Genomic DNA, 125,920 nt, shown 5'->3' on the forward strand with positions numbered 1-125,920 from the left:
CCAAAAGCATTGGCAAGATTTCACAGAAATATTCAGGAGAAGAAAGGAAAGAGTTTAAAGGGAGAAGGTAAATGAAGGAATTGAAAGGTTTGCAAAGATAGGCAGCCCAAATGTAAAGAGGAATCATTCAAGAAAACATAATGTGAAATGACTGCCTCACTTTAGTATTGAACTTAGTATTTCTAGTTTGTTGTTAGTGAAAACCATAGCAGTATTTTTTTATAAAGCTTTTAGGAGTATCCACTTTCTGTTCCTAGTTAGGTAAGAATGAAAAGAGCTTCTCCCAGAAATTGATGTTTGCATTAATACTAGAACAGACTAGGACAAGAATTTGAAAGTTGTCTTTAAAGTTGTCAGGCCATGCAGGCAGTGTGACTCTGTTTTCTGTAAAGCCATGGCTCTGCTGCCTGCCTTAATTCAGGCTCTATGGATTAAATTAAGATGCTTCCTATTACCAGGAACATTCTATGATTTATGCCCATGGATACGTAAAGCATGCCAACACTGGAAGAATGAACAAATTAACAGGCAGCCTGGAGCAACAAGTAGCTTGAACTATCTTGACAACAAAAAAAAAAAAAAAGTGAAGGAAAGTTAAAGTGCAATTTTTATCTATTGACTAAGCCTGGGAAAGATAATAAATTTATAAATTCTTAAATTCTAGGTGGAACTCTTAGAAAAACAGATAAGGAAAACACACAGTATACAAATCCTGGGAACCCCAGAGGGTTAAGAAGGTAAGAAGTTACCATATATCCTACATTAAGCTACAAAGAACAGCTGACTGTGTATTGAGAGCTTATCATGTTGCTGTGAAAAGGGCATCATAGGAGACCAGCAACTGCAGAACTGCTCTCCCAAAGTTAATGGACTTGGGGGTTAAGGGAAGAGGGTTTTTTTCTGCACAAAGCATCAAGGACATTTATTTTAATAAGTGGCAAATTTTGATTTTTTTCCCCAATGCTAGGCCCTGCACTCAAAAAAATTGTGCTTGTCAGTGCCCAGAAAACATGCTTTCCAAGAAAATAAGTGCTATCAGTTAGTGTAGTCTAAGTTGTGAGTCAAATAGCCCTGGAAAATGTACTTATTCTAGGAGCAGTGGAAGGCAAAATGTATGTGGATGAGAGAGGGAAAGAGAAAATTCTTCAGTTGAAGACTGAATAGCTGTATACAAACTGATTTCATTGGACTTTATTGTGCTTTGATCATGCTTTTACATTTCAGCTGGTGTCATGTTGTAAGTAGTAACTGAACTTCATAAGCAAATGGCCCTCCTGAAGCAGGCCATGATAGTAAAGTGGAGGGTATGGATCTCTTTTTAGGATGCTAGGAAATCTATTTCAAGTTCTGTCATTAGTTTAGTTTATTTCTCTGCCCCCCATTTTTAATAAAATATTTAACTCAGCAGCTTTTTAGCTAGAAATTGCTATTTACTTTAGTTTTGGAGGGGTCTTATTTGCAAGTATACATTGATGTTTGAGAGTATGTTCCAGGCTGGGTGATATGGTGGTGTTCCATTTTCTAAATTTATGTGACACTCATTGAGTTGCTTTGTTTGGCCAGGTATAGTTCCTTTTTGCATGCATGCTGATGGATTCAGTGGCATTGTACAAGAAACATTTTGAATTTAGGCATATGCAGTTTGCTTTTATTTGATAGTGGTTGAGAAGCATGAATCACAATTTATTTAACAATAAGCATGGAGAGTAACAGTGGAAATGATGGCAGTGCTGATCTAACCTGTACTCCTGATTGCATCCATATCCAGATCATTCTTTGCTTCTTTCTTTTTCCCTTGCTAATCTAAACTATTCCACTTCCTTGGTACTTGGATACTTTCCTCTGTTTGGATATTGGCCTCTTTGGTTCTGTGTTGTGAAAAAGTCCCCCAATGCTCTCAGCTTGCAGGTTTTACTTGACATATTTTAAAATACACTATTTCCCTGTCCCATGCTATAGAAAGGAAACCCCAAGCACATTTGAAAAGCTGTCTTTAAGACTTCAAAAGTCTGCTTTAAAACTTCCCTTTGCAAAGGAGCCTGCAAAAGTAGACCTTTGGGTCACTAATGAACTGATGTCAGTGATGCTGCTGATGAACATTGTCATGTCATAATTCTCCCTAAGTCTGTGTCCTTACATTGCCTTTTGTTTAGTCCTCAAACTGAAGGACATTCAATCAGGAGTCATCTTTTTGATCTGGTTTTGTGCAACCCTCATCACAATAAAATCCTGCTCTGCAACAAACACTCCTAGGCTCTATGGTAATAAAAATAAACTAAACATTGTAAGCACAGCCTCACTGTAGGGCAAACCATCTGTTATTACAATATTACTTCTAATTTGTTTATGATGTGATCAGTAAAATGCAAGAAACTCCTAAATCTTGTTTAATGAAGAATAGAAAGACATCAGTCATCTTCTGTAGCATGTGTCTGTCAAGTCACCAGTTTTCTGCCACTGTTTTTCTCCTGTAGAGTTAGGAGTCCAAATCAGTGCCACATATTCCTAAATAGGGACATCTGCAATGGGCTTCTTGTCCTTTACATGCCCCCTGCCCAGATTCCATCATCACTCTTCTTCTTTCTGTGTTTTTAAATGATTGCATTTCTCATATTAGGCAAATCCTGTCCCTTACCTGGATGATGTCATTAATCTTCTTTTACACCATGATATATTACTAAGTGACATACTGCATTGTATATGTATTGTTACTCTACTCACACGCTTAGTGAAGACATTGCTGGCATGTGGAATACAAACGTCAAGTCAGCTGTGAACAAATTCTTTTTAAAAATCATGAAAAGTAAGTGTGCCAGCAGGACAGACTGCCCTTTTTACTGCAGATTAAGACACAAAGGGATGAATTTTAAGAGAACCAGAAACACTTGACAGGGCTATGCTGATCAAATTGTTTATGTATGATGCTTCATATCCCAGCCTGAGAAATCTCTATAGTAGGAATGTAACCTTTTTTGGCACATTTTCTAGTACTAATTGTAAAATTAAAAGTTTTTTCATTGCAAAAAGTTAATTATTTGTCTGCCCTGGTATTAAACTGACAGTTTTAAAAGACCTGGTCTTGTTTATTGTTTAGGAAGCATAAAAATATCTTGACTGGCTCTTTGTGTAGCAAAACTCCTTTTCGTAACTAACAGAAGGTTGCAAGCAAAAATAACAGCCATAATTTTGGGGACTAACTGGTATAAAGCGTGAGGGATATTATAAAATATTCAGTTCAGTTGAATTTTGCATGGTGCCAGCCAGATATTAGTATCTCCTGGACGAGCCATGCCTTGTCATTCAAAAAAATGCGGAGCAGCACTCAGTTTTTTCATTCAGATAGCAAAGAATTTCATAAATTGAAATGCTCTTTGCAAGTGTGCAATCTGGCCTCCTAGCACTGGCTTGGAGACCATATTCTAAACAGCTATGTCCAGCCAGCATAAAGCAGCATCATGTAGTCATCAATCCTGTTTCCAGTGGTGTTTTCCACCACCTTTGGCTCTCTGTCATGCTACATTTTTGCATAGGATTAAGGTATCCCTGAACCTTGGGGAACATCCATCCCATACCAGTCCTCTCTTGGAGCCTGTAATTTGAGAACTAGCAAGATGCTAATTAAGGGATTGAAGTATATAAATAGTTGGTAGAGAAGATCATAATGAGGGCAACATGCTTAAAAAATGGCTTCGTTTTTAAACCATTGCTTATGTTTTATCTTTGTTAGAGCCAAATACTGTGTTAAGAAATTTGAAGACAACTGAAATGGAAAGCTCCTACTCTGGAGGCTTTTTTTTTCTTTTTTTGAATGAGAGAGGAAAAATAGTGCAGAGTAATGATGTTCAGGTGGACAGTAATTGAAAATATTGTCGTTACTTTGGAGAAAAATAAGTTTGTCTCATTCAAAATATGTCTTTCATGTACTGAAATTCTATTTGTTAAAGCTCTAAGTGTATCTTTCATTATTTTCTTATTACCTGTTACATTGTAAAATGAATTTGTTATGTATTGTTTATTTTAATGAATATTTAAGCAGATTCCCTAATTCTTTTCATAAAAATATTTTAATGTAATTTCTGAATAATAAATCATGAGCAACAATATTCACTGTGCTTAGAAAATGCTAAATGTAGTACTATTTGCAGACATTAAGCCATCAGTGCTATTTGAGATGTTTCGAAATCATGACCCCTTCAGAAGACAGACAGCACTAAACATTCCCTCCATAGCAACTATATTCAGAGCAGCAACCCACCAGAGTCAGTCAAACTTAATAGCCCGTCAGACATTCCATGCTGCTGGTAGGTTGTTGGGGTTTCCACTGTCAGATTTTTTTTCTGAAATTACAGTCTAGGATAGGTGAGTTGCAATTTTTTTTACTAGTGTGAGGTTTTTGAACAATAGTACAGTTTCTGTAAAGAGGGACCTGTGGGTAGTGGTGCCAAATTTTACTTTAAAATGCTGCGATGTAAATTTGGGTTTTTTTTCCTACAGAGGCTGACAAAAGACTTTTTAAAAATTTTCTTCCTTGCCTCAACTATATACTGTCAGTTAGGAAGTCCAGCTTTCTGTTTTGCTGTTTGAGACCCCCAGTTTGTCTTCTGTGATGGGATCTGACTGGAATGCATAGCATGTCAGTGAAGCAGCGTAGCTGGTGGCATCATGCATGACAGAGGAGACCTGATCCCGTGCAAGCATTCTCTGAAGTGGAACACTCAAAAGACAAAACCTTGTTTATATCTAAAATGTAATTTTTAATGTGTTTTGATAAATATTGCCAGAAATTTGTATTTTAAGCTCATCAAAAGCTCTATGAAAGAAAAATCACATAAAAACAGTTCATGAGAATACAGTTTTCTTCATTTCTCTGAGGCCTTTCTTGAGAAACATAAAACTCTCAAGGAGTGGCATGAAAGTAGAATATAAAGGATTCACATTAAAAAATTCAGTTTTTTCTTTCTATATTTCTAAAGGAGGAAAGAAATACTCTCAAATTCTAATTTTCAAACTGTAAGTCTGTTGTTACACAGCAAAGATGTGAAAGCTTTTGTTTACTGCACTGTTATAGCCATGGCACTGCAGTCTAAATGAGCCTTTTATTCATGTTACTACAGCATGTAATTCAAGTACCTGACTTTAACTTGTGAAGGATACCATTGGCTTCAAGGTGCCACTGAGGCCACGGGTACACGAAAAAGTTTGTGTGAGATAAGCCAGAGTGCACATTTGCTTTGTCCTGCTGTGTGTAACATTGCCTCTCTGTGCACTCTCACTTCATTCTAACTGTGTGCTACTTCACTTCTAACAAGGGGCAAGATTTTCTGCTCCCTTATATATAAACATCTTCACGTCAGAGATGTGTGCTTCCCTTGCCAGATTCCTCTCCTAATTGAAATAACTTACGTGACCTTGTGTCTGGCTAGTTACATCTAAAGCAGTACCTAGTGATGCACTTGTAACTGGTGAGATTAGCATGATATATTTTAGAAAATAATAAGTTCTATGACAACTGTTGCTGTCTGATGCAGAATCTCCTGCTTTAGTAGGCTCACAAAAACTATAGGGTTTTATGTAAATAGATGTGTCTGAAGATTTGTATGTCTTTATGTTAATTAATTAGTTTTCCTCTTTCATTTAAGCTGCTGTTCTCAGATAGGTAACAGACTGAAATACTGTAAAAGAAGGGTGCAAATCACAGAATTATGAATTAATGTAACCAAAGATGAGGAAAAAGAGGCCCAAATACTGTCAGACCAGTCTTCCGTTATAGAATTTTGAAGTGATAGTGAATGTAAATTGGGTAATGAAATTCAAATTATGTAGACCCAACAGAGACTAGGTCCATAATAGGGGAGTATAGGAATTCCATTTCCTTCTAGACCTTAATGCAGTAAAATCCCCTGGTGTTATATACAAGTAGCTTAGTGTACTTGATGGGGTATTTTCTTTGAAGACATAAATTGGTTGTGATTTTAGTTGGGTTTGTAACCTTAAGGATGACTCTTACTGTTGGTAAGTTTGTTTGCTTGGTTTTTTGTTGTTATTTTGCACATTGCTATAGAGAAGTAGAAATTTTGCAAAAAGAATTAAACAGTCTTGTTTAATTTTTTACTTCTAAAGTACTGCTCTTCTAATTTCAAAAAGTTCTATTATCTCCTCATGCAGAAAAAACATTGTAACTTTCACTCTTCATTTTTTTGAAAGAATGGTTATGTTAAGGATAATAATTCTGTTTCCTGCTGACACTAAGGTAAAGATTGGAACTTCTCATTAGATTCTATGCAGAATGTAAAGGTTTATACTTCAGCACAGAGAGAGGGTATATCACCAGAATATCCCTCTCCTGTTCACTCAAGGGAAAGGAAAACTTTTCTTTTTTTGTATTTTAGGATAGTTCTATTTTAAGAACTAGTCCATGGAGCAAGAGTTTAATGTCATTGCTTACACTGCAATGCAAAGGGAAACTGGAACATGAAAATAAGCACAAGCAAAGAAATAATATTGACATTTGAGCATTTTGGTGTTCATTTTCAACAAGAAATGAATAATTTTCCTTCCCTCACAAATCTTGTATAAAAGTAAGTAGCATCCACAAAAATAAGCAATAACTCAGATGGTAATTAAAAACCCAACTGTATTTCCTGCTTTGCTGGGGCCTGTGCCATAGCCTAGTTATTGAAAAAGCAAACTGCCCCCGAAGTAAAACTTGAGAAGCAGTACAGCTCAGCAGTGCTGTGCCCTGGTGTACAATATGAACATCTTTCTCCCTAAGCCCTCTTGGAGGTTTGGAGTGTGCAATAGAATGGAGTTTTTTTTCTGGGACTGGCTGTAAGATTTCAAGTTATCTAATATACGCTCTTGATTGTGGAGATAGCACCTGTCTGACTGCAAACACTGGGTCTAGTGAAGGACCCCAGTGTTGCTCTAAGAGCAGAGAGTACCACTCTTCTGAAAGGGGCTCTGAAGCAAAAAAGAACGTGTGAAACCATATCACTTGTAACAACCTACAAATCTGTTTTTACAAAAGTCAGAAAATAACCCCACAAAATAGGCCTATTTCCCACTTTCCTTCCTTGAGGAGGAATTGGTAATTTTTTCAGTCTGCATAGTGAGTAAGTTGCTGTTATTTCTGGTGCTGTCAGTCTGGAACCATTCTCTGTTTATCTGAGGACTCCAAATATATCTTTTAGAAAAGTTGTGTCCATTGTAAGTTCAGAGAGCCAAGTTACTATGTGTACCAGTGATCCCAGAAACAAAACTGAATTGTCATTATATTTGGTCACCGACATCTGCACAATTCACATTATTAGAATCGGGCCAATATTTCATATTGTGCACCAAAATCAGTCCTTTAACTTTTGAAATAAAACAGTTGATTAAAAAAAAAAATTTTATGCAATATAGCCTTATGCTCACCTAAAGATCTTAGTTCCCTGATGAAATTTCTCCAAATATGTATATAAAGATTCTTCAGAGAGTAGAAAAGAGGTAAGAAATCCCTCCAGAGCAAACAATGAAGCCTCTTCATTTCAGAAACCGTTTCTCTTCCCAAAGGCAATGGGATTTGATGGACCTGGCAGACTTAATTCCCAAGCCAAATTCCTCTTACAGAGAAAACCCTGCTGGCTAAGCCATTCTTTCATATTCAACGAGCTCCAACACCGCCTCTGATCCAAAGCTGGCAGTTTGACACAAGAAGAGAAGTGATTTCTCAGGTGAATATATTGCAAGGATGTCTCATCTCTAAACATCTAGAGTTTTTTTCTCACATGCTGAACAAGGGGAGTAACATGGGTCCCTGTGGTATCTTCTCTCTTCAAGGGAGCAATGACTCATCATTGTCTTGTGAGTTTTCAAAGGCAAAGGAATGGAGCCACTCAAGAACTATCCTCTGTTGCTGGTAGCTACAAATATCTCAAAAAAGTATCAGATTCTGATGTCTCAGAGGAAAGTAGAGAATTAAAACAAAACAAAACAAAACAAAAACAAAACAAAACAAAACCAAACAAAACAAAAAAAAAAAAAAAACACAAAAAAACCCCCTGCATTCTAATTTCCTTTTGATCTGTAGCTGGGTTGCTGCATACCCTGGATGGTAACACGACTTGTCAGGATGCCAGAAATGTAAAGCCTCTAATTTTTTGGAGTGCCATGGTTTTTTAGTGAATTTTCTGGGGAAAAAATGGTTTATTACTTTGTAGCTATCAAGAAAATAATCACATACAGCTGTTTTTGTTTCTCAGCTCACTGTTATCTGCACTGATAGAATTTATATCCAGCAGAAGCCATGTACCTCGTCAACTTTTACTAAGCATCTGTTGGTACCTCACTGATTTTAAGCTAAAACTGATGGGATGCTGTCATGACAGAGCAGTCAAAATTCAGGCAAACTGCATTTGCCTTACAAGATGCTATTTGTTTCTGTAAAAAAGCACAGTTTGGAAATTACATCTGAGCAATCTGATTTCAAATTCTTCATAGCAATCACAAACTAATTCAGCTTTCAAATGAGTGGAGGCAAACAGGATATGTGAATTTATTTTTCACAAATTGTCCTGCCATTGGGATTTTTCAGACATTATTATTGAGCCATGTTAATGACTTAATGTTTACAGACAACTTCTCCTTGGGTGTTTTCTCATCATTCTCCAGCAATTAATTGCCTGTTCCATCCACATATGGAACTCTAGCACATGGACTCCTGCAATGAGAGGGTCCATAGGTCCAGCCCTTCTTTATACTCAGCACTGATCATATACTCAGTGTTTAACAAGTTCTGAATATGGCTTAGTTTTATCACGCTTTCCATTCTGAATGTCTTTCTCAGCTTGGACTTTCCCTCTAATATCTTTCTTTGCAATTTGTTCTCTTAGCTATCTTTATGGCTATGTGCTTTATGTAAATCCACAGTGATACTGCTTTTGCTTTCTTCTTTTCATCAGCCATAAGAAAATATTTTCTGGTGTTTTCAGAAGGTTTCCTCACAACCTTCCTCCTTTCCTCATCTCAGTAAAATTAATGCTGAATTCTCTGAACCTATTCAAGTCTTCCTAAAGCAGCTTTCCTGTCCCTCTACTTTGTGTATCATTGGTCACCACTGCCTGTACTTCTCATACTTTCAAATGATGAAATTATGATTTGATGAGGCATTAGTTCCAGGGAAATGGTGATATTGAGTCTGTGTTTGTCCACCAGGTATTTAACAGAAGAAAGCCAGTCACAGATTTTAAATGTTATTTGGTGCTTCTTGAGTTTATACTTGAAGTTGTTCTCCAGGCTTTTTTTGTGCATGTAGAACTATTTAATGTAACCAGAGGCTTTAAACCAAAGACAAATGTAAATAAAAATGTGCCACAAGAATGGCAACTAAGAAACTGGACAATTTCTCAATCCTTTATGTCAGTAGTTTGCCTAAGAACTGAGTAAAAACTTTCAAATTTAGCCCAACATGATGAATTGGTCAAACATGCTGAGCAACCTGATCATAAAGCTTACCTTGCCTGAGCTGGGTCTTGGACTACACATCTGTAGTAAAGGCCCTTTCATCTGAATAGTCCTTTCACATCTGAATTGCCTTATGATTTTTCGTGAGTTGATGAGAATGAATGATTGATTGAGATATGTGTGATACCTGGAATGCATTTGCTGGCCCATATGCTGTTGTGATTGTTAAGAGATACCAGTGCTCATGGGGCAACTTTAAAGGGTGTTTTAGTGCACTAACTCACTTCTGTCACCAGTTTTCTGCTTAGTGGATACTTATGTGCTACAAACTAATATCCAATAAGTTTTGTCAAGATCCAGCACATTAGTTGGTTCTGGAACCTGAGCATATAATTTGAAGAAACATTAAATTTTCTGCATGTACATATTCCCTACCCATGACCACATAAAACTACTGGAAAAAATGTATCTGTTATGTTTCAAAGCAGAGAACTGTATCTATTTCCTGATTTTATCCATAGTTGCATCCTAATACAAATATCTATTCTATTTTGATTTCATACCCCCAGGCAAATGCATTTAACTGCAGTGCACTGGCTGAGAGCTCTGTTTCACATTCTGTACTAGGATATAAGGTTTTTAAGAACATACAAAGTGTTCACTTGTGGATTCAATCATGGCAGTGTGCCTGGGAGCAGCATTGCAGCCTCTCCAGAGCAAACTTAAATGATTTAGTGTAAAATTTAGACTATAGCACAAATGAAAACTAGGAGAAAAATGTCAATAAAATTGCAAGGGAGAAGTAAAGACTCTTCTAGCACCTTGAAACATTAGCAATTTTATTCAGAAGAAATTGCAGTATATGCACACTTCCGCTGCATGAAAGGTCATGAATCTGCCTTCTACACTCAGTTGAGCTATTATATTAAATAAGAAAATTCACCCTGGCTGCGGCCGTACTTACGTACATCTCTGTATGCTTCCCAAGGGAATATTGGAAGAGTGGATGGCTGTAATATATTCTCTCTCACTCATGTACCCTTGCAATCACAGCCCTTATTTGCCAAGAAAATAGACAAACAAAGAAAGTTGTACTCTTAAGTAACATCAGAAGTATTTTGAGAACATCAAAAGTAAAGCCAAACTCTGCTGAAATTGCAATTACATGCTCCCTTCAGCCAGGATGCCCATATTTATGGGCAGTCATACCTGGAGAGGTATCCAGGCCCTAACACTCCAACTCAATGCACATAGTGTTTCTCTGGCACGCCTACCTTGATGCCCATCTGCTGGAGTGGCATTGTGCCACTTGCAAGGTAATAACACAAATTCAGCCAAAGATACTTGCCAAGCACAAACAAGTTTGTAAGCTGAACCTTCAAAACACAGTGCTGTGAAAGATCTTTTCCTCTAAGATCCCTTTGGGAAAACACCCACCATGTTATTCCTATATGCATGGGTTTCAGTACTCAATGCCATGTCTTTTCATATCAAGTGTCAGATACACACAATGGAATGCTATTGTTATCCCAAAATAAATAGCATTTGCTCTAGGAGGTTGGTGAGACTGAAGTGGAGCTATACAATCTCAGTAGCAATCAAGAGGATACTCAAAGCAATAATAACAACAATCTTAAGAATAATAATGGTAGTAGCATTACAACTGCATTGCTAGCTGGTATTGAAGACAGAGCAGCTAAGGAGTTAAAACCTGATTTTCATTAGCCATTCTCAGATGCTCTTGTGTCTATTAAATTTTCACTGTAATGACTCTTAAGTTGTAATAAGGAAAAATTCAATAATTTCTAGCCAATGTAACAGTAACAGGCTGAAGTTGAAAAGCACCTCTAGAGTTTGTCTAGTCCAACTCCTTTGCTCAATGGTTGGTCAATGAGCTCTAGCAACCTAGAGCCAGTTGCTAAGGGCCATCTCAAGCTGGGAGCTGAGTATCTCTAAGGATGGAAACTTCACAGCCTCTCTGATCAACTTGCTTCAGTGTTTGATTATCATCACAGTAAAACGGCAGGTTTTTATGTTTAAATGAAATTTCCTATATTTCAATTTGTGTCCATTGCCTCTTGTCTTTCCACCAAATACCACTGGCCTAATTTACTTTTTGCTCTCTCTTAAGGTACTTATACACATTGATGAGACATTGAACATTCGTCTCTCTCGGCCTCTCCTCATAAAGATGCTCCAAAGCCTTAAGCACATCCTTGGCCTGTTGCTGGATGAGCCTCAGTAAGTCTATACCTTTCCTTCTTTCTTTTCTATGTAGGAAAAAATTAGAGGCCAAAGCTCTGTTCGTATGTAATTTGGCAACTTTTGTAAAAGAAAATAAAAATGTTAATATGTTTTTACAAACATATTAACAGCAAAAGAAAGGGTAAGACCAACCTTTGTTCTTAATGGATGCAGAAGGGAACTTAGTAACTGCAGATGAGAAGAAGGTGGAAGTGCTTAATGCCTTCCTTGCCTCAGCCTTTAGTGGGAAGATGGCTTGTCCCCAGGACAACTGTCCTCTTGGTTTGGTGGATGGTGCCAGGGAGCAGAATGGTCTCCCTGTTATCCAGGAGGAGGCAGTCAGAGAACTGCCGAGCTGCTTGGATGTTCATAAATCTATGGAACTACATGGGATCCACCCCAGGGTGATGAGGGAACTGGCAGATGAACTTGTGAAGCCACTGCCCATCATTTACCAACAGTCCTGGCTCACTGGTGAAGTTCCAGATGACTGGAAGCTGGCCATGTGATGCCCATTCACAAAAAGGGTGGGAAGGGGGATCCTGGTTATTATAGGCCAGTTTCCTGACCTCAATACCTGGTAAGGTAATGGAACAGTTTATATTGAGTGTCATCACAAAACACTTACAGGATGGCAAGGGTCACAGACCCAGCCAGCAGGGGTTTAGGAGGGGCAGGTTGTGTTCAACCATCCTGGTCTCCTTTTATGACCAGGTGACCCACCTGGTGGATGCAGGAAAGGCTGTGGATGTTGTCCATTTGAACTTCAGCAAGGCTTTGAGGCTGTCTCCCACAGCACACTCCTGGAAAAGCTGCAGCCCAGGGCTGGGACAGGAGCACTCTGTGCTGGGTTAGGAACTGGTTGGATGGGCCCAGAGAGTGGTGGTGAGCAGTGCTGCATTCAGCTGGTGGCCTGTCACCAGTGGTGTCCCCCAGGGATCTGTGCTGGGGCCAGTACTGCTCAATATTTTTATTGACCACATGGATGAGTCTTGTAAGTAAGGCAAACTTACTAATAAAAGACTCTCTACTGAGTCTCATAGAGGGTGGTTTAGCTTCATATTTGTATTATCTGCATCTTCCTCACTAAAATTTAAACCTCCAAGCATTTAAGAACTTGAATGCTTGACTTTTTCTTCATAAATATATTTCATGTTTTGAGAGAAGACACAGATATTCCTATCTTCCCTAACTTTTAATGAAGTTTTTATCTTGCTTGGTTCTTTCAGATACTGACAAGCAAAAGCAAATTTCAAGATTTTCTGCAGTTTTGGTGTAGAAAACACTGTTGTTTTTTTCATAGTTCCATCACAGAAAATCTAGAACAAAAAACCCCATACATGTTAAATTAAAAAAAAAAATCTGTACAGGAGAGTAACACAGGACTGGACTAAAGACTGATCGGGGCTTGGGAGGAGGAGTCACTCACCATATACAATAACTGTCTCTCCAGAGATGGGGAAGGCATGACCTTTGCATTCTTTATGGGGAACTGGATATAGACCCTTGATCCAGTGACTATGAAAGCAAGCTATTGAACATATTTCCAATAATGGCAACTTTAGCAAGTGAAAAAAAATGTTTTCAAAAAAGAAGTACCGAAAAAAATAACAAATTAATTTGTTCTGTATGTAATAATGGATGAAATTCCAAGATATTGCATATTACATTTCTTTAAGTAAAGGTAAGAAGACGAATTTAAAGTAAATGATATGCAAAGGATGGGTTTTGGCACACTTGGACCTGTAGACTTGGTCTAACCCAGCTGACAGCACACATTCCTTTTTCTAACTTGAGTAAAAAGGTATTATTTGTACATTCTGAAGCCTATCTTGAAGAAAAATTAGAAAGAGGACTGCCAAGAATTCTGATTAATTCAAACTACTTTGTCAAATCATTAACTGTGGCCAGTTTGGCAATGGTCCAAAACAAAAAATTATGCAAAGTTCTTACTAGTACTTGAAATGGACGAAAGGCATTAACAGAGGGAGGAGATTCGTCTGGGGTAAAAGGAAGGGGGTGGTGGTGGTGATGGAAAGGTTAAAAGAAAGGGAAAAATGTGACAGAAAATTATTTTGTTTAAAAGCTGGCATTTGGTATTTTCAAAGGGCAAAATGTATTTTTTGTTTTATGACAAATGAATGTAAAAATGTGCATGCCTTGTGGCCTAGAGGACAAAACAGTAGGATCAATGTTCTTTTTGTACTCTATGAAGCTGGAGATTAAAGTCCCCACTGATAAACTGAACATTCTTTAAAAGTGACCAGAAGCAAACAGTGTCTGTTTGCTGCTACTTTATTAGAAAGATACCACTGAGAATAGCTAAGAATACTATTTGATCTTAAACAGGTTGACCAAATTATTGCAGTTGGCTCCAGTACATGAGATGCCTTCTGCAAATTATTGTTTCTGGTTATAAACCTTTATAATATCTCAGAATGAATTATGTATGTATTTCATGTTTTCTTTTCTTTTATCAGCCTTGATGTTCTCATTTCAAGTTTCACCCTAGCCTCCTAATAATGCAATATTGAGGCCATTCAGACACTAATTATGCCTCCATGGCTTTCTTGAAATGACTAAATCAGCATCAGTTCTATAATTATCATGAGTAAGTTTGTATCTGTGCCTCACACCACATGAAAAGCACAACTTTAAATGATATATGAATATATGCATCTGTAACATTGAATGGGCACTTTCTAATACTATACATACAAGAGGCATAGAGATATTTCAAACATATGTTCACCTGTATGTACGTTCTCAGCTTCACTGAACTCTGCTGGGTAGCTTACACAAACACAGTCTGACTGTATAAAAATTATTGCAATGTTGTTTTCTTAATAGATGTATGTGTGAGATACCATCAAAATGTTTATATTTAAGCATCCTGACTATTTAGATAGAACAAAATATATGCAAGCGTTCATCAAGCCTAGTGTTCAGACTTGATAATTTCCTAATTTTCTTTATGTTTATATAAATTCTAGCAAGAATGACTGGCAGGACAGAAAGAAGTATACATATACAAATGCAATTTCTCTATATTTTCATTGTTCTCCCTTTGAATTATTGATGTTGCCAGTAGTCATTTATCAAGAAATCAAGATACATATACTGTAGTGTTACATTTCTGTATGCTTGTAAACTGTGCTGCATAATGCTTATATTTCAAGTAAAAGCAAAAATAAAAGAAGACTACTGTAAAATAAATAATATTCCTCAATTTTTAATAACAAATTTGTAAAGAATAATAAACATTCATCTTAAAAATAATACATAAAGAGAGCATATAGACAGCTTTGAGTCACTAATACTCTACAGAATCACCTGTGCATTTGGGAGCTGATAAAGATAAGTAGAGCTACACAACACAGCATCTTGTGAGATGGCACAGAACCTCATAGCCCACTTTGGTCTCTGATGACAACTGATTTCTGAATTTCTCTCCTCCCTCCTTTCCTCTCTTTCAATACAGATTCTTTGTTTTGTATGAAAAGTTGTGCTGATCACTGGTATTTTATGACCTACATTATTACCCTCTAGGTAGCAGAATGATAGTGCCAAACTAATTATTGCATTGTCTAATTTTAAATCCTGGTCTAGCGAGATTAACAACTTGCACATTAATTCTGAGCATCAACAGTGCACCTAACATAATGCAATTTTAAATGAAAGAAGCCTGCTCTGAAAACTTTTATATACTTTCATCTGGATCATCAGCTAATGTAAATTACTACAGCACCATTAACTTCAATGGAACTATGCCAGTCTTCCCAACTGGATGATTTGGCCTTTTTTTTTTTTAATTCAGGAAATGTTTCTGGTTTGAGCCATGTGAATGTCAGAGGGGAAAACACTGATTTCACTTATAAATGTAAGATCTCATCTACGTAAGCCCAGAACGTGTCTGTTAAACTCAGTGGATTAATTCCAGATTTTCATCCCTGTAAATGAGATCAGAATTGGCTTGGAATGTGCTTTTGGTTCCTTGACATACTCCTCCCCCAATACAAACACTCTGAGTATAGAGAAGGATTTTTCAGTTCTTCCTAATTAAAATTTAAAAGATAAAAAAAAAGATAGAAAAAGAAGGACATTCACAGTCATGGAAAGTGTGAAAACTGCTTTGTAGATAGGTAGAAAACCAGACTTGGCAATGTGTCCTTACTTGCTGTTTCATCCTGCTAATTTTTGTGAAGAAACTTATGTGTTGGAAAAACATAGAAGCTCCCTGTATCTGAATGCTGTCAACAGCCAGGCAAATTTGGATCTAAAATGTACTTTCGGATCCTAAAAAAAAATACTAATTTCATGTACTGAAAAGAGAAACAGTCCTGGATAAGTGCTGAACTGTGTCAATTTAGCCAGAAAATAAAGTAATTGTGTAACACAGTGGGTATAAAGTTTCACTTTATTAGAAAGCTGCTGAATTGAAGAGTCTTAGACTATTTACCTATCCTTTCAGCTGCATGGAAAGAAAATATGTCATCAACAATCTCCTCCCGATATATTTGCCATAATAACTGGCAAAAAACATATAATAAAAACAATTAGTTTGGCATATTATATCCCCAGAATCAGAATCATACACACCCAGGGTTGTGGTATTAATGGCATCCTCTGCATGGCTGCTGTAGGCTGTGTTGACCCCCATGATAATATTCTGAGGTACTTTGACTCATGTTTAATTCTGATTAAGTTGTGCAATTGTATCAATTTAAGGTCAAGGTCTTGAATAAATTCTTTTGTGAGAACTAGTAGCAGGTCTTTTAAAATTAAAAAGACTCACGTGTCTAATGGTCTTATGAGAATAGAATTACAAATTATGATCTTTAAAATAAATTGTAATTTTATGGATACTTATTAAGAGAATTTATTGTAATTTGCTATAAGTACTGCTGCCAGTTTAGTGACTTGTAACAGAAGAAAAGAATGCAGCAGCTACTAATTTTTGTCCTTACTTTTGGTATTGTTGATTTGAAATGGGGAGAAGGTTTCTACAGGATTTTTAAGGTTTGTGATGTCTTACTGTGCAGTAAGAATGACCTGCAAGTTGTCATGCTCTGGCCCTGATCCAGCAAAGCACTTAAGTGTGTGCTTAACTTTGAGCATTCGAGTTCCATTTACTGTAACGTGATTACTCATGTGCACAAAATTAAGCACATACTTAAGTGCCTTGTTGACTACAGTCAGTGCTGTGCATTTAGCAAATTTGATCTTCCTAAGGAAGTTAGAAGAAGAAAGTACAAGTTAGCAAGATTTAATTGTTATACTACACACAGTGGCGTAGGATGCTCCTTCTAATAGCACAAAACCCAACAGTATTAATTTACTTTGTTAAGTTCTTTATATTCTAAGTGAGACAATATTTCTTGTAATGGAAGAATAGCATATGTAGAACAGCTGTGTTGCTCAGGTTATCTGAATAGAGGTGTTTGAATAGTGTTTTCTTCTTTTTCAAAAATGTAAAATAAACTTGTCTGAAATGCTGGTGCTTTTGCATGTTGGAAATGTATTTTATTTTGGGTATTTGATTAAGGCTCATAAACATGACATTCTTAACAATTAATACCTAGCAAGAATTAAAAAATATTTCATTTGTTTAAAAACCTGTAGAGAATGAACAGCTTTAGAGATGACTGCACAGATAGATTGATAATGTTATTTCAAGTCTTGAATACACCCACATCAACACCAAAGGCAATGTTTAAAACATTAATAATTAATTATTATATATATTGTATTATAAGTCATAAACCTTGTTTTAATTTTACTATTAAAATAATTTCATACTGTGAAGATCAATAACATGGTGTCAGGGTGTTACTTTGAGGAGGATATTTGTCTAAGAGTACGGGAAATTTTAGACATTAAAAGAAAAAAAGGTGAGTAAAAGTTGCTTCTAAAGCAACAGCAAATAAAACCCTGTGAGTATTTTATCAGACATGCAGATCCTATAGCATGTAATTTTTTAGGGAAACTTTTTCATGTGTGTGTGTGACTTTGAGCAAGTCCACTGCTCTGCTAAATTTTTTCCCCTTTGATTTTAAAGTTGATTCCATTGTAGGGTAAATTAGAGATATTTTAATGTACATTCCAAGATGATATACAAAGACTTTTTGATATCAAGGGCTTGGAAAAAGCACTTGGGAAAAAAATTGCAAGCATACTTTTATTTGATTTTTTACTGTTCCCTGATCCACTCACTCGCCAAGATAAAATGTTGGGGTTTTATTTTTTTTTTTTTTTCTTTCTAGACACTGTCTAGATTAAGCCATTAAGTATTAAGGATTATGTAAAATACATTTCCGTTATTGGTAATCATTAATTGTGGGTTTTCTTGGAGCATATTTAGAGTCAAAGTTTCATTGTAAGAACCTGTTTCCAGTTGCTTGTTCGTTTGTCAAACAAACAACTGGGCAGCAATTTTCATGCCAAATATCTGCCTTGGGCTATTTTTTCAAAACTTTCAGCAAATATGGTCAGCTGATTCTCAGAATGCACTGAGGGAAAATCTGGTTTGCTCATGTTAAGAAATTTTTAAAATATTTTGTTGACTAATAGCTTGTAGTTTGGCTTGGTGCTTGGGAAGGCATATTCCTCTACCACCACACCAGCCTATGAAAGTCTTCCTAAGTCTGGAGAAATCTGAGCCTCTGTAAAATTGTTTGCATATTTCATTTACCGTTTCTTCAAAGATTCTGTATGCAGTAGGTGCACCCTTTCCTGGGGCTTGTAAATATGAGCAGGACTTCTCTCAGTTTTCTCTTTTCAATTGCCAGTGGTGCTAAAGAGAAATAAAGATAATAAAGGTGTCCATCAGATGTTCTCAGTCTTCCTCCTGCAAATCAACAGAAAACATGGAATAAGAAGCAGCTTGATCGGAATGCAGAAAAGGGAGACCATCAAGGAAAGTGAAAATAAGAAAAGCAACAAAAGAAAATGTGTCCAGACACAGGAAAAAGGCACAAGTCAAAGGTCATAAAATGTGATGATAGTTTAGGACAAGGACTTATGAATGAGACTGGTATTAGATAGGGGTGCAAATGGGAAGAACTGTGATTAAGATATGGAATCAGGGAGAAAGATGCTGCCACCAAGGCAAAGAGAGTATTTGTAAGGCTAAGGAGGAGTTAGAGACAGGAAAAGAGGAAGAATGTATTCCTAGCTGTCATTCTTGTGTTTTGGTCTTGTTGGAACTGTTAAATGTCTCTGAATTCTTCTGGCCTTGTGTGGGCACCTCATCTTCCTCTAGTTCAAATAAGGAGAAGGTTTTTTAAGTGAGAACAAGTTATTAATGTATTTGTTAAGTCAAACTACAGGGATTAGTGTGGTTCTTAAGCACTTAATGAACCAGACTGTGAAAAACAAAAGACAGAGAACAAAAGCCCAAAAAACATTCAATTCCTTCCTAGAGTTCCCCAAGAGGAACTTTCTGCATTAAAGCTTGGTTTAAAAAAATGGAAAAATTGTAATAAAAGTGCATTTGTGACCAGGGTAAAAAGTATTAAGCACTCAAAATTCAAGAAATGCCAGAAGTCTTTTCAGATATTTATGTGACAAACATCTATATATTGCTCTGTTATAAAGAGCACTCGCTAAATTAATATTTTTTTGTCAGATACAGTGAACAACTTCTCCTCCAGGACTGAAATGGAAAATAGAAGTGACTTCAGAGGACCAATACTTTTATGATGCCAAAAGCATCAAATATTCAGCAAGACTGTAGAGAATGACCAGTGAAGGGTTTGTCCAGAAATCTCACTGAAATCAAGGTGATTGATTAATACAGAAGGGGAAATGTACAAAGAAGTGAACAAAAATATTGGAAATGCTATCTCTTTAAAACCCCCGAATCTAACCTAAAGTAGATACAAATCGTAGAAGTCATCTATTTTTACACTGGCATAGCTAAAATGCAAAAGTGCCTCATGGACAGATGTTCTCTATATAATTTTTTTTCTTTCTGATACAGTCAGGAATTACACAAAACATGGCCTATGATCATAGAATCAGAGTGATTTTGGAAAGGATCTAAAAGTTTGTCTAGCTCCAATTCCCGTGCCATGGGCAGGGACACCTCCCACTAGAACTGCTTACTCAAAGCCTCACCAAGCATGGCCTTGAACACCTCTGGGAATGAGGCATCCACAGCTTTTCTTGGTGATCCATTCCAGTGCCTATTTCTTCACAGCAAAATACTTCTTCCTAATATCTAATCTGAGAACACCCCCTTTTAGTTTGAGAGATCAAGTGATGTTTTGTTTTGTACCTAAACCAGCAGGCTGTGTGCTAAGGGGTCCAGGAAGTCTTTATGCATTTCTGGCTTAGTCACGGACCTAAGGCTTGGAAGTGTTTGAAGTGAAACTGTGCAGATCAGCAGCATGGCTAGAAGGGATTTCATCCTTTGCAATCTCCTGGGAAGAACCTAGAAGTAATACATTTGGAATGTATTACCTCTGTGTTTTACCATTATCCCATTTTTTGCTATGGAACTTCTATAGGGTGTTAGTTCATCTAAATGTTAGATGTTAGCATGCAAAAAAGAGAAAATTACTTCTGATCTATATTTAGAAATACTTTAGGGTCTACACAGGTTTCATTGCCTCTTGGAATCTGAGCTCCAGCTAGCTCAGGCAGGCATTAAACTCAAGCTGACACACAAGACTGTGGTCTGAAAAGGCAGAAGTGAACCTTGAGTTGCAGAGACTGGGGTTCAGTATGATGACCACTCCAGTCAGAGAGAGAAAGGAGGCCCAGGAGGGGCTATCCTGCCACACAAATTCTGGAAAAGTCCCAACATGGGGGACATGGAGGCACCTCAGCTGCTCAGTGGGAATCCAGGTGGTATAAACATCTGATTTGAGTTGCCTGAGCTCTTAAACAGATTGTGCTCCTCACAAAGGAATAAATTAATACATGCAGCCATCAGTGACCAAAATTCCAAAAAAGAGCCCTTGCAGCCTGTTTATTGCAGCACATCCTAGTATGCAATGACAGCTGTGGCTGCCCCACATGAGGTCTGAGAGTGGGAGACTAGGAAGGATTCCCCAGCACAGAGGGAGAGATACAGGCAGGAGGCCCTGCCCTGGAGGTCTCCACTTCCAGGGAGGTCTGAACTTCCAGCACACAAGGAGGGTACAGGTGCTGCCAATTTTCAGCATTAAAAGAACCCAGACATTGTCTGCCATTTTGAAAACTTGCTTTAATTTACAAATAAAATCAATATAATTAGTTTAAATTCACTAAAGAATATATCACTGAACACTGTTGTTTTTGTTATAATTCTTAAAAGCCTTTACTAGACCTATTGAGTGGAAACTACAAAGTTCACATGTATCACATCAACATCCCATAGGAACATAATTAGATGGTTTTATTCTTTGTTTTCTGTGATTTTTGTTTTGTTTCCACAATTCGCTTGGTTTAAATGTTATTAATCTAGATTTGCTGAAAAGGTCTGTGAACCTTTCAGAGGATCTGGTCCGAGTTCAGAGTTTGTAACAAAACCTGAAACCAGGCAAGTTTTATGTGGTTTTGAATTTCATTGTAAACATTTCACCTAGATGTTGAAATAGGCTCCAAGAAACATTCCCAGTTGCAAAGTCTATGAGAATTTCCCATTCAGAAGGATCAGGACTGGTGTCATTTTAAACAAACAGTGGAATTTATCCATGTACAGAGGAGCCCAACAAGGTCTTCACTTCATCCTAATTCACACCTCAAAATAAGAACTTAATATAGTATATGTCTTATGTTGACCTTCTGCACAGAGATGAATGTCAGCCCATACAAATATATGCTGCATGCCCATTGTTTCAATTTGTGCTATTTTAATGTGGCAGGAGAAGCCTGAAGGAAAAAAAAAAGGTAAAAAATTGAAAACAACAAAGATTGTTAAATACATTCTTTATTGGTTAAAAAGTTTAAAAAGCACTTGTGTTTATCGACTAATGCCTTATGGTAATTGCAAGTTGTTGTTTTCCTATGGACACAAGTCACAGAGCTCTGTAACAGAGCAAGAACCTCATCTTTCTCTTGAGAGAAAAATGCAGAGCACCATGAAAAAACAATAGGAAAAGAATCTAGATGCATAAAGTAGTAAAGACAAAAAAATATTTTTTATGGCAGAGGCAATATGCTGTGCTGCAGATTTCAGCATCAGAGACTTCTAGATGTAACTTGTGTAGGTGGTTCAAATTAGGGAATACCAGAGGCTACTGATGTGTTGCCTGCATTTGGAGCAGTTGTCTGCTTGCCAAGGTGGCTGTTTAATACCCACAAGCTCTTGTAGAAGGGACAATGAGCAGCTGTGGGCACAGGCAATGGGCTGACCCAGGCTCTGGGCCCGTTGCTCAGAGCCACCCGATGCTGAGGGCAGGGAAAAGGCGTCAGAAGAGCATGGTGCAGACCGGGCCACAGCGGGGGCTGTGGCTGGGTGTTGCCTGCTGGCTGCTCTGGACAGCTGTCTAAAGCTATTTCAATAGACTCCTGTTGCTATAGCTATGTTGCCAGTTCTAAAAATAGCTCTCTACATCCCAAAATTCAGTCTAACCATGTTTTCCTGTGTATGTTTTGTTACACCTGGGACATACTGGGAAGCAAAAGCAGTATCTGCTCCAAACCAGCTCCTTGTTTCAGGACACTTTTGTTATTCCACTGGCAGTGCTCTCCTCGTGTAGAAGTAACTAGAGTTATCCCCAGCTGTCCCAAGTGAGCCAGGAACACCTTCCATATTCGTAATAAGCAGAAGTCTGTGTTTTTGCTCTTTTTATTTCCAATCTTTAGGCATAGTTTTTTCACACAGGCTGGCTACGGCTTTCCAAAAGTGTGAAAGGTGCCTATTTTCACCAGCAGGTAAAAATCATTTTGGATTAACTAAATCACTGCATGGACAACATCAACCAGACAGGCCTTCCTGTTCTTTCTTTTCCTTCTCCATTACCCGGGTAGGATAGGGACTGGCTGACGGCTCACAGCAGCTTCTGCTGGCAACTAGTTCAGAGTTTTATTTAGGCCTACTATATTACTGCAAAGGGAAACAGACGGGAAACGAGCCTATTCCCACTCCTCCAGATGCTAATCCCCTGGGACTGGTCTCCTCTGCCTCCTCCAGCGCCTTAACTGCCTCTTACATCTTCCATTTTTACTAAGAAAATCTAATCAGTCTCCTCTATATGCAGGACGGCCAGACAACCCTCCGAAGTCATCCTTAACTCCACAGCAGGACAAGGAAGAGAGGAAGTGAAACCATTCCAGGACTCTGAACCAAAGCCCAGGAACAGCATCCGGACAGCGCGGCTTCTTCCCCGTTAGAAGGTAAAAATGCTCTGCTAGTCCCATCAGATGCAAGCCCAGGAACGTGGATCTGTCTCGTGGGAAGCTCTCCTCACTCCCCTTTCCCCAGCTGCGGTGACAGGGCAGCGGGCGCGCAGCTGTGTGCGGGATGGAGCGGGATGGAGCGGGGTGCTGGGGAGCCCCGGCGCACGGGGAGCCCCGTGTGCGAGAGGCAGGGCCCGCTCTGTGCCTGCCGCCCGGCCACCGCACGCCCTCCCTGCCAGCGTGAGGCATTCGTAAAGCCCGTTTAACAGCCCCCCCGGGGAATCCCTCTGATGCAAGGGGAGTCCCCGGCAGCTGTGGGCCGGGGTAGCTGAGCTGGCTCCCTGCCATCCCCCGCCGAGCCGGGCTGGGAAGTGCGGGGAGAGGGAGGTGTGGCTGCCGGGGCCCCTCAGCCATTGCCGGCTACCGGGATTGCCTCTCCGCGGCTGCTAGCAGCCGGGCTCCGGCGGGCAGCGGCCGGGGCTCGCCGGGAGCAGCGCGGGGCCGGGGCACGGCTGCGCGGCCCCGCCGCTGCCGCTCGGGCCGGGACGGCACTTCCACTCCGGCCATTTTCCTCGGGCGGCAGGCGGTGGCGACCGGCGAGCCCCGACGCCGCCCGCCCGCCCGGGGACGCGACGCAGGAGCTGCCGGCCAGGGCAGCCGCGCAGGCCGCTGCCGGTCGAGCCGGGACACCCCACCGGCCCCAGGCGGGCAGACGCGGGGCGGCCGCGGCGAAGCGGAGGTGGCCGCAGCCGGGGGCAATCTCCGCCGCCGGAGCCCGCCCGCCTGCCCCGCGGCCGCGGGCTACCGCTAGGCCCCGGCCCCGCCGAGGGGAGCCCCGCCGCTGCCGCCGCGGAGGGAGCCCGCTGCCCGCTGCCCCCGTCCCGCCGCCCCGGGGAGAGGGAGCGGAGCCGCGGCGCGGACACCCCGCCGGCCCCCGCGGGAAGCGGCGGCCCCGGCGCGCAGGACCGCGGAGCGCCCCCGCCCCCCGCGCCGCTCCCCCTTTGAAAACTGATCTTTGGCTCTTCGCGTGAAAGTGATTTGAATTTGGCTCGGCGGCGCTCTGCGCAGGCGTCCAGCTGCTGGCATGCTGGCTCCTTGCAAAGCAGCTGTTTTGGGTTTGAAATTCCAACATGGCAGAGGCTGCAGTCAGTCTTCCCTTCAAAAACTTGGAATGATTTCAAATCATAGGCACCTTCACTTAACCCGAGCCCCCATTCATCAGCAAACACATCGGATCGATGCTACTCTAACCTATCGGGTTCTTGTACCAAATCTCCAGGTAAGAGGATCTTTTTTTTTTTCCCTCCCCCCCCCCCCCCCCCCCAGTCTCCCTACCATCGTTTTAAATTTTATTAAATCTTAAAGATCTCCGACACAGCCGCGTATTAATTGCCTGTTCGTGCCCTAAATATTTTGCCTAATTTGCGGTCGTTTTCTGATACTAAGTACTCCGGTCTGCTTGCCTGATCGTAGTCTGGAAAGTACAGATATACAATCGCTGTGCATGGTTTTTCCTCCTTGATCATTGCCAACAATAGTAGGCAGATTAAGAGTTCGCGATTGCAAGCTCCCTCCCCACCTCCTCCTCCTCCTCTTAATTGGATTTATTTTTAAGTTGCTTTGAAAATAATAAACTGCAGGTAACGCGGGTCTGGACATTGAGGCAACTAACTTCTGACCAAATAAGTGCAAATAAGAATCTCGCAGAACAAAAGTTAGGTTTAAATTGCTGTGTCTTGGCTGGGGTGGGGGGGTGGGGGCACGAATATGTCAGAGGAGCTGTTGCAGTAAAATGTAAGCACATCATCTTGGAGGGGGTACAGCGTGGTGGGCGTATTGTTGGCTCAGGAGGGAGAGAAAGATGTATAATTTAATGGTATATACAATCCACTGATCCTATTACTATCCTCCCTGGAGCTCTTGTTAGTTTCAATGGGAGTGAGTGAAATTGACATGGACTTGCATTCCTGGTCATGTGCTTTTTTTCCCCCTTTCTTTCTTCTCTTGTGATCTGAGATCCCCTTTTTGTTGATGTTGCTTTCCCACTTAATTATATGCATGTAGGTTAAATGAATACCTGACGAAAGGGCCCACGTTTCAAGGCAGTGACATTTGATAGCTGAGAGGAAAAGTGGCTTTAATGAAAAGCAACCTTTGGAATTCCTGCTTGTGAAAAATCCAATTCAGCTTTTTGTGCTGCCCGCAAGAAATGATCAGTAGCACCAGTGTTTATGGTATGTCCGTTTTGGGATCTACTTCCTTTGCATCTAAATAGCAAAGACAAATTTAAATAGCATGATAACGCACCGAGGACTCTGCATGCAAATATTTTGTAAGAAATACCTAATGTTTAGTAGTATATTTTCTTGTGTATATATAAGCATTTTTTTCTCCTCCTATCATTTGTTTATCGTTTGTGCTTCGATTATGGCATTAGTTTTGTCCATTGTATTGATCTCAGTTGTAAAACCTGAAGTTGCATGTTACCAGCAGTGCACTATACACACCACTGAACTCCAATGGTATGTAAATAAGTAAAACTCGGCGAGTGGAGAGGGCAAAAACGTGTAGCAGTGAATATATACACCTACACATCTATGTGCTCGTGCATACATGCCTAAAATGCATCTTTTACTTTTGCAAACGAATATTTTTTAGTAGTTGTTTAAACTCCAGCTGCTTTTCCCTCTCTTACTTTCAGTGTAATCAGCTGCTAGAGATTCTAACTGATGTGGGGTGAGGGAATGTTTTGCATGTAAACAAACAAAATTACTGTTGTGGCCGAATGCTTAATACGATTTAATAAGGAGTATTTTGTGCTCAGTTTACAAGTGTCTGGTTCACACTGCTCTGCTCTCAGTGCTTAACAGAATGAAATAATCAGGTGCTGAAACTGGCTCTGTTTTAATGGTCACTCTCCAGACCCCCGTGCTGCCCCTTCCTCCAAAAAAGTCAGATAAAATGGAGCATGGGGAATTTCAATAGAGCTCCTTGTGGTTCAGTAGATGCGCCTCTAGGTATGCAGTTGAGGCTAAGGAAGTAACAACAAAAGTGACTATTAGTCTGTTTTGTGCTACCAAAAAGGGGGTATGTTCACTTTTAATTGTGTGTGATAGTAACGAATAAGGATGGAGAGAGACCCTAGGAGAGAGAGAGAGTGTGCATGTGTGTGTGTGTGTTTGGGATAAGGGGAGGTCTGCCGTGTGTGGCTGATGATCTCTCGTAATAACATATCTGAATGCAAGAAAGAAATTGAGAGACAGTTGCACAATGTACACTCCTATTTTGGTGTTGTAGGTGACTGTATTGCTAAACATATCCCAGGTGATATATGATGGAAATGATCTGATTGCATTTTGCATTTAGAACTTGTTGACTTTGGAACGATCAATAAGGCAACTGTTTATTTTAGATGCACATAATTTGCTCTGAGAAATGTTTTAAGGAGAAGAGCAAGCAAGCGAGAGCGGAGCTTTTTTTTTTTTTTTTTTTTTTTTTTCCTAGAGCTGTTGGAGCAAATGTGATTGCCAGATGGGAGATTTCCCTCTGTGATGTTAAAGCTGTAATATATATTCAGAGCAGATTGGACTGCTGCTTGTGATGAGGAGGATATTACATTTATAAATTTTAAATCGGGAATCGGACAGTACGCTGAGAGCTGAAATTGGATGGTGTGGATGGTTTGGACTGTTAAATGCAATTCCCAGATAATAATAATTATAGTAGCAGTAATATATGTATGTATAATAAACATGATACTATTAGGCAGCTATATATATTCTATGGTGCTTAAGTATGTATTTTCAATATGAGTTCTCTCTTTTCTTGCTTCCCTTAAAATGTTAAGGATTGAGGATGATTGGGAGGGGGTGTTTAAGAGCCCACTGTTAGGAGAAATCACATATAATCAGGTTCCTGTTTGAGGAAAAGTTTTGCTAAAATTCTTTCTGCAAATTCATCTCTTTTGGAGTTTTTGTTTTGCCCGTGCATGTGGCCTGACAGTGCCACAGTCCTGAAAGACTGGGAAGTGGGAACTAGTCACACTCGAGCAGCTCTGCTGTTGCAAATTAAAAGTGTGTTGTGGTCAGGAAATGAAAGCTACAATGTCTCTTTTGAACAAGTCGTTTATCAAGAGAAACATCTATCAAGCAGTGACTTGTCACATTGATCCTCTAAAAGTTAGGTCCGAAGTGGAAGCTGCTTTGATGTTTTTGATGCCAAATTTATAAAATTGAGAAAGCTGGAGAGAGTAGGACTGATTTGCACTTAAAAATTGCTCTGCTCTGGGCGTGACAAAATCATCAAGTATCTCTGATATAAGAGCTGGTAAACTAAGGAGGTATTGGATCTTCTACCTTGATTTTATTTTCACATGGAAACTTTAGCTTTGCCACACAGGCAATTTCTTTTCAGGCTTCTAAAGATCCTGTCTGTATGACTCTCTGCATTATTTCGTCGGGGATATTTTCTTGCTTAGGAATACATCTGTTGCTTCCAAATGGAACCTTTTTTTGTTGTCTTTCTGATGGTATTTATAGAGTTCTGCTTGAGAAGGCAATTTTTTTCCTCTCCTCTCAGTCTTGTTTCGTCTTCTTCTATTTATAATCTCAGTTTCCACCTCTCATCCCTGTGAAGCAAAGTTTCTTTTACTGCCAAAGTAATGTTTATAGCAAGTAAGGTGCATTTAAAGGTATTTGTTAGCACAATTTAAAACATGTTAAGAGTACTGCTAAGTGTCTCTTCCCCTTCTGATTTTCTTTTTCCATCCATTTTTAGCACATAAACCATGCGTTCATTCTCAACAGGAGCAGTGTATTTCAAATTGAATGTAAAGTTGAGATTTCAAGTAAAAAAAAAAAAAAAGACCAAAACAAAGTCTAAAACTGATGTTTTATCTTTCTCTATTTTTAACCATCTAAATTGTGTAGCAACTTCACTAAAAAGTTTTTCATTTTGCATAAAGTTTGTGTTTGGATTATAAAGGAATCCCTTTGAAACAAGGGTTTGGTGTTTGGTTGTTGGGTTTCTGTTTTCTTCTCTGTGCTTTTTATTTTTTTGGCTAGGGTATGAGTGAAATCTTCCTTAAAGCAGGATGCTTTGACTTCTTTTCTTCAGTGTCGTAAATGAGATAACACTGCTTATGAATACTTGATAGAGACCCATTTGAAAATAGGCAGCAAACAGCAGCGTGGTGGGAGTTTTGGTGAGTGTTATAGTTGCTAATTAATCATGTTTGAAATGAAGGAATCATAGCATGGTAATAAAGGCTCATTGTTGTTTGATGTTTGTAACAGGATGTGACTCCTACATGAATCTGGTGGGTTTGGAGGTTTTGTTGTTATTTCCTCCCGTCATATTAAGATACCTTCACTATTAGCTCGAATTGTTTTTGTTTATTGAACATTGTGAAAGTACAGGAATGTTGCTTATTGTATCAGCATTTTAAAAATATTAAGGTCGTATTGTTATTGATATTTGCATCATACAGTTAATGGGAAAAAATGACTAGTCTTATGTCATTAGCTGTTCTTTAAGCTTTTTTATAGTTAAGCCTAGCCAAACACTTTTTGTGGTTTATTTTCTTGAAATAAGCCCTACTACTTTTATTTCTTATAATTAAAAAATGGTACTTGATGAACTTTTGTGCCCTACTTGCTTATGTGTATATAGTAAGGGATGGCAACTAAAAATATATTCCAGAATAGTTTGTATACTAACCCTTTAAAAATTGATCTTCAGAATACTTGGAGGGTGTTTTTGTTTTCTTAGTTTTGTTTCTATTACGCCTCTTATTAGATGTGTTGTCTTTGGGCTTTATTTTTCACCTGTCTATTAATAACTGCTATATACAATGGAGAGAGAATCACTTTCAAAATACAAAGCTTTAGTTTAAAAATTTAATAAGGCTATTTTATGCTGCATGAACTAGGTTTGGAATCTGCTGTTGTTTAGATGCTCAGTTTCTTTTTAAAATATAACTCCTAGAGGAGAATTATTCTGTATGGTTCCTGTCAATAAGTTTATTCAATGAATGCATACATGAAGCACTGAATATGATGACTTATCTTTCTGTAGTCCTAATAATCAATTAATAGGCTTATCTGCTTGTTAGGAGTGGGTTTAATGGTACAAAATCAGCATGAGATCTGTCTATATGAAACACTTGTATGTTGTTTATGACAGACTGAGTTTTGATCTTGCATCCCCAGATCTAATAATAGAAATATTTGGCTCTTTGCCCTCAATCAATATATCCATTAACAGAAAAAATTTCACACAATACTTTCATAAAGTGCTAGATGTATTGATACTAAGTTGATAAATTTAATTACTGGGGTTTTACATTGATTCATTGATCTTATGATTGGAGGAAATTGTTCTGCAGACATTTCTAAAGTATTGAGGAATATCGTATGTCCATAAAGCTTGATTAATTGATAAATCAGCACTTTTTTTCCTCCTCAGTTATTGATAAGACATAAAAATAAGTGTAAAAATAATTTGGAATAAGCTAATTAGAAATTCTCATGTGTTAGTAACAGAGCAGATAAGAAGCAGTACTATGGAGGTGAAAAAAATGAAGTTTGAAGTGGAATTGTGCCTATTGGGCCCAATCCTTAAGTGGTGTAAAAAATATTTAGCTTTGAAAAGATAAAATAATGTACAGTTCCCAGAATCTGGACCATGGTGGCTTTTTTGTTTGTTTTGGTTGTGGTGTCTTTTTTTTTTTTTTTTTTCCAGTACTATTCTTTGACTCATTGGAAGCTGTTTTAAATTAGATATTATGGATGTATGGAATTTTAGATAAGCATCTGATCCGAAATGAATAGTATAGCTATAAAAGCAATTTGAAGAGCGGTAAATTCAGGATTGCGTATCCCTGATATTGTTGCAGAGTATTAAAATCTTGCTGCTAGAGATGCTATCCTCTAAGTGAAAACTTATCTTCCTTATGGGAAAGATGACTTCAGGGAACTCTCAGCTGGGAAAAGGCCCAGAGGTTTTTTTTTTTTTTTTTTTTTTTTTTTTTTTTTGTTGTTGCTAAAATAATAATTAAAAAAAATTCCAATACATAGAATTAGTTACAGGAATATTTTCCAGGTGAAAAAAAACCTTACGGGAGTACTTGGCTCCATTTCGGTGAGGTATGTGACCTTTTCACCCTATGTCAATGATATTTTTATAGAGTGTGTGAGAAATGTGCATATAAAGAAAATTCCTTAAGATCATTCAGTTTTTTATTTTTTCTAAAATAAACAAAAGAAAAAAAAAGAAAAAGAAAAAAAATTCTCTCAATCAAAACAACATATAGATCTCCCTTAATGAAACTAATGAAACAGTATTCCTTTAAAGGATGGTAGCTAATAGAGAGAAACAGAGACAACCACTTGCCAGATGTTACTGTAGGTTCAACAAATACAGTCTTACCCTTCAAGGAGCAGGGAATCCTGCACTGGAGGTGTAATGGAGGTCAAAGGAAACCTAAGTCTTTCAGACCTTAATAATTCTACCTGCCATCCCCTCAATTGGCATGTTAAAGAAAATGCATATATATATATTATGTTTCTTGGAAGATAATTTGTATTTGCAGCAATCTACTAAACACAAGTGGACTTCACTACTGTTGCTTCTAAATACCTGTTGGGGTTGGCCCTGCTGTGTGACAAGTGAGTGAAAATGGAAGGAAGAATAGCTGGTCAGTCTTGGTTACCAAAATCTTGAGAAACTGGGGAGAGATTGGGCTTTGACGGCTCAGTTTGAGAATGGGATGAATACAAAAATGTGTAATCTGCAGAAAGCACCACTGATTAAGGGCATACGGAGATGTCTGCAGTGATGAAAACGTTGAGTCTCTGCTTTCGTTTTGCCGAGCTCTGTTGCTATGAGGTATCGGCACACACAGAATGTTAATAACAGTATTGTGTGTCTGTTCCGATAGTGCGTGGAGCGGTACCTGTCAAACATATCATAACATTCAACTATCTCTTTAATCATATAAGCAACACTCCTTACTACAAAAGCTATTGTATTTGTACAATAGAAAGAACAGCCATACATTATTTGAATAATGGACTAAAACTTTGTTCTTTAAACCATTTTTTCTGCAGAGGGGACAAAGTTTCATGTATCTTGGCTGTAATTAAAAATAATGCAGCTACAGATGACTGTCATGCCACTGGCTAATTTTAATTTTTTTTTCTATAATAGTCTATTAAGTGTGTAGTCTGATATGCCATGAAATACTGAAATAGCAATTGCCAGTCATTATTTAACTGCAACTGAGAAACTCTTTTCTCAGTTCTTTTATAATGTAGCTACTGCTAGCATATTGTTAGTTAAATTTCAAATAGCCTGAAAGGTATGTGGACAAAATGCTGAGATTATTTTGATATGATTATAAATTTTGGTGATGTAAGTACGTTTTTTTTCCAGATTCCTTGAAATCATGTATTACCCGGACTTTCTGTAGTCTGTTTTTAACCCTTCTGTATTCTACTTTTAATCTGTTCTGTACTCTTTGTTAAAGCATGTGGGTCATCTTCTATAGATGAATTGCTCAGTGTATGAAGATGTATGCCACAGTTTATTTTGTGTGATATTTTAGAATGTATGCATGTGTCACGCTGGTTATAGATTGGTGATGATAACTTTGTTTGAGTAATATGTATCTTACATGCATTAATACTTTAGCAGCAAGACCATACTGTGGTCAAACTTCATGAACTGATAGCGGTCTCACATCTAATTAAGCAGGATCTGAATGAATGATTTTCTGATACAGGTCAAAATTGAACTTTTTGTTTCTCTTCTTCAGTGTGATAAAATGCTTAAGGGACACATGAAGGCATGTTTGCGTAACTCCTACTAATCTGGAGGGAATTTGTAAATGAATATTGAGAGGAGATGGGAGAAAGGACTGAACCTGGTGGGTCACAGGGGTTTGCAGCAGGGATGTATCTGCATGCTTTCATTTAAGATGTTTTGGGGTTTTTTTACCTGATTTAGAATAACAGCTGCTTGCCTTTTAATATGTTAGAAATAACATCTGTATTTTCATTTGTCTCCTCCATTCTAGCATAGAAGCAAGTCATTAATTAAAAAGCATTTATACAGTGAGCTTGAATTATCACTTAATAAAACTTAAATCTATAGTGTTGCAAAGATATTCCTAGACGGTACAACTGATTTTGTGTGCTTGTCTGCTGGTGAGGGCAAGAGCCAAAAATTACTTTATATTGCTGAACGACAGCAGAGGGTGGATGGGAATGATAAAATGATATGCAGAAATTATGAATCCATGACAATAGTATCAATATTGACGTTTAAAATATTAAGAACTGATAGGCCTACTGTACAAACTGCTGTGATAGCTGTGCTTTTAGGTGAAAGTAGCTATTTATATGCCTTATGGCTCAGTGTGGTGATGTTGAAAGTATGAGCCTACTCATCACAGATTCTGAGAAAGTGCAGGTTAACATCCTCTGTGTTCTTTAGACCTGTCTGATTACTTCAGCCTCCTGTGTTGACACAGAGAAAGAAACAGCTAGATTCTATGCTGGAAGAATAAGGTTTGCAAGCACCGACTGATATTAGGTATCCCATTGTGATACCTAAACCAAATTTTAAAAAATCAAGCATCCTTTTCAAGTTAAACTTGAGAAACAGAGAAAGGAACAGCAAAGATGTTTCTGAACACATTTGAAGGAGCACCATTTACTTTCAAAAGAGATCTTTCCCATCACTTGTGGATAGCTCCACCATGAAGAGCAATATCAAAAGATCTCAGAAAAGTAACTATTCTTTTATGTCTTTGGGAACTCAGATGCTTACAAGATTGTTTCTGAGAAAGAAAAGAATTGATCCTATTTTCAGTCCCTTGTTGTTGGCATTTGTGGACCACATGACTAGATACAGTATTGTAGAAATACACTCTTAGTATGTGGGTATAATTCTGTTTCCCCTTGCAGCTCTAAAATAACAGTGCAATGTGGCTATATGAAAAGTCGGTTTGGACAACATTTTTATTAATTTTTTTTGCATTAAATTAAATTGTTTTATTTAATATACATATAGAGTTTGCTGAAAATATTTAAGCATAGTAGATAGGTCATCTGCATGATAAAAGTAGAGAAATTAAAATAGTCTGTGTTTTTTATAAAAATATAGACTTAAAGTCACCTGTGATAATTTGCGAACTATCTCCATTCAGTCAGAGAACTGTTGGGTTTAAACATCATCAATTTAAACCATAAACATTCTGTTATTTTTAATATGGAAGAAGACTATAAATTTGTTAGCTCTTCAAATAAATGAACATTTGATTTAGAAAATTAAGAGGTTTTGTGTTTACTGATGTTAGGTCTTTATATCATAAGGCTTTATATTAACTTCATAACTATAGTGGTACTGTATTGAGCGTACAATAAATAAGCAGATATTTAATTTTAAAGATAATAATTTTTCATGTGTTCATAGAATTTCTGATAATTTTTTATTTCTTGCTCTTTGCCTTCAATAAAAGCAGTAATAGATATATTTTGGAAACTGTTCATGCTGCAATTAACCTTTCTTAATCATTGATTTTCATTTTATTCTTTGGCTTTCATTCATTGTATTACATACTCCTGTCCTGTGTAGGCATTCTTTATACCACAAAACTGATTTATTTTTCCACTTACACTTTAAAAACTTTAGTGGTAACATGAACTGTGATAGGTAACTATGGTCATCGTATCAAGCAATGTTATTCAGATTAATGCCAGTAAACCCAATGTAATGAGGGGTATGAGGCACTTGTCATTATTCAGCCCCTAGCATTTGTCAGTGTGGCAGTCATATCAAAGGCACACCTTAATATGCGGAGAACATATTTGTTGAAACACATGGTTCAATAAATATCAGAAGCCTTTGTTTTTTAAAGTTAGATGTAGGTAAAATACATCTCACTATGAGCTGTAGGTAAAATATATCTCATAGTGTGCTTATAGAGACTGTGAATAAACAGTGCCTTAATGCATGACAGTTTTCAAGTTCTCACTAGTTAGAAATGTTCAGTTATAATTCAGTTATAATATGTTATCCATGCAGTACAGAATAACAAATTGACACTAGTATTTATTTGGAGTAATAATTTTCAGCATTAAGGAAAGGTGTTTTGTTTGAGTAATTAGCAAACACCACTCCACCCCCACTTCCCAGGATGTCATCTGCTTAGAAATTGTAGCATTCACTACTTTCATTCATGACAGGCAAGTCCTTTTTGGCTAAAGTGACTGTTCCTCTCTGTTTCAGAGCATTACAACAGCTGCAGTTTGAGCTTGAAGGGTCTGAGTGGCTAACATCACAAATAGTATTGCATCTCAGAAAGTGTAATTCAGCTTTCCATTTTTGGGTGCTTGGTTATCAGAAGCACTGAGTCCCTGCAATTTCTATTGACTTTGGATATGCAGGTGTGCAGCAAATTTCAGAAGCTAGGTGTAATAAGGAATTTCCCCAGAAAATGGTAGGCATTAGCTTTATTTGCACTTCTTAAATGTTCCAGTCTCCCTCTTGAGGTATTAATGCTGTATGATATGATAGAAGAAACAGTTTTTCATTTTTCTTGGTGGTTGTAAAACCATTTTAAATTCATCAGGATAAAAATACATACATTAATAAAGGTATATGGTATACAATAATACATACATTAATAAAGGTATATACCTTTATATATGTATGTATATAAATACATACATATATAAAGGTATAATAATTTGTGATTTTGCTCAGAGGAGACTTTATACTGTTTATTACTGTGTAGATATTCCAAGAAACAAAATGCAAAATATATTATGCTGTTCTAATTACAAGATCTTCCTTAGTTATCTTCTCCCTCCTCCTGATCCTTCTCCCTTCCCCCTCCCTCTCATGGCTTTTTTAAACAATTATGGGCATTGTGCTCCTTAATGGTGCATAGTTACTGTAAAGATAGATGTCCTCAAATAATGAGTTTCTAATAATAATCAGAAGCACTTAGATTAAACTGGTTTCATATAGAAACCTTACAGTATGAAAAAGTACATCTAAAATCCTGAGGTATATTTACAGGAGCTAAGCCTATTTACAGAAAACTAACCCAATTTTGTATCTGTTCATGTGTGTGGGGTGGGGGCACTGGAGGTGTATTGACTGTGTGCCTACGTTTTTGTCCACCTGCTTTAAAGACTTCAGAAGATTTTTTTTTTAGTACAGATTTCTATTTTGCTTTCTGATAACAGAATATGTTTTAAAATCACAACATACTAATTAGCTTCTGTGTTTACACTGGAAAGCTTGCATTCCTTCAAATGACTTTTACCCACACTCTTCTTTCGATCTGTTGCTTCCCCCACCTCCCATCCTCCTCCCCCACTCCCTGTGAGGTTTATTACATTAGATTTGTTGCTTTCTTCCTTGTTCAGAAGTTATGAAGGCAAGTAAATGAAAGTGATAAGTACAGTAACAGATAATTGTTACTTGAAAGAGTTGTTGCTGCATTGGTTGGGAATACTATCTTTCCTAACAGGTACTGAATCAGCAAGGCTGTACAATAAAAAGAGCAAAAAAGTTTGACTTATTGTTTAGAAATACATATGCCATTTAAATGGAAACAAACCCCCAAATCTCCCACATACCTTTTGGGGTTTGGAGAACAAAAGCTTACTTGTATGCTCCAAATTCCCCTGGGCCTTAATTTGCAATACCATTATTTAAGCCTGGCTGATACAAACCCATTGCAGAGAAATAGAATCTCTCCTTCCTGGCTTTTCAAAGCCATTCTATGCCTTCTTCTCTCTGCGTGCCTGCATGCCCCAGCACCCCCCTCTTCGTTCTCAGCCTCTTGGTCTTACCCTGCCACTGTGAAACTCTTTTGTATTTGAAATGCAGTAAACAGAAAAATAGGGAGCTTCTAAAACACAGAAAACTGCCATTCTGCGTGGTTTTACTGACATCACTACCAACACGCAGGTAATTCTATCTTCTGACTAAGAGCAAGGTATAAACACTTTAATATCTGTTGTGTCCTCTACCAGGTGACCTGTAGTAGTTTATTGTAAAGATAAGCACTCCTGATACAATAAGTTATTTCTTCTCAGAAAAGGGGAAAAAAGTCAAATCTTATAGAAAATATTAACCATAAAATGAGGAGAAACTTGTGCTCCCTTAACATGCTCCTGGGGTTGTCAGGCTCTCTGGATTTCATCTCCTGGGTACGCTGGCATTGTGAGATGCTCAGCTGGAAGCTATTCTGGAACAGAACTGGTTTTGGGTGTAATCCCTAACAGCTGAGAGTAAATACAGCCATTACTGTAGCTTGATGCAGCTTTGAGGACTACAGCTGTATTTATTTTGCTGCTAATAAAATGGCAGCCTACTTTGTCATTAAGAGGCTTGTCTTGGTGAAATAGCAGTTGAGGTGTAATGCTGAGTGTTTGAGTTAGTGGAAGGAGCTAAGAAATAGATGAGCTGCGTTCCTGACTGTGGGTGGAAGGATGGTGAGTAATATGTGTCTTGGCATAGCATCTGCCAAAAGCATTTTTTCTCTTCCCCCCCACCCCACTACGCTGTTCTAGTTTTGAAAGGTGTAAGGTATTCTAATAAGCAAAGGGGGGAAAAAAAGTCAAAGGGAAAAAACTTTCAAGCAAGTCATTATAGCACATTTCAATGACCGTGCCTCACACTTAATTTAATTAGAAGACAACTGCACTGGAAAACTGATCATTTTAGTCGTAGTTAACAACTGGTTCTCTCCTACCCCCACTCAGAACTGATTATATGCCACATTGTATAATGTAATTTCTACAAGAAAATTAAGTATAAATAGTTATTTTGTAGTTAGAATAATGAAGATTTCATGAAAGGTATTATCATTTATCTATGCTTTTAGAGGAGAAAAAAAAAATTTTCTTCTGGTGTTTCTTTTTTACTATATCAAACAGAAAAAAACCCCAGTATCAAATTGGGATATTTTCTAAATTTTTAAACAAAAAACTGAGTGTATAGCTATTTATATGTTCATTATGGGGTAAGAAGGCACTGAAGGAAATGAAACCTTGTATGTGCATGTTTCTTACAGGATTACTATTTTCAGAAGGGATTGCTGTTGTGTTGTAAAATAATTTACTGGTGTATGGTTTGTGAAATGGTGTGGGTAGTTCAATGCTGGATTTCAGGCAAGAAAGTTTCCTAGTTAGCTGTAGTAAGACTTACTTGCTCAGTAGTAACATAATAAGGATAAAAAATAATGTATAATTTAATGAAAAAAAAATCTATCCATTTGCATTTTTCCACCAAATTTCACTTGGTGATACGTTTGTTGGGCTGAGCTATTAAGTGTTCTGTGGACTGTGTTTCAACTACTGTATGATTGACTAGGTATATTGGAGCTTTTTACTTACTGCCAATGCAAAATTTGACCCTAGTTTTACCCTGAGATGTTTTTGCCTTTAAAAATATCCACACTTCATGAGTACTCAGATGATCAAAAAATTAATTGTTATTTGTGGGGTGTGTCTTTGTCTTATAGTAAGAGTAACTTACTGAATTGATGTTGAATAGATTTTATTTTCTTATGTTGATTCCAAAGTTCAACTATGGGAATTGCTGTATTATCTCAAAATTTTAAATCTACATTTTATGCACTGTGCCAAAGCACCCATGAGCTTGTTAAGCAAAGACTTTTTCAATTATATCTTGTGTTTATGCATGTATTTATACTTGACAGAAATCCTTTAGAGGTTTGGTTTGCTGTATTAATGCTTAGTGTATTAGAGCACATAAAATATGGTAGAGGTGTCAGTAAAACCATGCAGAATAGCAGTTTTCTGTGTTTTATAAACTCACTATTTTTCTGTTTACTGCATTTCAAATACAGGAGTTTTACAATGGCAGGGTAAGACCAAGAGGCTGTACTTACAGATCTAGTGCTGGTAGCTTCCATTGTATTTTAGTAGCTGCTGAAGAGTTCCTTGGGCAGACATCCAGCCTCTAGAGGGCACAGCAGTAATCTGCTCTGCCAGACCCTCACCCACACAATCATCTGCACAAAGTTTTAATGCTGGTACCTACAAAGAGAATTCCGCTTGTGTTGCATTAAAAAAAAAATCTCTGTATTCCTCATTTTCCTGGAGTTTTGCTATAGTAAGTTATTTCCTTTTCTTTTTTCTTCTTTAATCTTGGAAATGTTTCTGTATTTGCTTTATTTACCCCCCCCCCCCCCACCTGATGGTGATCTTTATTAAAGTAGACTCAAATCCATGATATTGCTGACTTGCAGATATTTCTTCACCTGGTACAAACATTTCTTTAGGTATACACTACTCTTTGCTGTAGTAAAGACAACAGAAGCCAGTGCAGAGCAATTGAGACTTCCACAGTTAGGTACTGAAATTCCTTATGTGCTAAAATCTGGATAATAAATAATCCACATGGGATTGAACCCACTTAATTCTACTGCAGTTGCATAGGTTCCATTGCTCAAGTCTTTTCTTTTGTGAGATACCATATTACAGCTTTTTATTCTCCTATAGATTAATGTTACTAATGTTGATCTTCATGTGGAGTCATACTTGTTCTCCAGTTCACTGTGATTCTCTACTTTAGTATATCACTATTAGCAATCAGGTTTTCAATGATTCAAATTAATCTGATGGTATGCTTTGAATTTTCCTTAGATGTCCTCATGTAGAACAAAATAAAAGCAAGTATTCCTGGATTTGATGCCAGGAATAAAGACATTCCCCAGTCTGTACTTTAGTTTTGTTCTAAGACTTTATGTTTATGGAGAAATACATATTGAAGAAAAATTTGTTGCTGAGTGTCATTAACTGTGTAGACAACTTTTCTTAGTAGTGGTACAACCTGGGCAATTTCTGCTTGAGAAATTACATAAATGCAGCATTTTAGCTATATATTTAGTGATGAGCAATAGAGCTTTACATCATTGTTGGATTTCTACGTTTCTGTGCAACATAAAAATGGAGGAAGATTGTGTTCATGTTTATTTTGTAGGTCAACTTGTTATGCTCAGTTCCCATTTCTTAACTTTTTCTTCAAAAATAATTAAAGTTGTTTGGTTTATGAAGTGTATAGTGTCTGCTTTATGGGTGGTACTAGACCAGATTTTATTGGGGAAGTTTGACAGCTTCCTGTGAACAGTTTGGAAAATTTAGGTAGTAAGTTACTGTATTGAAGCAATCCCATTTCCAAAGTTTTTCATTGCTTTAAAATGTCAAGAAGTTTTTGTTAGTCTGAGAGTAATGGCAGTTTAGGGAGATGCAGGGAAAAATTTCCAAGACAGAGTACAATCTGTGGAAGTGCTGTGTCAAACTTTTATGTCTTCATCACCTGTGACCAAGAGACAGTTAACTTAGTGGAGAAATAACTGTGACATTGTTTTGTGATTCATCTAATCCACTTTTTCCCAGGGGACTGAGACAGTCACTAGTGCGTCACTTCAGCCTTGGCACACTCCCAGGTTTGCAAACTTGGTTCTTGATTCCACGCTGTGGGGTGGAGCTCTGCAGTAAAACTGCCCAACATACTGAAACCTCAATGAAACAAGGAGGTGTAATGCTTGGAGGGTGTCCTGGTCAACTCCTTTATAAACCTGATCTCTGCAGGGTTAGGTATACTCTTAGAATAAGCTTCTGCTGTCATGGAAATAGGTTGGAAATATAGTTAGGGTATCTGTTCAGTCTTAAATAACCAAATTTTTTTATGACATAGTTGTTTACAGTCAGACACTGGCCCTGGTGTTCTGCCTGAGAGGGAGCATTCTTTTTTTGATAACTGCTAGTAGAGGACTGGTATCATCCAAGTTTATCCCTTACTTTTGTTCTCCAAACCCAAATATCCTCAGCCTTTCTCTTCCACCCTGTCAAATCTGTGGCTTTTACAGCTTGTTGTAAAAGCCAAAACAAAATCAGGCGGTATTGAAGTTAGTGGGGAGAAGCAAGCAAGTCCTAGAGCCACAAATGTCCCCATGAGGGACACAGTGCCTGGGTACCAGTGGGATGCCTGATGGAGAGGCTCTGCCAACATCACCTGTGGCATTGTGGTGGCAGGCAGAGCTAACTGAGTCTTGGATGTTTCAAAATAGCAGGAACAAAGGAATATGATGTGAATGTATTGATACAGTTTATAGGATTTAAAACAAAAAAAGAAAGTTTTATTGGGAAAATAATTAAAAGTCAATTTTCATGGGGAATATTAAAGCACCAAGCGAGTCCAATGTAAGCTAAATGACAGGTCACTGACTTTGGTTACTGGAAGTGTATGTGTCGTGTCTTTTGTCTGAATTTAGAGAAATGTGAATTTTGTCCTTGTGGTGCAACATCGCACTCCTTAAACATAGGACAGGAGAGAAGAACAGCAAAGGATTTTTTTTTTTCACTCCTGAACAAATGAAAGCACCAGCAAAGCCACCTTGATTTTATAATTCAGGCTCCAAATCTCTCTTTAAATCATTTTAATAGACACTAAGTTATAAATCATCCAAGCAATTACATGAACACAAAAGGAGTGGGGCCTAGCCTCAGCTTCAGCCCCAGATGTTTCTTGACTACAATAATGGCCCAGCCCAGATATTTACAGCTTAATTTCTGCTCATGTGCACTTGTCCATAAATGGTTCCTTTTCCATTCCCAGTTCAACCACTGAACAACTTATAGTAGAGCATGATTCAAATTTGTATGATGGCAAATTGTGGATAGAGACAATTTACCTTTGGAAACTTTCAAGTCCATTTCCAATATTTAAAATGTAAGGTGACTCTTGAACAGAGAATGATAGATTGGCCCCTTTTCAATTTTTGTGTTCTTCATTTTTTTGTTCTATTATTGTATATATAATCTGGTTATATACATTCCTGTTTTTTAATTTTTTTTTGTTTAGCTTTACTGCAGTTCTGAGCAGAGACTTTTCTTCCCTCCTTTTAATGCTCTGCCATCTAGCATGACTTGCATTGCAAGCCAGTGCATCTAACCTTGCTGCTCTCTCCATTCCTGTCCTGCTTACTGCTCCTCCCAAACAGCCCAATGCTTGAAACTAAACAAATTGAAAATAATGATTGGTAACCATCTGCTGTGCTGAAATTCCACGTACAGCAGTTAACTCCATTTTACAAAACAACTTCAATCTAGTGAATTACAGTGCAGTTCTTGGTGGCAGCAGATAGCAACAAGCAGTTTCGAGTTCCTCTAGACAAAGCAGTTAATGTAGGGAGCATTATGCGGAGTCATTTGGTGGTGTTGGCATGGTGGGGGGATACTTTTGCCATCAGAGAGTTCAGTGTAATGCATTTGAAACTAGAGGGAGGCTGACCATGGCCTGATTGTTTCATCTGATTAGAAAAGAGGCTGGTCCATAAAACTATGCTGACAGGCGATCTTGCAGATCTGTACCCTTCAGTTTGGTTTTCTGTTTCTGCAGCTGAGCACAATACTGCGAGGAACATGTTTGGCTTTCAGTCATTTCCATGTGACTTTTCGAGTCCTCAATGAAAACCTCAACCAAAAGTTAGGTTGTGTAGCTGGTCAAAGTATATTGAAGAAAAATAATTAATCATAGGTTTTCTGTTGGAGAAACTTTTATAGATACAGAACTGTATCTAGAAGCACTCTAAAAAGTGATGGACTGCCAATCAGCAGACATTCAAATAACTGTAGACTATGATGTAATATTAAAATAGGCACCATTATTATCTGTGTTTTTAATTCAATTTCAATTATCTGAGTTTAGGTTTTGATTGTGTGTAAGAAAAGTTGCTTAAAATGGGCAGTATATTGAGTTCAAAGGACCCATACAGTTCATAAATTCTCTCATGTCTACTGGATTTTTCATCAGGGAGACTTCCAATAAAAATGATCTATTTTAGAAATAATATTGTTTAGTAGGTTGAAATGTGGTGTAATAAAATTAGACCTTCAGTCTTCTAAAGTTACTACTTAGATGGCACCCTTGGGATGGTAAAATGGCTGTATAAGCAGATGAATCAGACAGTTTCACTGATGGGTACATTTGTCAGTCTCCGTTACAGATATAATATATTCTTATATCTGTAATCCTGACACTGTTACATCCAAATGAAATCAACATGAGGTTGTCATCTTTAAGCAAATATGTTAAGTGTTGTCTTTTGTGCTTTGGATTTGAAAGAAAGGGGCCCAAGGGAGCCAGCATCATGCAAATGGAACAAATCCCATTTCTTCTGAGCTGTGCTGTTTCCCCCTTCATGGCAGCTGGCTGTGTTATCTTTGTGTGTTTCTCTGAGTGCTGACAATTCTTTCAGTGATCTAAGTTAGGGCACATTAGAAAGTGGAAGCAGCTGTCTGTCGTTATACTGAGAGACGTGTTTGCTCTACTGCAAAGATGAAGGACCATGAATCCTTGACACACTCTCTCCCCCCTCCCCCTTTACTTTCCAACATGATCAACATTCAGACGCACAGATTGTCTGCTTGGACAGTTTTTTGTTCTGACTGACAGCATCTGGCATAGACAAATTTAAAAATACATAGCATGCCATGCTTGGAATTGGAACATCCCTTCTTTATTAATCTTCTCATTTAAACCATTCATTTACATTTCAAGAAAGGTTACAGCTTGATGTGGTTGAAACATTTATTTTAAATGAATAACCTCCTAATGAAATACCTCGAATGAGCACCAAACAGTCAGTGTTTATTAAAAATTACACCTGATTAGTATGGCCTTGGAACTGCAGTGAAGATATAAGATTTCCCCATTGTCTCAGTCCATAATAAAGAAAAAAAAAAGAAAAAAAATGTTTAGCATGTGTAAGGGTAATCCTTTTTTTTTTAAACCACCGAGCTAAATGAGAGCAGTGTTTTCACTTGCAACCCCCCATAATTTTCAAGAGTACTGTGTTATAAAGCAATAGCCTTTAAAATGCTGTTTCTCTAATTAAATCTGGTTTTGCTGGAACAATGCATTTAAAGGAAATGCCTAAATAGAGTATTGTTTTGTTTTATTCTGCTAACACATTTATGATTTGAGACACAAGATGTTTTAGGATTTGATGTAATCTGAAATCCTATATATATTCTACTGGGAAGTACTCACATATTTGCATACAGTACTTTACTAGTAAAATAGAACTGAAATGGTGGACCACCCACTAAAATGTTTATGCACGTGCACATGCACATATGCACACGTACATTCTGTGCACTCTCATCTTCATGATCCAGGTTAGCAGTGCAGACATGCTTGTCTAGCATTTATGTAAAAATAATATGAAAATTGGCTATACCACTCAGAATATGGACTTGAGTCCATGAAGGGAGGGGGGAAAAAAACCTCTTCTTGTACTAGGCATTTTAGATGCTTTATTGGTTTGCAGCTTTAACTATTTGCTGTACATTAAAAAAAAAAAAAAAAATCTTCCAGAAGGACTTGTAGGGGGTGAGGGGGAAAACCAGTATTATAATAAAATAGAAGACTGTTCAAGTGCTTGGCAGTATATATGTAAAACAAGTATCCTGGCTTATTTGGAAAGAGAAGCTGTAGCAGACAGGCTCAATTAACAATTGTAAGCAGGAGAGGACTTGTATTCCTTCGGTAAATGTAGGAGAGGTCATTTGCTTTAGGATAAAATCTGACAAATTTCAGATATAGACATAAAGGCTGGAATAAATATGACAAAAGATTTCCAGCTGCACATCAAGCATTTTGTATTTGCAGTGGTCATTTACATTTTTTCTCAGTGAATAGATTTCTTTTTTATTAATGTTTTCCTGAATAATATGTTTTTAAATTAATTGACTGTGAAACAAGCATTTTGGGACAATAGGAATTTTAATACAAGCTGGAAATATAATTTTGCTTTTTAAAAAATTCTCTTAGTAATGCCTAATTTATTTTTCTTTTTCTGAAGGAAGCGCTAAGGTGATAAGTTTTCAGCAGAGCTTTTACTATGCTAGTTATGTGTAGTCTGAGAAGTGAAATCAAATTTTATTGTAAATGAAATCACTGTTTTTCTCCTACAAACTGTTCCATTTATGTGATAAATTTCTATTATTTATTTATTTATTTAATGACTACTTATAAAGGCTTGTACAGATATGCATCTGTAAGCAAACTGGGAATAGGTTAGAGAACACAATTCCCTGGTGTAAAAAGCAAGGTTTAGCAGTAATGCTTTTAATCTGGACTTGTAGAGGATTCGGGAGCATCCATAGATCTGCTTCAGTAATTACCATACCCCAAGTGGCACTGGAAGAGACATTTGCCTAAAAACTTGATGTCTTCATTACACTGTTTACATTTTAATTAGAAACATGAAAATTAGTGATTCATATGGACAACTATAGTTTAAGTGGGTTTGCTCACCATCCAATAAATCAGAGGGGAAAAAAAGGAGGGGGGTGGGAGGAAAAAAAAGGCAACCCTACAACCGGCATTTGCAAGCAGCAAACCCTCCCAAACCTTACAGTTGTAATAAACAGTTTACTAGGAATCATTCATGGGAATAATGTGTTGATATTAGAAGCTGGTTAAAATGTGGTTTGTATTTTATCAGAGAGGAAATTTTTATGTAAATTAGAGACTATTATTTTAAAGGTAAGGCTAATTGCACTCGGTGTTACATGTATGTGATTGGGGTCTGTGCAGGATACACATGTAGCTTCTGTGTACACATAAATATGTCCATTGTAGCTATATTAAGGAGAAGAATTGGTGTAGGAATATTTTGTCAGTGCTGAGCACTACGTATGGCTGCAGAGCAGCCAGTTTAGCCTGTTTCAGTATGTCTCCATAAATACATGTAAACATTAGTATAGCTGCACACAGAGGTGCACACATACAAATACACGTGTGTGCGTGCACAGAGCGAGTAAGGAGATGTGGATAATCTGCCCCTGAATTTTGCATGTACCTGTCAGCACCAGGGGCCTTAAACCATTGCGTCCAGGAGTGATGGGGAGAGGCAGCGGTGCCTGTCAGTGTCCCTGCCTGAGTCAGCAGCATGTCCGCTGCCTGTGCCGGGCGACAGTCACTCACGCAGCCCTGCCCTCCCCGGGGGCCGCCGGCCTCCTCCGCACCAAGGAGAATGACCCCTCTGTCTGGCGCGCTCGAGATCCCGAATCGCGCCGCATCGGTGTGCGAGTTCAAATCCCTACTCCTGAAGGCAGAGCTGGGATTCCAGCTAATGACTCAGAGATACAGAGGGTCAATGCACTGGTGATCTGGAGTACTGAGCCATTGCACCAGCTTAGTTGTACTTTTTTTTTTCTCCCCCCTCCTTCCATAACTTACTGTCTTACTCTCCACATTTCCGCCCCCATTCCCTTACGATAAAAGTGATGATACGCAAAATTGTGTTTCTTCTTTTAGGAATACTTAAATGAGTTGAATTTCTTCAGATTTCAGTTTGATCCACCCAATTAAAAAAAAAATGCTTTGTTTGGGGGGACATGGGAGAATTGTTTTCTACACTATTAACTTTGTGCTAAGTTAGTTCCATATAGACTGTTTTGGATATTATGCAAATAATACATGGATAGACAATTTTTTTCAATGGGAGAGCAAGTCTCAGTAGCAATAAGTAAAAACTTAATGGTTTAATATTAATGTTTTTTTTTTTTTTAAACCAAAAATAAGGACGTTTCCTTCTCTGTCGCTTTTTTATTGAATTTCTCTTTGCTGGAATCCATAAAATTTGTAAGATAATCTTTTTCTCTAATTGTCACTGCATTCTGTCATTTCCTTTATATATGTAAATTTACATGTATATGTTAATATTTCTTCCTGTGTACCTCAAATTTTTAGACATGGCATGATATACCTCAGCATAAGCATTTTATAAAGATGTTTTGCATTCACCAGTATGAATCACATTTTTGTTCCTTCATTTTTCAAGTGGTGCTTTTGAGCCACAGAATAAGTAAACCTAGGTATGCCTTGTGGCTATTTTAATGCTTTATGTAAGTGTTTCACATGCCAAAAATACACAATAGTGTCCCTTTTTTTTGCATTTGTTTTCCTGTTAAAATAATGTTTCAGTTTATGTCAAACAGTTTCATTTGATGTAAAGATTTGTTTCCTATTTCTTAATTTTTTTCAAATGATTTTAGCATTGTCTCTAATTTGTGGTAATTTGGAAGCACTGCAATGAAGTAACTTGGGTGCGCACTTTGTAGTGCGATTGACTTAGTGACAGTGCTATGTCTTCATTTGTTCTGGTTTTTCTTTTTCTTTTTTTTCCCCCCTTTTTAAACGCATCTCTTTGGGGTCTAGGCATGTTATAAATGTGACTGAACAGAACTGTTAACATCTGCAGAGACAGAAACATGCTGCCTGCTTGTACGTACTGCAAAATTCTAATAGTTTTGTGCTATCTGTTAAATTCAGCGTGCTTTTTGCATTGTGGCACGGAACAGTTGTGCTGTGAGGGAAGCTGGCTGCCTGCCAGCCATCGACTATGAAATCCCGGGTACCTGAGAGCTTATCAGTTCTTTTGATTTGTAAAAGAAAAAGTGATGAAAATGTTGGTAAACTGCCATGAAGGTTTAAGGCTGCTGGAATAAGGAGCCGTGTAATCAGATTGGAAAATGGAGCTTGAGATTCTCTGCATGTGAAGCAGTCGCCTGTGGACCTACCGAGATGCTGTGCAAGTGCCTGAGCTGACCACTTTGTTAGCAAATCAGCTTGTTTGCTGCCGCAGCAGGGTAGAATAGGCTCGTCCTTGTGATGGTATGTAACACAGGTAATATCTCTTCCTTTGCACAATGTAATCAGCTTGCAATTAGCTCACTCTACATTAACCTTCTTGATATTTTTCCCTTTCGTAAGACTGTGCACTTTAAACAATTAACTATAGAAAGTAATCCTTCAAGCAAATCAAAGCAATCCTTTAATTTTATCACCCTGCTGAAAAAGTATCAGGTGGTCAACTGGTCTTCATCAGCTGCTGGAAATTCTCAGGCTCACTGTAGCGTGGAGAGGTTCTTTAACCCACTCACATTTAGAAAAATGTCAAGATTTTATATTTCTCACATAATGTAATGCTGCATCGTGAAAGTGCAATTGGAATTGTTTTAATGAAAAACCTTGGGAGAGCCCTTTCATATAGAGACAGCTTTTGTGCTTCTGTTTGTTTAGGTATTTCCATACACTACCTCTGAGAAAGCTTTGATGACACAGCCACTTGTACTGATAATTCCACTGCTTCACCTCCAGTGAACTTGATTCACTAAGGTTGAAGAGAACAAGGCTATCGTTGCTGATCTTCTGTGCTGCTTTTTAATCCTCTGAAATAAAAGCCAGATAATGGTAAAATTTGTGTGGTAGGCAAACTTCCTTTTTGGTAGGAGAATGAAAGTTTTAATGCCATTTGTGGAAAATTGAAGTTTCTAGCTAAGAAAAATAAAACTTAAATTAAGAGAGCAGAACATTACATGCCTTGTTGCTATTTGAATGGCACACCCAGCCAAAAGTTCCTTTGTCTCTTTGATAGTTTAGGGTTTTATTACAAGCTGGAATTTTCCAGAGTCATCATGTAAAATATGTGATTGTTGATACCCTTGAAATATTGTATAGTAGCAATATGCCTGGTATTTAATGTAAAAATTTGCTTCTATTTAAATAATTTACACGCCTTGCTTATTTCTAAACTTAAATCACTCAACAGTTATGCTCATATGAGTAGAAGCAGTGAAATTACTGACAAACATGTTGCAAATAATATTGGTGTGAATGAGCCTTATTCATACTATGTTCATTATATGAAAATAAATATTGTTGGCAATTTAAGGCTGTAATATATAATGACCTGAAACTTCTGTCCAGATGTTTTGTTTAGAAGATGTTGGAAATGGTCAGCAGCTGCTTTGCCACCCTCTACAAAAAGTAATTTAATTGAATTCCAGTAGATCAGAGCAATAACCTGAATTTATAATATGTGATCTGCTTTTACCAATGATATCTGTGAAAGCAGTATTGACTGGCTGTGTTAGAGTCATCTTTTATCTCTCTTTGTAGAATGTGAGCATGTTTTGAAAGTAGAAAGCTAGATGCTACTAATCATATTGTGTTTATCATATTTAATGTTGGCTTTGGCTCAGTTCTAATATGTATAAAAATTCTGGAATTTATGTGCACATCTGTTTTTTGTGTGTCCTGTTTAAAAAAAAAATAACCTGCATACATCATATGCTGCAAAGATCTACTTTATATTCTTTTAGAGGACAAACTCCATTAGATATGCACTTACTGTACATTGGATTGTAAATCTTACAATTTAATGGTAATTCAGTGAGCAGTTATTGCTTCTGTGGCCTTTTTTCTTTCTTTTTTGTCCCATCTTACTTGTGAAATAGGGTTACCCTTTACAAGTGTCACATCCATAGATTCATCTTTTGTACTCTATAGTTGTTCCTAGTGCATCATTCTAAGTGAAAAGAAAAATAGGAAGCCAAAGCTACAGGAGGGGCATTGGGGGAGGGAGGTCTATACATAGAAATACAGCATATAGCAGCAGAAAGACCAAGGCAGTTTAGCATCAATCTAACAGATTAAAATTTTGCTGTAAAGGTACATTTTCTTTAACCTCATTCTCATTCGTTTTCCCCTACCACTGTAGTTGGCGTTTGAATTCCCAGGAAGCAGAAATGGTGTCTTAATGATACGAGCCTTTTTGCCTCGCTTACACTGCTAATACTCTTATCCCTTTTCTGATATGAAATACTTTTTGCAGAAACAATATACACATTTGTAAAGAAATTATAAAAGGATTCTCCTTTTGAAGATAATGAGTTCTCTTCAGGAACTGCAGGTTACGTGAAACACAAATGAGCTCTAAGTGGAGGGATTTAAAGTCCTGCTACAGCATTTAATTTCTTGAGGAAAGGAGTTCAGTTCAAGGTTAGCCTGTTATTGTGGCACTGGCAACTACTTCTCTCATTCCTGTTCTTCTGCCAGCAGTACTGCACAAAAGGCAGTCATTTTTATTTAATACGTAGGGAGGTATTAATCACTGCAGTGTTTTGTCGCAAAAATTTGTCTTATCAAATTCATTGTTTCACCACTCATGACAATAATAGGTGTTTAATTACTCAATAAGAGCAGTTTATAGATTCCATTTTTCCTGTTTGCTGGACAAATGGTATTGATTTTGTACTTTGATGCAACATGAAACTGTATTAAACACAATTAGAATTCTAAAGCTGGTAATGTGTATCAGTTATGGTAACTGAGCTCCTTGCTGAAGAAACTGCATCTTCCAAATTTTTGCTATGTTTAAATTCCCAGGAGACAAAAAGATCTTTAAGGACATTCCTTTTATGGCATAAGCTCTTGATGTCTTTTCTTCTTGTTTTTCCACTAGCATTTATGCTTGCTACAATCTTTTCATATTCAAGACAAGTGGTTTATGTAATATTTTTTCCGTTAATAGTACCTTTATACTGGTAATAAGTTGTACAGATTCCAACCTACTCAACAATTTTACCATTGTCTCATCCTACCTTCATGCCGTACTTATGAACAAGATACCTTTTGTGAAAAATTAGAATTATATACTCCAAGCTTGAGTTTGGACAGTAAAAATTTATGAGGCTAGGAAGACAGAAGACTTTTGCTATTTTTCCTAGAACTCAGTTTTCTTGAGAAGGTGGCTATTAAGCCACATATGGATTTTTCTTTTACTTTCTTTATTTTATTTTTAGTGTTATACTGTCATTCATGACATGTTTTTGATATATCAATACCTGCATAGGCTTGAGTATTTTCTTTGGGTAGGATTTTAGTGGATTTAAAGAAGTTGCATTGCCAGAATGATTGTTTATTGCTTCCTTTGTGGTCAGTAAATTTTTATTTACAATTCCTTTCTACTACTGGTGCTTGTGTAACAATTTTCAGTTGGGAGTGTTTAATGTTTTCATTATTTTGTTTGCTTTTGTTTCCAAAGAGTCAAAATTAAACAGCATGAATTGAAGGTGAGCATACTCAAGTATCTATATCTGAATCAAGAAAAGAAGAATGAGTCCTGTCAATGTGCATTCCATTTTGCAAGCTTGCTTAAGTAACCAAATCTTATGATATTTGTTGTTCATTGTCTTCAATTATCTGCATAAATAAATTGGATAATATCCTTAGTGTACAATTCTTAGTTTTTCTTCTTCTTTAATTTTATTTCTAGGTTCTGCTTGTAACCTATATTTTACCTCATTTAGCTGAGGTTGAATATTTCTTAAAAGTACAGGTAAAATTTGTGATAAATGTACCATGACTGAAAAATATTTTTGAAGAATTCATGTTGTGGATAGTAATATCGGTGCTAAATTTTTCCTGCATCTATGCCCTTTAAATTACAGGTTAAGTAAAGAAAGAAAATGCACTTATTTGGAATACTCATTGAGTTGCATATGAAGGTGTAGTGTGTGCTTGTTGGGAAGCATGGTTAGTCTCTAGAAACATCCATTGTTTAGTCAGCAGTTTTTAAATGTAGGCATAATTTTGTTCCCTTTTTTTGGGATCTGTTCATATTGCAGTTTCACAAAATGTGTATTAGCATACCTATATTCATGCTTCTGTTATAATTGTTTCACATCTTTTACAGAATATTCCCCGAACTCTGAAAAGCTCAAATTCCTTATTTAAGCTTACTTAAGAGCTTCAGTGGGACTACTCATGCTTAAACTTAAGGACATGCTTAAGTGCTTTGCTGAGTCAAAACTTTATACTGAGTGGACCTTCTTGTTTCTTCTTTCAGACAATGATTTATTTCCTATGTGTTCTGAATAACTTGGATACCAATGGCTCATTTCATTGTTTGTGTTTTAGGCAGTGAGTTAGGTGTTCTTCGCTTTATGAAAATCAATACAAATTTCAATTACACAAACAGCAGGTGAGACATTAAAATTAAAAGGATGTAGGATGCACATTTTAATCTGCGGTGATGTCTCAGCTATCCAGATGTTATGGGAAAATTGAATAAATCTAAGTGGGATTCTGAATAATTGAATATATTGTTCTTATTTATTTGGATTACTGTAGCACTTAGAGGTCTCAACCAAGATGGTGACCTTGTTGTGCTGGTATTGTAAAAACATGTAGTGAGAGACTGTTCTGCGTCAGAGGGGTTACATTCTAAATAGCTGAGACGCACAAAGGTTAATAGGGACACAAAGAGGCGCTGAAATGTGAAGAGACTTGCCCAAGGTCATATAGCAGGTCAGTAGCAGAGCCGTGAGTTAAGCCTACATCTCTGGACTCCTATGCACTAGATTGCTTCTCCAATGATTAAACTATCTGCCTTTAATAGCTATTGAGGGAAGTAATTGTCTTTGATTTAGCAGGGAGTTTTGGACAGTGATATTTGTCTGCATTTCTTCTTGGTTTTTGCATGTCATAGAAATCTAGAGATATAGTGCAATAATACGGCAGAGAACATTAAAAGCACGGTTCTTATTTTGCCTCACTTACTGCAAATTTTGCAGATACTTCTGGAGAGGTAGATGCTGTTCCATAGAGTACTAGCTACAGCTGCTGGTGTTTGTTGCTGACTTACATACCTGTTTTTGCTTTATGTAAAATCAGATGTATGGCCAGCCACTTTGATTGTTTCTCAGGAAATAAAGTTTTAATTACATTGGCCAAGCTGTCCTGAAGCCTGTATCCTCCTTATGACAGTTCACTTCAGAAGCTACACTGCTTCATTTCAGTAACTTTATTACCATTTGGCTCAGAGATTGCTATTTCGCCTTGGCCAGAGATTTCATCAGTTGCCCGGTTCACCTTTGTCCACACTATACTTGTGAAATGACCTGCTCCTTTAGTGCTTGTCAATAGTAAATTGCTGCATCCTTAGTGTCCAGGCTGAAGCACAGTAAAGAACACAACTCTTTATTAAATTAGCGGATTTTACACTAAATTTTTTTGGATTAAACCTGAATGTGAAAATTCTTAATTACCATTTAATACCAAGTAATTAAAGCACTGGCCAGAGTCACCTATGTAAAGTGCATCAGTTTGAACTGCCACCTGATTAATAGGGTTGGTGATATAAAAAGTTCAGCACAAAAGCATGCTCTGCCAGGGTCACTGTTTTAACAGCTGTAGAAGGTGCAGTTTTTGCTATCATTTATGTCTAACAATTGGATCAAAATAATAGTCTGTGAGGTGTTGTGGTTGGTTTCTCCATTGTGACGTCAGGTGAATTATTTGAATTTGACATCAGTTAAATTGGTTTTGTAGGATATATTTATGAACAAACTGGTTTGATACTGATCTTTGCTTGATTTGCATTCTTCAAAATGAACAATCAAGTAGAGTTTTTTTCCCAGACTTGTCTTGCATATCAGAGTTAAGTTCAGGGAAGGTAGTAATGTGCATTAGTACTATGTCTATATTTTCATCTCTTTGCATACAATCATTGATTTATTGTAGCTCAGGTGCTGTCTGCACTTTGGCTTATGTTTGCCTGGGAGTGTGTGTTAGGAAGTGTATCCACAGGGTAATACCAAATAGCTGGCTTAATAGCTGTATTTTTATATCCCTGTACATACATCTATATCTATATATAAACCTCCCAGTATTGTACTCTGTTATAAAAGCTTTTCCTGTGCCATGCTTAGCCCCAGAGACTCTGGTCTGCAAGATCATTCGAAAATTGTGCTGTGTTCACATTTAGCATGATGGTGTTTTGTTTTGTTTTTTAAACTCTTAACAGTTTATTGATGGGGCCTGAACAAACTGCTGCACCTTCAGAGGACTCAATTAGCTTTTGCCAGGCTCAGTGTGTGTGCAGCAGGCAGCCCATGCATTAGCAATTGCAGGATGGGAGCTATAATGATTTTCACCTACTGACGGCTCTGTGAGCATTAATTTTGACAACACCCTACAAAGTAGGTAAGCGTGGTTATCCCCACTTTATTACTGAGCCCACCAGAGGAAGGATTAAAGCCTCGATCACACTGATAAGTGTGCATGTGTTTAGCTGTAAAACAGTAGGCAGACCTAAGTGTTTAACTGGAAGAGCCTTTTTCAGCAAAGTTAAGAAAATATGTTTTGAGCTAATTTTCTAAGTGAGCAGAAGATTTCCATGTCAAAGCTATGTTTTGGCTCTGGGGTGCTTGATTCTAGCTTGTTCATACTTCAGCACACCACTTTCAAATAAACTTCCAATTCTTCTTTTTATTAAGTACTACAATGGTTACTTAAGATACAATAGCAAAATTCTTAGCTCTCGTATTTCCAGTGAAGGTTGCTGACAGTAATGTGTGTTTTTGCTGTGAATTCACTTCAGTTTTGATGTTAGTGTGGGTCAGATGTTTTATTTTGCTTTTTTTTGTTACTGTTTTTGAATGCAAATTTTCTATTGAACTATGTTCTTGTATAGTTATAACACACAAGGTCCTTAGCTGAGATTCAGGTGTCTGTCTTGGGTGTCCCACTTCTCTGTAAGAGCATGTGTGAAGAGGAATCAGTTAAATTCAACAGGAATGATGTCAGGAGAAACAGTTCTCTTGCCTTTGTTTTTGTTTTTTTTTTTGTTTTGTTTATTTTTTGGTGGGTTTTTTGGTTTGTTTTTTTTTGTGTTTGGGTTTTTTGGTTTGTTTTTTTTTTTTTGCAACCTTCTTTGGAAACCATGGCTGTGGTGGCTCACCCAGCCATGAAAGGGGCCAATGTGCTCTTCCTCCCACCTGGCTGGAGGTGAATCTCCCACTGCTCTAGGCAATCCCAAATGTCCATGAGGGCAGCTCATGGGCTCCCTCGTCGCCTCGTGCTCCAGTACTCTCTCAGGCACAGACTGCAGGCTCTGGGGGCTACATTCAGGTTTTACAGGGAGCTGGGGTTGATTTCATTCCATCCTCTGTCCTGAGCTGCAGGAATTGGTTTGTGTCCAGCTCTACAAATGGAGCACTGCATGGGCAGCTCAGGACCATATTGCACATGGTGCCGTATGGGGCTGGCACAGTTGCTGCTGAGCTCCTGTTCCTTTCTCTCCGGATGCTCATAAAGCTCTCCTTTAATTTGTCACTTGTGGAGAGCACATTTTAATAAATAATAAACAGGAAATCCAACTTTATTTCTTTTTTTTTTTTGTTTTTGAGTTTGCTCATGATCTGTTGCTGTTAAAGATAAATGCCCCTGCTAGATGGTAATAAAAACATTGATGCATGTTCATGGGCTCTGAGATAGCATTCAAAGCAGTTACAGGTTGTTTTGTTAACCATGTCTTTCAGTTTTACTCTTGAGACAGGACTGGCACAGCAATAAATTCAAACTTCAACATTCACAGTATTTCTGGTTCTGATGAATAGACACAGCAAGCCTAGCTAATTTTTAATATTCCTACTATGATGAAATAAGTTTAGCTGAATGATTCTGGAGAGATGAGCAATTTTGGCATACTGAGCAAGGAAAAGGGAACTGTACAATGCTAAGTGATTCACTGATTAAACTACAGAAATTATGCCTCAGGTGCTGCTGTAGTTGGAATTTCCTGTAAAACTGTGTTCTTTTCATAATATAGCTGATACACATGAAGCAATATAAAAGCTTCAGTCATTCAAATTCAGGCATTTGTACACACACTTCCAAAAGTCTTGCCCTATTTTTCAGGTGCTAAAATAGAGGCTGAGGAAAGTTGCTGGCGTAGTATTGTGATCTGGCAGACAGTGAGTCTTGTCAGATGAGATTACAAGGTGATCTTGTAAAAGGGTTAAATTTTGAGAAAGTATTGGGGAAAAACAGAAAGGATTTATTAGTGTATTTGAAATTGTTTTCTGTTCAGACAGTAGAAGATTGATGACATAGCAGCAGCTTTCTTTTTTACAATGAATCTAGACCTCTCAAGCATGTTCATATTCTGTGGTAGAATCTGTTGGATATCTGTCCACAAAACTCCAGATCATTACAGCTGAAAAACTTAGACTGGAAAAATGAGTGTCATGTTAAGAAGAACCCATTGTTTTTCAAGTCTCTTGTTCCAAGACTTAGTTTGACAAGTTCAAAACAGCCCTCCTGTGAATACATGACAAGAATCTGAAAAATTTGAGCTCAAGTCCTCTGTCTTTAACTATGCTGGTTCTTTACTCTCAGATATTTTACAAACTAGCTACTGGTTTAAAATTGTTCCTGGCGAGCACTTTGGTAGGAATATATGTGTGAAAATGCTCTGTAGAGTCCCCCAGCTGCCTGCAAACAGAACTAAATGAACAGCAGAGTTCTGGGGTTTAATTTTTTATGTTCTGGAAAACTCTCCCATGGACAAACCAACTACATGACATTTCAGCTTGCTTTGAGAAGGTGAAGGTTAGTAACTGGGAGAAAAAAAAAGATAATTATGGTAAAAGTTGACACCCAATCTAAATAAATATTTGAAAACTCTTTAACAATTGCATCCTGTCAAATTTTTCAATGTAGGAAACTATTCCATGCAAAGTAAGGTGCTGAATGCTGACGTATTTCCATTGAGTGACATGAGTCCTTCTCAGTTCTGGTACCTGCTTGATACAGCATAATAAAAGAAGAAGAAAGAGTTGGCTGAACAAAACATGGAATTGTTTGGTTCTATTAAGAAATGTCACCATTTATCAAAGTAAAACTATTAAGCCATAACCTGCATCTTTTCTTTCACCTTGGTGTATGTCAAGGGTAAAAGTTCAAACCAATCCTTTTCATGTATATAATCATGGAGTGCAGTTAATTACAATCGTTTTAAAGGAGTCTATTAAGAAATCATAGCAGATGAACAACCACTAAAGTAGAAAATCCACTGCATTAAGAATTACAGGCTTGCCATATAAACTTTAAATAGCATTTAACAACACTTAAAGAACATTAAGAGCAACTTATGTGTTGTGGCAGTATTCACAGGAATGAAAATTAGAGGAAAAAAGTAGTGTAACTGTACCAGGCTGGCGTCCTTCTCATTGAGAGAACATTGACTATCACTGTGGAGCAAGGAAAGCCTTTGCATGATGTTTTGACAAAATGGCTGAAGTGAAATAATAGTTCACAAATTAGTAAGTGACTACGCAGTACTGCAGTGTTGTTGTTTGTGTGGAAAAATATTTTGCCTTTCACTAAATGAATCCAAAATAATGGAAGGAACCCAAACTAATCTATTGTCTTAGAGGGAGATAAAGTGGGTCTAACTAAGTTATCTGAGTTCTTACGTAGCACTGCAGTTGCCACAAAGCAGCCCTAGCAGGCTGCTCACTAAAGCATTGGGCAGTTGAGGCCTGTTGGCCATTGCAGGTAGCTAAACAGCAGGTGCATCAAGCACACATGTGGAGGAGCTCGGTGAGGGAGGAAGACTTGTCTGAAACAAAAATGTACATTTGCAAACATGACTGTAACAAGAGCCATGCAAGCTTAGGTTGAAGACCTGCCTGTCTGTCTCTTGGCATAGGTCAGCAGGGGATGGCAGAGTGTGAAATGCCCCAAGTGTGGAGCTCTGCAGGAGCTGCAGACTGAAGCAGCAACAGGGTCCACCCACACCACCACAAGCTCTGCAGGACAGGCTGCAGTGCTCAGCTGGGTGTTTAGTTTCCAAAGAAATGAAACTCTTTGCAGTGTGTAAAGCCATTGGATGAGAAATAGGAAAGTTTTAACTGATTGCCATAATATCTAGCCATTGAAGCAGTTTTAGGGAGAGCCTTTTTTTAATTCAGTGGAGAATTGTTAGCTATTAGCTGGAAATATGCTAATGGATCTAATAGGAATAAAATAAGAAAGTTTGAACCATTTCTGTGGAATCCTATCACGTTTAATAGGCAGTGATAATCCTTCTATAGTTTTCTTAATCACTGTCAACTTCTAGAGAAGTAATATTTTTCTACTGTCAAATTTCATAGATGGGAAATGTCTTAAAATTGTAATTTCCAATAAATTTATGTAGACTTTTTCATGGGAATGCATATATTGCTAAGAGTACTCAATTAGAAAGTTTTTAAAAGGAAAAAAATATTAAAGTAGAGCCTTCTAAGACACAGTCTTCATGGAATCATTCAGTGAAAAGAGTCTTGCTTATGGTACCTTGAAAAATGTTCTGTCAGAAGAAAATATTGTATTTAAGGGAGAGATTAAGAGAATGGTAATCTTTATTGGTAAAGGAAAAAATGTGGGGTTTTTTTGTTTGGTTGGAGGTTTTTTTTTTTTTTGAAAGGCTCAAAATTCCAAGTGGAAAGGGAGACCTGCTGTATTCTGGCAATATTTTGTGACCACTAGGAAGGGCTGAGGAATACATGTGTGAGTTTTGCTTTGGTTGTCCTTTGTCTGAAAGATCCTGTGGTCCTGCTGATGGGCTGCTCGACAGAGAGAGTTTGTGGGACACTGTGGTTGTCTGCATCTTTTGAGGGTCAGCTTTGCACTGTCCTTGCTCTCTCACCTGCTCTGGACCTTCTCCTGTCTCATGGTGGTGGTTGGGGTTGATGTCAGAGACAGAGAGGCAGCAAGTGCAGTTGTGTTATGTTTGTAAGAATTGTTCAGCTGCCAAGTCAATCGCTTTTGGAGAAAGAACTAGAACAAATGTATGACTGGAAAAAAACGTCATTAGTTTAACTTACTTTTGTGTCATTTCAGTTGCTGTTCATCATTTGCAGGATGGCTTTTTAGAAGCAATCTTTGTGTTGCTTATACAATAACAGCCTCATTCAGGAAACTCATTTTTCAATAGTGTTTAAATAAGTAGATAAAGAAGCTTCAACGTTTTGATAGTGAGATTTTCCCCCTAGATGGAGTGTAGCCATGTTAATAATTCCCGTTCAGCATCTCTGGTGTCGAGTACTTGGGGGGGTGTTGGTTGGCTGGAGGGGGGCTTTTAGTGTTTTGTTGTGGGTTTGGTTTATGGTTTTTTTACTTGGTATGCCAGGTAATGTGATTTGGAAAAAGCAGTTAAGTTTTCAGCACTGTACAAATCTTCCTTTTGGCCAAGTTACTTGAAATCTCACTTCTTAAAATGGAAGTTTTTATGTCAACTGAAGTCTGGCACTTTGACAGTCATTAGAATGTGAAGTAATGAATTTATTAATTTCTAATGACAAACAGAACATTTTCAGTAGCACTTCAATGCATTGTGGAAAGTCAAAGAATATTCCCTAATATCCTGTTACTGAGACTTACATTTCCAGATATCATTAAATATTAAGAATTGACTCCAAGTACATCAATATTGGGAATCACTTTGCACAACTTTTATGTTTCACTCTTCTTGCAGGTTGGTAATTGGAGTATTTAACCTTACTCTTCCTCACTTTATTAGGAAATGCTGTTATTTTAACAATTAAAAAATACTAAAACAGATCAAGCAGTTATTTCGACAAAAAGCTCGAAACATTCTTGCCTAAATTCCACAAATAAAAAAGCCAGCTAAATTATCACCCTGAGCAGATTTTCTCAGGGACCTCAGTCAACCTTTATAAAGGATAATTACACTGGTGTTTTAACATGGGGCAAAGGAAATGATAAAATTAGGGCATAAGAGACACTGGTCCTATTTTGAGAACACAGTAGAAAAATTGGTAAGGGATTTTTACCGCTGTTTTGTTATATGGAGGGGTGTTTTTTACTTTCACATGTTTGGATATTTTTTTCAGGCTCTTAAGCTCTGTGTTCAGTGGCATGAATCTGAGAGAGATCTCCCAGTGTGTTAAGAGGACGTTTTTGAAGTTGTGGATTTTCGTGGGTATTTTAACTTTGCAGCTTCAGTCACCTCTCCCCTCACTGACTCTTCTTATATTCTGCCTTACCTTCTTTGCAAAAGGATATTTAAAATGAATTCTAAAAATTAATCTAAATTTTTTTTTTAATTTCATATAATCTTGTTTATGCTTTTTAAGGTCTCCTGTGATTAATTTAAAACTCAAAATTATTTTGCCACAAGTTGTTGCCTGCAAAATACAGGCATGAATTCATAGTTCTGTTTTGGTTTATTTTTCAGGATTTGTTTGACAGAATTTCACCTAACTCTCTATCCAAACCCGCTAGCTTCACTTAATTTCAGCCCCAAATTACATCATTCGACCCCAGGAGAAGTTTCCTCCATTTCAACAAATCGAGCCCAAGTTTGTGTGACAGTGGATAGATGAGGTGAGCTGATGAGGGTCTGGGAGGCATTGCAATCAGAGTGGCAGGTGAGGCAGCTCTCAGTGAATGGATTTGAAGGACTAAATGTGAGGATTTGGGAAGGAGGAATTGTTATAGTGGATTACAGCTGAAGTCCGTCATGGAAATATCTCCAGTTTGTCAGTAGCTATCAGAAAACACATTAGAGAAAGGTGTATGGAAATGGTGGTAGCAATCAAAATCAAGCTGTGTGAAAAGAATTCTATCAATTAGTCTAGATCCGTTTCACAAAATCTGTGCTCCCTAAAGATTTCTGTTGGTAATCTTAACCCACAAGAGGTTATTGTGGTATAATTGAAATGTACATACATCACCAGACTAGCATGAATTTTCTTTTCCCTTTTTTTCCCCCAGATGTGCATTAACGCAGTTAGACAATACATTCCCTGTGAACTATGAGTTATCTGTCAGCAGATACTGAGAATAAGATGAAGAGCAAGGACTATTTTTAGTGTAATCAAACAGCTTAATTGAGTTTGGGATATTTGTTTGAGTTGGGTACAGTGGCAGGAAAGATTGTAGGGAAAGCTGAACCTGCCTGTACTAAAATTTGCCCTCAATATGGATGCTCTTACAAGGACTGGATAGCTGCAGAGGACTCACTTACATTGTAAAAATATACATGATTCATTTCAATTGGTCTTTTAAGTTTTTAAAATCACATTTGTCCTCTTGCTGCACTGTTTTTGCCAGTGTAAAGATCATAGGTTTTATTTGATTATATTTTGGTAATCTGTTAAATGAGACTGGGTCACCTTGCACCATGCAACATTTCACTTCACTGCTAAAACTTAATGCCATCTTTTTATCTTTCACTGAGTGGATGTCAGAGGACACAATATTAATATAAGACAGGCATCTCTAATATTTCATGAATGGCCTTTAAAAAAAAAACCTCAAAAAACAACCTAGGAAGTAAAAATTGACACTACGGTAGTGAATTTAGTCACCTTTCTCAAATGTTGAATGGTTTTCCATTTATGCATCTCATCTTTTGCAAGACTTATTCTGTGTCAGATAAGGCTGTTAAAAAGCACAAGTGGTTTCCTTAGATTGAATATATTGTTTTCCTCATGGGATAGGGGGATTGAAAGATTTCCATTAACAATTGGTCAAAAACTGAAGATAATATCCCAAAATAAGACCTGTATCTTTTTAGTGGATTAAAGTTCGCTATTAAAAACTGGAACACCTGGGATTTGGTGCCTATTTTGGTGCCTTTTTTTTGTTTACTTCTCTTTCGGTGCCTTAAAAATTAGTTTATACTTTCCAGCTCTATAGGGATATCAGGTAGGTTAAATCAGGACCTGATAAAGCATTCTAAATAAGTGCATGCTACTAGTAAATTATGGAGTATTTGCCTCCTTTTTTGTGTGTGTTTGTCAAATATACTATTCCAGAATCATGTGGCAATATATACAGATGTGCATAGCTATGTGTATATACATACTTTTTTATGTTATACATCTAAAATTTATTTAGATGTATCAAAATGTTGGGTTAGGTACAGCTTTTTGTAGCAGTATCTCTTCATGCTAATTTTTATATATGGTAGAAAGTACTTAATTCTTACCAGCTAAGACATGCAAGATTGATGTATTTTTTGCATTCTCTGATACTTAGGGTTAGGAGAAGTCTTGTAAAATTCTGGATGTAATGTCTAATCCTTAACTGGACTAATTGTGCCATTAGATAAAGCATTACAGAAAGGGACAGCTATGGTGCTGTGCAGGACTTGAGCAGAAATAATCATCTTATAGTCCAGATCATGTACTGAGAGGATGCATTCATGTTTCAACTCTAAATATACATGTCCAAAACTTGGTTGAGCTACTAGTGAAAATTGGTATCTAATTTATATGTAGTAGTTTGGGAAAACATGAGTCGGAGAGACCTCTAGGATCATCAGTCCAGTCATCTGTTCCTGCAGATAGCATGCCATATGATTTTTTCCCTAAATTTGTTGGGTTCCATAAATTTACAGGGCTTCATGCTTAACATTGATTATTTATTTTTAATTTGGCAAAAATCAGTGTTAATTGCAATTACATTAGCATAGTAGAAAATTCAGCTAGATATACTGGTTAGGTAAACAGTTTGATCGGGTTAATTCATCCCTAGTTTCTAAAATAAGTGTGCAAAGACCTGCCACGATTTTTTCCCCTTCTCACAATTCTGCTGTCATTTAAGTTCAGAACAAATACAGATCTACCCTCAGTATTGTCCACCCCCTCTCACCCCAGTCTGCTTTTAACATGGTCCTTGATTTCTCTATAAAACATTGGCTAAAATAGGTGGCTTTCCAGGCAGATGTTTGTGAACTAATTAGTGACCTTTATGGCAACCAAATGTCACTGTTAAATTTCCTCAGCCCTTTAGACTTAATAACTAGGTGGGTTTTCCTTTGATTTTTTTATGTTGATTCTTTTTAATTCTCATAAGCAAACATAAAAATCTCTCATGTGTGACAATATGTAGATTTGTGGCAGTCCTGAGAGGACCTTGGGTCCGTCAGCCAGAGGCTTTATTATGTAATGCTGCATAAATGCTGTATTTTCATCTGTGACAGATATAGTCTTGAACCTGTATTTTTCATGTTACTTAACTGTTTCAGAACATCATGTGTGAGAGAACACATCAAAATGGAAATTGCTTCTAGAGAGGCAGCGATAAATATTGGTTGGGTATATTGCATTGTTGGGCTCCATGTGTTTCAGAATGTTCTCAATTCTCTTGCCCTAATCAACACTGTAAATACATGCTGCATTTTCTGGTCATCCATTTGGTGGATTAACAATTTGGACCTTGCAGTTCCTACCATATGTTTTGATTCTTTACTGTATATAGTCATGGTTATATAAGAGTGTCCTCTAACAAAATTACTCTGAAACCTTCTGTCTTTTCCAGCTATTCAGAGGAGGGGAAATCATGTAAGATCTGTGCATTGTATGTATAGTTCACTTGTAGATACTTGAAAATTGGGTAGTTAAACTGAGAAATATCTTGACATTTGCATGAAAGTCTGAATCCCTGTGACAAAGAAATTTGTTATCTTCCCATTAAAATACTGGGATGGATTGTATTTTGTTTTTGAAAAGGTACTTACTGTTTAATCTCCAGCAGAGATTAAAATAGTTCACAGTGTGTAATTGAAATACACTGAAATACACTATTGAAATCAATATTTGTGGTGATATATTATGTAAAAAGAAAAAATATACACAACAACATAGGGCAATATATCTGATTCTGACAATTTTGTGCAGGAGCTTTTAGACAAAGTTGTTGGCATATTGCTTTTTTTCCATTAAAGAATTTTGCTTAAGTCACTTCTCCCTTGAAGTCTTTATAAACACGTAGTACGTGTCCTATTTTTTTTCTACTCTCTGCTTTATGCCATTGAGTTAGAATAGAATCATAGTTCCCCACCTTGTCTTTCAAGTGCCCATAGTGCCGTCATGGCCATGAAACTTATTTTAGTTTTGGGCCCTTTATTGTGTCAGTGATAGCACTGTGTTTTGTGTGGAGCCTGAGTACTCTTATGAATGACTTTCCAGCACCAGATATAGTATATCCCAGTTTTCTATTGTATACTTTGCTCTGTGAATCAATATGGATTTTAATTAACATCCTAACAAAACTATTGTTACACTCAAAGGTCACTCTCCCTGTGTACGTTGCCGAGAACTTGGTCTTCAGCAAGTTCCTATCACACCAGACACTGTCAAGAACAACCATAACTGAAATAGCTTTTCATTTATCCTGAGGCAAAGGCACTGTTTTCCCTTTCTTTCTTTCTTCTTCAGTAGATATGCACAGAAGTTTGCTAACTGGGGGGAAGGAGCTGCAAATCTACTATAAATATCAAAGGTGACTTGATAGAGATTCTTGGAAGAAATTTCCACCATACTTGGAATGCAGTGACACTGTTTCATTCAACTGCTTTTCCACATTGCATTACATTAATAATCGCCTTGCAGGTTTCTTGGCAGATGAAGAGAAAGGGAAAGTTGGAGGATGATTTTGAATGAATGAGGATGAAGATGACCTGTTAGCCTTAAAGCTTGTATGAGGTAGTCGGAACACGAAGAGCTGTGAAGTAGGTCAGTACTTTTGTCTTCTTTTTACATTAGTTGTTAGGATGAACTGCTTTTACAAATGTTTAGCTTATATTCACACATAGCACTGGTATTTCTGTGTCTCCTCCTTGACTGTACAGTATATGAGATTATTTTCAGCTGTTTTATCCCTTCTGTCATGTAGCTTTTGAAATCTCTTGCGCTAATAAGCATCTGATAGATCTCACCAGGAGTCTTGGCTTTATCTTTAGTCTTCCTTCATTCTAACAATTCTGCCTACAGTACATACTGTTCACAGGGTAGATCCGCATATTGCTGTTCAGCTGCCAGGCTCTTGAGTAATAAACCCTGCATTTCAATTCTGAATGAGTGTAAATTATAATTTTAGGAGTGTTGTTCCTCTGACAGAAGACAGGGTCCAATGCCACATCCTTGACTATGGATGAAGAATGCACAGCAGTCTGGAAAATGAGTTTATCCCTGATCAGTTGCTTTCAAAAATTACACCTTATCTGATAGTTCTTTCTTCAAGTAGAAGAGCCTTTATAGTGCTGGCTTTTTGGTTTAGAAACTTGGACATTTGGTCCACAATGCCATTTCGTTCCAAGTTTCTGTAACAGTTTTGCTAAATAAACACGTTAGCATTCAACACAATTTCAAGTTATAGACAACCAACCTGATAATGATTCTATTACTTAATCCAGTTAGAGTTTGAGATCTTTGGTGCTTTACTTAGACTTGAGAAGTTGAATCCAGTATTGAGCAAAGCCAGAAAACCCATTTTCTCTTACTGCATTGTGTTTTGATGTTCAGTTGTCTAATTATTGCATTATTGTTATTTGCCCTCAGTCCCATTAAGCAAAGAGGAAAACTTGATGCCTCTTATCTTTTTCCTTTCTGAAACTGAAATAGGGTTTCTTTCTGAAACGAAAGAACACAAGCACACACTGCTGTTCTCAAGGTGAAGGGAAAAAAGGAAGTTTATTTTCTGACTCTAACATTTATAGTTTTCCAAAAGTGATAGCAGATTGGAGGGTGACAGTGCTGCCTCTCCAAAGACACTGGTCAAACCAACAGTCCATCAACTCTCTCTTCCTCCATAAAAGAATGCAAAACAATAAGTTATTTACAGAAAGTATGTGAGAAAGTTCACTACAAGAATGTCAACATCAGAAAGCCTAGAAAGTCTGAAAAAACCGGGTGACCGGGTGCCCTATTCCTCCCATGTTACAGTACCCAGCAATTCCAATATTTTCACTTGCATTTTTTAAGGCTTGCAACAAATATTTCCCACTATGAAGACACAACATTATATACAGTGACAATGGGAAGGACCCTCCCCCCATTAAATGAATTATGATATTAAACTCCCATTAAATAAATTATAATATTAATAACATTGTTAATTATTTTTATCTATTAATTTTGTTATATATGTGTTTTCGGGTAGCACTTTAAAAATTGCCACCAGTTACCTGCATTGATTAAGAAAGAAGTGATACTGCTGTGTTATAACATGGATTGGAATCTAACTAGATGCCCTTTTCAATATCTGCATTATTGTTGTCATTAAATCCATTATTCTTGAGAATAAAACTTTTAAATTGCTCGATTACTTAGAACTTATACTTTTGCTTAATAAGTTGTCCTTTATTGGATATTACTGTCAGCTGTGCTGTATCTAGTAAAAATACTGCATATACACCATCACAAGCTTCGATGTCATTTTATTAGGAGGTGCTGCCTCAACAGAATGAGAATATTAATCTAAAAGAAGTGTATTTTTTTTTCCAAGTAACATAAACAAATCTATCCTACTTAGAGCTGCAGTGTCAATATTTTATACTGCCTGTGTTGACTTACTTGTTGTTGTTTTCGGAATATGGGATAACTGAAGATTCCAATTCTGGCCTTTCATTTTAGGCCAGTTCAGGGTATTTCCAGCCCTTATCTGAGATATTTTTTCAGCCCCTGAGTAGTTTTCACATATAATAAATTGTACATCCTGAAATACCCAATGTTGCACTGAACATTAACTCCTTGGTGATGTGGGGAGTAGGCACTCCTCTAAGTTTGTTTCATTCTGAACAAAGGCTTTAGCAATCAAATTTTGTCCAGTATTCTAGAGAGTGTCTACAACTGCTGAAGCTTTTTGAGCTTTGACCTTAGCTTGCAGATCTTCCACTGCTGGAAGAGGAAAAAAAGAAAATATCTACCTGGGAAGGAAGGAGAGTTGGCTGAGGATTTTTAGCAAAGGACAGAGACAGCTTAAGACCCATTTTAGTCAATTCTGGGTTCCTTTCAATACTAAAAAGTTGTAAAGACTTATTCAGTAGGTAATTTTTAGCTTTATTACTTCTGTGTTTAGATAATACCATTGTAGGGTCATTATGCCAGAAATATTATCTCTCATGCTCCCATACAAAATATGAAGAGTTTCTGATGCAAATACTGGTTGTGTTGTCCAAGATTTTCATTAGAAAGAGTTTGCCTGTAAATCACCTGTTCTTTACATATTTTCCTTGTTCCAGAGCTCATTCCATAGCATCAAAATACCCATTGTGTATCTAGTAGAGCAGGTTGGTGACAGCCTCATTGTGAAATCAGATCCTCCAGTTAACTTCTTGCCTAGATTTGTTGTTTCTGTTCTCTAGAATGTAACATGTTTGGTTAGCTTTAGCCTTTGAAAGTACAGGTTCTTGCTCAGAAATTTCTGGCCATGCTCTATTGCTTTTCACCCCACTCTTGTCCCAAATATTATCGCCCAAATAAAAATCTTTGTATCTTCCATGTCATCAAAGTTGTCTTGTTGAAGATAGTGCCAAAAATATTCTTTTGTGAAGGTGTTTACTGCTTCTTTGAATAATTTTTCTTTGCTAGTGGTACTTTCTTCCTACCATACATGCTCTGTGGGTTTTTACTGATTGTCTCCAAACTCATGCAATTGTTGCCTTTTTTCCCTGCATATTAACCTGTGTATTTCCATATAATAGTTGTCAAAGCAGGTACAATTCAAAGATGTGTTTTTGTTAAATTTCAGCTTGTAATTTCTATACTGATCTATGCTGCTTGTAACATTTCTAGTGGTATTTTGAATTCTTTCTAATGCTAAAAGTCTGTTGGCTTCTGTAAGTGACTATCCTTTCCATCAGACTATTTTTGTCTTCAGTAATGTCCACTAAATTGCCCTGGTTGTCTTTTTCAATCCAAGAACATTCTAAATCTACTTTTCCGTGGTTTTAATTCGAACAGCTGTCACGTGTTTTGCTATATCACACATGTGTAGAGAACAGCATTCTTTAAATCCTGGAATAATTTCATGCCCACTTTCAACTGAATTTATTTAAAACTGATGTGTGTCCTGTGCTCAGAGACAGACCTGACTACCTTTCTGTTTTGCTGGCACCTTTGTTCTGCAGAAGTAGAATTTCAGTTGCTTATTTGTTATCTTGGGAAGTCAGAGTTGGTTGGGCACCATATTTGCTCTGTTTGTTTTTGGAGGGGTGTTTTACTTATCTTCCACTCACTGTACGACAATGTATGCAGTGAGACTTAATCACCTGACAAGTGCATGAAATCTCCACTTTATCTTTCTCCAAAATGAGACCTCCTCATCACTCCTGGAGATAGCCTGTTGGAGGGACATACCAAAGACACAAGGGAGGACAGCACAAAGGTCAAGGCCATGATATTATCATTTATCTGTAGTCTTATTGCCTCTTGTAAGCCAATTGTCATTGTGTCAGTGACAATCCTGGCATGTGGAGGAAAGTTTTCATTAGTTTCTCTCTTTCCCTAATGGTAGCCCACTGCTGTAGCAGCAAAAGTTATTTTGCAGGCTTAGCTTTACCCAAAGTTACTTGCTTTTGTTAGATGATCCACCTGTTACTGATTCTAGAGACCTCAAGCCAGAATTATCTGGTAAAATGTGGGCATGAAGAATGCCCAGGTCTTGGTTGAAGCTAGATTTATTAGTTAAAGTTACTTCAGGGATATTTTTCTGCAGGAGAATTACTCTATCTTTTTTTGCAAATACCTTAATGAATAGGAAAACAAATGTGGGTGTTTGCCAAAGAAGATACTAATACTTTGGAAAGTAAATGTTGCAATGAAAGGACTTATTAGTTGTGGGGAAACAGCATTTTAATCTCTCAATGCAGTAGCTACAGCAGTTGATTCTTGTAACCTCTGAAAATTAGGAAAGAGGAAATTGTTGAAGAGTGTCTAGACAGCTCTAGTGTAGTTCTAAGATATTCTAGAGTTTTAGAATAATAATTTTAGAACGAACACTTCTATTTCTCAGGTTAATAGAAAAGCAAAGAAAAAACCTAAAATACCACACAAATCTGTGATGACCTTGATAATTAGCATTTATAGATCCAAGTGCAAAGGCAGGCAGTTCTAAAATGAGTGCCACTAAAGCAGACCCTTCACAGGATTTATTTTAGTTCTTGAATTTTTTGTCTTTTACATTGATTGCTTCAAGTGATGAGAGAAATTGGAAGCATCTTTGTTATTCATTAACCAGGTATTTTATCCTGTCTAGAAGAAAGAGAAATGATGGCAATATTTATGTGACCATAAGTAACATAAATTACCATAAGTAACATAAATATTATGGTACCTTACTCTGGCTCCTTACAAACCTACCCCTTTTGTAATGCTGTGATTTACCAGGACAATAACCAAACTGAAGTTATTAATATAGTTGTCTTTAGGGACAATGGGTATTAGAGTAAAGGGCCAAACATTTCTGTTTGTGAAATAAATTAAACTTAAAACTGTCATATGTATTGTTTATGAAAATACATATTCATATATTCCTGTAGTTCATACAACCAAAACATCTTATGAATGATAGTGAAATAGCAAATACTCTGTAGCTGTTATTTCCACTCATCAAAATGGAAGAGACTGACGCAAATTTAAACTTTTAAACTACCTTTCTCTCTCAAATCTGATTACTATCATGCTCTTCTCTTGGTATCATTCTTTAGGTGGCTTGTTTTAGTGCCCTTTTTCTAGGAATACTGAAGCTGACCTTGCTCTTTAACACAAGTATTTAATAAAATAATTAGTCCATGTTAAAAGAAAATAATCTCGTATAGACTGTAAAGGAGATGTATTTACTATTTAATGTTAAGGCTAGAGAGAGTTTAAGCATTCTTTGTCTATGCTAGAATCAAAACATATTATTTGAGATGTTTACAGAACTTGATTTTGCAGTGCTTGTTTCTTGCGAAAGTCCAGTTACATCTTGGGGAAGGTGCAGTCCTCAACCATTAGATTTTTCTCTCAAATGGAAGTTGAAGAAAGGTACCACAGGCAAACTAAAGAAAATATTAACCTAAGATATTCTGCTTCGAACTGAAGCAGATTGAAATTGCTCCCATCTCAAGTGGGAAAGGTTGTCTCCAGTGGATGGACACGTATTAGGAGTTAAATGGAGTGAATTTTTTAAAAAGTTGGATCTGCACCTCTGCTTATGTCCCTACTTTTAGACACGTGCTCTTTGTAAGGGTGCAATTTTTTTTCCAAAATATGAATACAGTAGGAGTTCATAATTCATAAAAGTTAGTATCATACTATTACTGATGTAGTTACCATAAATCACAGACTGGGAGTGATCCTATTAGCGGTTCACTTCACTGTTAACAGACAGAATTTATGTTAGCAAGGTTTATGCACCTTCACCAGGGTTCTACTCTGCTTAGTTATTGCATCTTATCAATCACATAAGAATATATTTAATTTCATAATGGTGACTTCCCACTATATTTCCTTGTTCATTATAGTTTAGCCAGACAGAGAAAATCACCAGTGGTGGCTGATATGCATGTATATATATGCCTGTGTATGTGTCACTATATACTTTTATATATATATATCTCCACAGTTATATATTTGCATGCCTGTATGCATATATCTATAAGTATGTGTACACATCTGTATGCCAAAGCATCAAATGTACAAAAATCCATACAGTAGGTTATGCATGAAACCTGTTAATTGCAATGGATTACTGGTTTTCAAAAGGCTTTACTCGTGTTAAACCCCAAATCTGCCCTCAACAGTCAGTAACACTAGTCCTTCCCCCTTCCTCAGGAGTTTAGTGCTTAATGGGATTCTTTTGGCTTTGAAATGGAAGAATTTTATTAGTTGCTAAAGCTATTCAGTAAGAGGATATTTCAAAAAGAAACGTAAATTGCAAAATGCAGTGGGACACTTATGAACTGTTGGTATTGTTTTGTCAAAAAATGACTTAAAATGAACTAGGAAATTGCCGAACCATCAAAGTATGGGATGTGGGAAAGTTAATATATTAAAGAAACACTATCATGAGAAGAAGAAGTGCCGTTTTAAAAATGATATTTTAAGAAATTCACTTATACAGAGAATAGGACAAAATCATAATCTTTTATGAGCCCAATAAAGACTACCTAGCTACTGCCACTTGATACAATACTTTTCTTACTGAACTTAGGGGAAAAAAATGTACTACAGAGGACTTTTTTCTGCAATATAGATTTAGTTAGCTTTTTAACTTAAAAATGGAAGAATGGTGAGACTGTCCTTTGGACACAGGGTGGTGCACAGTGCCCTGGACCAACATGTGCATGCAGCAGTGTTGATTCATATGGGGCTGGTGGCTCTGCAGGTGGGGTCCTTAGATTTGACATGCTGCTGTTACACTGGCTTTACTAACAGCCCATGTACTTTGGTAGGGGACTTGTAGTAGTGCTTCCTTTATAGACAGAAATATACTTTTCTTCAGAAATATACCATCTTCAGATATACTTGGGGTGTTTTTGCTTTTGAGATAGGCAGTGTAAGTAGCTGAACAGAAAGTTGATCCTTCCTATTTTATGTGATGTGGCTTCTTGTGACTGGTCCACTTTATAAGAAATTCTAGTGGCATTTTAGAAGACCAAAAAATAAGATGTCATTTTACTTAAGATCACTTGTTAATGTTTGCTTAAATATTACCTCAGGCATGTTGAGTACAGACAAAAGATAAGAACAATTAGTATTTATATTTTGTTTTGTATTTGTGTAGCTTGTGGTTCCTCTGAAAACAATTTGCTAATAGTATGACAAGGTAAAATTTTTGCATTTCCTAGTTTTTTACTTCTTGACTCCTTTCTGCTTCAGTCTATTCTTACATGTTCTTATTCATGGTGTGTAAGTCACTGCAAGGATGTGGGCTGTTTAATTTTTAGTAACCTATTGACCTGTAAAAAAACTTACTTTGATGTGTTGGAAATATGGGTTTTCATGAACTGTTCAAATGGAAGAGAGTACTTTTATATAAGGAAATCTGCCCTTAAATGGATAAAAGAGTTGACAGGACTTCCACCTGAAATTGTGATCTAAAATGGTTTCAAGCTCCACCTAGGATTGTTGTATCTGAAGCATAATGCTGAAGCTCTTTTGGAGTCAACTGGCTTTGCTTATTTGACAGAATTTTAGAGACAAATAAAGTCTTGTCTATGTTGGTAGCAAAATTCCCATTGACTTCAGTGGACTCAGAGTTTAACTCCTCTCAAAGAACAGCTCTCAGTCTGTGGCTGCTCAGAGCTGCTTCCTTTCCCATGTGCTGCCACTGTATCTCTGGCTTTCCACTTCTCATGATTCCCATGCAGCACAGAAAGACATTTGCTGCAAACACCTGGATTTAGTCTGAGCTGGCCTCAAAGAGGTTGACAGAGCTAGGAGTGCACAGACCAGATTTTTGACAGTATCCTCTGCACATCTACAGTATTGAAAAAGCATCTCTCAAATGATTTTAAGAGGAAATTATTACACATCAAAATATATTGCTTATGTTTTTAATTGAATTTCACCTATCATGTCACCTTCAGCTAGCATTAAAGAACATGAGAAATCTCATGGTCTGTGCCTGTTTATACATAGTGGCTATAGTCAGAAATTAGTTAGAGTACCATAATTAAAGCACAACCTGCCTCCCCATCAAAAAAGTCTGTTTTCTTCTTACATAGAGCTTTGCGGTGGCTGTAATACTTTTAAAAATGTATTCCCTATGAGCCATTTAAGAATAAACAAAGGGTTCAGATGTGTTTTCTTCCTTAGGAGCCCAAGTCTACCTTTTACCCACCTCTGTACCCTGCTCTCTTCTCCCTGCCACTTGGAGAAGAATGTCTGAAATCAGTTGTCTTCTTACTATTTCCTCCCACCTCCTCTACTCCTCTGTACCCAAGTGCCTCCCAGAAGCGCTTGAAATCTTCTCTAGGGAAGGTGAATCCAACTGCTTTGGCAGCCTGCTGCTTTAGCAGCTGAAACCCAACTCTCTCCTTTGACACAGAGTAAGCAGATGTCACTCATCAAAATACATTCACTGTAGTAAGCATAGGAAAATGAGCCAATGGGAATGTGATATTGATACCTTGAAGAACTGCAATTATTATTAATGCTGCAAGTGCTGTTTACTTGAATGTTTGACCAGGACAACACTGCTAATTTCTTTTAGCTCAATGTGAAATTTAGACTCTAATTGTTCTAATTGGCAGAAAAGGGAAACCTGCCAAAAATGCGCACTGATTTACCTCACTCTTGATTCTGTTGACATCACTGAAGTTGCATAGGATATTAATTGTTAAAGAAAGCTACTTTGGGCTCAATTTCTTTCTGCAAGTATCTGTGTCTGATGTAAAAGCTCAAAATTTCAGATCCTTGAAGTTTATGCTGTGAAGCTGATGAGATGAAAGAAATCCGTAACTCATCTTTTGCAGCTCTACAGTGTCGTGCAACTTTGGGGATGGTGGCTTAATTGACCTTTACAAATTAAAATCACAAATGAGCCCACTAGAAAACAGTAGTAATGGTTAAAGGAAAAGGCACCTCTGAATTTAATGTGGACCATATAAGTATCGTAGCCTACAGAAATTGCATATGAAGTATCTGGAGACAGTAGCTCAGCATTGAATATCTTCAGACTCAGACAATTATTGAAGACTATGTACTGACATGAGAGAGGACTGGTCTAATCTGAAATCCATTAGGCTGCCAGATTTATCATTAAATCAGGAAATACACCTCTTTGGTCCATAGACTGGTGTAATGCATGGATGGCAGAGTGATTTGAGGGAACCTCTCACTGCCACGAAGGTATTTATCATCATAATAGAGAAAATACTGAAGGCTCTCATGAAATGTGCAGCAGAGACAACAGTCTTAATGATCCTGTCCCCTAAAATTTTCCAAGAAAAAGAGATTGCAAATACTTTTGGAAGCAGCAGGAACAAGGGGAATGGCTTCCCCCCACTTTGTCCTTCCCAAGAACATACCAGCCTCTTAGTAAAGAATTTTATTGTGCCTTTTACAGAAACCTTTGCCATCTTTAATTTGCAAAATTCCTCTCTGTTTCAAATAGTTTTTCTAAGAAGTGGTGGGTTATACATGGCCTGTTGTATCCCTTTGCCATGTATGAGGCTCTAAACATATTTGCACGTGATACTATATTTCTAGATCTTTACCTGAGCAGGCATTTATAAAAGAAGTGATTTTTTTTTTTAGAGAGAAGTACTACACCTATGCAGTCACTTTGTATTAGGACAAGTTTTCACAATATTTCATGAACAATCACCTGACTCAAAATGCATTCTAGTGCAGTTTGTTTAATTATGTGTGTAAGCAGAAGGCTGGCAAGATCCAGGAAAACATTTAAAAACCTTTCAAAGAGCAGAATAATGTTTGAGCCAGGCATCTTCCTGATGTCAGTTTTTGGATAGCTGACTCTAATGCAGTGGTGCTGGTTAGTGATACTGGTGACATTGGTGGGGTTATGGGCTGTTACCTGAAGGTAAAGGGATAGAATTCATGGTAAGAGGGTGTACTTTTTATCAGTTAATGCCTGGCTGCATTTTTTCAAGTGCTTATAAAGCAAAAGAAAGAATTTTTGCCATGGGTTTGGTCAATGCAGAGCTCAAGATCTCTTAAGACTGAGTCTGAACTTAGCCTATTAACATTATTTGCATTATTAGAAATAATAGAATATCAGACAGCTGAAGCAGTGAAAATTTTTATAATTATTTATGCCATATATGTTAACATATTACTCCATTTTGATATGACCTCTGATCAATAAGGTCGAATTGTAGTGAGTCCTTGTTTGCATGCACATACCTACTTTCTACATCTTTAAATATCAAAATTCCAACATAACTTTTACTTTTAGGTTTATTGCAAGGGCTTGTCTTTGTGGCTTATGCATCTCATACTGTACGCTCTTATAACCCAATGGGCATGTGAGGTACTATGGCTTAGTACTTTTTCTTTTCAGTTTGTCCTGTCTTGCTTAAGCTCTGGGTGAAGAGGGGGCATGTGGACAATGACACTTGCTTAACTCGTAAATCAAGGTAATTTGATTGTTTGGCTGAGTGTTATCAAGGCAAATCAGTGCATCAGTTGTCAAGACAAGATCTATCAAAGGACAGACATTCTTGAAGTAACTTTCCAAGCTTTTTTTTTTTTTTAATTTGGTTTATTATTTTTGCATTGTATTTTAAGGCATGCATGGCAATGCTTTGGTAGATCACAGAACTGTCATTGGGGGAAAATGAAGGAAGACGGTAGAGGATGTCTCTCCTCTGTCTCCTTTTTCTGTGCCAATCTAAAAACTAATTTGCCTTCCTTAGGTGGTTTTGTCAACCTGTACAGAACCCACTGCTGGTGGCATCACATAGTGCACAGGAGAAAGAGCCTGTCTTATTCCTGCTTAGCACTGGATTCACACCCTACAAAGAGTTCTAGTTGAAATCTGGCCTTGGAGAGCTGGCCTTCTCAGTTGGGGTAGCAGGGAGGGCTAACAGCTTCCTTGGCTGGAAGGCATCAAATTGAATAAACAGAAAACGGGGGCCTGGAGAGTGGGAAAGCTCTTGATGGTGATTAGTTGTCATCCTGCTTGTCAGAACAAATGAAGAAGAGGAGCACAATGTTTGCACTGTTTGAACAAGCCTCAGAGAGCAAATTAGATGGTAAATGTGATCATAATTTGCCTGCCTTTCTTGAAACTCCCATGGTGCTATTAGTGTTTTTCTTTTTTCAGTAAAAGAGCTTTAACAAATACATAGTTCTGTGGAAACTGAAGTGTACTGAGGTTGTTTACAGGGTGGTGTGCGAAGATTTCTGTGCTTTACTGATAGTGTTTACTGTATCTACATGCTGCAGGCTGGTGGAAGGTGTGTATGCCAATAGAAAATGTAATGTATTTCAATATTGCATATGATATGGAAAAAAAATATGTAGACAGCTATCTATACACATATATATTTGAGATGTATGCATATATAAAATAAGCTTGTGCCTGAGCTTTATGTTGCACTTGGTTGAGTACTGTTGATAAACCAATTATGGTATTTTTGGAAAGATATCTGGAATGTAAATTCTTCTGTCCTATTATCCTGTGATAATGTGCAGTGGCAGCCTGTGCCCCTTGCTGAACTGTTGGCACACCTGAGGTGACCACAACTGTTACTAAATAAGAAAATCAGCACTTCTGTGTTCTGTGCATATAGAAATGTGGAATAACCTGTAGCATTTAGATAATGAGTTTTGGGTGGAGATGGAGAAATGCTACTTACAGTTTATTTTACACATGAAAGTATTTCACACATAGCAGAAATCATTAGTGTAAACACGTATCAATTAAGAGAACAAGTATGAGCATTGTTCGAGAATGAGGTAAAAGCTGTGATGTGAAAGACTCTTAGGCAAAGACAGATGACTGACAGTGAAAAGATTTAAAGTATTTCGATTGCCTTGCAATGAAATCTGAACTGTGGAAACTAATAAAAATTGACTGAGCTTAATTAGACACCTATAGGTAGCAAAAAACCTTGTTTAGAAACCGAGCACTTGAACTGTCATGTCTCTGTAGTTACCCAGCCAGACAGAAAAACATCAGATGGCATCCAAAGTCACAATTTTCCTTAATATATTGCAAAAATAGATAAGCTAAACTAAGCTAAAATGAAATGTAACAATAATTGTGAATTCACTGTATCATTATGACATAAAACATAATGGCAGGGGAATGTAAAGGAGACCATATTTATTTTTATCTCTTATAAAATCATTTTAATACACCAAATAGTCCAGACTGATCTTGCTGCTCTGTATTAAATTACATTTGCCTATGCATCACTATTCATCCTTTTATCCAACTTGGTGGGGACTCACTGGTAAGGTCCTCTGCCAAAGGGCCAAGGCCAGAGTGTCAGCATTGCCTAACATAAAAAAAGAGAAATTGTGTCCTAAAGTAAGGAAGTGAAGTAGCTCATTTTTGCTGGCTCTGGCTTGCCATGGTGTGAAGAGCTTTAGGAATTACAGTGATTCTTGGAGTTTCCTGTAGAAATGTGCCTTGTTCCACATCATCTCCAGTAAAGCTCTGTCATGGACATTGATATTCTGTATCGATCTGCTGTGTCTACTTCAGGCAGAAACATGGTTTTTTTTTTTTTTTTGTTCCTGTGTATTTTGGATGAGCTCAGAGTGGAGCAGTAGAATAAATGAAGTGTTTTGCTTCAGTCAGTCACTGAAAAGTGCCAGCTAATGTATTGTGAAATACAGGTTGGTAAGAATATTCTTTGGAGGTTAATGCAGGTTTTTTCCAATATTTTAATATACTGAAATTCCAATGAATCTAATTATGTATATAGTACAGCTGGCAACATACTAGTGTATTCCATATTAGTAATGCACAGCAACAAGCAATTACATTTCATTTTTCTTTATTGACTATTTGAGGCTTTAAAATATTCATTCAGAAAGTTAATGTCTCCTTTTTGTTATTTTTAAAGGTATGAGTACTTGGCAGGCTCATACACTAATGATTTTTAAACTGTAATAGAAAGCACATAGGATATGAACAGTGATGTGAAATAGATTAATTAAAATCAATGTTATTTCAATGAATACTAATTGAATTATTAATGCTTGGATCAGGGTTTTCCCCCATTTTGTGATTATTCAGCTTGTTGGCTGATGTATGCATTTCTGTTGATGAAAGCCATTTCTCCATCTTCCTTGGTTGTTTTGTGTTTTTTTTTTTTTTCTTTTCTCCTGCCCCTTATTAAAGGAATATATTTTTGATACCAAGTAGGAGATAGGGACTTACTCACAGGCAATTTTATTTTTACCATGCTGCCTCTGTTGTCTTTTCCAGTTGTGAATACAGTAACACACAGTGTGTGGCAGAAGTAGCCTAAAAGCTCTTCAAATGGGCTACGATCAACAGTGGGGCCAGCTGGCATTGGGAGGATTGTGGTGTGAGGCTGTGTTTGGGGATGGCTGTCAGAAGCTGCCGAGCCCAGGTGCCCAGCCCTGCCTCTGCAAGCCCACTGCTGCTGGGCTGCCCAGCCCGCTGGCCTCTGCCCTTGGGTGGAGGGAGCGCAGGGGCTGCAGAGAACCTGCTGCCTTGCTCCCGGCTGAGGAACGCTGCTGTCCTCTCTGCTTTGCTCTGACTGCTATTAATAGCCCTTCCCCCAGGCTACTGGATCATATGATTTCAGTTGAAATAGATTAAAAGTTCCTTTGTTTTGGTGCCAACAATAATGTGATAATTTTTTTGCCAGTTCTCCAGGGTTTTTGTTTTTGTAACTTGAAGGCATAAACTCAGGGTCCAAGGGAAGGATTGTTATTCCATTGAATTTAGAGAATGGGCTCCCCCATCCCCTCATTTTAACAATTGTATTATTAGATAATAGTCTATTAAAAATATGTAATTAATTTCTCATTATTTTCTGCAGAGAACTTTTTTTTTTTTTTTTTTAATCTGTGTTTGCAAAGAGACAGCATCTCTTGGGTTTTTTTGCATGTTTTCAGAAAGTTCAGTGTTTTAACAACCAAAAAGAGCTGGTTTTGCAACAGTAGTACAGGTAAAATAAAACAACTTTTCCCCCCCACATAATGACTCCTGAAAGTGCAAAACTGTTTGAAAGGATTCCTGGAGTTGGGGATTGTTAATAGGGCCTTGGCAAATAAGCAGTAATATTTCGGACTGCTATAGAAGAGCTGTAATCATATTATTGAGACCTTTGGCTAAAACATCTATGGCATGAGCTTCCAGTACAGAGCTGTTGCAATACCTGTAGGACATAAATAAGGACAGCATGTTGGTATGAGTCTTCATGGAAGCTAATGCTTTTGAATAGCATTTTTTTAATATATTCTTTGCTGAATTATAGTATAATATTCTGAATTCTCAGTATATCTGAGCTTGAATACTATTCTTTTCTAGCTAGCTAGGACTTGGTCTTCAGTTGAAGGTATTGTAAGTCTCGATGGTAATGTGTGATGTTCCTGTATTCAGCAGTATCTCTTGTTCTGTCAGCTATGTGCAGCTTTTTCCTTCCACTGTGAAGCAGCAGTATATATTACTTCAGTTGTTTATTATGTCTGCTGCTTATAGACACTGTATTAACCAGTACTGAGATTTGCATTTTTGTAAAGCTTTCTGTTGCACTCTGAAACTTTGCAGATTTTCTATAAACCACAACTTAATTTGGAAAATTTTCACATCTTACCTATACTGTGGGCCTCAAAACTGGACTCGGTACTCCAGATGGGATCTCTCAATAGTGGAGCAGAGGAACAGAGTCCCTTAACCTGCTGGCTCTGGATGCAGCCCAGATTGCAGTTTGATTTCTGAGCTGCCAGAGTACATTGCCAGATCATGTTGAGGTTGGGCTCAGTAGTCTTGGAGGTATTTTCCAACCTAAATGGTTCTATGATCCTGTGATTCTTATCAACCAGCACTCAAGTCATTCTCCTCAGGGCTGTTTTTGATCCATTCTCTATCCAGTCTGCATTTGTGCTTGGGATTGCCCCAATCCACATGCAGAACCTTGCAGCCGCAAGTTGCTGAACTTCGTGAGATTTACATAGTCTCACCTCTCAAACCTGTCAAAGTCCCTCTGGATGGCATCCCTTCCCTCCTGCATGTCAACCACACCCCACGGCTTGGTGTCATCAGCAAACCTGCCAAGGATACCCTCAATCCCATTGTACGTGTTGCTGAAAAAGATATGAGACCCCGATGGTGCCAATTCTGACCCCTGAGGAACACCATCTGGCACTGGTCTCAGTCTCACTTGGATACTGAGCTGTTGACCGCAACTCTTTGAGAGCAGCTATCCAGCCAACTCCATATCCACCATGTGTTCTGTTGTCAAATTCATGCCTTTCTCAGTTTAGAGACAAGGATGTCATGTGGAACAGTGTCATATGCTTTGCACAAGTCCAGTTGCTCTTCCCTTATCCATCAATGCTCTAACCCAGTTGTAGAGGACCACTAAATTTGTCGGACATGATTTGCCTTTAGTGAAGCCGTTCTGGCTGTGACCAGTCACCCCTTTATTTTCCATGTTATTTAGCCTTGTGTCCATTAGTATCCACTCCAAAATCTTGCCAGGAACAGAGGTAAACTGACTGGCCTGTAGCATCCCGAGTCTTCCTTTTTGCTTGTAAAAATGGGGATTTTTTTCCCCTTTTCCAGACAGTAGGGACTTCACGAAAATGCCATGGCTTGTAAAATATGATGAATAGTGGCTTAGCCACTTAATCTGCCACTTTCTTCAGGACCTGCAGATGTGTCTCATCACGTCCCATGTTTATTCCCCCTTCTATGTGAATTTGTATAGGGAGATTTAAACTGGATCCCCAGTGAAGCTGACTTACTGGCTGGAGTGGCTGGAATTCCTTTATGCTGTTCTGCTCTCCTGCTGACCTGAGATCCCTCTCCAGGCTCTGAAAATTACTTACTTCCATTTACATCAAAATGATAGGAATGGTATGGATGTAAGTCCTTCCCTTATTCCTGTATTTTTCCCTTTTTTTTCCCCTTGGTTTCTGCCTCTGCTGATTTCCTTATCTCTGTCACTTGGTCTGAATGAGATTTCTGCTATGTCGTGTAACAAGATTTTAGTGATATCTAGCCATTCACCTAAGTAGTTACTTCACATCAAAGATAATATTCTTACATTGTTTGAGTAGCACTGAACATCTTGGTGCACTTATCTTACAACTTGCTACTGCTGTAGTGGAATGGGACTAATCAGATGTCCAGAGGAAAGAATGAGACAACACATGTGGGACTTGATATAATACAGTGACCAAGTCCTAAATCTCTCCTTTATAAACTTCAGTTTCACACACCCATTTCAAATAAGTTCTTTGTAGATACTAGCTAAAAACTTTCATTCTAGACTTTGGTCCAACCCTAAGGATCCAAAACAACTTGTTTAAATGGGCTATCCCATCATATTTGAATATGACCACTTTACAGATTCTTAGGCAAAGTATGAATTACTACAAAAAAATCACTCTGCTGCAGTTAGGTAGGAGAAGTTGTTTAGACGTATCAAGGGTTCAAAATTCCTGTTCATATTTTACAACATTTCTCAATTTATGTTTTGATAAAAGCAAGAGAGAAAAGGTTGTTTAGATTTGACTTCTTGACCATCTACCATAAAACTGTCAGCTCAACCTCAAACCCTTTTTTCTCTTCCCTTAAATTCTCTTGCTGAAAGATACATTTTCATGGCTAGGCATAACTTGTATCCATCTAACTATGGATTCTTCTTTCAAGCTTCATCTTAAGAAGGATGGAATTGAGGAAGAGAGACTAAAGGATTCATCTTGGGGTAAGGGAACTTATCCTTCGGAGTTATTTCTCTCAACTTAGAGGATACTGTTCCCATTGTAATATGTATAAGATTCTTATGATTAGAATTTAATGTTTTAATAGAATTCCCCTGTAGGTTGGAAGGAGAACATATCCTAGATCTTCCTCACTTGAAGTTAACAACAGTCAGAAACCATTTGATGTTAGATGTCTGATTTTTATTTCAAGGCATAACTGTGTAATATTATTTTTGCTCATTATGCCAAAGGGAGATACTTTTTTTAATATGGTCCTTTGCACTTGGGATGATAACTGTTTCAGGCAGTAATTGTTGGCCTGTTCATTGTCCTGGGCTTAGCCTCCACGAGGAGGCAAGCCTTTCAAACTTGTTGGCTCGTTGGTAGAGTGATTCCTGATTCGGGTTTACAGATTGTCCAGTCAAGACCCTTGGACTTGGGATTTAGTCCATCATACTTGTTTTACATACTTTTATCATACAAACATATAATGATTGAACAGTATAAAGAAAAATAATTCTCTGTGCCTTCTCTTAGGATGTTCTGAAAGAAAAAAAGCTTTGAGAGCCATCAACATGCTATTTGATTGCTTCTTTTACCATCTTTTTTGGTCTTCTGTAACTGAAGTAATTTCTGTTTAAAGTATTTTATTAAACTTTTTCTCTCTGAAAAAAAGAGAGATTCCTTTCCCCCTCCTCAGTGTTGAAAATACTGGTCTGACTTGTTGCTGTCTGTATGGGGTTGGCAAGACATGGTATAGCTATGGAAGAGAAGATAGAACTAATTACCTGTATTTTTCTCATTTCTAAGCTTAAGGATTGGCTCTATCAAATTTCACCTTTTGTTTATTTACAAAATTCTTTATGTCTTGTAGGCATTTAAAGTTAAGAAAATAATAGTTTCATTATTAATGCAAGGGTAAATAAATGGAAAAACACATTTTTGAATAATTTCTGATGGGGTGGCGGGGAATGGAGAGAGTAGACTTGTACGTTCTTCCTAGACTTTTTTTGAGAAATAATTTTTCTAAAGTAACTTTTAGTTGTTTCTGTCTCCTCAGCTGTGGCAGAATGCCTGAGCTTTAAATTGCCTGTGGTAATGAAAGGTGACATCAGGTGAAACTGGAATTTAGCATTGGGTCTAATAGGATATTTTGTGGGGCTCTGGTATCTGTATACAGACACCAGAAAAAGTAGGAGTCTGTTGTGAAAGGTTTAGAGAATGGCATATGGACCCATTTGAAAATTACAAGACTAAATTTGTCTTTCAAAGAAGGATATTAAAGGGATACCTAGTATTATTTCGCTGAGGGGAATGTGTTGTAAAGTGTGATCTTATCATGCTCCAAGAGGCCTGTTTGGACTTTTATGGTTTATGTTTTGCTTTACTTTTTTTTCTTCCTGGTATGATGTGGTTACTGTGTTCAGAGTCGACGAAAGAAGTTAAAGGTTGTTAGTCATGTTACTGGAATGAATGAATGAATGAATGAATGAATGAATGAATGAATGAATGAATGAATGAACGTGAAAAACAGTATAGTTTTAGGGCTTGGTTACTGATTATAACTGAATGGCTTCTGTCAGAATATTGAATCAATATTCTGGGTCAGAGACTGCAAAATGATTGACTGCCAGTTTGATTCCAGAGCCAAGATGGCCAACGCAGCCGGGGAAAATTATGTAATGCACAGGCAAAAACTAAGAAGTGAATGAGTAAAAGAAAAGATGCTCAAAAGATGCTTCCCTTGGTGGCCTGGTTTCTTCTTAGAAATATTCTACATATATGCAGCTGCCAAGTGGAGACCAACTGATTAAAAAGGATTGGTTTCTGTTTGACCCAGAAGGAAATACTCTTTTTAAAAGACAGAAATTGTGTAAGCATTTCCTACATCAGGAATCTGAGCAGATGAAATTATACCTCTAGATGATTCAGCATCAGCAGCTTTTAAGTCACTGGGGTCATTTTGTCTTTGCTTGGAATATGATCTGTTAAATTTTGATATGTTAAATTCTGATATATATAAACATATTTTGATAAGTTAAATTTTTGTTTCATTTATTTAATTCAATAATCATTTACTGTGTATTCCCTCTGTCTTGTATTTTGTCTGTAAAATTCTTAATAGCTGATTATCCTTGACATTAACTGTCATTTGTCTTAGTTTTTACCCATAGTGTCAGTCCAAATGCTTGTAGGAGTTTATTGATACCATAAACATTTTTTCTCAGTCACCAAAATCCTTATTGGAAGTTGATAGATAATGCTGTTTCTGCCATCATGCTTTCTTCAGCATCTGAGTTTCAGATGACTTATAATTTTTCTCTTAGTGACCAGAAGCAAGATATAAATTGTTTATCCTCTTTAAAAGAGTGGTCAGGGAATTTTCTCTGAAATACAGTGAAATCTCATTTCCTTCTCAGACTTAGCTGTTCACAGTAATCAGATATCCAGTGGAAGGCAAAAATGTTAAGGTGTACTAATGTAGCACACCTGCTTTAATGTGGCTCATAGTAATGGTATAGTCAGTTATGATCATATTTATTCTATAGTTTTTCTCCTCTGATTGTCAAAATTCTGTGCTGTTTCCTTGGCAGAGAGACTTCTTCTGATCAACTTTATTACCAGAGTATATTCTATTCTTTCATTAGAATTAGCTTCTATGATAAGGTTGGTGCAAGTCCCATGGAGAGTTGTGAAGATTATCAGTGGGCTGGAGCACCTCTCCTGAAGACAGGCTGAGAGAGTTGAGTTTTCATCCTGCAGAAGAGAGGACTCCATGGAGACCTTAGGGGACTTTCCAGTACCTAAAGGGGCCTACAGGAAAGCTGTAGAGGGACCTTCTACAATGGCATGTATTGACAGGACAAGAGGAAATGGATTTAAAGAGAGCAGGTGTAGCTTAGATATGTTAGGAAAAAATTCTTTACTGTGAAGATGGTAAGACACTAGAGCAGGTTGACCAGAGAGGCTGGATGCCCCATCCCTGGAAATGTTCAAGTCCAGGTTGGATGGGGCTTTGAGCAGCCTGGTCTTGTTGAATGCCTATGCCAGGGGGATTGGAACTAGATGATCTTTCAAGTACACCTCCCACCCAAGCCTTTCTATAATTCTGTGTTGACAATAATACTATGGATCTGGTGAAAGCATTACAAAACTTTTAGCAAAGGTAGAATCAAGTGCATCTGGAGATGTATCCAGCTGCTTTCTTCAGTCCAGTGAAAATGGGAGCACTGCTGTGGCCAGCAAGCTTTCCTGTACAGACCTCTGTCCTTCTGGAGCAGGGGCCAGAAAAATGACACCAGGTTCATTCACCAACTCATCACACTGCCCTTGAGGAACTATTACAGCTCAACAGATTAATCAGATAGATTAATACTCCTACTCTCTGGTGATTACCAGTGATCTGTTTTGATGGTTCTTATTCTGGCACTTTTCCCACTGAAACCCTTTTCCATGTTAAAGTGGAACTAATTAATTCTAGGGCAATACTTTCAGGTTACTTTCAGGTTAACAGTTCCGCCAGTTCATGTCTGGATGCTCGAAGTTCCACTGAGATAAACCAATTGTCCAGACAGTGTAGGAAAGTTACCTTGCCACTGGATATATAACCTTTTAAATAAGTGATATCATAAGTAGTTATAGTCTTAAACGTTTATGGTTCTGAGTTGCATGGTTTGGTTTTTCTGTCATGAAGATGTCATGTTTGTCTTTTACTGAAGATCACCTGTATTTCTTCAGCAGTACTTTCAGGCAGACAGCATTCTTCTGCTCAGGGATCATAATCTGCCATGTGCTAATAGCACATGTCACTCTACTCCAGAAGTGGCATCACTGTGGTGACCACCTTTAAAACAGAGTATCTATCATATGATAGCAGCTGAGAGGCATGAGGGTGACATACAACATTGTACAACAATAAAGATGATACTGTGGGATTACGTACAATCTTTAGTAGGGCTGCCCAAGCTCCTTTTGCAGAGACAATAATATAGATGACACATTTGTAGCAAAGTAAGAAATAACCCTGCCCTACTTCTGCAATTATCAAATAATCAAAACTTGTGATTGTCAGATAATCAAAATAATTACTGCACCTCTACCATAAAACTCTACATTAAGGTCATTAAAGTGTTGATTTTTCATTTTCTTTTTATTTTTTCTTACCCAAGTGGATAAGATTCAATCCTGTGTTGAAAATATTTTCCATTGTTATATTATTCTGACAGCCTGGCCTAAAGTTCTAAAAATGAATTGTTTCTCTCTGATTTTTGAAAATCAGCTTTTAAAAATATGATCATGAAAAATGTTGTCTTTTAATTAGTTCCAGAGAGAATGCAATTGTGGAAGATTTTACCAATATGAGTCTTCTCTAAGGAAAAACATTTCAAAAGAACCAGGCTGGCAAGCTGCTGTCTTGATTGCTAAACCCAAATTTAAAAAAAATTCCAGTTTGACTTTAGGGTAGTCACATTCTTACACACAAGGTTTTGCAGTGATTTATATACTTATTTTGCCAACTCAGTTGTGTGATGTTCATATCTTGAAGCTTGAACTCCCTAGGATTAAGCACTTGGTGGACTTGAGCACGTCTTTGTTCTCTCAGATTTTGGTCTTACTTAATTTGCTACTAATTTTTGAATGTTTTTTTTTCTTCATTATGTTGCCATTAGATTTATTAGTTATTGTTTTCTTTTTTTTTTTTTTTTTTTTTGAGCATATTGTACTTGGAGCTCTTAGCATATTTATTCTGTATTAGATATTAGGCTGACAAAAGTCAACCCCAAAGGGACTCTGCCATTTCCAGTTGTGTCTAAAGTAATCTCTATGCAGTTGTGAGCAGGAACTGTCCCCAAAAGCGTTGAGTTGATCCCTGTGACTGGGAAACTGTGTTACAGTGGTTTGATGGTTTGTCATAACTGAGTAGCAAAAGGACAGAAGGTCTTGAAGATGAAGTATATGGTCTTACAATTCAGTCAGCATAAAAAAGGGTATTCTAGAGAAAATTTAGATAAAGTGAAGAGATTTAGTCATTCCTAATATCCACTAGAATGACAGCAGTATTTCTAGGTTATGTATTGTTTGAGGCAAGGCAGGGTCCATTTTTGCTCTCAGTTGTGAGGGAGTAATATACCCTAAGGTGCATAATGCCTTCTCTAAAAGAACCAAAACCTGTCTTCCAGAAAGAGCTTGGATCATTTTGCAAAGATGGTGACATTATATGTGGCTTTGTTGACCTTTACCCTTCTGGAATTATCCAAAACAATGGATATTTCCAAGTTTTATCTCCTCTCTCAGGTAATAGCCACTGTACTGTCTTGCATATTGCCTTGAGATCGTTTCCTTGCTTCAGTGTAATCCAGCCCACTTTCCAGTTCTCACAACTTGTAAAAATGGTCCAACAGAAGCTGAATAGTCTCCTAAATCTCCTGGCAACACTGCTGGGAGAAGAGATCCAGTCATTGTACTTCTTGCATCTAGTATCAGGCTGCAAGGGAAATAATAGCACAGTGTATGATCCAATGGGGAACCCAGTGCATAGCTAATCTGAGCTACTCTGCTGTATTTCTGGAGTGATCAAGTGTTCTTGAAGGATTCACAGAAAGAAAGCTGGTTTGGAAGGGACCCCAAGCTTTTACTCAGAACATGACTAATTTTAAATTAGATCAGCCAGAATCTGGTCCTGTTGAGATTTGACATTCTCCGGGAATGGAGGTGCCCAGCCTCCCTGGGCTGCCTGTCCCAGGGACCAGCAGTGTTGAGAGTGGTACCTGTGCTATGCCCTTTCCTTCAGCATGGCCACCAAACACACACTGTTTTTTCAGTATATAGATTTGGTGCACTTTACCTTTTATCGCCATAGAGGAACAATAGGCAGCAGGTGATATATGATTTGCAATATATTATTTGAAAAACAATTTTCAAAAGTACTCTTTTGGCCTGGGATGAGGAAATATCTATGTAACTATCATGGTGCACAGTAGTGAAAATCAGGCACCTCTGCCTTTGAGAGAGGATCACTTTGTTTGTTCTTTCTGGAATTGGCACTAATCTAATGGAAAGGTGGAGAAAAACTGATGCATAAGCGGTAGTTATTTTCTGAAGGGAAATGACAGTAGTGAAACATATTTAGTATAGCAAAGAGATTGCCAAGGGAGGACATTGTTTATTTGAGGTTCTTGAAAGCTATAGACGTCAAGGAAGCAGAGAAATTCTTCAGAGAGGAACATGGGAATGTTTCTAATGGTTTCAGAGAATTAATGGGATAATAAAATAATTAAGAAAGGAGAAATTTCACCTGAGGCTGTCAAATTTGACATAACTGATAGAAGATGGAATTTCCTAGGTTATACTTGAAGAAGAATTAATTCAAGAAGTGTCACTTGGCCAATAAATCATTTCAGTTGGAAATGCAGAAGAGGTCTGTAGCTTGCACAAGAAAAATCTGTTTGTTTTTGTATGTGAAAAGATCACCACATAGTATGCCAAATTCTGTTTAAATGTTGGCAGACAGGACTCTCTGAACAAAGACCATTTCATCACTTTAAGCACAGGCATCTTGTGGATTACTGTGCAGTGTGAATTTTATTTATTTGTATTTCAGTTGCTTTCTCTCTAATTTCAAAATAAATTTTACAAATGTTCTTTTTCTTTTCTATAATTTGTATTTTATTTTCTCAACTTCATGTTTTTCACTAGCTAAAATCAGCAATAAGGCAAATATTTGGCTAAGAGCTTTAAGTGAGTCAGTCTTATTTCTGGACATCTTTATTGCTACCCTCTGTATTTAATCTTCCTTTTATTCCCCATCCCTGTTACATTTCTATCATCCAAAACAGGAGTTAAACTGGATGGGATATGGGAGGATTTTTCAGGTGTTTTCTCTCTTCAGAAGGGTTGCAGTTGTTTTCATTTTGTTTCTGCTTTTTCAGATGAGAAACTACCACAATACATATCTGCAAGAATGATCCCTGGTTTTCTGTGGTGTATGTGATATTCTGCAGCAGAGATAATACTATCAATACAATGCTCCTTCTATCAGTGAACTAAGATGTTTGTTATTTCAGCTTCTTGTCTGTGTAGTTTTTCTGGAGTTTCTGTTGTGGTTCCAGACTTGTGGCAAGAGCTGAGTTTGCCACTAAAGGGGATCACATCACTGGTTTAATTTGGAGGAAAGGTAATTTCCAAACTGTTTTTACTTGATATTTTACTTATGTCAATTTGTAGTAACTCAGACAGCCTACTGGATTTTGTGGAGTCTGCTGTGTTTACAGTTGGTATCAGTGTTACCAGTAAGTGGCCAACAAGGCCACTGTGGAACAGGAGTGACATTATCAGTCATCTTTTTTCCTGTCTGGACTTGCAGGCAAGAGAAGTACACTCACTTGTCTGAGCTAGTGTAGGATGTTGTATGTGTACATAGATAAGAAGAAATTACCTTTATTTATGGGGAGGAATCCCTCTTCCATTTGAAACTGGCAGGCTGAGCAAAACAGTTGCAGTTCTCCTTCAGTAAATGCAAGATTGACGCCAGTCTTGCCTCATGCAAACCTTTAAGCAGTTATTGCAAGACAAGGCAATTTCTGTTCACTGGCTGGTTGGCCGACTTGGATATGGTTTCAGCTGCCTCTTTGAAATTCCCTTTAAAATTTTTTGAATTTAAAATGAGGCAGCATTTTAAGAATACTCATTTTTGCAATTGTCCATTGTATTGGTAAGGTAGAACAAGTATTGGTAGCAATTTTGTTGCAATAGCAATACTTTACTTTTCATTTCCTTGCTGTGCAGTAGGATTCATTCTCTTCTGTGGCATTCTCTTCTACTTGAAAAGCTTGACACTAAGTGGATATATATTTTTAAATATAGACAGGAAAGCTATTATTTTTTATTTAGCTTTTACTGTGTAATGGAATTTGCGACAAGGTTATTTGCTTCAATATAATTTTGTGTACTGATTAGTGTACTTTGGAAAGGGCCTTGAGGCATGTTGCACGAAAGATGCTATATAAGTAGGGAATGGAAGGGTAAACGACCTTCATTTAAATGCAGTCAAGTAATCATTATCAAAGTTTTAAGCAATTTGAACTGCCTAACAGGAGGTATGATGACAATAATTGCCAATGTCCTTAAAGGACAGCTGTACCCATTTGATCACTGCCACATGCTTGAAGTTCATAAAAAGGAAACCACTTTGCACAATCTCTATGTTGTATTTGAAGATAACTGTTTTAGAAACAAACAAACAAACCAACGAGAAAATAAAAAAAACCAAACCAAAAACCAAACCCAAACAAAAAAACAACCAATGAAAACCCAAAAAAACACCCCAAACCAACCAACAGAAAAACATATATTTCAAAATTGATATTTTGAAGGTCTCTGCATATAAATTAACAGTTATACCATCCAGCAGTGTAGGTGCCAACACCAGAGGGCACGAGTGAATGATGAAGTTAAAAGAAGGAAAAAAGTGCATTAATGTTTAAGTAGGAGTGAAGCAGGCAGTGTATATCTAAGAAGGAATGGTTGTGCCATGCAAATGAAAGCAATGCTGCACTCTGCAATGTTGTTCTAAGCTCAACCTTTAGGTAACTTAGGTCAGGGAAGTGAGTTATGCTGAAGAACTGAGACAAAATGTATTCATATTTCTATTTGCTCTTCCATACCCAGAATCATCTTGAAGTATACCCCCATATGGACATGCACAATCAAAAATGGATTTTGCCCATTTTCTGAGGTGCATATAATGGAGCTTGGGCCAGCTTGGAACCAATAGTTCGTTTCTTAGTGTGGCTCTGTACCAAGTTAATATTTCCTGTCTTTATCTTAATGTTCTTATCATTGGCCTAGTCCCATCAGCTTTCCACTGGCCAAGAAGAGCCCTGAGATGGGTACATAAAACACATAAGGGCCTAGGGAATCTCTAAGTCTGGTCTGTTACTGTCACTATATATTATAATATAAAATGATAAAGCTGTGTCTTAACATGAGCTAATTATTTTTGTCCTTCAGGACTCCAGTTGGCTGTTCAATAATGTTATTGTCCTGGGAGTTACAAATCTTCTAATTTGCAGCATAAAAATATTTATGGCTGTTTTATACTTATTTGTTCTTGTGCCAATGTTGTCTTTTTGACTTCAATAGTTCATCTCCAGTGTATATGCTTTGCTGATTATATTTTTACAGAAGAGTCATATTCCTATTCAGTCTTGGCAGGGTAGACCAAGTCAATTTCTTTTATTCTCTGTGGATGTATACTCTTCATTCCCAGAGTCATTCCTATAGCCCTTCCTTGTCCTTTTACCAGTTAAAATTAATCTTCCCTGAATAAAATCAGAATTACTGTTCTTGTGAGGTTTCACTTGGAAATGACATTAATACTATATGGAAAAAAAAAATTCCTGTGTATATTTTGCAACTGCATAGCTTGTCTTCATATTCACATCTAATTAGTTGGTGACAGTAGATCTTCCAATCAGTTTATACATTTCAGAGTTTTTTACTTTTTCTCTTCTTTGTGCTTAAGTTTCAACTTGTACCTTTTGTTTTTTTGTTGTTATCTCATAGTTGGTAGTACTACTTTCTCTTCATTAACTTGCTTAATTGGACCATGATATTTTACCAGTATGATATTTTGATTTTTCTTTCTACTGGTTATATCTCCTAATTTTGTGTCATCTGCAAACTTCCATTGTGTCTTTCTACTTTTGTGATATTTGTACTCAGTAATGAAGTTAGGGGAGTTTTGCAGACCGATCAATGAGGAGTTTCATTGCCAAGCTTCCTTCAGTTTATTAGATGTCCTTTCAATACTGTCATTATATTCCTTTTAATATTTCCCTAACTAATTTACAGTTCTTTTGCTAATTCCTATTTTTCTAGCTGTAACAAGGTAACACACACAGACATATATATATGTATATATGTGTGTGTGTGTGTATATATATATGCTGATGTGCAGTTAGATGATTCAGAATTTCCTTTGCATAAAATCAGCCATATTATCAAAGAAATTATCTTGGCATGAATTGCCTTACGTCAGCCATTATGAGCTTCGTTCCATTCTTCTGTTATAGCTACATATGTATTTTAAGCGTTGAATTAATAGAAGAATTATTGTTTGGATCAATTTACCTCTTCTGCCTCCTTAAATACTGGTGACTTCCCCTCAATTCCTGCCAAGTCCCAATAAAACTGTGGAGATTTAATTATTAAATTCCTACAACTGCTCCAGCACACTTCATTTTTTCCCCCCATGTCTATTATTTTGACATGACCTGAGTGCTTTAGCCAACTTATCCCTTTTTATGTTTTCACAGTCTATAATGTCATCAGACACTCCTTTCCATCTATTTTTGTTTTTCCAGCATTTTGGTATCTGTCTTCCAGCCCTTCTTGCTGTTTCAATATATTTTGCTTTCCTACAATAGCTTTATTCATCATGCAGCACTCCAAACTTCCCGTTTTGTTTAGGAACACAAGTAGCGGAACAACAAATCTTAAAATTATTTCTTACTGATTGGATCCAGTCCCCTAATGAGTCTATTCATGAACCATGCTATCTAACTGACAATTATTTGCATGAAAATTATTTTCTTCTAGATGTCCCTCATATTCCCCCTTCTGTTCTTGAACCCATTATTGTGACTCTGTTTTCCTGATTTTCCCCTTCCTTGAATCAAATCCAGATGTTGAAAATATGTGCTTCTCCCAACAGTCTTCCTTTCTTGTCTACTTTACCATGAACATATGCATAGGTGTGTCCTCATTAATGAAGGGAGAGATCTCAATATAAATTTGGGGAAACAGTATGTAGAATTGTACATTGTATTGCAAAGTTAAAACTCAAAATTTGCCTTCTGAAAATTTTTTTTGAGTTTGTTGATAGCTCTTTCTCTATTTTGGACTTAATTTTTTTAAAACTAAAATAAATTCTAGTGAAGACTTCTGGAGAACTTGGAATATGTCTCACTGTGTTTTAAGTTGACCTACCATGTATCATACCCATGAAAAAATAAATGTCTAATACGTAGGAAATTGACATAGATATTTCATTGTCATAACTAAGTAACTTCATCTCAGTGAAATTCTTCAAAGTTTTGCTGTTCCTCTGCAGTCTCCCAGGCTACATCCATATAAATTAAATGGAGCCAGGGCATACACTCAAGTGTGGACTAAAGACCACTAACCTCCATTCTGTCCCACTTGTCCTCCAGGCTGGGACTTTGACCTGGCCCACTTTATTTGTTAGCAGTTAAAAAGTTATTTCTGGAAAGAAATATTTGCTGAGTAAGTTCCTATCTGAATGTCGCACAGGAAATATCTTTCCCCCACAGCTAGATGTAAATAATGTTTGTTTTATTCTTAATTAGTAAGAAGGACTGATGGTAATCATGTTTGGGATGAACATTTATGTCTGAGCTGTTAAGTTTTCCAGCTGTCAGCCTACTTGGATATCAATTGCATTAACTTATTGTGTAGAATGGGGAGAAGCAAGGAAAGTATTTTTTTCTTGAATTTCTGACAGAGAAGCACTGTCCCAGGCTCTGTGTGAGAACTGGGTCCTTTAAAATGAAGAATGTTGTTCCTGCATATCTGATGAAAAGACATTGTCCTAGTTTTCATTCTTTCTACATGCTCATAACTCTTCTCCACAAATTGTTCATACCAAAGTTATCCTCTTTGTACATTACAGTCTTTACTGTGAGAAAAGATGCTGCTGTTCTCTCTGGACAATCAGGAAGCCCTCTTCTCTGTCCTCTTGAGAAGTAAAGCTAGCCTGTTCTAAATGAACGACTTCTGCATGGAGAGGGAGGAAAAAGGAGCATAGTTTCCTGTAGGAAAAAAAAAAAATTTAGGATGCTTCTTTGAACCAAACAGATTTTGCTTGAGCCTCCTGAGATTTTCTTACCACTGTTTTCCAATGAAGCTGTATTTACAAGATTATTTTAGCATCAAAACTCAGCTGCATTTAATTCCACTGGATTGCACTTTTGTTACTTTGAGCAGACACTGATGTGTATATCAGTTCTACAGAGTTCTGATAGAGATTTAAGAAACAAACATCATAAAACAAACATGTCAGTAAAAATTCAATTATAAGTCAAAATGTCTTGTAGTTTAGAATGAGGAAAAGAAAGGGAAAGCTAACAAAAGAAGAACATATGTATATTTTTAGCCACAAAAGGATTTTATACATTTTTCTGTGCCACAGTGCTGTATTATCTCATAGAACAGGTGAAAAAAAAAATACTGCAAGGAGTAACTTGTATGAGGACACTTTTTTAGATATAGCTAATTAACAAAGACAGTTCAGATGCTTACAGAGCTAACACAGGTAATTTCAGTAAGAAAATTGCAGAAAGGCAACAAATAATTAGAATAATGATGAAATTCTAAGGCTCCACTGGGGGTATCGTTTTCAAAGGGAAAATAGCCTAATCCAAAGTTAAAAACTGTAGAAATGAAAAAGAAAATTTTAAAATTACTAATGGACCTAAAGTCTATGCAATGCCATGGCAACTTTCATTCATGCACAAATAGGTTTTGGATTCTCCTTCACTGGAGATACTCAAGAACTCTCTGAACACAGTCCTGTGCCATGTGCTCTCGGGTGACCTTGCTTGAGCAGGGAGGTTGGGCCAGGTGATCTGCTGTGGTCCCTTCCAACCTGACCCATTCTTGGATCCTTTTTCTTTTGAGTTCTTGCAATTGAGGAGATTCATTTGATACCTTTCTGCTGTCTTGTTTACTAGTTTTGCATCTTCTGATGTGTTCAGCAACACTTCAGATAGAGGTCAGATAAATACAATTAGAATTTTTTCACCATTCTCTGTTATATTTACATGTGATTACAACACAACTATTAGCTTTGCTTCACTGGGAGCTACCTCTGACCATTACCTTGATCAAAGCTGAAATTCCTGATTTCAAGTAGAGTAACAGCATTTTCAGTGGGAATCTGGTGATGGTCTTGAGGAGGACTGCCCACTAGGAACTGCAATTGCTCCTTAGTTTGTACTTGTCCAGGTAAAGTAACTGCTATATTTCTATTATCATGCTTAAGCATTAGGCATAATTTTGACTTTATAGATGGCACCCAAAATGTTGAACATGTAAATGTGCTTAATTTAAATCATAAGTTACTTTGTTGAAGCTGAGTGTACATCTTTTCCTGGTAGTAAACTGTGTGTAAGAGTGCAGAGAAATCTGAACTTCAATTTCCATGTTGACAAATCTTTTCAAAGACTCAGTTGTAGTATGAGTAAGGTAAGCAGTGCTTTGAATAGATGCAGTATTTCTCACTAGTGAAGTGAAAATGAAACTAAACATGATATTTTTCCTGTGTAAATCTCCTAATACTACCATTATAATTGAGATGTCATGAATCAGCAGACAAACAAGTCTCTAGAGTTGCTGTGCATGAAACAAGTTATCTTATTTAGCCACATATTGAGGCTAACTCAATTTCTTCCTTGCATGTGATATTTTAGCTAAGCAGTAACTTAATTTGAATACACAAAGTAGTAAACTGCTATCTCTTGGAATCAATTGTACAGAGACGTTTAGTTAATGCTGTTTGGAAAGAATAAGTTCAATATATGCTGTCATACATTAATAACATCTAAGTTATTTTCTGAATCAAATGCATTGAAGTGTTGGTGAATGCTTTTCCTGAAGTATCTGTGAGCATTTTCCTTTAGACTGTATCTGACCATTTTCTGATGGGCTGGCTAGTGCATGGATGGCTTTTATGTGTGAGTGGCTACATTTTATATTACCTAGAATAAACAAGGTTACATCTTAATAATGCTTTAATAGGGGTTTCATTGATTATGTGTCACTCCTGTTAGTTCATAGGAGTTTCTATTAAGCATTTACTTGGGTGCATTTTCTGTGATTATGGCAAGCATTCAATGGTTGGACCTTGTTCATTGTCTCTATTTAGCATTATCTCCTTTTTTATCTTTATACATGTTTGTGTATGAAGTGTTATTTCTCAGGGAAGTTTGCACCAGTGAGAGGAATATTTCATTTAAAAAATGGAAGGAAATTTGTGCCCTGTTACAGATCATACTAATAGATATGCATGCCTGTTTATTTGAGAGAATAACTTTTTTCTTAGCCATCCACAGTCGTTTCAAATACAGCGTGCAGTGCATCAGTTCTATCAGATACTGTGTGTAATGTGTTCACATAAGCCTCTCAAGGCACAAATCTTGAATGCACAGGAGTTGTTTTATATTCTAGGCTTTCTAAACACTGTACTAACTGTACAGACTGTATCAATCTGATAGTTTGGGGCCAGAATTATAAAACATAGAAGTGCAGGGCTGTGTGAAAGGTGAGATCTTTGTATTTGAATTCTACTTGAATTGATCCATAAAGTTATTTTTAGAAGTTACATTCTCATAACATCTACATAATCTGGTTTACTCTAATCTGATTTTTCCAAGCTTTTTAAGCAGTGCTGAAAATTACTTTAGGGAATAGATTTGCTTTCAAACTGAGTTTTCAAAATAAAGTTCGGGTCATTGTGTTCCTTAAGAGATTGGCTGAATGCCACTAATAGTATGTTGTGACTGTTTTTAAACCTGACAGTTGGCTACAATACACTTGAGTAACTTCCAGTTTTATTGTCAAGCCAAGGTATGATTTCAGTAGAGATGGTGTCTGGCATCCACAGAAGATATTATCATCAGTTAGAAATAAGACGCACTTCATCATTTTTTGCAAGTTTGCTTATTATGTTGTGCCCTGCATTTGAATTAAGTTTGTAATTTTTTTTTTTTTTTTTAATGTAAGTTTGCTGTTTAGAAGCCTTTGAGGTGTGACATGAATATCAATATCAACAAAGGTCATGGAACACATTCAGTATCCCAGTTTTAGAAATGCTGTAAAAAATATTTTCAGATTAAAATAATTAAAATTCAGAATTAGTCCCATTGACCTGAGAAAAAAACAGATTTGTTGACATAGACAATATCCTTTATTAGATTAGTGGCTCTGGACAGAACTGTTGAAGAAGTGTTTGCTTAACATCTTTTTTATAAAAGGCATATTCATTACTACCATTACTTTTCACGTAATATGGATGGAGTCAAAATGAAATTCTGTACCAGCACATTCCTGGTTGCTGAGAAATGCTAAGTGAAGAACACTACCAATAGAGAAAGTGTCACTTCCAAATCTAGTTTTTTAAACACCTCTAGAGAATCATGCCATTGCACAGACAAGAAGCCTTTGAGATCGCACCTTCTCAGGCAGTTCTGTTTCTTCCTAGTTCATGTTAGATTAACAGAATTAATGGGATGACTTTTTTATCATGCCTTACTTCCCAAATGTTAACACTTGCTTAACTGTGGGTAGTTGATATTCTTTTTTCCTCCATTTTTTTTTTTAGGTCTTTAAGAAATTGCTATTTCAAATTACAAAAGTTAACACTGCTTTAAGCATATACGTCTTTGTTTTTTCCCCTACAAAATTTTGTTATTGTAGAGTAAGATGTTAGAATGGTGAATCTTCACAAATGCATACTAATAACAAACCCAGTTCTCCTCTGACATGTCCATTCATTTAAAGAGAATAGTGCTGCAAGACAATAGGATATTTGGGTCTAATAGCAAACTACCATGCTATAGGTGTGTCTATAATCTTGTGAATTTGAGCTGTACCATGGAGGTCTCCAAAACATTAAACATTTGTGAACTAATTTATTCAAGCTGATGAACATCAAAATCAAGAGACTTAAAGCTATTAAAGAGAGCAAAAGATGTAGATTTAGGTCCATAATGAGGTTTTGAAAATTACCAGTTTGAGTCCTGTGGTCACATGTGTGATCTTGACTCTTCAGGAGCTGTGAGCCAGTCTTTGCATGGAGGGTGCACATCTATATGTAGATATAGGTACCAGACCTCATGATTTACCAAATGAGATCTTTTATTCTAAAGGGCAGCCAACCTCCTGATGCCTGCCTGTGGCTGGAGTTAAGGAGGAAAAGCAGAATGCGGGGGCTGGTTGTCTCCATGACTGAGTTTGATTCTGCCCAACTTCTGACATTGGCACAGCCAGGACCTGAAGGACTGCAGGCTGAGGTGGGTGATGTGACATCTTGGTGACAGGGGCAGTGAGGCTGACCTGAAAAATTATGTGAAGTAATATGCAAGCCTGACTTCCTTTTCTGGCAGAGTGGGAGTTGTTGGGATGCAATTTCTGATGTGAAGTGAGTTTATAGTGGACATGGGGTGTTTGTGCACAAATCCAGGTATAGGTCTGCAAGCCCATCTCTGGCTACCATGTGCAGCAGCAACAGCAAAGATGGTCATGCATCCCATGTTACAGAAATACATTAAAATTTATAGTATTTATTTGTAAACTCACAGATCATGTGCCATACTGTATAAAGTGTGATTTTTTTTTCCTTCTGGTTTAATGTTCAGAGTTAGTGTCATCCTAATTAGTTTCCACTGACAGAATAAATATTGTTCCATCTGTGCACTGTTACAGTCAGCGACTGAAGGTTTGAAACACTTGAGCAGGGGATATCAAGTAGTCTGTAAAGGGACTGGAAAGCAACTCATTTTGGATTATTTTGCATATATCACCATTCAGAAAGAGGTTATGGGAGCAATTCTCATTTGTACTGCAATCAGCCCAAAATTATGCCAAAATTTTGTTCCCTTTTTTCAACACAATTTACTTGATAATGATCATGAATAATAAAATTAGAGGATTTCATGCATTGTGATAACTTAAAGCCTTTTTCTTTTTTTTTTTTTTACCAGTTTTCAAATACGTTTTAAAAGGGAAGCATTTATTACCAAATAATGAGAGTGGGCCAGATGAACTAATATGCTTATTTATTAGATATTCCTGAGACAAGAGGCAGAGCAACTTGTCAGGAATCTCCTTTCCTTTTCCTGTGCACTTTGCCATGTAAAAGAAAATGCACATTTGTAAAAGGTAACTATTTAAGCCTTATCCCTGGAAATTTCTTTGGTTGTGATTAAAGCAAAATTAAAAAGCAAGTGAACACTGTATTTAGAGTTCATTTTGTTGTTGTTGTGGAGGGCTTTCAAAAAACTGGTCAGGCAGGAGAAACAGGCACATAGACTTCTCTGTAAGACATAGAGCTGGCGTCTTTCTGCAAGTCTGTCTGACATTGAAAATATTTCTTGTGAGTAATAATCCTTTACTTAATGTGATGGAATTTTTCCAGTTCAATTTCTTGTAGCTTGATTAAACAAATTAATTTTTACATAATTGGAAATGAGCACAGCTCTTCATAAAGTTGTTGCTCAGTATTTAAAAAGTAGTCTTAAAAGAAGATTGACATCTCAACTGTTTGAAAAGTGACAAATCCCAGGCAGCATCCTTAGGAAATGCTATAGACTATATAAATCCGATTACCCAAGTTCTTTCTTAGCTTAAACAGAGCAATATGTGATGCTATCTATGAAATGTATAGCTAATACCCCCGAGTATCCAAAAATATTCAGTATCTGCATATTATTCTAATGACTAAAGCTGCCCAATCTCTTTAGATACCTTTTTTTTTTTTTTAATTCTCAGCAACATTAGTGGTAAATGTAAATATTTCATTAGCAGTTCTATAATAAGAAACTTTAATTTGCATAAGGTTGTTATAGTTAAAGAGCATGCATTCAGCTTTGGACAGTAATTGACTGCAAATCTAATTTTCAAACCTATAGCAACCTGTGCAGAGTTCCTGGGGTGTGTTTAAGGTTTGTTTGATTTTTGGATTTGGGGCTTCGTTGTTGTTGTTGTTTGTTCAGAGTTTGAGTGGGTTCCTGTGGTTTGGTTGATTTGGTTTTCCTATATGTTAAAGTTATGACATATAAAAAAAAAAAGATGTTCCTGCTCTTCTGTGGTTTTTAACATTGATAAATTGTACATTTTACTTTGAAAATATTGGGTTTTCTCTGATAAAGAATAAAACTTTTGTACACATAAAGGAGGAAAAGCAGCATTTATTGGGAATTTAACAATACAACCTTCGTTACTTGAAGCTTGTGTTATTTCCTTAATAAATTTTGCTATACAGATTAAATTATATGGCAACTTTAGAAAGCTGGAACTTGTAAAAAATATGGCCTTAGAGAAATGTTACTCTAAATCATGTTAAAATACTTAGATGTCTGTCTTACTGAAACATATGTTCTTTAGATTTAAAAAGAGCTAAAACCATGAATATTGGCACAACTAGGGAATTACGTTGTTATTATTGATTGATAGGTAGTTGAATGAAAACAAACTGAAAGGCTTTTAGAAGTAAATGTGTATTCTGCTGCTTAGACACAGGCTCTTGTGTTTACCTGAGTTATAGGAGAGTTATGGAGGTGAGGTATATTTCCTTTCCATGTTTAGTTGGTTCACGTCAGCGTTCCCACCATGCAGTCAGTCATAAACAGAGGAACAGGCTCACCCTGAAAGAGAGCGCAGTTTAAAAATTTCACAACTTATTTATGTCATCTTTACACCAGAAACAAACAAGTGAAAAAATGGAAACCCATCAAAATTAAATATGTGCTGAAAGGGCATGCTGGCCTTTAATGTTGACTGTCTGGCAAGGACCCCTAATTTATTTAAGCTTTTTTAAAACCAATTTCTGTAACCAGCTATGCCAAAGAGATGCTCATCTCTAAGAAATAATTTAAAGATTATAATTGGAGAAAGGCCTTTCTATTCTTCTCAAACCATTTTGTTGATTCTCCCCGCACCCTTTTTTCCCCCCCATTTATTATGTGTTCCCCAAAGGCCTCCTACACATTGAAGTCCACAGTGAAACTCACTAGTGGGGATGAAGCAGAGAAGCCACTGCAGGACTCCCTGTTTCAAAGCTGAACCAATATTCACCATTGACACATTCATTCATCTGTGCAGGGTCATTGGAAATCCTCTTTCTCTAGTTTTGCCTTCCCTTCAGGGAGCAATGCTTAAAAGAGCAAACCCCTGGTGTGAAGAGATAGAAGAATTCTCAGCGTGGCCATTGGTGCCAGGAATCGAATTAAAGTTGTCCATTTGCAGATGACTGTATACACAGCTCCCAGCATATTCAGCTGTGGGGCTTGATGCTGACGTTTTATTTGAAATGTTGATGATGGCACTTGGTTGTATAAAAAAAAAATTGGGGGCAAAAAGTATTTTCTCAAAAAAAGAGAAAAAATGCTGAATTTCAAAATGTGTGCGATTCCTGCTGTTCCTTATAGGTCTGGAGGTCGTTAAGGATCACATGCCAGGGAGGTAAATAATTACAGAATTTACTTCTTTGGGTAATTTAACACTTGTCACTTATTCTGCTATTGTTGACATCTCTATTTTGGCATAAATCAGATTTTGACATTACTAAACCTGCAATTTTGTTCTTCTTCACACACATTATCTTTTCCATGTGAAAGGCACTGGGGGAGACACGGCTGCCATGAAATCTGAAATGCCTGCAGTCAACATGAAGAGCCCCTCTTTATTTCAGTTTCATTTCCTGTTAATAGAGATGAACTTGGTGCACATTTGGGCACATTTAGAAATTGTCAAACAGAGATTCTGTAAAAGAAGTTTTAAGAATTTAAAGAAGTCTCTGTCAGTTTGGAGGATGAAAGGATAAGCATAGTTAACCGTTTGGTCACCTGCCCAAATTCCCATCCCAGCAAATATAGTCCCCACACGTGTGGGCGGTGGAGGAGTTGTCGCGGTATATCCCTGTCCTTCGTGACTGGTAGAAGGTTTAATTCTTGTGACTAATTTCAAAGAATTTCAAGCAAAGGGTATTTCTGTGAATAACGGTGGCACGATCTGCCACCAACATAAATCACAGCTTCTTCAAGGAGCATCAGGAAAGGAAGGTGGAAGAAAGAGTTGGAGGCTACAAATTACACCACTGCCTAATTATGCAGCTTTATTCATATGACTAACGAGATATCCACATGCATGTTAGCAACACAGAGGCCTAAATTATAGACATTCATAACAACTTGAAGAAGGGAGCAGGGGAACTGTTTAAACAATTTGAATTCTCTGTTATAGCAACTTGTGACTCTAGATAGAGCCATCCCAGAAATACAGATGAAATTTTCCTTTTCAGCTAAATCACACAGGTATCTTTATGCAGTGCATGTAAAAGTAAGCTCATTGTTCATCCTGTAACCAGCACATCTATACCCAAGTATGTTAGGTGTTATAAAGAGGTAACATTACAGTGAGATATTTTAATCTAGTTGAATGACCTTACACAAGGGGAAGCATTTTTCCAAGAGGGCCAGCCCAGTAATGAGGGTGAGGTGTGTCCTAAAACGCCCCAGAGCTCATTCTAGCTTATCAACTACTGTTGCAATTCCTAATTTGTGGGGCACTTGTGCTTTTTCTGGGCAGTCTGTCATTTAAAGTGCTGTGAGAGACAGTTTAATCATTTTAAGAGTATGCTGTGTAACTGATCTTGGAAGTGCCCGGTACTCACCAGAGATTTATTGAAAAAACATTTGTACCGTGACTGTCTTTCCTTTGAAAATAGTCCAAATATTAAAAAACGCAGTCATGCTCAGCAGCAGTTTTCATTGATGCATTTAGAGCATTCCTCCTCTTTAGCATCCAGACCTTTTTCAAGAAATGTCATTGCTGGTTATCCTCAATACAAAACGGCCTATCAAACCTACCTTGGTGCAACCTTACCTCTTAAATATCAACCCATGCCCCGTAACCATTTGTTATCAAGTACCTTTCAGTTCAGTCATGGCAAAATCAGTTTAATATATAGAATAAAAAAAAAAAGGATCAGACTCAAGGCAACTTTTAGTAAATCAAATATAGGATATTTACTTAAAATATTTTGGATGCGTTCTTGAAAAGGTGACAAAAGATCTTTGCGTAATAATGTGCCTAGATAATTATGTGCCTAATGAAAACTATGAGAAGTTAAAAAAAAAGGAGAAGAAAATGCAAACAGCTAACAAAAATTTGAGCTAAGTCCATGGGCAAATTTAAGTTTTTCTTAACCTTAGCTTTGTACTTAGAAAATTCTTGAGTATGAGGTTCTACCTTATTTTCCTGTCTTTTGTGGACTGAAGTTTCTAAAGTCTTCATAAATGTGATTTTCTTGTTCCTGCTGTCTGCTTAACTGTTTATTCCCAATATTAACTATATCTTCAGAGCAGCTAACCCCACATACTGTATGGTAGGTTAGGTATTCACTCGCCACTTAGCAAGTGCACTGACAGACTGAGATGGGATTTCTCCACATGAATTTCACGTACCATTGGGATTGAGTGTGTTGAAGGGCTGTGCTGTATCTGCAGTTAAATTCCTGAAGTGAGTGGCAATCACCCAACCTGGCCTTCAGTACATGAAACCAGAAACAAGCTTGATAGGTGGTAGGAACAGGATGCTGCTTTGTTCACTTCAAAAACCTTTGCTGTCCTATTTTCTGACCACCCTTTAGCACTGCTGCTCTTGATTTGGCACAGCTTTAAGTTTGAGATAGAGGACAGTGCAGAAATGCATGTAAAGAATGAGGAATGGGGAAGGGGAGAAGGAGGTCATGTATGTCAGATACAGGAAGAAAGATGCATCTGAAAGATCTGTGTCTGTTGGAGATCTCCCGTCTTGTTGCCAGTGAATAAACTCTTAACATGGCTTGAGTATGAAAGGAATTAACTGATTTTTTAAACATTTTTTGTTTGAACTGTATCATTCTCAAAAAGAAATAATATTTATTGAAATATAGTATACTATAGTGCAGCAGGAAGGTTGCTGAAAAAAGGGTTGCTTAGAATTTCTCAAAAGGATATGTATACAGGACTGCAGTTGATATAGTCTGCACTGGGATAGTCCAGAACATGGGGGTGCTTATCTGTTTGTGTGATTTTTCTGTGTGTTAATTCTGGACTAAACATTGAGCCTTCACTAGAGATAAACATCATCTTTGCTCTGGGAGGGGAAATAAAATATGTGTGTACATTTATACGTATGTATATGTGGAAAGAGAGAGAGATTCTCTGAATCAAAGCTTTATAATTCTTCTCTTTAAAATCCACATGAAATACAAATACAGAATCAAAACTGTTATAGTGAGGAACGTATTTCCCATCTCATGCTGCAGGGCATAAGCTAATCTGCTGCTGAGATCAGGCAGGAGCCCCCCTTCAACCCTGTGTTGTTTTTCATTACACAACTGGCTGTTTGCATTTTGTTTTTTATTAGAACTCAATTGTTTAATGACAAAGATACAGAGTTATGCTAAAATAAATAGAAAGCCCTATAGTGGAGAAGGAGAAAATACTCAATAAAAAATAAAGACAAAGACTACTACATTCTGCTGCACTTACCCCAATCCCTCCAAAGCCTGCAAATGTGTTCTTCACTTGCACATGCATTTGCTTTATTAACCTCCATCCCCCAGAAAAACCTACAGCTGTATTGTATAGGACCTGGTGATGTTCCTTTTGCTTCCTTCATTTCATAAGGAGATATTTCCATGAGCAATTTCAGTTAGGAAAGTGTATACTAGACTACCTTTAAAGAAAGCACTGCTAGGCAAGTCTGTGTGTTTAAACCAGTCTGAAATGCAGGGAATATTGTCTCCCTTGAGATAAAGGATTGCAGTTCTGTTGGACAAATGTTCTCATCTGCTGCAACTCATCTATTATGTAGCTTTTGTAAATGTGTTACAATAGAATAGTAGCCTTGGCAGTCTGTAAAGTTGGCTTGTGTGCAGTTGTTTGGACAAGTGATTGCTCATATTGGAACAATTGAGTTTATTTTTGGGTTGGGGGCTGAGGGGTAGGATTTGTTCCTTTGAAAAAGCCAGCAAAAAAAGCCCATGCTGGACATCAAGTGAAACAATTTCATATGATATTTCATCTAAGCTGTTTTCTACTTCATACACACACAAAGAAAAAAAGAAGAAAAAGAAAAGTCATGGATTTATAGAATGGTTTGGATTGGAAGGGCCTTAAAAGTCACCTAGTTCCAACTTCTCTGTCACGGACATGCTGTGCCCTTCCACTGGACCACATTGCTCAAAGTGCATCCAACCTGGCCTTGAAAACTTCCAGGGTTGGGGCATCTACAGATTCTCTGAGTAAGAGAGAATCATCACCATCACAGTAAAGATCATCTTCCTAATACCTAATCTAAACCTGCCCTCTTTCAGTTTGAAGCCATTCCCTCTTGTCCTGTCACTACATGCCCTTGCAAAAAGTGCCTCTCCAGGTCTCTTGTAGTCCCCCTTTATGTACTGAAAAGTCACCATAAAGAGAGAGAAGAGAGAACAGAAATCTCAGGTGTTCTGTACTCAAAGGTACCCTACAATTCTTTATGGGACCTTTTGCTGAAGGGCAAATTGTGGTTGATGCTGGGTCCTAGTTGGAGAAGGTGAGCTATAGTACTGTAATTTAATTGATGGAGAAGAAAGTGTCTATGCTATTGTAGAAAGAGCCATAAATTTTGCATGGAATCCTCTTTCTGCTATTTATGCTGTCTTGTGGTGGAGTTGTCCTGAGACAAGCCACTCCAGGGCTCCACACTGGTTTTGATGACAGAAGACATTTCCCACTTAAGCTGTCATCATCTGCATGGCCCTGTGGAGAGTCCTCAGCATCTACACCGTGGAGGCTTTGGTTGATGGCAGCACCTTAAATATGGGCGTTAAGGTTTTTCTCACTGTCCTTTTTATAGGATGCTGCTGCTCTTTCTGACCAATTCAATGTTTTGAGGCAAATTCTGCCTGGATTTCAACCTGCCCCTGTAGCTTCACCTCCTTCCCTGACTTCCTACGCTTTTGCAGTTTCTTATGCTAGTCCATACTCATGTATATATGACACGCTATCTCAGGGTAGCAGCCTGGAGTAGTGTGAAATTTGGTAGGTCCTAGTTCTTCAGTGGAAACTTCTCTAAAAGTCAGATCAGACTTTTGTGATCGGGCTAAGAAGGCTTAGAGATACCAGGAGGAAAAATCTCAATTTCTGTTGAAAGTCAGGCATTGTTTAGGGTCAGCATCTTAGGTGAGCACAGTGGTATTTTGTAGACTTGATAAAATACAGAGGATCTGAGGCAGAAAAGTGATTCTCTAACTTGTTGTTGTTTTGTGGTAGTGTTAGGCACAGGGAATACGCTGAAGGTTCCCCCCTGCTTTAATTTTGTGTTAGGAGTAAGAAAGGATGGTAACAATAGCTTTATAATAATGCCTGAAATACCTGCTATGGATGCTACATTTATGTCAACCCCAGTCTTAAACTAGAAAAAATACCATAATGTATGATATTGAAGGACTTACTGATGAACAATTGATGCTTCAGAGCATCTGTGCTTACTAAAATCAACAGTACAAAATGCATATTATGCATCTTGAACCATCGGGTTGTCACTCACAAATGATGCGAAGTTTAATGCATTATTCACAAGTACAAGAGGAGGCAGTCCAAAGCAGTTGTGGAGTCTCCGTTATTTTATTTATTTTATTTTATTTTATTTTATTTTATTTTATTTTATTTTATTTTATTTTATCGTATTTTATGTTACGTTATTTTGCAAAGAGCAGGAGCTAAGTATGTGACTTAAAGGTGCAGAGTTTGGAATTGCATAATAGGATAAACAGCAGTCACACTAAAAATGTTGGATCTAAGTAAAATTCACTTTAGACTTAAGAAACTGGAAGATATTTTGATCTTAAAGCTACAAAAACCCATCTGGGAACAAGTTAAGGGTGTGGGGTTGTGTTGGGATTTTTTTCCTTTTTCCACTTTGTAGTGCAAAGAAGCACAAACCACAAAATCAAATGAAACTGGCATTAATTTGGTAGTCTCAGTTCTCATTGTCCTATTGATTCAGAAAGCTGCAAACAGATACAGAGGCTTAGAGGCTGCATTTAGGGCTGCTGAAGTTTGGGGTTAGGATATACAAAGCATGCAGTGAGAGCACTCATTCAGCAAGGAACTCTTCTTAACATCTTAACATGGAATTCCAGTATAAAAATCTTGGTCAGAGAGAACTGACCTTCATCATTTTGTTAGTGGTTTTATTATTGATTACTCATGTTTATGCACTTCTTTCCGAAGTCTTGGCCGCCAACACAAACCTTGTCCAGCAGAATCTCTAGTAAGCAAAACAACGTTTGCATCCCTATGTATTTCTCCTAGTGGGAGAGAAAAAGGTTGTCTCGGTCATTTCTTATTGATAACTTTAAATATTATGTCAAGCTGAAATCAATGGTATGAGAGAACAGAAGCTATTCCTCAAGATTTACTCTGGATATTTAATTAGTTGGAGTTTATACATGCAATTTATTTTCTTTTTTGCCACTTTCAGCATTTGTTAGGTAGTAGTATTGATGGGACTAGTGTGGCAAGGTGTACATCTAGTTAAATTGAACCTTCTATCGATAAAAACTTAGCTTTTGTGGGGGGCTTTTAGGAATAATATATGTCACAATATTTCATTTTCAAAGCTGTGGTATTCTTTACATTAAGAACTTGGGGGGTTTTGGTCCTAAGTACATATTAGGTCTTGCTAGTATGTGAAACATGTAGGAGAAAACAGCATTAGCTATATATGTGTGTGTGTGTAGATATATATATATATTTATTAGAGATCCGTAATTTTGTTTTGAAACCAAGCAATTTGCTGTTTTTTCTCGGGCATTTTCATCTTTTACTGTGGAAAGAGAGCTGACAATTGTTTTTTCAAGTATCTCTTGTTATTGGCCATTTTTGTTCATTATTATTCAGCTGGTGACAACATTTATTATTTGTATATTAATGACTGGAATTCTTAAGTGATGGACAAGCAGTCAAACAAAGCTAGGTGGAATTAACTTTATGCATGCTTTGTAGTTGATACTGGACTCACAGTACTCTGTGCATTCCCTAAATACTCTATGATTAAGTATCATTTATAGACCTAATCCAGCCTCACACAGTCTTTTGTTAAGCAATTTTGAAATTTCCTCTGGAAATATTGAACCCCAAGTATTTTCAAATATATTTTCATGGGGCGGAAAGTCTATATTGCAGTAAATATCTATCATCACAGCTACCAATTCCTTGAGCTTAATTATGACACTACTAAATGTGAAAATCTATTCAGTGCTAGGAACACTTTTCACATTACATTCACGCTAAAGATTGGCTGTTAAGAGCTCATTACTGGTAGTTTTCTAAAGAGTGGTTTATTAAACACTGTTACCTAATAAGCATCTTTGGTGGTGCAAATTGCTGAAAACAGTAATGAGTCTGATTAGACTTCATTTCAATTACGACAGCTTGTCTACTAGAAAAAAAAAAAAAAGAAAAAAAGAAAAAAAAAAAGAAATCTCTCCTTGATGCTTTGGAATCTGGTTACAAGGCATTAGATGGTTTAAAAGGAAAATGCCACCTCTGTGTTTCCTTTCCACAGTTCAGTAATGAATAGAGAGCTGTCCAAGTAACCATCCAATTTAACACATTGGAAAACTAGATGGGCAGCGTTGGAAGCACAATCCTGTTTGCTTAAAAAATTCTACAAAGGCTTTTCAGTTAGTATATCTAAATAGGGTCATATTTAGGTTTCCTCTGCTTCCCTTGTGTAATAATATAAAACTGTAAGAAGAGAGAAAATTAAAATTATTCACTCCTACCTGCTTTGCAGAGGCTATACATTTCTCTGATTAGTATAATGCACCTTTCAATTGTTATCTGTACATCTTCTGCAGATCTGTAAATCTTTTACATGCAATCACAAAACTCTCACAGTGTTCACAAAACCTCATAATTCAATCCGGTCTTTGTTTTAACTTTAATTTTTTTTCTGGAGTAAAAGCAACTTTTAATGAATGCTTACTACTGATATCATACTTCAGTGAATATCTGTTTGTTTATAAACTTAATTCTTGATGCTAAGTGATGCTAAGTTTAATTATATTAGTGCTAAGCACTCTTTAAGTCATTCTTGGATGCTACTTACACGTTATGGATAAAAAGATAAGTGTTAATAAAAAATAATTTAAGCTTATAATTGCTGAATACTTGGTAAGATTCTAGTGTTCCTGTTGATAGTGTGTAGCATTTTTAATGCTAAATCTATGTGTGTGCACTTTTCTAATATGTAATACAAAATTAGATGGAGACTTTTGTAACTTAAACCTTGTAATAAAGTATTCTGCCTGGAGAAATGGCAGAAGGGGAATGCACAGGGAAGGATGCGGGGCTGCTGAAGGGAGTTTGTTGGACTGGTGTCTCAAAATGTGACTGAAATCAGACACAGTCCTGTCAGTTTACAGCAAATTTTAGGAAGGCTCACATTCAATAAAGTTTGAATGCCACCTAATTAGACATAGGAAATTAATCAGAAACTGAGCTTGTGCAATGAATATCAGAACTCTCTATCAAGATCTTAATGAAATATTTTCTGTGATGAATTTTTATTAAGCACACGCCCCAAACCCCAAACAGTGGTGAATAAAATATAATTTATGTAATTAACACATTTTAATGTGGCACATTTATCTCCTTTGCAATAAATTGTAAACTTCAGTAGTTCTTCTGACTTCAAACCAGAGAAGTGACAGACGAATTAAGCCCATGAACCTGGGGTCTAAATATCATGCATGTCCCCAAAACCCCTTTTTGGCTCCTTTTTGTGATGTTACCTTTCTCCCTTGTTTTTGACATTCTTACAGTTAGCTGTTATGTATTGTATATATTTTGTGAGGAGACTTTCATCAGTGTGCATCATCAAGCATCAAGTAAAATAGTGGGGAGGTGGGGGGGGAGCTGGGTTTTTTTTAGCAGCATACAAACACAAGTGCTATTATTCTGCTATACAAATGTGTGCCTGTAGTGCGCTTTGAGATGCTAATCAGTGGAGCTTGACTTCTGTACCCTGAAGCAAATTTTAAAAGTATTTCATCATTAGGTGACTACATATGCAATAAGGCTATGGACAAAATTACAGAAAAATAACACAGATTATTGTTATTTAAGCTATCAATAGTACTCAGCTAGTTATTGATATAATCATTGCATGGTTTAGATTTTTGTTGTATCTTGAAAGCTGTTTACAGAAATGGCTAAATTTGTGTGATAGCTGCAAAGGAGTGTGACGTTTTATCAGCTGGGCTCTATAATTTCTTTCTGTTTTTAAAACCAGCACTTTTTTTTTTCTCCCCTCTTTTTCTGCTTGTGCACCCTCCCAGTGACACCCTGTATGTCTTTGGACATGGCTTAACTTTTCCTGTTGCAGGATGAATTTTACTTTTTTTTTTTTTTTTTTTTGAGAAAGGAGAACCAACATCTAGTATGATGAGTTAGTCTCTTTTCCTTACCACTCTCTCCAGGAATATGGAAAAAATATCAGCATACACAGAGTTCAATTTCTCAGTTGAGACATTCTCTCTCTGGTGCTTTGCTGCCTGTGTGTCTAAAATATATAAATAGAGAGAGAGAGAGACGGAGAGAGAGAGAGATTTCTATATTTGTCTATAGAAAATTCCCTGTTCCTCCTTTCCCTGTCCCCCAGATAATTTGTCAAGCCAACTGAACAATCTATATCGTTCCTTTCAAATGCTCAGGAAATAATACAGTAAGTCCCAAACCAAGAGCATGCAAAAAATTGGCTATATTCCATTTTTCAGTAGCTAATTCGGATACATTTTATTGAGGGAGCAAGAAAGAATCTCTGGAATTTGTGAAATACAGTAATTGAAAGGTTTAAGTGGGGGAAAGATTTATCTCAGCTTAGTTTTTCTAGGATGTCAGTTCTTTGGTTGTGCTTCTGCTTTTAATCTTGTTTCTCTGCTTTGGGGGGAGCAGGAAGGAAAGGCAGGGTCAGCTGCTCGCACGGCCGAGCCGGGGAAGGAGCTGTGCTGGAGCTCTTTTTTCCCTAAGAGCGTGATTAGTGCAGCTCTGATGACTTAGCTTAGGTGTTCCCTACCCTGGGAAGGAAATCTCACCTTCCATGTGGTAACATCATCCCTTCCTACAACAACGTGATCTCCCTCCCATGTTGTAATACAGACGTTGTTGTTTGTTTGGGTTTTTAATGGAGACCCCAAATCAGTGTACAGGTTGATAATACAATCCTTGTGCACAGGATCTTCTCCTTGTAAAGGCAGTGTGTGCCAGCAGTAGCTGCTCTGATGCGTAGAGAGAGAAATGTGTGTGATGTGTGTCTGGTACGATGGGAAAAAGGGAGAGAGTGGATGAGCTCTGCTAAGAGCTCCCTGCTCTTAATCCTGGGCCATGTCAGGAGCATTCTAAAGCAGTTTATCTTCATATGTCGTCTTGTATATAAGAAACAACACTAAACCCACCAAAACTCATTTCATATGTAGCTTTTTCCACAGCCTTCAGATCAAAGTTATTTTCTTCAGGCTGGACTAAATTATACACAGGTCCCAGGAGTGAAGGACACTGAATTAATGCACTATGTCAACCAGTCCTGGTTATAGAATATTTTTACTGAAGTGTGAGACGCAACATCTCTTTACTATTTCATTAAAAATTAATGTGCAGATTGCCAAAAAGCATAAATAACTTAAACAATTTTTGTGAAAGCTTTGTATACTGTGGACGCATGTTAAGGATTTTTTTTTTCCTTGAGTATCAGATTACTTCTATATATACATTTAATCAGTATTTGTTCTCATTTAGCTAATTAGCAGAGGTACTCTAATCTGAGTAAAGCAACTGTTCATACCTATCCTACAAGGGTAGGTTTTGAAATAAGTGCTCTAAAAGGAAAGCAGTATTCCTAATTCCAAGCTACAAGATTCCATTGTGCTACTGGCCCATATAAATTTGCTTTTTCACTTATGTTAGTTGAATGTAATAGGTCAAACCTGATTACAATTATTTGAAGCTTATTGAAATTGGACTTTACTTTCATGTTTGTAAAACAAATAGAGCTGACTAGATGAATCTCTGGAATTAAACTTTTGTTGCTATACATAAAGCTGTGAAATACATACCTACTTTTTTTAGATATGATGAGGGAAAAATATATTAAAATTTTATTACCATGGAATTTATACAGAGTGCTGCTGCTGTTAATTGAAGGGAAATATATTTTAAATTACTCTTGCTGTCTAAGTTGGTCTTATGTTTTAAAGCAAGGTGATATCTAACATTTTGGAACAACATGATATAAAAATAATTCAGCATCAGTTAAATCTGTATTTATTGTGCACCCACTTTTTTCAAATAAAGTATGTCCCTGTATAGCAGTTTTAACCCCATTTATCCTCATGCACAAGTGCTCACCTGTTATTTACTCACATAAGAGAAGGTCGATACTGCAGAACAAGGGGAGTGCTCTGTTGTGACATAAAACATACATATTCATTAGCTCTGCTGTCCCTTTGGACACGGTGGTATGTCCTGATGATCTTCATTTGGCAAAAGGAAGTGAGCTTAAGAAGGAAATTGTCTTAATGGATTTACGATACATGAGAAAAGGGTTTTAAAAAAGCTTTATTAGTGGCAAGGAACCAAAGCAATAATTCTAAGGGTGAATGAAAGAGTAAAAGGAAATTATTTGCTGAAACATGATTAGCAGCAGAAATGGAAAAATAACAGAATCCATTATTTAAAAATCAGAATTTTCAGATATTAGAGGAGTTTTTTTTCCTAGAAGCTTTTAGGTCAAGATCCAAATGTTCCATGACAGGCTCCCTAGTGCTGAAAATTTATTCCTTTTGCCTCTCACTTACTTGCTAAAAAACAAGTTCAGGGTTTTGTGTTTCACCTGCTTCAGCTGATTACGTGAGAAACACGATAAAGCATGAAGGTATTTTGTCTGCTCTGCTGTAAGGATTTGTGTTATGCTCTTTCAAGGTGAATGTGCCTCAAACTCCTCTTCTTGAAGAAAAACCAAATAAAAGGCTACTTCTGCTATTTTGTTGCCTAAAAAAAGAGTATGCATTTTTCTGCATTTCTAAAAGCTTCAGTTGGGTTTATTTGAGCCTTGACATAAGCACTTCAGTGGGAGCACAATCACAGTCCAAGTCTAAAATATTTTTCATTTTCAAATATGCATAAATACTTGTGTCAAGTGACCAAACTCTGTATTCATTCATTATTATATTTTATCATGTGAATATTCTAATTCTCAGAATTACAATACTAGTTATCCTACATCAGTTATATTGATTATCATGTTTATATGGGCATAAATTGCAGATTATGTGGTGTATTAAATCTTTTAAATATACATTATGGCTGTAAGTGTCTGTTCGGATGACTGCAAAAAGTAATTTTTTCATGTAAGTTATGCTTACATTTGTTTACAGCTATTGTTTTTCTGAGTATTCTCTCAGAAATTATTATTGTCTTATTCATTTGGCACTGACAAAGCATGCTAGGTCCTTTAAAGGCATGGTACTGTTCAGAGGTACTTGACAAAAACAGCTTAAAAATGTAAATCCTGGCCAGAGGAAGCATCATAATAAACTAAAAGGAAATTCAATTCTGTTTTTGTTAGTGTGTTTTATAGTTGGTTTAGAAAGGTGTTATGAGCAAATTAGTATGGTGAGGGCAAACTGACATAATAAAATATTTCAAAGATAAACTGCATTTAATCACAAATATGACCAATCCTCTACATAGATGGGTTCCAAAGCACGTGCATAAATGGTTTAACGTTTGGTACACGGTGATCGTGCATCAGTGTGATTGCCCGGCAAGGATGTTTTCGTGTCAGGGACTGCTGCTGCAGAGAAACCAGCGCCTCTGAGGTGGGCAGAGGACAGGGAGGTCCCGGGAGTGCCCCAGGAATAGCTCCAGTCCCCGCCAGCCGCGGCTGCTGCGAGGCTGGCCTCCGGATCCAGCCTGCTTCTGCTGGCAAAATATGCCAGCGTCATCTCTGCACATAGTTTCCCTTTGCTTGCTTGACTATTACTTCTCCTTATTTCTGTTTTTCAGGCCTTTGAAGCTAATGGATCTTCTAAAGGCTGTTTAGCCAGAAATATCTTTGTGACTATCAAAGGCTGCTTTATGTAAATGGCAGGGAGGGGGCTTGTGGGAAGAGAACTCATTTGCTGTAGATGTATTGCAATTTGCTGTTGTAAGGTGTGAAAGTGTGGTTTTAAAAGAATAATCATTTGACAGTATTAAAGTTAGATAATTGGGGCGTATCAGTTTGGAATTAGTTTTTAATTTTGTAATTTCTTTCTTAATCATTCCAGTTTCACATAAAATATGTTGCATTTTTCTTACCGCTTTCATCTTTAAGTGCTGTTGACATATATGTGATCCTCAATATTACTTGTGATTTAAGTGTTTTGTTTTAAAGATTGAAATGCTTTCACTATCCTTGCTAGATGGAAATCACGTTGTAAATACCCTGCCAACAGCGTGCTCCCACTGATGTGTAGGGCTTGCATATATAATAAGAGGAAGAACAGACCCCTACTAAGAAAATGCTGAGAGCATTTTCCCGGCCTGTTTTTGTGAGTTTGTGGCTGCCACTTACTGAAAAAAGCTTACAAAGTTGGGACTGTACAGCTGGGCATCTCAGTTGGAGGCTCATCCTCCCAGCGAGTCCTTTGACGTCAAAGGAGTTCCTCATGGACTAGAGCAGAGGTCTTCACTGAGTAATTAGAAAATAAATGTGGGAATCATCTTCTTTCCTTTTTTTTTTCCTGCAAAACATAATTAGCTCAATCCACTCTTCAAAATCCCTCCTGTTTCCAATTAAGAGAGATCAGTTGCGCTATCTTCAAACAGCTGAAATTACGCTTATTAATAAAAAATTGAGTGTAAAAGAATTGTTTTATCTTGAATTAATTTTTATTATTATGGGACATATGACAGTATACAGTCTTATAAAATATTATCAGATTTAGTATAAATCCAGGGAGCTGTGTGTCCTACATCTTGAACAGCGGTTACAGCATGACTCATTTATTCAGCTCTGCCTCATACTTGAGAAAGACTTTAAAATGTGACTTTAGGGCCTGATCCTCAAGGTACTAACACCTTCAGTCCACACTGGAGTAAGGGGTCTGAGGCGCACTGGTACATTCCAAATGAAACAGGTATTCAAGTCAGTGGGTCTTTTGGCAGAGCCAATCTCCTTGTGTCCACAAGAAGCAAACCTTGGCTAAAATCATTATGATCTGTTGTGGAAATACTCAGTGTCTTGAATAACTGGGAACAGGGCTGAGGGTAGTAGTTCAGTGGGCAGGGACAATTTTTGGGGTCCTAGGCCAACTGTATAAACAATCCAAAGTGATGAAGTTCACATGCACTTTCAAGTCTAGAGGGAAAATGGTTGGTGGTACTTGGAGCTGTGGTTCTGGAGTTGTTTCCTAACCTTGCAGCAGTGTGCTCCTAGCTGCCTGCTATGGGCACTTGACAGAAGCATGCATTTGCTTTCACCCCTGGTGCAGTGCAGCCCTTTTCAACAGTGCATTAGGCATTTGCTCAGATCATGTTTAACAACAGGCCTAAAGTTAAGAACCTGCTTGACTCCTGATGCTTGCAAAGGAAGCTTCAGATTTGTGCTAGGTAGGACCTATGCACTGCAGGGGTGAATGGGGCAGGAAAAGAGAGACCACAAGAAGAGAATTATTTTCTTTTGCCTCAGGTATGTTGAAGGAACAGTTGAAGGCCTCGGATCCAAACTGAAACTTTGGTAGCTGGTTGGGAAGGTTGGTGTACTGCCTTGCTTCTAGTGCCTTGTGCACAGCAGCTCTGGGACATTTAGGTTTTTTTCACCAACATCTGTAGAAGTGCAGTGCAATCTCTTCAGTATCTTCAGAAACCCACAGCTGCATATGATTTAATTTTAGTTTGATTATTTTATTAGAGATGTGAATAGATGAGAGGTTTTCTAAAGTCCCAGTATCCTTTCTCTAAAGCACATTGTTGCTAGGCAAGTTGGTGAGTTGAGACACTGTAAATCCTTTGTGGTGGTATTACCCAGTGTGGTCCTATTTCTGGACCATGTTTCCATGCCTATTTTCGACAGAAACCCTTGTATTTAAATTGAAAGCAAAGGCTAGTTATTTATCTTTTTTGACAGATATTATCCTGTATGGGGATGAGAAGTTTTGACCTGGTACTGAGGGCACCAGCACTGGGGGTTCTTTGTATGCACAAAGTCATCTCAGCTCCCAGCAGGATCAGGCCCTCTTGGACAGGATGTTGCTTGTTCCTTTTTATGTTTGGATTGCAATGTTAGTTTTTCATAACTCTGGGATTTTTTTTCCTTTTTGTTTGGTTTTTTCTTTGTTTATTTTTACTTTGAATTAATATAATTGAATATTTAAGTGGCTTTTGGCCATATGGAATTATTATATGTGCAACTGATGAAGTGTTGTGTATTAGATTTTCCATTTTCAGGCTAAGTGCACAATATTAGAAGGGGAAATATGGTTGAACACTTAGTTTGAAGTAATTCCATAATGAAATTGTAGACTATAATTACTTTAAATGTAATCTGAATAGATCCAACTGTAAGAATTATGGAACAGGAATGTATATCAAGGCTGTCAGGACAAGGAAAAACAGATACTGCTAAAATAGCCTGCACTGCCTATCTATAAAATGTATTAAATTTATCTTAAAAGCAATTCTCTGGTAAGTACATACCTGTACTTAAAGAACAGAGCCCTTTCCTTTTGCCTTTTACAGCCCATACTAGCACACTTTACACAGTTCAAAAATGTCGATAGTTCAGAGGATTCCTAAGTTAGCAAAGTGGGGTTTTTTAATGCGTTCAGCCTTGTGTTGCTTCTGGATTTTCAGAAAGTTATTAACCAAATACACTATCTGCAACACTGTGGTTTATATCAGAGTTTAAATTACATTAAATAAAAAAAAATGCAACCTCTAAATGTGCCCTGAATTACCTGATTTTAGATGTTTATATCAGCATTTGGATTCCTAACAAAAAAAAAAAAAAGCAGAACTATGTATCAGCTCAAACAAAAAGCAGTTAATAAAATACGATTTGAAATATGGAGAGGAAGTGGCTACAAACATTAAGCAATTTGGGGCTGAGGGTGGGCAGAGGGAAGGGGAATGTTTGCATAATTAAAAATTACAACAGCTGCTGCTGCTTCATTTTTTCTCCCAAATCACACCTTTGACTTTTGTCAAACAATTTGTGAACTATTATCAAATAGAGTCAAACCTAGCGAAAGTTTTCTGCTTTTTCAATTAATATCAAATTGAGGAAATGGCTCTTTGTGCCCCCCAGTCCAGACCATTCCAGCAGACTTCATGTAAATTCAGATTTCTTCACTGCTTACTAATGCAAAAAATATGCTTATGGTTAACTATTAACCTATGCTTCCAAATAACACTAATGATTGCGATGTGCTGGAATAAATGCTCATGTTTCATGGGATGAGAACAGTCCTGTTCTCTTAAGCTTATCTAATCAAAGCCTAATCCTGCCTTTACAGCCTTTGTTAAATGCACTGGTATTTAATATGCATCAATAAATAAACTTTCAATTATTGTTCAGTGAGCATATCCAAAGATAGCATGACAGTGTGAAACTACTGGTCTATCTGGCAATTATTCTAAATAAAGAATGCCAATGATGTGATTTTTTCCCTCCTCTTATAATAGATAATTTAGATTTTCTGACATTCTTTTGTAGCTTCGTAATAAGGAAAATAAATAAATCTAGACCAATAAAATTCAAAGAATTAAATTTTTGCACGATCAAAATACATCATCCCCACTGTGACTATAAATTTAATTATTTTATTTTAAAAACGCATGATCCATTCTAAATAAAAAAGACCAACTGATTAAATTTTTTAAGTGTTTGTGAAAGGTATTTTAAAAAGCTTACAGAGTAGGTAGTGTGTGATGTTGTTGAGCTCTGACCCAGTGCATTCTTTTATCTCTTTATATTGAATAGGCTTTCTTATAGAAGCAGTTAATGAATATGCTTTTGGCACATTGTTTTTAACTACAGTACAAATACAGCCTGTCAGGTTCTTTGCTCCATCCATGTCTATTTTGCCTTCTTTTTCCAAAGTTTCACTGCTGCTTTAGTGCTTTCTTTGCAAAGTCTTTCCCATGGCATCTGTTCGTTAGTATCTAGTGAAACATCAACCTACTCAAGTTTTTCTGCATCTCTGTAACAGAAGCTTTCAGTGTTTTGGTAACCTTATAAGCAAAACATTGCAGAACACAGATAGGTTTTGCTTGCTTGTTGGTTTTGTTTGACTTTTTTTTTTTTTTAATAGGGCAGTGAACTTGCATGCTGTCGTGCAGTTCTACGTTACAGGAACATTAATAATTTTGGGTTTTAAAATAACTTGTGGTATTTCTCATGACATTAGAATAATTTCAGATATTGATTACTGACAATTATTGGCTCTTGGTGATTTATTCTTCAGATTTCCAGCAGATTTTAACAAAGTGTGATTTCTGGAAACTTCTGATAGTTTCTCATTAAAATTGCATTTTTTAAGTGCAGTTATTTAAATACATTATTTCTATAATTTCTCCCAATTTCGTTATATACTTACTCCCTCTGAAAGGTAACAGTTGAAACATCAGAAACAATTAGCAAAAAATATTATATTAATGTAAAATGATAGAAATAAATCTGACAAAACCTCAGTTTCAAAGCTGCATTTGTCAAAAGCACTTCTCTGAATTAACTTTTCTAGGATAACTGTATAACTGTTAACAGACATTTTTATCAAGTTGTCAAAGTGTTTGAAAAATGAGAGAGAAAGAGAATGCTCAGGAATAAAAAAATCCACAAGTAATCAATGGCATGCTCAGGGGGAGTGAGATTTACTAGTTGGACTAGTTGTACTAATAAAATATAAGGCTCAATTAAAGGTACTTTGCCATTTTCAGCCTAAATTTAAATGATTTGGTGATTTGCAAATACATGAATCCAAAAAAGAAAAAAGAGAATCCAAATGCAAATGAGTGCAACCACAATAAAATATAATTGCAAATGAATCTGTTGCTTTATTCATTTATTGTGTAATTACTGCAATCCTTCCCACCTTGTTTTCAGTATTTCTTAATCATTAAGTCGGAAGCATGACAGCAGTGCCAGCCCTGGCATGATTCTCTTTGACTAAAACCTTGTAAATTAACACAATTAGCACAGCATCATCCTGCTAATTAACTTCCAGTGTCTAGTGCAGTGGTTTTGCAAACAAGGAAGAGGGAGTCAGAAGGGAATAAACATGCCATTCTGTTACCAAACTGTGTGCTGTGTTAGGTTTAGCTCAGCGAGGCTAAGCTGGCCATGTCAGATGCCAGAGTCAGGCAATGAAGAGCTAAAGGGGTTGGGGAGAGAAACAGGAGGGGGTAGAAGCTGTCAAAATAGACTGCAGTAATTCAGAGGGGAGCTAGTGCCACAGATGCTTCATTTCGACTGGGCCTCCTCCTTATCAGGGAATCTGTGCCAGAGGGCACAAGACTGTTTGCAAAAATCACTTTTGGTAATACGAGAGAGATTAAGGAGGTCTATTTGATACAGCTGTACAAAACCCAGCAATGTGTCTACCATGCATAGGTACAAGTTGGAGGGGGTTATCTTAATGCTTGTAAATTGCTCTTACCTATTGCAGTGGGTTACAAAGAGGAGGGATAATTCACATCACGTCATTAAAAGATTAATTGCTTCAAATTACATTTTCTCCTTTTTTTTTTGTAATTATACGTTTGGTTTTGCTTTGTATTGTTTGTTTCAGGGTTTTTTTATAGCTAGCTGTGGAAGCTACAGAACTTTTAGGGACTTAGTTTCATTTCTTTTTCTTTTTCTTCATCCTTTTTTTTTCCCCCCAATTTTTTTTCTTTAACCCTCTTTCTTTGTACCCTGGAGGCTGTGAAGCAGAGGGGGGGAAGAGAAAGCAAGCAAGGAGACCGACAGACAAGTCATGCTTGTTTTTTTTTTTCCAGACCCTCAACAACAGAACTGAGAGGCAGAAAGGAGCCAGTTGTAATTCATACCGAGTTGTAGGCTTTGTGTGATGAAAGCGACAGAGCGCTGCCTGGGAGATTGCTTTGCTGCACTCCACGAAGCAGATTTGAAACTGTCGTGGACCACTTTAGATGAGAGTTGGATTATGGAATGACCTGCTATGTCTGTGTCATATTGTTCTGCGCAGGGTGCATTATACTCTGCTAACTAGGTGTTCAGTACCAAATAAGAGAGGTATCCTAGATGTGATCTGTCAGCTGTGTCTCATATTTTTATATTGGTTAAAATATAAAACTGAAACGGGGATGAAAGAGGACAGAGCAGTTGGATGCCTTGTGTATTTACAGTAAATCTCCACTCTGAGTGTTTAAAATATACCTAGTTTTGTTTAATTACTTTGAGAGCTACAGCATTACCTATATTTTTTAAACAAAAAGTTGCCCCCCAATTGAATTGGTAAAAAATTTGTCTATGCGTGGATGTGCCTGTAACAAACCAACCATACCACTTCTTAAGGGCATTACCTTTTCTCTCCTTAAGGACTTGTGCTGTTAGGTACAGTATTTCAGAGCGCTGAAGAAGTTCACAGACTGTATGTTTGCGAACTCATTTAAAAACATAAGGAAAAAGCTGAGGTCAGTGTTAACTGTTGTTTCGTACTGCCCTAGGCTTGAAGATGCAGTGGACGCCGGAGCATGCCCAGTGGCCAGAACAGCACTTCGATATCACTTCAACCACCCGGTCCCCAGCCCACAAGGTGGAAGCCTACCGGGGGCACCTGCAGCGCACGTACCAGTATGCCTGGGCCAACGACGACATCTCGGCTCTGACCGCCTCCAACCTTCTGAAAAAGTATGCAGAAAAGTATTCTGGGATTTTGGAAGGCCCGGCCGAGCGACCCATTCTCAGCAATTACTCTGAAGCTCCCTCAGGGCTGGTGAATGGTCGGAAGAATGAGAGTGAGCCTTGGCAGCCATCCTTGAATTCGGAGAGCGTGTATCCCATGAACTGTGTCCCAGATGTCATCACCGCCAGCAAAGCTGGGGTAAGTGCAGCCCTCCCTCCCGCAGATGTCTCAGCCAGCATCGGGAGCTCTCCTGGGGTGGCCAGTAACCTGGCTGAACCCAGTTACTCCAGCAGCACCTGTGGAAGTCACACCGTTCCCAGTCTTCATTCAGGGCTCCCATCTCAGGAATATGCCACAGGATACAATGGCTCATATTTGCATACCAGTTACAGCAGCCAGCCAGCACCTGCACTTCCATCCCCTCATCCATCCCCCTTGCACAGCTCGGGACTTTTACAGCCCCCACCACCGCCACCACCACCAGCCCTCGTCCCTGGCTACAACGGGACCTCCAATCTCTCCAGTTACAGCTACCCTTCCGCCAGTTATCCTCCTCAAACTGCTGTTGGCCCTGGGTACAGCCCTGGGGGTGCCCCGCCACCCTCAGCTTACCTGCCTTCAGGAATCCCTGCTCCAACCCCTCTGCCCCCAACCACTGTCCCCAGCTACTCCTACCAGGGCCACGGTCTGACGCCAATCGCGCCATCTGCCCTGACAAACAGTTCAGCCAGCTCTCTCAAAAGGAAAGCTTTCTACATGGCAGGGCAAGGAGAAATGGACTCCAGTTATGGAAATTACAGCTATGGCCAACAGAGATCTACACAGAGTCCAATGTATCGAATGCCAGACAACAGCATTTCAAATGCAAACAGAGGGAATGGTTTTGACAGAAGTGCTGAAACATCATCCTTAGCATTTAAGCCAACGAAGCAGCTAATGTCCTCTGAACAGCAAAGGAAATTCAGTAGCCAGTCCAGTAGGGCTCTAACACCCCCATCCTATAGTACTGCTAAAAACTCACTGGGTTCGAGATCAAGTGACTCATTTGGGAAGTATAGCTCCCCAGTAATGAATGAGCACGGTGACGAGCACAGGCAGCTCCTCCCTCACCCAATGCAAGGCCCGGGACTTCGTGCAGCTACCTCATCCAACCACTCTGTGGACGAGCAACTGAAGAATACTGACACACACCTCATTGACCTTGTTACCAATGAGATTATCAACCAAGGACCTCCCGTGGACTGGAGCGACATTGCTGGCCTAGATCTAGTAAAGGCCGTCATTAAGGAGGAGGTTTTATGGCCAGTATTGAGGTCAGATGCATTCAATGGACTGACTGCTCTACCTCGGAGCATCCTTTTATTTGGACCTCGGGGAACAGGCAAAACGTTAATGGGCAGATGTATAGCTAGTCAGCTGGGGGCCACGTTTTTCAAAATCACTGGCTCTGGCCTTGTCACAAAGTGGTTAGGGGAAGGAGAAAAAATTGTCCATGCCTCCTTCCTCGTGGCAAGGTGTCGCCAACCCTCGGTGATTTTTGTTAGTGACATTGACATGCTCCTTTCCTCTCAAGTGAGTGAAGAACATAGTCCAGTAAGTCGGATGAGAACCGAGTTCCTTATGCAGCTGGACACTGTACTGACTTCTGCTGAGGACCAAATAGTAGTAATTTGCGCCACGAGTAAACCAGAAGAAATTGATGAATCTCTTCGAAGGTACTTCATGAAACGACTTTTAATCCCACTTCCTGACAGCACAGCGAGACACCAGATAATAGTACAACTGCTCTCACAGCACAATTACTGTCTCAATGACAAGGAGGTTGCACTGCTTGTCCAGCGCACAGAAGGCTTTTCTGGACTAGATGTGGCTCACTTGTGTCAGGAAGCCGTGGTGGGCCCACTCCATGCCATGCCAGCCACAGACCTTTCAGCCATTATGCCCAGCCAGTTGAGGCCAGTTACATATCAAGACTTTGAAAATGCTTTCTGCAAGATACAGCCTAGCATATCTCAAAAAGAGCTTGATACATACGTTGAATGGAACAAAATGTTTGGTTGCAGTCAGTGATGCTACTTTAAAAAAAAGTAATGAATGTTGGCACACACAGAATCTGCTACATAGGGGTAGAGAACCCTTTTCAGTAGTGTTAAAATTGCAAAGGGTACTGGGAAGACTACGATTTACCTTGCCTCTAAAGAGCCAGGGTATACTTGAAGGAAAAGTGCATCAAACAAGAGCTGCTGATCTGAAAAAGCCACACATGACAGAAAGCGCATGTTGATGCTCAGTTCTGTTCAAGCTAGACAATACTCACCAAGGAGCAAGGTGCAAGTGGGTTGATTTCAGAAGGACATGAACCCTGTGTGTTGATTCCATTCTGCTGTTCTTGAGATTTAGTTGCTGTCAAGTGCCTGAAGTGGTGCTTTATTTTTTGTTTGCCTCACAATTACATTGGTGGCATGTGCTAATATAAAGAGCTTTAACTTCAAACATTATTGGACTAAAGAGATGAACGGTTGTGTTGCGACAGAGAGCCAGATTTTTGCTATTCTAAGAGCAACAGTATTCCTCAATCCTGTCTGTTCTGTGGTGTTAAACTAAGAACAGGTAAAACAGGGTAATGATAATCTGGACCTTAATTTCTGCAGTTCATTTCTTTTAATGTTCTGTCTGCAAAAACTCAGGAAAGTGATTGTGATTTGTACAGTACCTCAAAGGAATGTGTTGAAAGCACTATGTACTGCTGAGAGTTATAGGCTAGGCTTCAATGTTACTTTATATTAAATATGTATGTTTACCTCAACAATTGGAATATGGCAAGGAAAATTACTTTGAATGTATCCAGGAAAAAAAACTAAAGTGTGATATGACTGAAGCTTTACAGTTTTTAAAAATAGAAACAGAAGCGTTTCCCAGTGTTCAGGAATGGTTCTTTTGCCAATTTCTCACATCAAACCAGAGCAGAATGATTTTTCTTGTTGGTAAACTGTAAGAGTTTTCAGCATATTGCTCCTTGATAATAAGGTGATACAGTCTTTAGAAGGTGCATAGATGAATGAAAGAGCCACTTAATTGGTTTATGTTAGCATCTGAAACAGTCAAACGTAAGATTTGGTAGAATTCCGAGAGGCAAATTACCTTAAGCTGTGATGGCTGGCCTTGGTTGCATGGCTCCAGTCATAGTTTTGAGGCTATTTTGGCGAAGCTGTAGGGAGTGGAATCAGTGTAGGTTGCTGGCAGAGCTATGGGTTGCAGAGCTGTTTATAGCAGTGCAGTGGACTGTGACCAAACAAACAGTACAAATAACAAAGCAAAACTGAACCCTCAAAGTACATTTACTTCCCTTCCCAAACTGTAAAGTTGAGTTTTTCTTGTGTATGTATGGCTTCATTGTCCTTAATGCAATCTTCATTTAGCATCCATTAGAAATCTTTCAGGCTGGAGTGTGCCCACCATTATTTCTACCTCAGTTTTGTTACGTTTCTCTTGGAGAGCAAAGTAAGGAATAGGGCAAAAACCACCATCAACACAAGTCAGATTACATTAGGAATGCAAACCTGCTAAACAAGTTTCAGAGCTGCTGTTTTTTCCCCTGAAGTCAAGTTTTTCTCTGTGGTAGTGCTCTTTCCCCCTTCCTTTTTCCTCCCCCAAATATACATATTCTGGTGTCTTCCTTCTGGAAAGACTAGCTGGCATGTGTGGCATTTTGCTCAGTTCTCCCCCACCCAGCCCCCCTTTCTTTTTATCCTTTAATGCTTTCCGTGCAACTCTTTTGGTGACAGCTGACTGATGTTGGGTAATATCTCTGAGCAAGAGCAGTGCGTGTTGCAGCTGCCCAAAGCCTCTGCCATCACATGAACAAAACAGCCTTGCTTTTTTGAATGTATTTTTTGTTTGTTTACTTTTAGAAAACAGTAACAAAACTGTTGCAAAGCACTGGCATTTAATGTTCCTCCTAAGTAATGTACGTCAAGACCATTAAATAAATGCACTGAAAAGCCCCAAGAAGAGAGATACCAATCTGTTACTAGGTCATGTTTGTCTTCTCAAAAATTGTACAGACCTTGTCCATTCTGTTAAATCAATGGAGACGTTTAGCATTCAGAAGGCTAACAAGGGATTTTGTGATATTGCTGGAAATTTATGACTCTTGATTATTACTTTCTTTATTTTTCTTTTAAGATATATATATATATATATTTAGATAGAACATGCTAAAAACAGAGCAAATAAACCAAAATCTAATTTAAGATGGATTCCTGGCAAACATTTTGTCTATCTAAAATGTTATGTTTTAAGCATAAAAGTACCATTTTTAAAACAGTGCCTTTCATTAAGGATATAGAAAGTAAGACTTAAGTACATCACCTGCTTTTCTTCTTTTTTTTTTTTTTTTTTTCTTTTCAACAGCAATTACAGTCTATGATCCTTGTTATGACCCAGTCTTTCTGCTTCCCCAAACCTCCACAGACTGCTTCTTCACCCCGGTCATTCCACCATCCTCATATTTGGGAGATGCTGATGTCCCCATTAGCTGTAGGTTCACACTGATCACACTGGCGAGTACACTGTTGCAGATTGCTGACCCAATTTCTGTCCTAGACATTGCCTTTCATATCTGCTATTGAGCTGTGCTCATTTAAAAGGCTCAGATAAGTTTTGATAAACTCTTTCTCCCGACTATACTCCTAACAGATTTTTTTGCAACTTGTAAAATGAAAACTACGCACAGTGTTTTTTTCCTGCTCTATTTATCCTGTAGCAAAACCAAAAGCAAACAAAATTATAGACAGTCCCTTTGGCTTCCAGCTTTAAGTCATTCTCTTTGAAAAGTCACTCTGGGAAATGGATTTTTCAAATGTTAACCAAAGTGAGAAGCAGGCAGAAGCTGAAATGGTGTGAAAGATGCAGGTTCCACACACACATGCTCACGTTGTCCAGGTCTCAATTCAGCTTTGGGGCAGCAGAAGTGCAAAACTTCACTCTATCACAGCTGCTGTGGAGGAAGGAAAACAGAGCCAGATTGTTAGCCAAATGTTTCCTTATCAGCAGCTGTCCTGGTATAGTTTCGGGAGGGTGCCTATTGAATTTGGTGAGAGCTTGGCCAGGAAATGCTAACAGGAGGTACCTCAGCCCTTCTTCAAGCCTGGTTTTTGGCCAGTCCTTTGATGGAATTCAGGCCTGAGCTGGCAAAATTCCCTGCTGTGTCCTGTCCTTCTTATTGCTTTCCTTCCTTCTCCCCCACATTCAGTCCCTGTTTTTTCCCTAGTGAGCAGGTTTTGGCAGGCTGCTGGTCCTTCACCCTTCTCAGCAGCCCTCTAGTCAAAGAGCGTCCAGGAAGGCTGAAGCATGATCCTGAACTTGAGCGGGCTCCAAAGGGTAGGATTGGTTTTGAGAAGAGAGACAAAATATGATTTAATGGTGTTTTCAGGATGAAATATTTGCTGGTCTTAGACATTTCCATGGTAGAAAACTGTTTGTTGTCCTTTACAATTGGACAAAGCTGGAGGCCCCTGCCACAGAAATGTCCGATTGGTTGGCTGGGGCTTTCTGCCACTGGCGCAACCCTGAATTTTAAGGAACCTGAAATGGTTAAAAAGCATCTGCTGTGTCAGGCTATCACTGCAGATGCTTTACGTCATGTTCTTATGTGTGGGTTCCATTCTGCATCAGCTCCTTTTCTTCCTTTTTACCTTCAGTAACAATTCCTATAGCAACAAAAATAAAATAAATTGGAGGAATATTCCTGCAAGCTGAAGGATCAATATCAATTCAAGGAGGAGTTCATAATGACCTTATGTGCAACAGAAATGGAAATACTCTGTACTTCTGGCATGTTTCTCTTCAAAATATTTAGAACGTTAGTGACAATATAGAAAAGTTTGCTGACTGAGCTGATCAATGGAATGTGAAGGCAGTTTACTTTAAGGCTATTTACTTTCACATGGATTATTTATCTATTAGTCAGTCTGCGTTCTACTCAAATGCAGATAGATGGGCAAAATGTTTTCTTGAGCATTACAAACCTACCAAGGGAAAAATCAACCATCTGACTAAAATACATAGGCTAAACACCATCTGGGTGTCTTTACCAGCTATTTGGAGGCTGTGCTCTGTAAAATGGTACAAGGTCATATTTAGGTGGATTTTCATAGGATGTTTCTTTAGAGGATTGTCTAGTTAAAGAGTAACAAATTAATTCCTGCATCAAGATGTTAATTCATTGAAAGAAAATTTGGGGATATGACCAGGGTTTTCACTGTCTGCAAATACAAATTACTTCAGGTAAAGGGCTGTTCTTATAATCCCCCTGCATTTTTCTCTCAAGCACTCCGTCATGAGGGAAAGTTTATTACTCAGATCTGAAGGATACACTTTATCACAAAACAAGGTCACCAAAAGTTGTAGGGCCTCTTACAGTTTCACTTGCACCAGTTTGAAGGTGGTATAACCCTTTTGACTTAAAGGAATTACTCCTGATTTCTGCCCTTGTTAGAAAACTCATCCCTCCAATGTATAATAATCTATATCTGTTGGTTTTCATCATCAGCTGTGAAAGCTAACCTTGTCCTCACAGCACTAACTCCTCTCCATCTTGTATGTGTGCATGTGTGTATATAATATTTATATGTGCATACACACCATGTCCAAAAAATAGCTTTGTCTCTTTACCTAAAAAAGAAAAAAAAAAAAAGGAAAAGTCATTTAATTGTCTGCAGATTTATATGAAGCACATTAGTAAACATGGAGATATTAGTATTTCAGAATTCAAAAAAAGCCCAGCTGTGCTGGTGTCTAACCAATACATGAACTGAAGCTCACACTCTGCAAGGACCTTTGGTTGACATTCGATTTTGAACCTGCCAGATGCATTTTTGTGAACCAGGGATACTGCATCTTTAATGAACAAGTCTCTACTCTTTCCCCTGTTTTTAAATACAACACAAGCAGTGTAGCACTAGGCACTGCAATTGTCAAAGACAATTAGACTGAAAGCAGGAAAATTTCACCTCCCTGTCTCAGTGATATGTAGAATGTCGGCAGTATGGGTCAGCCTTGCCACAGAGTTGTGTGAGAATATATGAATCAGTCCTATAGAATGTTAAATATTTATAAAATGGTTCTGTACTACACCAAGGTTGGGAGCACATTCATTCCTTGTTGTTTTATAATAGAAAAAGAAGCAAAAGTTTATTTCCAAACCTAAACTTTGTGTGGTTCATATTTCTTTTTTTTTTTCTTTTAGTTTTGCTTTTGTTCTTGTGGTTTATATGCGGTTGCTAGAGGCTTTTCATTTCCTTTT

General features: G+C 37.5%; 1 protein-coding gene across 1 annotated transcript; it reads left to right on the plus strand.

Moving 5' to 3' along the window:
- Positions 1 to 36,442: 36,442 nt before the first annotated feature.
- FIGN (fidgetin, microtubule severing factor) lies at positions 36,443 to 121,314 on the plus strand. The gene is made up of 3 exons (XM_059476168.1): positions 36,443 to 36,530; positions 63,114 to 63,236; positions 118,436 to 121,314. The coding sequence occupies exon 3, from the start codon at positions 118,444 to 118,446 to the stop codon at positions 120,682 to 120,684; it is 2,241 nt and encodes a 746-aa protein (XP_059332151.1). The 5' UTR covers positions 36,443 to 36,530; positions 63,114 to 63,236; positions 118,436 to 118,443; the 3' UTR covers positions 120,685 to 121,314.
- The last annotated feature ends 4,606 nt before the right edge of the window (positions 121,315 to 125,920 follow it).

Source organism: Ammospiza nelsoni, chromosome 7 (assembly GCF_027579445.1).
Source record: "Ammospiza nelsoni isolate bAmmNel1 chromosome 7, bAmmNel1.pri, whole genome shotgun sequence".
NCBI lineage: Eukaryota > Metazoa > Chordata > Aves > Passeriformes > Passerellidae > Ammospiza > Ammospiza nelsoni.

Coding starts and splice junctions, on each gene's coding strand:
- FIGN (XM_059476168.1), top strand. CDS start 118,444: ATGCAGTGGACGCCGGAGCATGCCCAGTGGCCAGAACAGCACTTCGAT.